The sequence below is a fragment of the Plectropomus leopardus genome, chromosome 22, assembly GCF_008729295.1.
Source record: "Plectropomus leopardus isolate mb chromosome 22, YSFRI_Pleo_2.0, whole genome shotgun sequence".
Taxonomy (NCBI): domain Eukaryota; kingdom Metazoa; phylum Chordata; class Actinopteri; order Perciformes; family Serranidae; genus Plectropomus; species Plectropomus leopardus.
Genome location: NC_056484.1, coordinates 21,453,183 through 21,597,361, shown reverse-complemented (window position 1 = coordinate 21,597,361; position 144,179 = coordinate 21,453,183). Strand labels below are relative to the sequence as shown.

Here is a 144,179-nt window from a genome sequence, read left to right as displayed (position 1 = left end):
TAAAGGATGGAGATGTACTTACAGGCTCCTTCAGCTTGCTGTATATTGAAACAGCTCGCGTTAATATTACTTGTATTGTGGTGTCTGCTGCAGGGCATGTGCACTTTTTTTTTTTCATTGACGATTGCTCAGCAGTAAAGAGACACAGTTAGCAACTAGCTTGTCAAGCTGGTGTAGTATTTAGCAGCAAAAGAGCAAGATATTAAAACCAAAAATCAGAAAAATTTGGAATATTGTATGAAATGCAAATAAAAAAAGGATGCAGTTGTCTGCATTCTTTTTTTGTTACCTACATACAATTTTAAAAAAGTACAGAGACATAACCAAACTGATCAATTGAGGGCGATGAGCAACTTAGCAAGATAGCGCTCAAAAAAGTTTTAGGAAATGTGTTAAGAGTTACAAGAAAGTTACCTAAAAACAAGCAAAAAAATCCAAACAAACAAAAAAAAAAAAGAAAATGACCTAAAAAAAGTTTTTTAAAAAAAGTCATTTTATTCCTGTAACATAATAACAAATATATAATTAACAGAAAATATATTTTAATGTTTTGTTTTTAAGTCTAATAGCTTTTTTTTAGATCATTTCCTTGTCATCTTTTCTCAGTTTGCAAAACATATATTGCAAAGTTACTCATTATTGGTTTTTTCACATTTTTCTGGAAGAAATTGAACTAATTTTCTTGGGTTTAAATACTAGTCAAAGGCATTTAAATGCAGCACGAGAAAACTGATGTTGATCCAGGTGTTAAAGGGTGAATAAATCTTTCAGGAAATGTATAAAACATGCATCGGGTACAATTAATGCATTTTGTTCTATACAACCTTTTGCTGGAGTACTTGATGACCTCATATGCTGACTTTTTACTCTTAACATACTGACGTTTTCCTTTTTCCACACTGTTTTCTTACTGCAGCACTCCAGCGCTAATGACTTGATAAGCTGTTTTGCAGTGAAACTGCTGACATCACATCTATTTGCAGCTTTTTTCTCTTACGTCTTTTTCCCCTCATAATCACCTCATAAAACAAGTGTCTCTGCATTATTTTGGAATCGTTACTTCAGCACAGCATGACAAAGGCAGAAATACACCTTCTTTAAATAGAGCACACACACCTCATCTGCTGCTTTTAGCATCACAAATGTCAGCAATGTGTCTGAAAGGTTACATCACCGAAAACTCCTTTCAGCTGAGCTCTCGGCTTGTATCAGGACGGTGTTTTAGAACAATGCAGTCCCAAAGGTCGAGTGCTTAACACACACACACACACACTAACAAACTGCATGAGTTCAGTGTTTATAAATGGACACGTTGTCCTGTGTCGATCCTGTGTCACCAGGCAGGATCTGCCCCCCCTCCCCAGTTTCTGTCTCTTATCCTTCATCCCATCGTTCCGCCGTCTGCCACTTCACAAATAACCTGCTGCTGTTTTTGTCGCTGCAGGTACCCATCAGCCCTGCCGACCTCTGGGCACAGATATAGTACAATAGGCGCAGTCTGGAAGGAGATGAGGGTGAAACCAAGGAACTGTCTTTGTCACCTGTGATCGTCTGTGAAGACAAAAATGGCCCACACACACACACACACACACACACACACACACGCACACACACACACAGAGGCAGCACAATAAGGGACACGGACGATCTGATTTATTGTTGTCCGGTAAAGTTCGACACCCTCTTTCAGATAAACCACCGAGATAACATCATGTTTGGAAAATGATAACGTCACAAAATGTTACCCTCTTAACAGTAAAGCTATTGTTTTCATCTAAACACAGAGGTAAACTAGCTTTACAAATGAAGTTTACTTGGCTCATAAAGAGGAGCGCTACACTGCACAGTGTTTTTCTTTGTCCAATCCGGAAAAAATAACCCAGATGATGTCATCATGATTATCTCAGCATGGGATTGAAGAACATTTTAAATGGAAACCTGTGTTACAACCTGGGGCATCAGCTTTAAAAGACATGGTCGCTTGAGGCAAAGTGCACTATGGGAAATGTATGATCAACCAGTTTTGGAATGTCATCCATTTGAGGGACTGCTATACTATACTATACTATACTATACTGAATTGTTCTGTAGTGTACTATACTATACTTTGCTAAAGAGACTTTCTGGAATACCCCTTTAAAATTCAGTAAATATTGAAATAAGGCTTTAGAAAATGGAAGTTTTTAAAAGGACAGTTCACTCTAAAGTTAAAAATTCATATTTTTCTGTGCGGTGATATGGTAAGCTAGTGTGAATCAGTCGAAAGAAAATAGGTCCTGCACAACAAGGTCTGTAGATTATCTTAAGTAACCAGGTCGTGATCTCTGGAAAGAGACATAACTGTTGAGTTTTTCAAATGTATGTTTTTGGCACTTTGAGCACCACAAGCTGAGTACCATCTAGTTCCATTATATTGGAGAGAAAGCAGACATCTCTATGGCCGAAATCTCCAACACTCTACAACTCATAACTATCTAGAGTGACGAATAGTACTACAGATAAGAGGAAAAATATGTATTTTTATTTGGGGGTCAACTGTCCGTTTAAAGTTCCCTTATCCACAGCCTTATTTGAATATTTACAGGGTTTGTAAAGGGATATTCCAGAAATTCTGTTTCGCATAGCATAGTATAGTACAGTATAGTACATTACAGTTTAGTATAGTATAGCCTAGTATAGTATAGCAGTCCCTCATATGAGTGAAATAGTGCTACAGGTAAGAGGAAATATACGGATTTTGTATTTGGGGTGAACTGTCCTTTTAACCTGCATGCTTCCTGCAGAGTGTCCACATAACGTACATACTGTTAGATATACAGTGAAAGCACATATGCTACCTGAAGAAGGGGGCTGTCCTCGTCCCAGTGGGAACTGAATGTGCTTGGGATCGTACATGGCCGCCAACTAAGAATGTCAGGTCTGGAAGTTTTGTTTTCTCCCATTAATCTGCTGCTTTTGAAGGGTCAACCTTTACTTATGGGTTAATTTGTCCCCCACTTAGCTTGAATCCTCTGTAGCTGGTTTTTAGTCTCTTCAACAGTTTGTCACATGGAGTGATTTGTGTTGAAGATCTAAAAGTGTCTTTGAGCGCGAGATTGACTAAACTTTAAAGCTGCTAATGCGTGTTTAGTCCTCGGAGTGGAAGATATGATCTACTCTCCAGGTGCAGGGGGATTTTAAAGAACCTAAAAATAAGGATGAAACTGGGGCAAAGCAGTTTTGCACTTAAAATCTGTCTGCGTTTCTGGGAAGCGCGCCACTTAGCAAATCCATATTCGCTTGTGAATGGGTTTAAACGACGATTAGAGCCATTACAGAGTCTGAGGAGGCCTAATGTATACAGCAGGTTTGAACAGTGAGGTGAGCAGAGGTCACACTGAAGAATGCTATACAGTAGATTAAAGTGTGTGTGTGTCGGGGCAGTCTTTGATGTGGGATCAGTGTGACTCCTGCGGGGTTACCAGCCGCAGGAGAGCTGCAGCTGCTGTTGTCATCAGGAGCTTTAGTGAAGCGCGGCCTCTTCTCTGTGCGCTCACTGTGTACAGTGTGTTGCTCACTGTGTTCACGTGCAGGATCGTGTTTTCATAGTAACCCGATTCAGGCAACATTCCCGTCATTGCTATTGTCATGTAAACACTGCTGCCAGGCATGTCGCTTACAAAATAAATAAAGTGGATTGCTGTGACAAAGCTGGGATACTCATCAGTGTCACAGAGCATAAATGTTTTTAGATTGTAACAAACCCACAGAGAATTCACACAACTCTGCATTTCGCCTATGTAGCCTTTTAGCATCTTTTAGCTTTCATCAACTTGCTGTTTTCAGCCTAAAAACCCCACCGTGCACTATATGGGTCACATGATGCTATGGCTATGTGCTTGTCAGTAGGAACTGGCTCCCGCATGATGCAGCAGGAGCTACAAGAACTGTTATTACATCACATAACTCTTCAAAGGTTGAACAGATTATACAGAACTGAATCTGTTAAAATCATGGACTGTCACCTCCAAGAAATCCCTCATATGTGGCCGCTCCCACGTATAAGGGGCTCGTCTTTCCATTATGGCTCCATAACACGCATAAAGCTGCTAATGCTCTGAACATCCATCACCATGCTTGTTGGAATGTTATCGCCCGAGGAGAAGTCTCAGAACATCACTCAGTGGAAACGCAGTCATCTCACAGTTGTGTTTCATCAACATTTTGAAAATATCGCTTAGGTTTTGCTCAAATCTGTGATGGAAAGCCACCTTATGTTTCCATGCTGTACACCAACAGCAAAAATAGGTACACCAAAATAGAGTAAAACTGGTGTATAAGTGTTCTATACTATCATAAATGTAATATAAAAAACATCCAAGACCTTCAATTCCTTTCATTTTGAATTTCTAAAAACAATTTCCCTGCAGTGTGCTTCTCACAGTGACTGTGATTTAGTCACAAAGACCTGTCACTGCAGGATGAAAGCAGGGGATAAAGGGGATGAGTGGAGAGCCAGATGGGTGTTGTGAGGAGATGAAAACTGGAAGGTCAAGTCGAGGAGCACAGAGAGTTGAGACTCAGGGCGGGGATGACATTTTGTCGATGTGACCTCTGAAAGCTTGGTCTCTCCTCCCTGTGGTTCCGGTGCTGAGAGAGGAGGAGGTGGAGAGGAAAGGGCTGAGTGCTCTTCAGCACAGGAGTATAAAGTTTGTCTTGTAATAACTTTACTATCAGATAAATCCCACACTGTGAGCAAATGCTGTTCATCTACAGTCAGTCTCCAACACTAAAATACTGTATTCATGTTAAACTCTTTGGTGCTGTAGCTGCATTGTGGGTTGCTGCAGTTGAAGCAACAGGAAGGAGGTCTGTAACAGTCTGCTGCTGTTTTAAATGACAGGACACCACAGTGTTTTTTCAAAAAGAGTGTTGGAAAATTTGGAGCTCGGTTACAAGTTTTATTCGAATTTAGTGTTGTATTTCTAATATTAGGCTGGTGCTTTTTGTTTCTCAGTTATTTTTCTTTTCTGAAAAATAGATGGTCTTAATTTTTTTATTATGGTTTGTTGGTTTTTAACACAGTGCCGTTTACAATCATAGCGGCCTTTAAATACCAGAACACAGTCACATGATTCATTCAGCTGTCAGCTCTGTAGTGTATTCATTCTAAAAAAAAAAAAGGTAGCGTCCTGCCTCACTCTCCATAAATCTTGCTTTTGTGACTAACTCATTGTCACGTGCACAGCGGAGGTAGTGAGAAGATTTATCTGTTTGTGTGTTTTGTGAAGTCCACACACACCTGGCAGCTTCCTGAACACAAAAAAGCCAAAGTTAACCCAGAAAAACAAACATTAGTACTGATGTGCGGAGGTCCAGATGACCTCATTCTGACACTGACACTGACTGTGAATACTGTGTGTGAGTGTGGGTGTGTCCGTGTGACAACGTCTGAATAGGTGAAGTCACATGTGTCATGGTGTCTCCTGTACAGGAAGGGTTTAACTGAGTAAACACCGGCAAACCGCGCTGTGTATGAGTGTGTGATTAGTGTTGTGTCATTTGGATAATACGACTGAGACTTGACATTCTTTATACGCACTTGTGTTTGGACAAATGTTTCTGTGTTCTCTTCTCATTATGATTGATTTTTGTTCTTGTTTTTTCAGTAAAACTGTCTCCCCCAAAGAGAGCTAGACAAGACAAAGAACAGTCCAAGACTTACAGGCACAAGAAAGCTAACACAGAGAAAGTTATTCTGAATGCTTTCTGCTAGAGACAACAGCTTAAATACACAAGAGGATGGCAACTTAACAAGACACAGGTGAGACAATCAGGCACAGGTGAGACACATCAGGGACAGGGGAGGTGATCACACAGGAGGGACATTTGACAGGATGTGTGGACCTGAAGTGGCATGAGACAGAGATTAACAAAATAAAACTAGCAGGCATGACAAGGACAGTATACCCACTTCTTCTTTGATCATCAACTCTTACTACACCACTGGTTACAATATCATATTACATGTGTGAATTCATGAAGTTTATCATTATTATCATTATATTTGTTCCAACATGAGTAGGTGTTCCTAGTCAATAATTCAATTATTTTCCTGATTATTCTGATAAATACAAGTAAGATCACATGTCATGCACATCATGTCACACCCCAAGCCAGTAAACAGGGTGGAGGTCGTGTTGTTGTCTTAATACAACATTTTGGGGAATATGCCAATGCACAGGTAGAGGGGAGGCCCTCTTTTATGCTCAAAGAAATGCTCAAAGAAATCTACTTTGCATTAAATATATTGAAAATTATTCATTTTTTGTGTTTTTTGTTTAATCTAAAAACAAAGTGTAATCATGATAAAAGCCTTGGATTTAAAGGGTTAAATTCTGAAAATTAATGAATATTTGATTTTTATGATCAGGACTGATTTTGGTTTTTTTTAAAAAAAGCAGAAAATCATACTAACAAATAATATTTTTTAAAGCCTTATTTTGAAAGGTGCATTTTGTGTACAGAGCAGAGTGAGTATTTGACACTGCACAAAAAATAATAATGTATAAAAAAATCAATGTTGTTGCTAATATTGACATATCCTAGCCTGTGATAATCAAGAAAAAATGACATTGATTTTAAAAAAAATGCGTGGGTGTTTTTTTCCATCTAAAAACTATGAATATTTGATATGATTAGGGATGATTTTATTAAAAAAAATAACTCATTGAAAGTAGACAATAATATTAATGTATAATATTTTATTTAATATTTAAGTTTGATTATTAAAAGTGCACTTTTTCCTATATTGTGCTTTGAGCTATGCGTGTTTGTAATATTAAAGCATTTAAAAACATTACAAACAGTAAAAATAAAAAAAAAAAGTGTGAAAGGTGAAACATAGCTGTCATGGCTGCTAAGTTGAACCAGGTAACTTTGAACACTAAATATGCTTTCTACATGAAAATCATGTATTTTGTTAATGCATTGATTTGTATTATATTGTGTTGTTTATGTTTGCTTGAAGGAAACTGTACTCATACTCAGAGCTTTGATAACAGTGAGTAATCTAACCTGCTGCTGCTTCGTGTATGAAGTCATGTTTGTTTGTGTTGTTTGCACATTAGTTCACACCTTTAGCTGAATGGATGTGATCAGACACGAGGAGCGTATCAGTTCTGGTTGCGAGTCTTTGCCTTTTTTCTCATGGGAAAAATGATAGCGAATGACGCACACACACACACAAAACAGCACACATATTTCTAATCCCAACTCTGCAGTCCCACAGTGGGACCAATGATGTCATTCACCTGTGGTGCCGCAGGGCAACAAAGGCTCTTTTGTGCCTGTGCAAACACTCACACACGTCCTCACTTTTCTTCCTGTGTGAGTCTCACGTGAGCAGAGCAGATTGAATTGAACACACATGTGGCGTCTCTCTGCGGGGGAACAGTCATTCATCAAACCCGGTGAACAGACAGAGCTGCCGTGTTGTCACTAAGTCACCTCTTACTTTGTAAGTCGAGTTAACGAGACTAATCGGGTCGGGTCAGGAGGAGGTCGGCAGGTTTGCTTTTAGACATTTGAAGAATTTGGGTTTGTAAATGAGGTTTCTGAAACATGCAGAGCCCACTTTACAAGACTGAAAACTCACATCAAAAGGGATTCTCCGAAAGCACAAGCACATGGATTAGAAAGTTGGTAACTTATTAAAATCTCTTCTGTGTCAATAAAATTGGAGGTTAAAAGTAATAAAAAATTTAGATGTCATCACATAAGGGCATGGAGACCAAGGTTAGAGTGGCCGGATTCTGAATTAAAATTTTAAGAAATTATGCTAAAAAAAAAAAGAATTTTTGTGCTTATTTATGTATTTCTACATTTCCAAGCACATGTTTTGCTCACTTATGAAGTCGTACAAGCTCCTGCTTTGTCAACAAAACACTCTGCAAATGTTTCACGATAAAATGTCTTGTGACGACAACTGATGGGATTCTGTCAACAGAGACGTTGTCAGGGGTCTTTTATTTTGAAATAGAAGCGGCAAAGTTTGAGTGAGACAAATATATTTGTATTTCCTATTTTTGTGACAGCTAAATACTTTGAAACTATAACAAAAGGTGATATAGAGCCAATATAATCATCAAAACACCCATTTTCACTGTCTGTTCCTGCTAACCACTGCATGCGGCACGCGGGAAGATCGCAAACCTCCGTTTCTCTAGATGTGACAGGCAGCTGAGACGCACCTCACCAGCACTGCTCATGCAGGCAATGTGGCTGCTCTCACTTGTGAACACAGGCGCCAAAAAACTGCCTCTGAGACACTCACGCGGGCGGTGTGTTCCAGGCGTGAGTCTGCACTGAGTTTGAATTAGTGACTAATAAAGTCAGAGAGAAGTAACCAGTGAAGTTTTCCCAGATCTCTGTTTCCTGCTGCTTTCTACTGTTAACCTGTTCACCGGTCTGTCCATTGCATCGACATCATGGACACACCAACACAATCCACAAACACACACACACACACACACACACAGAAAGGCAGACTTGTCTCCTACATGCCTGTACACAGGTCTGTTGCTGGCAGTGGGAATGAACGTGTATGTGGTAATTCTGATGGGAAAGAGGTTCTGTGGAGTCTAAACAGAATGTGGCTGCAGCTATACATTACTCCCCTAAAGTGGCACTCACTAATCCAAACTTTAAGAAGCTCTGACAGTGGAGCATTTAGCAACAGTCAGATAGACGTAAACATTGAACTCAGAGTCACCAGGAGGTCACATCACTCCAAATAAAAGCCAACGCTGCTCCACGACTAGCAAATTTTATAAATTACTAAACTGACAAAGCTGGTTCAGTAAATATCATCCAGCTTGCATTAATGTCATGAAGCCTAATATACACCACCAACACACAATACCATTTTCCCCCGTTAACCCTTTGAAAGCTGTATCCACATCATTTTTTTATGCTGCACTCAGACACCTTCACATGTATTTATATCTACAATCTGAACAAAAATTAGTAGTGTTATTATTGTTATAGTATTATTTCTAATTAGGCAAAAAAACTAAAAAAAAAAAAAAAAAAACTCTATATATATAAAAGGTATATATTTTAAGGTTTTTTGTTATCTTTTGTGGAATTATTGTTATTCCTTAGATACTTTTTTTAGTTCATTTCCTTTTTTTGTTTTTATTTTATTTTAAAGAATTATCATTATTGCTTAAGTGCTTTTTTCGTTGCATTTCCTTTTTTATTTTTCATTTTTTTTATTTTAAAGAATTAGCGTTATTCCTTAAGGGCTTTTTTTTAATGTCATTTACTTTTTTGTTTGTTTTGTTTTACCTAAAATGACTTTATGAATGATTTTGCTGATTTATGGGCCATTTCTTCTGGAGTTGCTCATCACATTTTAATTATGGTCTTGAAAGAAATCAAGCAAATTTTCTCAAGACCCAGAGGACCAAAGGGTTTTTTGGTAATTTTTTTCCCCCTATCCACTGTTGGGCGCCAAGGACAGAGGGATGTTGTATGCTGTAAAGCCCTCTGAAGCAAATTGTGACTTTTGATATTGGGCTTAATGAATAAGAGTAAATTGAGTTTAATTGAATTGAATACATCATAACCACAAGTTAAGTTCTGCTTTATTACCTGATCTTGAGTCTCTGCGTAAAAGAAGGTCCTTGTATCAAAATTTTGTGTTTATTCCTAAAACTTTGCACTCAAATTACCATTGACCAAGAATAAACAGACAGGAAGTTCTATATAGATAATAGGGGTCACAGGTATCTCTTAAACACTGTGCTCCAGTCACTGTTTTATTCCGTACAGGTGAACTGAACGTGACACACACACACACACACACACACAGAGGTTTATAGACCTATAGTATTCAAGCTTGTGCTTTTTTAGGAGGTGATTTTATCTCTTGTTGATATTACAGCAGAAAAGTGAGGACTTGTTCATCCTGATAGCTGCTCCTGAACTCCACTCGAGCTGTTATAAAAAAATCACACCTGCCCTATCAATGCGTGACATCACTGTAAATCAAACAGGTGTTCAAATATGACTGAGATTAGCCTGGTGTTACCTACATTGGGAGTGTGTGCCTGCACGTACTACACGCCAACACGCAGACCTGCACTTCTGCTTGCTGGGTTAAAAGCATAATTACAGCAGCAAGTTGTGCACAAGATAAGTGAGCAAAAAGAACAATATAAACAGTAAAAAAAAAAGGTGCAACATTACAAAACAAGAAGAAAACTTCAGCTGTTAAAACATATTTATATCAATTGCACATAGAATATAATTGCACTTGTGAAAAATTGCACTTTATATATGTATAAGATATGTACATATCTTCGATGATTTCAGCTGTAATAGCCGAGGATTTTTACATTAATTGGGGGAATATTGTTCAACTTTAAAATGCGTTTGCAAATGCAGAATTTCACTTTTGCACAGCTAAGACTAGTCAAGGTAAGCAGAGTAGCAAAGGTTGAAGTGTGAGACTGCAGTTATACTGACCTTCTGTAATTTGAACATTTGGTGCTCCACTTGATAAAAGTTTGCAGAGTCAGGGATATCTCAGTGCTGATGACATCATCAGGCTTCACTGATGTCAGGGCCCTCTGGGAGTCCTGCTGGTGGTTTGTGGGTGCAGATATGGAGCTGGGTGACCTCGTGCTCCAATGGCCCCGTCAGTCATCCTCCCCCTCCTCCTGAACGGTGCTCACATGTGAGCCAGCAGGCTGAGGCTTAGATCATCTGAAAGGCATGAGCTCATGTAAACTGCAGCTCCATCACACTCTGTATATTAGCCTTAGCTGCGGCATAGTGGGGGGCTAATCCAAACACTGATAGGGAAGGACCACCCTCTCATGTGAGACTCTGCCAGAGCTCTTCCAGTGAATTAATGGAGGGTGTGTTTGTTTGTGGATATCGAGGCGTGTGATGGTGAGCAAAGCCATGTTTGGCCTGTGTGCTCCGTCTCTGTTGCGGGGCAGGATAGGAGGCTCCGCACAGCCTTCTTGGTTCTCTCAAGACTTCAATCAGTGCGCAGAGGAGCTCTTCAAGGCCAAATTTTGTCTGTTTTTCCCATCAACTGTGAAGTAAATGTCATGCCAACTTGTAAATGTTGCCAACACTCAAATGAAAACCAAGCTTGTTTCCATCTGTGGGTTTGAAATAAAAACGCAGGATTTCTGAACATTTCCTTAATGTCACATCTACAAGGAAAATTTTTAGTAATGGGTTCCCAAGTTTTGGAAAAAGCTGTTAAAGCTCTCTCATGTGGCCAGGAGTTGGATTCAATTCATGCTTCAATTTGAAAACAAAGAAATTCACTTTTATATGTCCTTTAATTAATAAAGCTTCCCCTTGTAGTAGACATGAGGCACAAGGCTATGGTTCAAAAATGGGGTTTATCCCAACTAGGGGTCGACTGAAATTGGTTTTTCAGGGCCAGTACTGATGCCAATTATTAGTGGTCAATGAAACTAATTACTGATATGCATTTACAATAAACAATGAAAATCTTTCTGTCATTATTTAGAAACTCCAACACAAAACTTTATTTAAATGCATTTAGCAAATGATTAATCAAAAGTGAAATGTTCATCATTATATACAGCAAATTCCCAGCACTTTTGAAAAAAAAATTAAGTCACGTAAAAATATAAATAAAAACTGAATTTATTAAAACAGCTCCCTGAGGTTTTACAAAGTAAAAGTTCCTCCCATACTGACACTTTATTTGCAGTTTTTAATCAATTAATTCTGAAATAAATAAAAGAATCTGCAAAATACTAAGTATCGTCCCCAATATGCCATGCCAATAATCTTTGGACCTCTATTTTTTTTTTTTTCATATTTAATTTTATTTTTTAATTTTTTTTTCATTTCATTTTGCCAATTTTGACTATTCCATGTAGGTCCATTACAAAAATATCCCAATAAAAATCCACTTAAATTACATGTTGTAATGCAACAAAACAAAATATGAAATATGAAAAAAAAGGGGGGTGGGGGGTGGGGGGTGACTTTTGCAAGGTACGGTTATTTAGTAGAAATGTTATTTGTTGTAAAAAATATGTAAATATGAGTGTGTTAGCACTTTTACATTGGAGCTAAGCATTTAAAGTGGAAAGACTTAACTGATAATGTGAGGCAGTTTACAATTACAGTGTAAAAATGTCATTATGAAATGGAACAAACTAACTTTAAAAGTTTTGCTGTTGTAGTTGATTTTGGTTGTTTCCATGTAAATGGCACATTGGTGTGATGTCACCACACGCTCTTAGAATGTGACCATTTTAGAATTCTGCCTTTTAGACACCAGTTCCATCTTTCTGACCAAACATTCTAACCAGACTCTAAGTCCCAGTAGCACCGCAAATTCACTTCCACTCAACGATTTTTCTGCCCAAGAAACTTCAGAGAATCTTGCATCTGCACTTCCAATTCCTGTTGTCAACGACATAAAGGACTTATCAAGACCTCAACCACAAGGCATTTATCACAGAAGACGTAAGATATTTACACTTGGCTACATGTTGCCAGTGTGGACAACATTTTCCATCTGCAGTGTAAATTAATTGAATGAGTTAAACTAAAAAAGCCCTAGCTACAGCTTGTTCGAAAAATAATGTTTTTAATTTTTTTATTTCTTGACGATATAGGTCTTCTATAATGCAAGTAGCAAATGTGGTATTAGTCCTAAGTATTTCATTATGCTTTTAGTTTACTTTTTTAGTGTAAATTTTCACTGTGTAAAAGATAGCTAATGTTGCCTGTGCGATAATGGGCTTGACATTGTGTCAGATTATAGTAAGAGAATAACAGGGTCATGTGTATCTTCAGATTGTACCAGCATGTTGACATATATAAGGCTTCCTACGATAATAACACAGTGAAAGAAATAGCTACATCTGGCATGTAAATACTTCAAATTATTTTTTTTGTGTAAACAAGTTAAGTAATATTGCATTGTGGCACTGATCCTTTTGGTTCAATATATGATTTGACAATTATAATAGTCCATGCTATGTTCACATGATGTGGATGAGTGCTCTGAATGTTGTGTTTGTTTTTACCTTCAGATGGAACAGCAAAATACCGGGACCAGCGTCCCCATTCCAGTTCCTGATGGACTCAACGACCCAGAGGTGGATCTCAAAATGATCCCAGAGCCGACCTCACAGAGCCGTTCAGCAACGTGCTCAGACTCTGACTCAATTTTCGGGTCTGTCTCTGACTCTGACTCTGAGTCTGGGTCTGACTGTGAGTCCGAGTCTGACTCTGAGTCTGGGTCTGACTGCGAGTCCGATTCTGACTCTGAGTCTGGGTCTGACTGCGAGTCCGAGTCTGACTCTGAGTCTGGGTCTGACTCCTCTGAGGCTCCCAGTTTCTGTGGAGACATAGTAAGTACATCAAGGACTCCAAAGAGTCTGTGCATCACACATTTTTTTAAAATACATCAAAGATATGGCAGGATACAACAACTGAATTTAGTCTAACATAAAGAGAAAAATATCTGTTGGTGGTAAACAATCATAATGGATGGTGCTAAAGCTTTAACCCTTAGGGCTCGCTTTCATATTACACACACTCGTATTGCTCTGCACACAAAATGCGCTTTTCAAAATCAAGCTTTACAAAATATTAGACATTAAATGATTTCTTCTTTCATTCTTTTTCCCAACATCCGCCCTAATCATAAATTCATTCATTTATCAATTTTCATAATTTTATCCAATGAAATGCCAGGTTTTTGTCATGATGCAATGTTTTAAGATGAAAAAAAAGACAAAAAAATTGAATTATTTTCAATATACTCCATGCTGAGTAGATTTTTTTAATGAGCACAGCCTGGGATATGTTGGTGATTTGCAGCAGCATTGATTGTGATGGTGCACCTAGTAGAAATAGCATGTATTTTCTCAATATGCCAAATATGATAAAATTGCTTCATCAGGTGAAAAACAGTAAAAATTACAAAGCCCAGAACGACACCCAGAAATCATACAATGCATGCAGAAAGTCATTGTATAAAAGCCATGGTATAACAGTCCATGTTTTTTAACATGATGTGGTGATCTGATGGTTGTATTTGTTTTTATTTTAATAAGGATGACTTCGACCACTGGTTTCTAAACCCTCTTAAGGCAGACCCTATGCAGCCCTGCAGCCAGCAGCCAGACTTTCAGAGGGACCCGCTACCATCAACCCAGTGTGGCTCACCTGCTGTCTCCTTACCTGGCCCCTCACACAGCGCGGATCCTGGCCAATCACCTGCCACTGATCCAGTCACATCCCCCGGCACTTATCCTGGCCCCTCTTCTGCCATGGATCCTTGCCCTTCACAGTTTGGATGTGACAGTGAGGCGTCCAGTCCACTGGAAAGAACTGTAAGTAGGGCAAGTACAGCTAACATTTGGATGATGTTTTAACTTTAACTTCCTAATAACTGTATTACATTGTTATTACAACAGTGGGGTAGTTATATTTAATATATTATAGTAGCTACTTTATTTAACTGTATTGTATCTGCAGTTCATTCAACAATTTTGTATTTTAGTAGTTAACATTAGTTAAAAGGGCATATAAAGATATCAATATTTATTGTGTATCTTGACATAGCCTTCAGATATTGTGATATTATTTTAAAGCCATTATTGTCCAGCCCTAGTATAATAGCCTATGGTATGTTAACATAATGTGAAACAGTGGTCTGATTGTTTTATGTTTTTACCTTTAGATGAAGAAGCGCTACACTGAGGTTTTTATTCAAGACCCCAACCAGCCCGACAGCCAGAGGTGCATCTTCAGCAGGGTCCAGGTATCACCAACACAGAGAGGCTCTTCAGCTGGCTCCTCACCTGACATGGATCCTGCCCCGGCATCTGACACAGATCCTGGCTGCTCACCTCACTGTGACCTAACAGAGGCATCCAGTCCTCTTGGGAAAAAGGTAAGAATGACAAGGACACCAAATTTGTACATCACACATTTGGCACATTTTTTAAATAAATATATCAAAGAATGGGAACAAACAAACAACCTCATTCTTATCTTATCTGTTTATCATGAAGAAATAGATAATGAAATAGATCTGTTGTTGGTACACCATCATAACAGATGGTGTGTTAAAAACTGCAAGAATGTAGCATGATGTGTAGCAGTGGTCTGACAGTTTTGTGTGTGTTTGACTTCCAGACAAACAAACCCTACATGTGGATCAGTGACCTCATCCCAAACTCGCAAGACGTCACACGGATCACCCTGCATAGGTCCCAAGCCCAACAACCCCACATGGCTGTGACCCTGAGCCCAGAGACTCTGGCCCACTTCAGGCACCAGTTTGGGGGTTGACTACAGGGCTCCAGGACAGAACTGAGGTACCGGGTAAGGCATTACAAGAAAACTCCCGAAAAAGACATGCAACACCAGGAGAAGCTTTACAAGCAAGCTCCCGGAAAAGACGTGCAACATCCGGAGAGACTTTACAAGCAAGTCCCCGAAAAAGACCTGTGACACCGTGTGAGGCTTTACAAGAAATAACCGTGTGAGGCCAAGAAAGCCCCCGAAAAAGACCTGCGACACCATGTGAGGCTTTACAAAAGAAAGCCCCCATGAAAAGAAAGCCCCCGAAAAAGACCTGCGACACCATGTGAGGGTTTACAAGAAAGCCCCCGAAAAAATACCCACAAAATTGTGTGTGAGGCGTTCCAAGCAAGTCCCCGGAAAAGACCTGCGACCTGCGAAAGCCCCCACCCACCGTGTGAGGCGCAAGTCCCGGAAGTGCGAAGCGCCCAGTAAGCCCCAGAAAGACAAGCAACACCCAGAGAGGCTTTACAAGCAAGCCCCCCGGAAAAGATCTGCAACAACCGAAGAGGCTTTACAAGAAAGCCCACAGAAAAGACCCGCAACATCATGTGAGGCGTTCCAAGCAAACCCCCGGAAAAGACCCGCAACACCCAGAGGGGCTTTGCAAGCAAGCCCCTCCAAAAGACTTGCGACACGGCATGAGGCATCAGAGGAAGTGGCGCAGATCCTGTCAGGGCTAAGAAACCTCATTGGCAGGGGTGAGGGGGCTGCTTCACCTGCACAGTAGAGTGCAGGTTAGCTCAAGACGAGATGAAGCGAGAGGAGAGGAGAGGAGGAGAGGAGAGGAGAGGAGAGGAGAGGAGAGAGGAGAGGAGGAGAGGAGAGGAGGAGAGGAGGAGGAGGGAGAGGAGAGGAGAGGAGAGGAAGAGAGAGAGGAGACTAGAGGAGTTGTGAGAGGGAGAAGAGAGAGAGGAGAGGAGGAGAGGAGAGAGAGAGGAGAGGAGGAGAGGAGAGAGAGGAGAGGAGAGAAGAGGAGAGGAGAGGAGAGGAGAGGAGAGGAGAGGAGAGGAGGGAGAGGAGAGGAGAGGAGACTGAGAGGAGGAGGGAGAGGGAGAGGTGTGTAGAGGGTTTCGGAGAGGAGAGGAGAGAGGAGAGGAGATAGAGGAGGTGACCCTTAGACTGAAGAGGTTTCGGAGAGGAGGAGAGGAGAGGAGAGGAGAGAGAGGAGAGTGTAAGGAGTTGTGATAACCCTTACACTGAAAGTTTCGGAGAGGAGAGGAGAGGAGGAGAGGAGAGAGGAGAGGCGGAGAGGAGAGAGGAGAGAGGAGAGGAGGACTAAGTAAGGAGAGGGAGGAGGGAGAGGAGGAGAGATAGGAGTAGGAGAGGGAGGAGAGGAGAGGAGTGGAGAGAGAGGAGAGGAGAGGAGGAAGGAAGAGGAGAGGAGAGGAAAGGTAGTAAGGAGTTGTGATAACCTTACACTGAAAGGTTTCGGAGAGGGAGAGGAGAGAAGAGGAGAGAGGAGGAGAGGAGAGCAGGAGAGAGGGCAAAAGAAAGGCCAAAGTAAGCTTTTCTTTCATTTCCTCCTATTTTCTGCATTTCATTTATTATTTCTCATTAAACTCAGTTCATTAAATTCATTTGCATATTTGATTTACTTGGATTCTAACTGATAAGAATTTTACAAGGGCTGTCAGTGTTAATGCATTAATTACCATGCGATTAAGGTCTGTAAGTTTTTGTGGTTTTTTTTATTAACTGCTGATTGTCAATCGTGTCTATAAGAGGCTGTCCTGGGTTGAGCTCTAATCCAGTGGTACCAAACATGTCACACTCGTATCTCTAATAACACTCCACATTTAGGTAATGTTTTGGAAATGGAAAAAAAAAAAACAGCATGCTCATTACACAACGGTCCCTTGACCTCTGACCTCAGGACATCTAAATGCAAATGAGTTCTGTGGGTACCCACGAGTCTCCCCTTTACAGATATGTTCACTCTAGCCTTATCTTTTGCAGTTATTTCAATCATAATCAAGACAATCTGGTAGAATAACTTTACCTTGTCGATATGCACTTTTTGTCTATTTTGTAATCCAAATAATGGAATTGAAAACATGACTAAAAAATGCGATGAATTACGATTAACTACTGAATTGAGATTAATTGCAAAAAAATGGCCTAATATGAATTGAAAATTATATCCATGGATTTAAATTGATTCAAATTTAAATAGATTTATATTAAAAACAATAAAAATGACAGGGCTGAGCCACTGTGAGAATCATGGTTGCTGCAGGGAGGTTAGCATGAACTCCTGTAAAAAACAAACAAATTCAAAAACACGCACCCACACAAAAAAATAGATGCTTTTCTTTCTGTAGTGCATCTATAAAGAAACTTCATAGTAGCCGCCCAAATAATGTATGTCGATGACTTTAAACCGGTTACTAACCATTAACAAATATATATGTGGGTCTGTCTGTCTATTTAATATTTTATAGATTGTCTATGTCATCATTTATAAGATTTTTTTTTCCCCCCAAACAATATGTGAAAGGTTTACAAATTATTCTGTATTGACTGATAAATGCTTAGAGTAATTAAAATGTTATACTGTGTGCAACAATACATTTGTTAAAATAACAAAACAAAATGCGCAGCGCCTCAGTGCAGCGTCCACTCTGGGTAGAAAAAGGGGACAAAATAATTGTGACTGGTATGATCGTATTAGCAACAAGGTATTTTAAAAAGGAAGGAAAAGGTTATTGCAGTCATAGAGGGAGTTACATTAACGCAGGGAGGACACGTGAGGAGAAGAGAGGACACCCGTCATGTCAAAAGTACGATTAATTTCTTTAATGTTATCAGAATATTCATTTGTTTACCTTTATTCTCAAAAACTGTTGTTTTTCGTTGTCTGCATTTAATTAGTTTATTTAAAGGAGGCGAGGAGAGGAGTGACAGGAGAGGAGTGAGAGCAGCGAGCAGAGCGGAGAGGAGAGACTTTCTGCACGAATCAATCATGCTATAAAAGTTAAATAAAAAGGTCAGACTAATAGGAAATGGCTGGCCTGAAGTTTGGGAGGCATTTTTTTTTTTTAAATTGTCAAAAAAATTTAAAAAAAAAAAAAAAAAAAAGAAAGAAAAGAAAATTGAAAAAAAAAAAACAACAAAACTTTTAAAAGATTTGTTTTTTTAAAGGAAAACTTTTGGAAGAAAAAAATCAGCATTTTTTTAAAAAAGATGATTTTTTTTTTTTTTTTTTTAAATCAGCATTTTTTTTAAAAAAGAAAACCCGCCCTGCATGGCGATTTTTTTTTTCTTTTCTTAAAAGGATATGAAGGGAGATTTTTGGCGCGATCAAACTGTGCAAGGAAAGTTTAAAAAAAGTCTAACTAAGAGGAGGTTAAGTTTGGTGTCTAAAATTGATATTTTACCTCACGGTTGATCTTTGCAGGTAAAAATTACATGTTGAAAAATTAAAATCCACTGTGTTAATATTGTTTTACTGTTATGTTTTGTACAAGGCACTGCTTTTAAACAATGCTCTGAGGGTGCAAACTAACATGTGCACATTTCTTATTTCCAGATATTTCAGTTAAATGGTTGTATGAAACAGAGTAAATCTTAAAAAAGAAAACTTATTTTGGAACAAGGGGCATCCGATTTTTTTCTGTTATTCATACCTACACTTTCTGGGTTCAAAGGCCCCTGTGTTAAATGAGTGTCTTTTACCTCGTACAGCACACAATCAACATTGTTACAGTTTTTGGGACTATTACACCAGTGGTTTCCAACAGGTCCAAAAGTGGGTTGCGGGGTCCATTCTGAATGGACCACAAGTGACTCACAACCATATCAAGTTTGTGAAAAACATGTTATTTTGAAGTAGAGTGAATTTCCAGCACAAAGTGCAGTTTCCTGCAGTAGAGTGAGAGTTTTGGTAGAACAGTAACTATTTTATTGCCCTGTTCTTGGTATTATTTGGCTTTTAGTCATGCTATGCCTTTGCACTTGTCTTGAAGCACTAATAAGCATTTTTTTGGTTGCAGAGTCCAGCAGAAACTTGAAAATTCAATGATCAATTTTGATCATTTTCTTCTTATTTTTTTTTTTACTGTCACTAGTCCATGGAAGTGCTCACAAAGTGAAAACTATAAGTAATTTAAAGGTGATTTTCAAAAGTAAGAAAAAATTTATATCATTTTTTGATGACCCTTGTCGGGGTGATTTCATTCAACTACAGCCCACGTTGAGCTCGCCTTGAAACTATGGTTTGGATCTAATCAACAGGGAATGCAGAGAAAATATGAGTGTTATCGTAAACCCTCATGAGGTAAGTTCAAAGTAAAAAGTTTGAAAAATGTCCTTGGTTAATCCTTTTTCCTTAAAAGCATAGGGAAAACTGCAAAAAAATCTTACAAGAAAATTATTGAGAAATTAGTTTTAAAGAAAATGACCTTGAGAACTAACAAAAAACTGAAAACATAAAAAAAACCAAGAAAATGACATGAAAATTAGCAAAAAAGGAAGAATAACCTGAGAAGAAGCAGCATGAGTTATAGTAACAAAACAAGTTTTGTTTTTATAGTAACAAAACAAGAAAAGAGTAGTTGTTTTTTTTAACTTGAACAAGGAAATTACCTAACAAGTTTTTTTTAATTCTAATATATTGCAGTGACTCAAAAAAGTATTCACCCCCTTGGCATTTTTTGTTTTGTTGCCTTACAACTTGTAATTTAAATGAATTTTTATTTGATTTTTTGTAAACCAACACAGAAAGAATAGTCCAAATTAGTGAAGTGAAATAAAAAAATAAAATAAAATAAAAATTTTAATTCTGGAAAAAAAAAAAAGAAAAATGGTGCATGCTTATGTATTCACCCCTTTGCTATGTCACCCCTAAACAAGACCTGGAGCTACCGTTCACCTTCAAAAGTCACATCATTTGTTAAATAAAGTCCACCTGTGTGACTTAGCTTTGAGTTATTTCAAGGGACGTTGTCACCATGTTTCTTATCCTAAATCCAACCACTTTACTAGCCTAAACCCTAACCTCCGTAATTTTATACTAAATGTGTTAATTTCATTCCTGGGACATAATTCGTAAGATATCGAACAAACCCTTCTATGAGGATACGTTGCTTTGCTTACTGTATGTACCATTTATGTAAATCCAAACATTTCTACATCAAGCAATTCTCTATTTGCAATCATAATAAGGTGCAATTTTAGACTGTTATTCCCACACAGCTTTTCCATATCTACACACATTTGACAGAAACCTAGAAACTCAGTTTCGCTTCCAGGCCACTCAAGTGTTTCTCGAAACTCCATTTCTCTAAGAGCTTTTGGAGGTGACGCTGTTTGTTTGCACTTTGTTTAACCAAGTGAACAGCCTACTTAAAGCCTGAGATGATAACAGCCTCTCACAGCCTCACTGTTTTTTTATCTTGAGTGGAGGAGGAAAAGGTTTCAGTGTTGGAGGGGAAACTGACCTGAGCGCTCTTATCTCACTGGGCAAAAAGCCAAAAGGTTTCACAGCCGCAGAGCCAGCAGAGCGGAGCTGCCCTGAACGACACATGCTGCACTGCAAAAAAATAAAAAAATAAATAAAAATCACATCATAACATCTGCTGCCATTGCTTACAATCTTTAAAGTCAAGGTGAAATTAAAATTCTTTTTTGCTAAGAAATATGGTGGTATTTGTTTTTTGACTTTTGTATTTATTTGGTCCAAATTATATTGGCCCAAACTTTAGATTTAATTTAGATTTAACTAAAATAACAATAATCTTTATTTATATAGCACTTTTCAAGTTTAAGCACAAAGTGCTTCCAGATAAAAAAGGCTTATAAAACAAAATGAAATATCCAAAAACCCATGTAGCTCATCCCCTGCTCCACTTATGGCATAACCAAAATTAAAAACATTAAGAATGTTAGAGCACAAATACATGAAAATATCAGGTTACAAGTACAAAAATAACATTTCATAAATAAATAAGTAAAATGAAGATAAGAGAATTAAGCCTAAAGAAGCAGATAGAAATCAAAAGAAATAACCATATGATTAAGCAGATATGTTAATAAAGGAGATGATTTCATATAAAACAGGTAGAATGCCAATAAAAGCTCTTTATAAGCTCTAATTAAACTCTTGAATGTAAAAAGTGCAAAGTATATGGAAGTGCATAAAATTGTCACATAGGGAAACTAAAACAAGACAACTATAAAATGTGATGACAAACTGGCCAATAAATGGCCACAATTATTAAAAAACTAAATATCCGACCCCTTTGTGGGTCTTTAAGTACAATCAAAAACTGAACTTTTGTAGGCGACCAAAGCAATTCTATGAGAACTGACTTGCTCTTGGAACCAGCGTCAGCTCAAGGAACAGCAGTTTTTGGTTCTTCCATTTTTAAGTTTTAAGAGTTTGCTGCTTGCCTATTGGCTATTTCATCTGTGACTGTGTTGAAATAAAGCGAACAAAAAGAGAGAAACCTAGATGTTTTTACAGTGTGCGGCAGCACCTGGGTCACTCATGTAACAGTCTCACCACAGATAATGTAGTAAACACACCAGGCAAACACTGGGAGTAGCCACTGAATGGGTTAATATTGACCAACTGTATTGAGAACAATGTGTTGAAATGTTTGTTAATGTGACAGATCAATTTGTTCCTGTGGCATTGTTTTCATAACTCTGCACCTTTGCTCCACTTACTCTACTTAAGAACCTTAAGAATAGGGCTTAAAAAATCTGATTGGCTGTCTCATTTCAAAATTTTACTAGACCAATTCTGAAAAAACACATGGATTTTTGCGCCTCCACACCATTTTACCGACAACATCAATATAAGAGTGCAAGACAAATTGTGTTGTGGTGCAATTTCAAACAAAGTCAGTTCAATGCGTTTATTAAAGTAATCAGTAATTAGTGTAAACCAGATAGTGTTTTTCAGCTAATATGATATGGCCCTCCATTTCAGACTATCAGGTTCTATCCATACTCTGCCTATGTGTGTCAAATTTCACCAAATAAGAACTCTGTGCCAGATCTCTGTCCAGATTTGCTTAATCTCTGCAAGAGAATTCCACAGATTTTGGTGATTTCATTGAAATTACCTGATTTTTTAAACTTAGCTTCTTCTTTTTCTTTCTTCTTCTGGGGTGCCTGGTAGCTCAGTAGGCAGAGAGGGCGCCCCCTGTACCGAGGCAATGTCCTTGTCGCAGCGGCTGCAGATTCGCTTCCAACTCGTGGCCCTTTGCTGCATGTCATCCCTTCTCTCTCACCCTGTCAAGCTTACACTCTGTCCTGTCAAATAAAGACAAAAAATGCCAAAAAATAACTATAAAAAAGATGTTTTAAATGTTTGTAGTTTATGAAAAAGGACTGGGCCATGATAAAAAAAAAAGTTTGATTTCAAGAATGAAGACATAATATTATGAGAAAGAGTCGGAACATTTTAAGAAAAAAAAGTAATATTATCAGAATTAACTCACAGAATTATGAGAATTAAGTCCCAATATTAACCTGGAAAAAAGTCGTAATTTTTCAAGAATAAAGTCAGAATTTTACAAGAGGGGGGATATTATATTACAGAAATAAATAAATTGCCAGCAAACTATTAAACAGGTGAGAGCACAGGCAGTCTCCTTGGCAAACAGGGACAGTGGTTGCCAAGGAGACTGCCTGTGCTCTTGCCTTTTTTCAAATATTTGCTGGCAATATGTTTATTTCCGTAATATAATATCCTTCTTCTCGTAAAAATGAAGACTTTATCTTCATAATATTTGAGTTTGAGTAAATGAGTGTATTCTCATTTTTTACTTGTAAAACTATGAGTTAATCCTAGTTTTTTTCTCATAATATTACAAATTTATTCCCGCGATCTTAACAAAAAAAATTAAAATCTTCCTCAATGTGGCCCTCAAACTGTCAAAGTGATGCGGCCTGAGACTTGTGTTAAAACCAACAATAGCACTGTACCTGTTAAACAGCTATTACACGTTTTTGTTCATGGAGAGACTTTTTCTTTGCCAGTTGTTGCACCCAAATGTAACAGAATGACTCATGTTAGTACTTTCAAAAAAACTGCACTGCATCAAAATATTGCTGCAATTGCAACACAGCAATATCCAGATCATGATCCTGTGGGGATCAAACTAGTACAACACTGTGACTCACTGTGTCAAACTGCAGGTTGGACCTGATCTCAGGGTGTAAAAGTTTGTTCTACTGCATGTTGTCTAACTATAAATCACAAGACTGGAGTCAGACTGACTCAGACGTGCAGCATTTCGGTCACAGCAGGTGTCTGTTTGACTGACGGGGAACACCTGCAGTGACATCACTTGCCGGGGGCGTGGCCCACACACAGAGCCGTGTGTCAGCAGTGCCAAATCTATAGGTACGCAAAAAGAAGCGTGACAAATGTGAAATTGTGTAACACCGTGACACTGCTGATCTTTATACAGCCACAGTAAAAGTATTACTCATGTTGTTGCCATGGATTCAAACATTATTGTTGTTGTTATTATGTTATAGTTACATTTTCAAGACATGTAACTGTTAACATCAGCCCAAATCACGTTCAGATTTTACGGAGACACATACATCTTGATTTGCACTGATGTTTTTTTGTAATGATTCTACAGATAGTTTTTATGAAAATGATTTTGTCAAGTTAATATATTAATTTATTATTGTATACTAAGGATTGTTTGCCTTTATAATTATTGTTTGCATTGCTGCTTGTTTTTAACTGTCTTGAGTGCTTTAAAATGCGCCTATAAATAAATGTTATTATTATTATTTTTTTAAATGTATTTATTTATTTCTGTTAAAGATATTGTAAGGGTCATTATTGGATAGGACAGAAAGAGTGAAAGGGGGAGAGAGGGGATGACCTGTAGCAAAAGGCTGAAGCGGTTACTGACATACTTAAAATCATGATTTTTTTAAATCTTTTTTTCTTTCTTATTTCCATGTCTTTTTTTTAAAGTTTTGTGTTAATTTTGATTGTTTTTTATTGTTAATTTTTATTTCATGTCAACTTGCTCATGACCTCCTCCCAGTGTTTTTCAAAAAATAAATAAATAAATAAATGCTAGGCTTTTAAAGGGTCAAATAAGTGGTACGAAGTAAGGTCTGGCTGTGTCTCTCTCTGACTTCATGTACATGTACTTTTTATGTGTGTGTTTGTGTGTGTGTGTGCATGTGAGAAAAATGTGTATGTTTTTGCTTGAAATGCTTAAAGAAATGATGTCAGTGGGGGGTTGTACATACAGTAGTGGGCGGCTGCTGTGATAAGCCGCAGTCTAAGCGTCCAGCTTGTTTTTAGGCGCTGGGTTCACAGCAGGTTGCTATTGATAGAAGCCGGCCGCTTTGGAAATGAAAAGTGCATTTGAAGCCCCCCTTATGAAGCTGCATTCCTGACTAATCCTGAAGAGATCTGCACTGCAAGGCCCTCAGATCTCCCCAGGCACACAGGGCAGAAAAACAGACAGGGAGGGCAGAAGCGAGGGGAAATAACCTTAAGTTAAAGAGTGATTCATTAGCCGTGTGCCGATACACAGAACGCACTGCTGGCGTCAGGTGAGAACATGTATCCAGGATATCCTCAGTAACATGTTTTTACTTTATCAGCTATGAATCAAAAGCATGAGAGCCTTTATTAACAATCAGGTTAGTTGTCATAGGAGGAACTGGTGGTAAAAATAATATTTAGGATGAGTTTGTTCTATTCAAGGGTCCCAATGAGCAGTGACAGTGAGCTTGCTTGAACAATACTCTGACCCGAAAACTGAAGCAGCTCAATGAAATTCAACCATCATTCATTTCATTATTTACAGTTTTCCAACGCTGAAATGACTAAGCTCAAGCCAGCTAGCCACTGATGATGTTATATTTAGTTAAATTTAGGTTATGACATTGGATGACAAATCGTCATGACTGTGCCTAACACCAACGTGAAATAGATGTAAATGGCACTGATATTTTGTTGGTTTTGTGTTGTTTGATGATGAAATTCGAATGTCTTTCAAATGTCTTATGCTAACGTCATCTTAACGTTGCATAACGACATTGAGAATGGAGAACGAAATACAACGTCTACAAAATGTCATAACGTTAACAACCACGCCATGTAAAATTCTTACATTGTTAGACTGTTGTTTTCCACGGAATATATACAGTTACAGATTTGCATTTTGCACATTAAAAAAAAGCAATTTAAAAAAAAGATTGTCGGGGTAAGCCAATCAAAGTGCAGAATAAGGCAGGCCATTCCTTCACTATCTTAGGAAACGCTAGTCCCCTCTATATTTACTGGTTTGCTGCTTCCTGTTCGATGCTGCTTGTTGACAATGTCCACATCACTAAACTTCAGTACTTGTATAAGCCAAGACTAACAACGCGAAAAATATTGATTTTGTCAGAAAGTCAAGACGAGAAAAGGTGAACGTAAGAAAGCTCAGACTGAGTTTTATGACCACCTTACTGCATACGATCAAGATTACAGGAGCGTTTACGCACTGAAGTCTCAGAATTTTATTCCAACAACAAGTCATTCAGAGTAAGGCCAGCGAAATCAATACACTAAAACCTCCAGTGGATTTTCAGTGCTCACTGAGAATGTATAACACCAAATGTTAAGGTTTAAAGTTATCGTAAATGAATTTAATGTATACATCTGTATAACTAGCTCATCATTACATATCATATTACATATTAGACATGTAAGCCTCGGTGTTGACGGCCTGCATATATAGCCCCGTCTAGACCAATAAACAGATTCCAAACTTAAAGTCACGCTCACAGATTTTTTTTTTTTATTTTTTTTTTGTTGAAGGCCAAGAGTTCAATGAACCATGATTCAGACTTTAGTTAGAAGAGCCGCCCTAATGGCTCTGACACAGGATCCCTGCTTTTATCTGTTTTGGCTCATTCTTTCCATCTCAGCCCGGACTAACAGTGATACTCCGGCTGCCTGAGATTGTTGACACAGCAAAGCCTGCCTTTGATTTTCTGTCAAAGTGGGTCAAAAGACAACACATTGAGCAAGGGCTGAGAGGAAGGGGAGAGGAGGAGAGGAGGGGGCAAGTGTTCATGGAGGGTCTGGAGGCGGGCTGATGGAGGTAAAGACAAGGAGAAAACTAAAGGGTAATTTTTGAAGCTGAAACTTGATCCCCCCCCTCTCTCTCTGCAACTCATCCCAAAGTGGGCCTCTCTTGTCACGGGGTATGAAGGGCCACGTAGACAACACAATCAAACATGAACCACCCAAGCAGCAGCCATGCAGCTTTTTAAAAACCCCGAGTTCAGTTTGATCCATCTGCAAACAGATGATACTCTTGTAAACAAAGCCGGGGGGGAGAGAGACGAGCTCTTTCAAAGCCTGTAATACAAGGAGCTCACGTGAAAACACTGTAAATGTGAAACACAGAACTCCACTTAAACTGATGTCTTGTTCTGCAGCAACCCCGTCCATGTGACACAGAAAGAAACATTTACCTTGCATACTGTCATCAAGTGCCAACCTCCAGGGCTGAAAAATGAAGCCAACTTGGAAGTGCTCAAAACTGCAGTTCCTCTTATGAACACTTGATGTTAGCTCCAAGAGTGTTAGTCCCCATTGAGCCTCTTTGCCAAACTTTACAGCAGAAATTAACATAACTACAGCCTGGTATTAAACTCTATAACTATATCTATAACTAACAACATTCATGATAATTGTGCTTTTTTTTTATATAACTCGCCCTGTTAAACTGTTATTATGGCTTTAGGTTTTGCATAATTAAGGACTTGGACGCTTTGAGTGACAGGTGGGTGACGTCTGTGAACAAGTTGCTACCACTGCGACAGTGTTGATTAGGTAATGTAACCTGAGAGTACAGGCTTAGCTGTAGCTATTGCTATTTAAGTGTAGTTTCAGTTCATCGAATTTAACTGTAATGTGGTAGTCTTATTTAATTTTTATTTTTTTTATTTTTTTGCATTTGGTTGTACTAAAAGACCCTTTTTTTAAGTGTGGGTATGTGCCTTTGTATCATTCTGTGTCCCCTCTCGAAATTCAGAGGTTTTTGCAGGTCAGTGAATGTAGCAAAGGCAGAGTGCTCCATGGGTTTTTTTTTTTCCTCAGCAGCAGTTTGTAACTCGCAGGTTGGATTATTGATCAGTCGATGTGTTGAGAGCTGATCAGATCAATGCATAAAAGGAGCAGCTGTTTTCGAGTGAATGCAAACTTTTAGAAACAGCAGAATGAACAGCTCAGTTAACGGCTTGACGGTCTGCTTGCTGATAATGAACAGTCCAGCTCCAAAGTAGAAAATCTATTAATGGCAGCAGATGTTTTAATCTTGAAGGACCACCACAAATTAATAAAATAAGTTATACGTTTATTACCCCTTTTAGGAAAATTAACTTTGGACTCTGTCCCGCTACAGAACAACATAGAACAAATGATTACACATACATCACGGACACACACACACATCAAATAAACCTTTTTCCATGGTCGTATGCATTGCAGTGCAGTTATACAAGTATTTAAAATGACTGCACGTCTTCAAAAAAAAAAAAAAATACTGCACATGTGGAGTAACTGCACATTTGCAAAGTGTTGCATTTTTAAGTATTGCACGTTAAAATATTGCTCTAATGGATATTGTACAAAAAATAAATCTATCAATCAATAAAAATTATGAGTGGGAAACGATAGTACTCAATGAAGTACAGTAAAAGATGTTGGACTGACTGGGCCCAAACACTACCAAAATTTAAACTTACTTCTTAAAAAAAATTCATTAGGTTTTTGCATCTTTTAAGATCTTAATTTTTAAGTACTTCGGGTCAAAATGTTATCATCCATAAGTCATTTTCAGCGGTGTATGACGGCTGCCCTCCCTGTGCTGAGAACGCTGACGCGAGAGAAGAGTGCCAAATTTGAAAGTAGTTCAGCGCAGAGCTTTAGGAAAAGCTCTCTCAGCGTTTTTCACTAAGCCTCTCTGAAAACCTCCCTGGCTCCTGCACCTACAGAGCTGTTGTGTAACCTTTACACTCATCAGGACACACACACACTCTCTGTCGAACCATGCGGCGAGGAACCCTTTGAGGGGGGTTGTGGGGAACAAGGGAAAGCCTATTTTTGAAAGTCATCCACCACAGGACTCAATTAGCACTTCATCTAAAGGCCGGAGCACGGGGTCGATGTGTGCTCCCTCCCTTCCCTCGTTTCCTGAGGAAAAGCTAAAGTGAGTTGACTCTGCACAGCGGTGGTCTAGGCCTTTCCTCTCGACCCAGTTCTCTCTAGAAGACCCCACATTCTAAAGCCTTTTCCCTCTTCCTCAGACAGTCATGCAGGACCCGACTGCATCTACTCCGTCCGCACTCACATTTACACTCTAATTTCCTGCACGCTGTCCTGAAAATGGCCCACATTTGGCTCACTGATGTGCTAAGCTTTTGTCTGTCTTCACTGCCAAAAATCCCATATGTTTAAGCTCCACTCGTATGCCTCAGATGATGACTGTGCTGACTCGTTCTCTTCTCTCTTATTCTCTTTGTAATGTCTGGCATTTCGTAGATTTTGGTGGAACTTGTCCAAAGACGACTGCGTGCACTACGTGTGCAGACATTTTTAGCACAAAAATCAAACTTTGGATCTTTGAGTTTCATGCTATACAGTAGTCCCTCCCTTCCCTCGTTTTAGTATTTTTGACAACAGTAGGCTGAGCTCCTGCTAGAAGCTACTAAACTGGAAAAGAAGTTTAAGGGCAACATATGCTGAGCCATGACATTTACTATGCTCTTTGCAGTCTGCGGCTGGAAATACAAGTTGTCAAATAAGTAGAATCTCCATTAGTAAATGCCCTATTTACTATTAATAAAGGAAAAATCTTTTCACAAACTTACTGGAAAGTACTACTACTAAGACAGTGCCATGACAGCTCATAAGCCCGAAGCCCCAATAGTCTGAAAAATTTCAAAAAAAGGCCATTTGTCTGATAGCCTGGTATCCCAAAATGCATACTGGTTCCAAATATCAGTTATCAGTATCATAAACTACTAATAATCAGCATGAAAAACCAATATCGGCCGACCCCTAATCAGCAATTCAAACAAGTCAATAAAACACTAAGTTGTTACTTTCACCATGTGTAAAACTTTAATGTAGACAAATTTACATGTCGTAATGCCCATAAATATGAACGCAAAAGCCAAAGACCAAGTTTACTGTGATTGGTACACAAGCAGATTGGGGCCAACAAGGACAACAAAGGCTAGGCACGTTGTGTTTTTATTGAGGGCAAAATGTCACTGAATATTACACCGTTAGTGTCCAACCAAGAAGTGTGCAATATTGAAGTTCGTTAGACAGCATTAAGTCATTCAAGGTTCCTCGTGGTGCAGTTGTTTTTCCTGGGAATACTGCAGAAGTATCCAGACACTGTATACCACGTATGAAAAGTCGCCTTATTACAAGCAGACAAGTTCATAACTCATTTCCTGTCTTTCTTGAGAACTAGAAAAGAAACACTTGAACTAATCTCCATTAACTGACGCATTCAAACATATATGATTTATTCACAGGAGACGAAGTTGCACAAGCACTGGGTTCTTGGTAGGTAAGTTCATATCGATCTATCCAGAAGCCCCTGGCATGTTTACACACCAGCCCCTCGCAGAGCGGTGTGTTGCTCTCCCGTCTGTGCTGAGTCTATCCAGACCCTCACACTCTGTGTTGTTTTGCTCTCTGCGTCTCTCCTTTGTTGCAGTCTGTCGTGTGTTTGGCAGCTCTAATCTGGCCAAGCTCAGCACTATAATGTGTATTTTTTTGTGATTCTCTAGTGGCCTTTTTGTAGCAGAAGTCTATTTTTTCCCACTTGTCTGCAGGAAGTGTGTGTGTCCTTGCTGTAAGTAGATCAAATGCTTTCTCTGCAGGTCGAGGTGACCTCTGTCCCCGACACTGACCCGCCAACTGCAAACATGGACTTTCTCATTCCTCACACACATACACACACATGCACGCACACTTGTTGCCTTTGTTCACTCATTAGGGATCATGACCTCACATTTGTGGAGGGTGCGAGTATTCTAGGCACTGCTGCCTCCATATATTCTGGTGCATTACAGGTCGTTGTCCTAAATTTAACCCTCCCACCCTCTGCCTGCACGCTTTACATCACTTCGCTGTTGGTCCAATGATTCACAGGGTTATAATGGTGTGCAATTACCTCTGATTTAGCCTTAACACGAAACAGTAACAACTGCCAAAGAAGACCAGGGGGTAATAGCAGGATATAGCAGCAGCAAGGCTCAATGTACTTTTATTTTACTGGTAGTGCTCTGGTGTAAATATTATAATTAACTGTCGGGAGACTCTTACTCAAGGTGTTTGTTGTCCAAACTGCAGCTTGTGATTGTTGGTACTCAGTTACTAAGAGTCTTTTCAGATTTTGTTTTGGAATTTTCAGGGTACAGTGTCGTTTCTTAAAAGGAAGAAGAACTGGAGCTGTGACACATTTTCCTTTTGCAAGCATCATGTTGTCTCTTTAAGTTAAAGCATCCATTAGCTTAGAGAGTGTATCTGTTCACGCTAGCTTTCAATGGCAGTAGCAGTTCACCAGCTGGGGGGCCAAAGTTGGTAGCTGTTACTTGTCCCATCTGTAATTTGAGCACTTGCCATATGTTACCCCTAACTAGGCTTGGGTGGTATCACAGTATACAAGGGTATTTAAAAATCCAATACCATCATGAATCCAGGCGTTCCTTTTTCTATTAAACTTACTGTGTGTAGTGCACGATGCGCACCAACAGAGCTCAGTCTCCTGTCTCTACTGTTGGAACAAGCAGCTGAGCTGAAAGATGCCACAACACCTAGTGGTGGAGGGAGAAGTTACAGGACTGTAAACAGCCAGCAGCCAGCAACAGCAGAGAGAGGCCATCCGGAAAAAAAAGCATATTTTCACATGATAAGCCTGTGAATTAATGCTCTACGGTATGCATTATGATGACAGTTGGTAAAAAAAATGTTTGTCATGTTTTTTTCCCATGAAACAGACTAAACAAAATTAAATAATTTTTTTTTAATTGGGGGGTACATTTTTGGGTACCTTACCTTTAAGAAACACCTTACCATAATGGTAAGATATAGAGAAAAAAAGGATCATTGTTTAAAATTTCAGTAAAAAAATCACACAATAATAAATATTTCAAAGCCTTTATGTGTAAAATTCATGCCATTTTAAATTGAAAAACAGAAATTCTAAAACAACAAGGACCATTTTTGTATCTTGTGAGTAAGGTCCCGCAAAAGGGATGCAATATGGCAAAAAAAATCATGAGACAACATTAACAATCCTATTGGTTTCCTTACCATAGAGGGTTAAGGATTTATTTTGACCAAACCAAAGCTGGTGATTGTTCGAAGCAAAAGTAACCAAGACGGTTTGAGTGTTTTTTATTTTTTTATGATGAGTTAATGGGGTCATTACGCCTCGTCAGTCTTCTGTGACCGAGAGAAAGTTGAATTCAAAAAGGTGTACAGCTTTATTTCCCTGTTTAATAAGCAAAATAGGTAAAGGAGTATTATTTTCTTAACATTTTGTGGGGTTCTATTATTATTTTTATTAGTTTGAAAAGCTGAAAGTCAGTTCGACTTTTAAATGAAAAGTATGTTTCAAAATCCACTCCACCCACTGATGCATCTTTTTAGCTGCATAAAATCTGGAAACCAAAGTGCATCAGTGTGTGTGTGTTAGTTTTTGAGCATCTGTTGGTGCCAGTTGAGTAATGACCTGGCAGGCAGAAAGTACAGCTTTATCTGATAAGCAGCATTACTCCATACCATCTCCTGATCTCCCCCTCTCTCTTGCTTCACTCTCCTGATTCCCATTGGAGGCTGTAAACCAAGCAGGGAGCTCAACTCCTCGCACAAAATCTTCCCTTTGTGAGCAGCTAAAGCAGGTGAGCCAGAGGTACCATTTGCCTGTCGTTGCACTGATTGTGACCTGCCAAAATACCTGGGCAACAATGGCCTCCTTCACAAACAGCCTGGAGTGGAGTGTAGAATCAGAGCAGAGAGGAGGGCTCATGGAGCTCTTTAGATGATGCTCACAGTTACAAACTAGCAATTTGGCTGTAAAGGCCCTTCAATTATTATGGTAAAGGTCACAGCACATCTTTTCAAAATGTGTTTTTGTTTACTTAGACTTAGAGGAGCTGTTCCAGTTCACAGGACACATTAGAGATTTTATGGGTGGAACTTCATGTTGGCACATACTGCAGCTTTTTTGTGGTATGAATTGTGACAAAGTTTTACGATCATTTCATATTAGAAATTCTAAAATGTTGCAGATCACGTCCCTGCTTCAATGGGTCTGTAAACAGGTGTTTTTGCAGTATTGTTACTGTAGATTGATGTGGGTTGAAGAGAGGTAATGGCTGGTGACAGCAGAGAGAAGAAGAGGAACAGAGGGCTGCAGTTTGATGTGGCAGGCTGAGGAAGAAGACAAATGGCTTTATATACAGGAGCGGTGATGAGCACATTGCAGGCAGGTGTGCTGGTTGGCAGGTTGCAGGTGAGAAGTGCAGAGTTTGAGTTTTATTAGTTAAACTTTAGGGACTGTTTGGCATGTTTAACACACTTTTAATTATTCATTTTTTGATAATTTTGGTTGTGTTCATGCATATTGCATACATTTTGGCAAGATTGTGTATTTTTGTTGAATTTTTGAATTTCCAGCTCAGCTCCTACAATAAGTCTAAAATACACTGTGGAAACTAAATTATTACATTCAAACTGTTAAGTGCAAAAAATGTGCCACTGAAACCCATTCAAACTGCAATTTTTGATCTCACAGCTATCAGAGCATAAAAACATGCATTGTATTATTTCTGGGTGTCATTCTGGGCTTTTGCCTTAGAATTTTTAAAAATCTTTTTCTGAACATTTTTCTGTTTTCTACCTGATTATGTCATTTTGACCATTTTTGGCATATGGAGAAAATACATTGTATTTCCAATAGGTGATTCATTTTTTGGTTTTTGTTGTGTGTTTTTTTTCATCTAAAAACATAGTGGCATCATGACAAAAACCTGGCATTTAAAGGGTTAACATTCTGAAAATTAATAAATATTTGATATTTTATTATTTGGACTGATGTAGGTTAAAAAAACTGATTCAATGAACATAGAAAATACCAATGTATAAAATTTCTTAAACCTTGACTTTAAGAAGCGCATTTTGCACTCAGAGCGATATGAGTGTGTGTAATATTAAACAGGCCCAAAGGGTTAAGAAAGCTCATGTTTCCTCTACTGTATGTAGCAATGTTGCATTTGCCAAAGGTACAAAGGCACACACAAGTAATTAAATAAACAGCTGATGATAAAATACAAAAAAATCTTGTTTTCAACCAAAGAAAACTCAAACAAGTACACAAATTGTCTTTAGGTTTTCGTTGTGTGGGTCCCTGCGTCAGCTGAGATTTTTGAGGCAAGCACATCATCTTCACCAAACCACACTTACCCAGAAAACCCTTTGCAAACGTACACAGTACACGTGTTTCATTAAAGAGCATACTCGTCTTGAGCAGCTGTATTGACTTATATCCCCACATGCCATTCCCAGTTTCTTCTCTGCTGTTAGCTACAAAACCCCAAATGTCAAAAACATTACATGTCAAACTAATGTTGGGTTTGGTGAGTTCGATTCATATAAAAGAGTTTTTGTAGAGGTTGGCAACTCTGAAGAAATTTTTTTTTAAGACTGTCTGAAAACCTCTGTGAAAAGAAAAGCTTCCTCTGGCTATTTGGAAGCAACTGTAGTCAGTACACTGCATTTCTTCCTCAGCCTGAGTTGTGATCCAAACCTCGCCGGTCTGTTCTTCTTCTCTGTTCATTTAAAACACACGTGGCTCAGCGGAATGAATGTCTAGGAATACTCCCAAACCCCAGTCGGTTGGCCCAAACAACCGCTCCACTCTGCGTCCTCTCTCGGGGAGCACAGTTTAATGCACCCCCCTACTCCTCGTCCTCCCCACCGTCCTCCCTCAGGTCCTCAGTTCGTGCAGCTTGGCGCTCTGACAGACGGAGCTCATGCAGCACTGAACAATGGCTGGCGTCCGACACACTCTGGCAGTCTGCAAAGCTGTAATCACGGGATGGAGTAATCCCGACAGGCATTTTTTTTGTGTATGTGTGTGAGTGGTCGTTTTTAAAGCTACTGTATCTGCTCCTGTGCTCGCGTGTGTGTGTGGGTGTTTAACTCCGTCCCAAAAGAGTTCTCTAAGTGCTGTTAGAGGTCGCCGCGGCTGACGATCCAACGTGCCCGCGGCGATGACCGCTTCTGACTGGAATTCTTTTCTCCGGTCCGTGGCTCCGTCTGACCCTAGCCGGTTGTAGCAGCAGCCTGAGACCTCAAGCTGACAGATAAAGTGATCCCTGGTGGCCGGGGTGGAGGGCAAACAGCCAGCGGTCACATGAGCGAAACAATATGCCGGACTCAAATGCATCATCAGGGATTGTTAGATTTATTCTTCTCGCTGTCATTTGTGCAGATTTATCTTCTGCTTCTAACTTCTGTTACTCATTAACAGGTCACTTATTTACATCTACTCACATTTATCTTTTAAGCAAATTGCCTGATCTATAATGCATTTTTCAGGGTTTGGGAGGTTGTTTTGACCTAAGGATTAACAGTTATGTTACGTGACAGGAACATGCGTTGTCTTAAGACCACAGGGACTTTATCAAAGTTCGAAGAGCCTGGTTCTTATCTTGCCTTGTAAGACAGATACAGACTGATTCGGATAGAAAAACAAGATGTTCACATCACCAGGATGGTTGTTCCAGTGTGGTTCTAAACAGAAGGACACAATGCAAGAACAAGAAATGATGTTAGCTCTTAGAACACTGTTTTGAGGGACTTAAGGGGCAATCATGCCGAGATGCATCCTGCCAGGCGTGACCGCCCCTAAAAACGCCTTGGAGGTGCATCTGGAATAACAGCTGGGAGCGCCTGGAGCAGAGCAGTGTGTGCACACTGTGTGCGCATGACCAAAAATGACATTGAGGAGTGGTGCGACTCCGCTGGGAGCTGAAAAGTTGAAAATATTTTAACTTTGTGCACGGCCACAAACCACCAGAAAAACACATTGTGCCACAGCAAGAGAGGAGCACCCGATAGGCAAGCTGTGCCATATTGAAACAACGCTTTTGATGGTGACGTTTTGCTGGGTGACGGATAGTGACGGATCTCTGTGTGATCGGCCGTTTTCGTGGCTCGTATTTCAGAGCGAGTGTTCTCCAAGCTGCAACCTCTGAAGCTGAAAAATGAAACCAGTGTGGAAAAGTGTTAAATATTGCAGTTCATCTAATGGCCACTTGAGGCTGGCTCCAAAACAGTAAAAGCCCGTAGACCCCCCCCCTCCCCTAAAAATGCCAAACTTAACCGTAGAAATAAACCGTTATAGCCTGGTACAAAAAACGATATAAGGGGTGAATTTTTTAATAATTAATCCATTTATATTTTATTAAGGCCTAAAGTTGCAAGGGGTTGCTTTAGTCTGTGACTCAGATCCACCCCTTGCCTTTCCACGGCTCCAAAAAACCAAGATGGTGATGGCCAAAATGCCAACCATGAGGCTTTAAAACGGCAGTCCACAAACCAGTGGGTGACGTCTCAGTACCTACAACCTTTATTTTTGCAGTCTACAGTATTTTCCCTGCACAAGAGCAACCATTAGTGACTTCAGTATTTGGTGATTGGTCCAGATGTTGCAAGTGGACATCGATTGAGTCAAACACAGCTGATGCGGGACAGGCAATCAACATACTGAAAAACTGATTAGCCATGTAGACACCACACAACACAAAACACAACAGTTGCATAAACCATAGTTCTTCTATACGTTTGGCACTCAGGAGAAGTTTCGAATTTGACATACTAGACCTTTACAGAAAGTACAAAATTATTGTGTGGGTTGCAACCTTGTGTTTTTTAAAGAGCAAAAAAAGAGAAAAAAAGAACTTTTTTAAAGAGCAAGACCTTTCCCCATGGTTATGATTATAGAAAAGAAAGGAGCCTACCCTCTCAACCTCCCTAATACTTGTACAGTCCCTCATCACACAGTCATACAAGCACATCATTTGGCTTTATCTTTTAAACTGTGGACATGAATACACATAAAACAAGCACGAAAGAACTTCCAAGTGAGGCTGTTGCCTAGTGAGTTTACCAGTAACATATCCTATCCACTAATGGTGAAACCTTTTCAAAAATAAATGCACTTTTAGTAAATAAATAAAAATCTTCTCTTAGTTCTCTTCCTGTGGATGCAACGTCTTGTGTAAGTGTAGGTCACTGTGTCAGTCACACTAATGCATGTGTGTATGCATGTCTGTGTGTGTGTGCATATGTTACTGTGTCCCTGCTGCTGATCTAAGCTCCTTTTCACACTCCCTCTCTGTTTTTCTTTCCCTCCAACACTCCCTGTATAAACACAGTTTGCACTAATAAGCCTGACGCAGCCCACTTTAATTGGGCTTTCATTTCCTAGGCAGGGGAACCACCGACACACACACACACACACACACACACACACAAACACACACACAACACTGGTTCAAGGGTTATTTATATGACCTTGTTTCTAATGCATGCAGCAGACAGGTTTAAAGGCCCTGGCAGCTCCACATGGTAAAGTGACTTACAGCAGCCATGAAAAGATTGGGTTTCCTACTCCTCTGAGAGCAGCTAATAGACCCACAGATCTGGCACATCAAACACACACACACACACACACACACACACACACACACACAGTCCTTTCGTCTTGTACGGTGGTTACGTTCCACACCACAACCACCGCTGAGAACTTTCTCCTCATTTCACCAACCATGTCTTTTTCCAACTATCAGTTTGATCCAGCAGCACATGCCCTCCTCCCCCCTTTTACAGAAAATCCTTGTCAGCCCCAAAGATGTTCCAGCACCCCCTTGGTGTCACGTGCAGCCATCCCAAGTGTGTCCACTCCAAATAAAATCCCGAGGATGGACTCTTTATTTTTTGCCGGTGGCCGGTAATGAAAACACTGTCAAACAACAGCAAGACAGAGTGGATATTATGGACTTTATTTAAGATGTTGTTGATAAATTCAGCCAGATCGGTTGAGGGATTGTACACAGAGTTGTTGCCACTGCAGACCTCAGACTTCATGAATTTATCCTCCTTTAGTGTTGTTTAAGAGGAAGAAGAGTAGGTACAACCAACAAGTGTGGCTGCTCTTTTGGCACAGTCTTTGCTGCAGGCTTTGGGCCACAAGCGTACAGGAGTACCACGTTCATTTAAAAAAAAAAACTGTTAAGTACTGATAATGAGCAGGGGTGGGTAGTAGAACATTAGAAGCATTTTTTTTTTTAAATAAACAAGTACTCATCATGTTACTTTCTTTAAACTGTACGTCTACTCTTTACTCGAGTACATTTTTGAGCCATTTTTATTTTCCCTTTATTATAACTAGTCTGCTCTAAAAAGACAACAGTTACATCATAATAAAGTGCTTGCGGTGCCTCTCGAATAAAGCTGAGATCCAAGTTGGTGAGGTAAGTTTGCTAGTACCGATGTCTTTCATTGCGCTGGTACAGGTTGCCCAAGACAACCACGACCATTGCCTGTCCAACCACAGCTTGGGCAGCACCTGTCATAGAAGAGAAAGCAGCTAAATTTGGGCTCTCTGGAGAGCATCCCGGGTCCAGCTGCTGAGTGGAGTAGGTTTACTCTCATCACTAGCACTGTACGGCAGGGAAAGCATATGGAAGCCATGAACATGGCAATTCGGGGACAGGGAATCTGTTCTAAGACTCAAACTGAATTGTATGTGTGCTTGGTTGACAGGGTGGCCCCACAGCAGCTCCATGAGAACCAACTCTGGCTGGTAGGCAAGCCAACTGTTGAGGAAACCTTCTAATACAATTGGGGGACTTGAACTCTGTTTTCAGAGTCCCAGAAATGGCTGCCACAACCTCTTTATTCACAGGACAGACTCCCACACCCCCGACCTCATTCCTGAAGGGCAAGACCAGTGGGCACTTGGAAAGCAGGTGGTCCACAGCCAGAAGTCCTTGAGGTCATAGAGTACTGGGATGCCCTGATCCCTCTAAAACAGCCCAACACACTCCAAGCGGAGCTTAAGCTGTCCTGCAAACTTCTCCCCCCCTGCTTCTCCATGTGACTCATATAATTTTGAGTCCTGAAAAGCATCACTTTGTGTCTCTCATATGGTGATGGACCCCCTGACGGGATACTTGGAAGAAGACTGGAGATGTTGGTGGAGCGCAGATAGGTCACTTTGGTTGGCTTAATGACTCCGCTGAGTTTACAGAACCAGTACTGACCTGTTCTATCCAAGTTTTAGGAGAAATAGAAAGCCTCTTACAGATAGAGAGAGGAGGAGTCGTATCTACCTTTGCTCCCAGCCACGTCCTGGTTGGCCTACAGGAGATACCTTCTGCTGTCCTTAGAGAGCAGACTAATGTCCAGCACATGGCTGCCACCTGCACCAGCTTGGACAGATCAAGGGCATCAGGGTCTTTCTGAACAAACTTACAACATTGTCGGACTGGCCATGAAACTCTAAAATTCTTAAACATTTCTTTGACTTGTCCGTTGCTCTTTAATTGGAACCACCTAATGTCTACCTCTGTCTAACAGTGTGAGTTAGTCTCTCCTGACCCACTTTTCTGCATCCAAACATGAAGCCAGTGTTCTCATGTCTCTGTTAACCAACATCCTGAGTCGGTGTCATCTTTCCGCACCGTATCAGCAGGGGTTAGTTTGTGTTTCAAGCCGCTCTGGAAGATTCTAGGAGACTCCAGCAGAGAGGGAGTGTGGACAGAGCTGCTGAGAGCTCCATGTCGAGGTTGGGTAGTGTTTGTTTTTATCAGTTCGTGTAGGCGTATTTGGGCTTGAAAAGTGCATTAAGGAGGAGGAAACATAAGCCATGCAAAACACTTTTGGGAGAAATGTATTCATCTGTCTTATTTGATAAGATGTTGTAAGGGTTATATAAACATATATTTGAATGCACATAGAGTGTTAAAGAATAAATGATCAATATTAAATGTTATGAGTCATTTAGTAGAGATGCATTTTTCCATATAACAAGAATAAGGTTTGCCAGTGACATACAAGTTGTGCAGAGGACACAACCCCTCAATTTTTACAAAATGTTGTCCCTTTTGAATGAAATACTTTGACAGCCTATCCTTATGCCGTTCCATCAGTACAAAAACAATGCACGAAATGGTCTAAAATCACAATTTCTTTGAGATAAAACTGAATTTGGCCAAATTTGTTCTTTAATGTTGCACTTCTTAGCTCTGAAAATAAATATCCTCTCAGAATACACTCCAGTTTCTACTTTTGTCCTGTGAATATTCATGGTCATGTCCAACATTTGAACTTTTCTGTGTGTTTTATGCAGTAGTGTTTTTCTGGCACTGATGTTAACCTCCAGTCCGAGGTAATGTTGGGATGTGGACGGGCCTGATGCTGCAGTGAAAAGCCTCCTTTGTCTCGCAGCCTCAGACCTTGTCCAGCGTCATGTTTCTAATGGTTTCTCCTGGAAGTCGGAGTGTGTGGCTGACGTAACAAGTGAAATTAAATGTCTCGCCAAAGCAGATGTTGGACAGAGGCTGACTGAAAGACGTGTGTGTGTTTGTGCCTGTGTGCGGCTGGAAGTAAAAGTTTAAACAGGAAAGGAGAGAAAATTAGGTGTGAGGCCGGTGTTTGTGCGTACTAAGGGTTTTGGGTTTTTGTTTCTCACTATTCACGTACTTCTGAACTCTTCCTGGACGGAGTGTGTGTTTGTGTGTGTGTGGCCTGGCTCCAAACCCCACTAATCGTGACCAAGCCCACTTTATCAAATGGTGCAACAACTCATGGAGACAAAAAGGCGGTAACAATGAATTACATGTGATGCAAGGGTCATACTTTGCATCACGATGATGTCATAGGCTATATATAAGATATATGACAGTAATGGTTCATTTTTAAACCAACCTATCAGGTCAAAGGATGTTGGTAAATCATCGCGAAGGGGACGGGGCCAGACCCTATTAATCATTGGACATAATTCTCCAAAAAAGTGCTCCCTGTAACTAATGAGATTTGGAAGGCAGGCTTCTGTGAGTGTGAGTGTGTGTGTGTGTGTGTGTGTGTGTGTGTGTGTGTGTGCGTGTGTGTGTGTGTGTGTGTGTGTGTCAGGCATTAGGTGCTAAACCCTGGATCAAAGACTGTGGCCAGCAGCGGATCTGTCTGCGTTCTGTCATTGTTTCCGTCCAGACGGTGGAGTGTGTAAAGCTGCAGGTGAGGCCTGTCAAGCCGGGGAGTCTTCCAAAAGCAAAGGGATGCTGGGAAATCCAGTAGGTGGGCAGCTGTTTTCCATCTTTAAGGTATGGACACGGTGGAGCGGGGAGAGATTGAACGGTGGAAACACCAGAGCAGACAGAGTGAGAGGGGTGAGGCCAGGAAGGAAAAAGGAGAAGTATCCCAGCAGGCATTTGATGGAAAGTCACGGGCAGACGAAGTTCAATGTCAACAAACACAAAGGGCAGAAAGGAATTCACGACCTTTACTGATTTTCATCTTGCTCACCATGACAGAGATATGTAGGCTGGCTACTAATCAAAACAAAGAGGTGGATTTTTTTTTCTAAGTTATGCAACTAAGTAATAGTTTATAAAATCATTTCTCACTACTGTGATGCAAAAGCGTAGTGCAGGAATATGGCATGACAAGTACGCACGCTGGGTCTGCTCGATAAAAAACAAAATAAACAGGACTTGTGTTCAATCCACATAACGAAAACATATTAATTCACTACAATTTTCTTGTCACATGAAATCAAATGAATATAATTTCAGTGAAGTGTAATTTTCCATCAACTGAGATTTTATCTGTGGAGCTCTCTGTTGTAAAGGATAAATAGTGTAGGACATGTTATGCAAAAGCGACAAAAGGGCAAAAGAGGCTCAGGAGTGTCTCAAAAACGCTGCAGTGAGTGAAGCGTTTTGTCCAGAAGTATAGATTTGAATACCAGTGTTGCATTCAGCACTGCCAGAACGTCGCAAAACTGTTTAACAAATGGAAACCGTGGTGCTTTTAATGTCCCATTTGGCCAAATGTTGGCAAACTTTTGGTACAATTTGTGCGTTCAGTGTGTTCTCTTCAAATCACTCGCTAAAGAAGAGGAATGACAGTGGAGATTTAAGTATATTTAGTGCTGCAAAAATGTACTATTGGAAAGATTAGTTCACAGTAGCTGTACAGAAAGTACAGGGAAAACATGTGTTGGGTCTTTAATCAATTTGCACTCAAAGTCTGCATGTAATCACTGGTTGATTTATGAAGTAGCAGCTCATTAGTCAGTGCCTGGGTTTTGCCCTGAAGGCATACTCCTGCCACAGCTATTCTGCTCTAATCCACAGTCCGCATTAAAATCCTGGTTAAGAGTTTACATTGTCAAGACATTTGGTTTCCATTGCAAAACCTATGTATCTGTGTAGATAAAATTGTAACCTGATCAAAGAATACAATGTGTACATATTAACACCTCTAATGACTAGCATGTGATGTATAATGATGTGCAAAAGTAAAGTTGTGAAATGCTTTTAAAGGAACAAAACAGTTGTGAACATTCCACAGCTAAACAGGTTAATTTGTTAGAGATTAAATTATCATTATCGGGTATAAAAGGGGTGTCCAAGAGAGGTCCAGTTGTTCATAAACAAGGACAGTCACTTTGTAAAAAAATGAAATCCAACAACACAATTTACGAGACAATTACAATTCATACTAACATTTGGTTGAAGGAATTCGTAAAATCACTGCATTTAATGGGGAAGCCAACACTGACCCCTCAGGCTGCACTGCATTAAAACCAACATGACTGTATTAAGAATACAACAACATGAGCTTGGGAACACATAAAAAAACTTTGTTGGAAAACACAGTTCATTGCTGTATCTACAAATGCAAGTTAAGACTCTACCATGTAAAGTGAAAGCCATTTATCAGCAACATCTGGAAACACCTCCAAGTTGGTCCTCCAAGTGCACCTCTGGTCCACATTTCAATTGTTGGAAATCATGGACCGAGTGTCCTCCGGGATAGAGAGGGAAAAGGACTATCCAGATTGTTACGCAAAGTTCACAAACCAATATCTGTGATGGTATGGGTTAGTTTCAATGGCATGGGTGACTTGCACATCTGTGAAGGCACTATGAATGCTGAGAGGCACATACAGGTTTCTGAGCAACATATGCTGCCATTCAGACATCTTTTTCAGAGACATCCCTGCTTATTCCTCATTCTGCACGTGTTGAAACAGTATGGCTTTATAGTAAAGGTGCAGGCACTACACTGACCTGCTAGCAGTCCGGACCTGTCTCTAATTAAAAATGTGCGGCACAAGGTGATGCACAAAATACTACACCAGAGACCCTGCACTGTTCAGCAACTTAAGTCTTAAGTTAACTTCAACAATTAGTGTCCTTAGTTGCCAAAGGCTTACTGAGTGTTGTTAAATAAAAGGTGATGTAATACAGGGTCAAACATGCCCCTATCCTAACTTTATTATAACATGCTGCAGCCATCAAATTCACAGTAAGTGTATATTTACAAAAAATATCACTCTGAACTTTGATATCTTGTGTTTGTACTGTATTTAACTTTAACTGAATATTGGTCAAAGGATTTACAAAACATTGCATTCTGTTTTTATTTACACAGCATCCCACTTTTTTCCAAATTGGGGTTGTAGACATTTCCAGTATTTGTCCAGATTGTCCATGTTTTTGCCTTGTGTGAAGGAGCTACGTAACAGCGGTTGTAATTTCCGTCACGGAGCATGGCAAAGTAAACATAAATTAACTTTGAACGGCAATGCCATCTACTACTAATCTCACCTCTCCTCATCCACAAATATGAAATCTGGTTTGCTGTCTACCACCTCCCTACTTCCATGTGAAAGCAGCATTACACATTTTACTCTTGTGTTTTTAGTTTTGGAAAGCCACCAAAATCACTAGTAATATACCATGTATTACTGCTACTCTGCTCTGGGCACACCGCTACAGCATGTTGAGAATCTCTGTTAATTCTCAGTCTTAATTTTATTGCACTTAATCTTTTAGGGTTATCTGGAAATTCTGTTTACATGGGAATTTCTTATTCAGAGTCTTAACTTAGTTAATGTCAAAATAAAGCAGTCGCTGTAAACACTGTCGTTATTTAAACACAAAGTCAGTAATCTGTAAAGATGAATACACCTACTCACTGTCAAACCATTTGTAGACAGACACACACTCACACAGAGCAGTCTTAACCAAGCTACCCGACGTTTGCTCTGTCAGAGCGTCTGCAGAGGGATTATATAACCTACGTAACAAAAGATGGTTGTGGTTGACAGAAAAAAACAAAGTATCATTCCAGGGACGATGTAATCCAATTCTATCTCCTTTAATAATCATTATGAGCACAGAAAAGACAGTCGGACCTCAGCAGGCACATCTGATCTGTGGTGGGTTTGTTACATAAGGTCAACCGCATGTGGAAAAATGTCTTTCTGTAGGATGGGAACAGGTTTCAACGTGTCACTTACATGCATGTCACTTAATTACAGGAAAACCCCTACTTATCCTCTTTAAATGGCATACATCTTCAATCTTTTGCATTCAGTGCGTTCCATTGGTTTCCCTCAACCTGATTCAAAAAGCGTTGCCCTACATATCTGTACATCATGTCCCGGTGTCTGCATCAGCAGTTATCTCTATGATTTAGACTTCTCAGCAACAAAAAGGCAGTAGATGTAAGCTGTGCTAGGTTTGCCACTTTCTGACAGGCTGTCAACCCCCTGCCACAGGCCTCTTTTTAAAAATCTGACCTTACAGACCTTTTGTTGCATGACCTGAAAGTAGAGCACACCTGCCTGTCAGCCCTTAACACACACTTCCATTTAGGAGAAACACAGACTTGAAAATATCTCTGTCAACAGTTTCTTAGCGTGCGAATGGATTTCCCTGAAACTGATGTGCTTGAAGGACCCTGAAGAATTTTAATTGTCTTGTAAAATATTCAAAAGGATTTTCCCTCAGAAAGTTGATACTTGCTAATAAACTCGCAACAGCGTTTGATGTTGCCAACTGGCAAAGCTCCCTCGGGGCTTTTTGTTCTATATTCACCGCTCCTTCTGCTTCATCTTCCATATGGAAACACATACTACATTATGTGAGCATAAACATTTACACAGTGAATACAAGTGTGTTTGTACTGGAATTTCCTCAAAACAAAGTATATAGATTCAGATATCTAGATCTTCTTTCTCAGCTAAGGTACATACACACAGTACTATCTTTTAGCTAGCAGCAGTGCTAGTTTAAGCAATATGACAGGAGAGGGTATGCTTTAATGGTATGTGAGCACGACAGTGATGCGATCGGTGTGCAAGCATCACTGAAGTGTTCAAATGACATTAAAGCACACCCTCTTGTGTAATATTGCGATTATACAACTATTGCCTACAAAATAAAAATGTCTAATCAAAATGCATTCATGTTTTGGGGCAATTAGCTCCCAAAATAAAATAAAAAAAAGCTTTTGGTGGCTGTTATCTCTGTTTCCATGGAAATACACAGTCTGACTAATTACTGGAACACAGACACTCACGTCAGTAGAATCCTGTATTTAATGAAACCTAGTTTACTACTCCAGCGAGTACGACAAACCTTAAGAGTGACCTGCAGACACGTCTTCTCGTCCCTGTTGAGTCCGCTGGCCAACTTGTGCTTATACTTTTAAAGCGATCGTGGGATTTCCTAAATGAAATAAATACACCAGATACAAACACAGAAATGCTCAGCTTGCTCAGTCTTGTTATGACTAACATATCTGCTGAAAAAAAAATCACTTTCCATATACAGATTTAGCTATTACAAACTTTACCTGTATTTTTTGCTTATGGCATGTTTCGAGCGACACAGCTCTTCATCAGAGCGTCACTTTGGTGCATTGAATAAGTGATACCTGGAGCTCTGTAGTGTGTGAGCCATTCTTTTTACTATTTACTCACGTTTGGTTCAGCACCTGCTCGAAGTTGGGATTGGATGTGAGTGCACACTTTTGCGTCTATAAAGACGTAACATTACCTATTACCTTGTCTGCATCATCGTTTTCAAAAGTCTCTGCTTCTGCCCATCCAGAATGAAACATAAACCCAAAAATGGAGGTAGTAGCGTTTGCAAAGGTCTTCCAAAAGCCTTAGAGTTGGGTGCATCAACCCAGTTAGTTTTTGGTGCTAATTTTCGCATCCGGTGCTATTAAACCATTGAAGATGAAGAAGGCCCAATGATGAATGACAGTCCAAACTCTAATAAAATCAATGTGGAAAACATAAAGGAAATGCGACCTTTCTGTGTTGCACATTAACTCAAGCACTGTCACAGTCTCGTGGTCTGTCCACACAGATCTGCTACAATTTTGCACCTCTCTCTATCTTAAATACACACACACACGCTTGTGCACACTGGATGCACTTTGTGCTTGTTCACATGCTCGCACACTAATACATACACGCACTGGCTTGACTTCTATCCCTTTTACACAATAACACCAAAGTTGTTCACACCCGCTCTTCATTTGCCAGACACACACACACGCTCACTCTCCAGATCTTATTACATGTGTCTGCCCTCAGAGTGCTCGGCCCCTCGTAGCAGACATTAAGCACGTCGCCTCTGATGGAAAACTGCAGTCAATTCACATCGTTATTTCAATTTTTGGCTGCGGCAATCTCAATATCTTTCACCGCTGTGACAATTGCCTTAGCAGACGGCCCGCACCGCGCTGCGCGGTCACAACGTAAGGAATCCAGACATTACCCAATATCCTGAAAGGGTCCGCAGGGATACACGCTGCTCATTTACAGACATGCCAATACGCCGTGTGACTGGTCAACAGGTCTGCGGTTTTAAAGGCACAGGGGAGATTTACAATTATACATCGATAGACCTGTCAATATTTGCTCTGTGGAGAGAAATCCACCAGCAGTCATCAACAATATTAGATATAATAATCTGGGATAGTCAGCGCACGTCTGGAACTTATTACCTCCGCCATGGAGGTTTGGGTTGTCAGCAGAATCACGGAAAAACTAGTGGCGCAATTTTTTTTTGAAACTTGGTGGAAGGGTGTAACATGGGCCATGGAAGAACCCATTAAGTTTTGGATTAAATTAAATTTCCGTTACCGTTGTGAGACGGAATAAATCCCATACATCGTAAAATCTAGTAGATGGCTATAAAGTTGAGAAGTGACAAACCATAGCCAATTGTACAGCAGAAATTCAATGACTCTATATCACAATCCACTTTAGCGGGTAGGAGTAATTCTCGGGGGTAGCCTCCACATGTTGTTGCTCAAACTTTATACAAAAAGTAGTTGTTACGGAGCAATCGTTCAACATCCTTCTTATAGTTTTGGAAATACATCCTGACATATATTGGCTGCTCTTACCAAACAAGCAGATGAATTAACAGCACGGCATTCTGGTCTATTTCCTGCTACTGTGAACGTAAAAGAGAGGGTGTCCCCAGTACTTCTCCAAAAGACTGGATTATTATTAAACTATGGTGAACATATGCAGTACTAGAAAGAAGCCCTTGTTCCTTTATTGCTAGACTTCAAATGATCATACTGGTTTATTATAACGTGGGTTTTCACATTTATGCAAGACACACAGACTTTGTGGAGGTTTTGCTTCTTTTTTTTCTTTGTTGTTTTGTCTTCATGTTATGCAACTCTGTGATTTTGTATTTCTGTGTCTCCTTGTGGTAGTTTGTGTCTATTTGTAGCCTTTTTGTGTCTTTTGTCTTTGTTATGGTAGTTTAGTGTTTTGTGGAGGTTATTCTGTTTTACTTAGCAGTTTCTCTGATTTTTTTGTAGGGTCTTTGTGGTCATTTTGAGTCTCCTTGCAGTCACTAAGTGTAAAATTGAGTGAAATTTTAAAGATGAAGGCCAAGGGGGCCCTCTGACACTTTTGGCCCCAAGGCCTGTGCCCGGTATGCCTGTTCAGTGATCCATTCATGCTTTTGTCCCAGGCGTAGATATTTTAACCAAAACCCTGTTCTTTTCCTAAAGTATTTTCCTAGATAACTGATCACTGACATTACCAACGGAAAGTAAAGTGCTTTTGTTATTAAATTAGCATAAATTTACTTTTTTGGCCAACAGAAAACATCAGAGTAAGCTGTGAACATAACAGTAATATATTATCATTTTCTAAAGTTCACATGGAAAATGTGTTAGCAAACAACTGCCGATTCAGCACAGACTCACAGAAATACAGGACACAGACACAACCTCTAAAGACATTACACATTACGTGGTAGCGGGCACGAAACGTGTTAAAATTACATGCTTGCAGCACGAACATAGTTCCAATGCAAAGTGGATTATGAACAGTTCCAGTTTCAAACATGTTGTTATAATCCTGTAAACCACACATACCGACACAACCCAGAAATATGAGATGCTGCTCCAATAGCTAGTTTCTTAACAGTATTTCTGTGTGGCACCATTTTTTTGCCTAAATTTTAATGATTCAAGGTTAATTTACTCTCCTTCTACAACACACAAGAAAGATAGTGACGGAGAATATTGTTAATTAGTTCAAATGATCATATAATAAGTATGTCATATCACAGTATAAGATAGGAAAGTTATGTTTTTAATCTCTATTAAAACTGATGCATGATGAGTATGTTCATTAATGCCTCTGCAGGACCACTGAAACTGACTGCAAACAATCTGGCATGTTTTTGTGTGTGTGTGTGTGTGTGTGTGTGTGTGTGTGTGTGTGTAGGAATGTAAGACAAAGAGCAGATACCCCCCACCAGCGCTCCTGATGTCTCAGCCAGCTGGCCGACCCTCTCACTCCCTCCACCTCACACTGCTAACCTGCTGCCCTTTCACCTTTACCCCTATCACACACCTCACACGCACATACACACGCACACACACACACACACACACACACACATCTCAGGGGGGTCGTACTAGAAGTAGGTTAGCATCGCATGGTGGCGGTGGTGGTGTGGACCATTTCCAGGAATCACACTCATCCCCTTCCCTGCCCTCTTATCCTTCACTGATTTTCCAGTTTTCACAGCGAGCCTGGAAAGTGTGAGTAAGCGTTTCCTGTGGAAAACCGTATTTTCAACATAGTAATTTGGCTCCTGCAGGCGTGCTACTGTTAACAGACAGATGAAACTGTAGGACAGTAAAGATTTGGAGGGGAGAAAGTAAAACGCTGTGTCAACTGTGAGCAGATCCGAATTTATCCTTCCAGTGGGTTTTAATAGAGAGGGCCAGGGGGTGCAGGTCAGGCTCACTGCAGCTCAGGGTCATAGGTCAAATGCTGGGAGGATGCTGCACAAGGTCTGCACCGTAAAGGAGATATTTATGGAGCCTGAGTGAGGCATTAGCTCACAACTCAAAGACACAGTTAGGACATGTGTATGCACAAAGGACCGTTAAAAGTAAAAATAAAACTGAGTTAAAGGTAGCATGTGTAGAATTAACATGTGCTAATAGCTTAAACCATTGCTATTTACCTATTTTTAACATTATTTATTAATCTATTTGTTTAGTAAAAAATGTAACATATGTAACAACTGCTGCAGTCTATAATGCTTCAGGCTCTTCATTATATTGTATTTCTACTGGGAGCAGAAAAGTCCTTACAAATGTTATGTATAGTAGAAGAAGTCAGTCAGAGGAGCTAATCAGAACTCAAAACACTTATTGTTGCAACTAAAAACAAATCAATGCACTTTACATGCATGGGTCAAAGGCGCCCTTTGGCGTCTTTATGAGGCGCACTGGGCTTTCAACAAACTTCAATGTAAACCAGTCCATGGCAATACTAGACACTGAGAAACTGAGGCAGTATAATGAGGGAGGAAGTGTAACTTGCAGACCATCCAGGAGACCTAAGTTCGTGTGTGAAACCAAAAGTCAAAAGGTGTTTTTCTATTTCAGATTTGCTCAAAATTAAGTAGTATTTTGTCAATAAAATACAACTGCGAGATGACTGCTTTTTCATTCAGTGATGTTATGCTAATTTTCTCCAGATAACTTTCAAAGAAGCATGGCGAAGGATGGTCAAAACATTAGCAGCTTTATTTCTATTGTAGCCACCTCACTAGCTGTTATTATTTCTTATTGAAGGCCACTTGCGCGTGTTATGCGAACCATAATGAACAGACGAGCCCCCTATACGTATGAGGGATTTCTCAGAAGTGATAGTCCATGATTTCACAGAGGAATTGTGACTGCCAGATGATCCGTTCAACTTTTAAAGGGTTATTATGGATTCTGTTCAGCACTTTCATCACCCTGGATTTGATGTCATCGTTTGGCGTCACATTGTGAGTCATGGAAAAGACACTTTGAAATCTGATTTGAGCAGCAAGAGCAGCTGGACTGAGATGTCATCTGTAAAAACCTGATTGTAATTGCTTTTCACATGAACTCCACATGACTTTTGCAGTCTTTAGAAGGCCTGACATTGTCCATGCGAAATATAACAAAAAACACATTGAGTTCTCAGACTATGCAAAAAAAAGGGAAATGATGGCACAAACATGACATGTTTTGGATGAACAAAACCTCAATATTATCAGACATATGAGAACACACTTTACACTACAATTGTGTAACGGAAGATGAGCTGTGAGAGTTTCGTGCCTCGGTACCTCCAGGAATGTTCATCACACGGTTTCAGTGTGTTCCACCTCGTCGCCACCAAATAAACATGAGACAGTAAATTAAGCAGCCTCACCTGCCAAACCCAAAATAAAGAGGTCGAGGCACGTGAGGGATGAAAGTAGGGCAGGACTGCCACGGGGGTGTAAACTCCTCTCCTCAGCACCTCGCAGGCGCCATGGTGATATGTTCGGGCTAATCTCATCTTGCTATAAACTATTATTACAGTTTAAAGTGCAGGAGTGATTTAATGCTGCAGGGAAACACTTTGTTGAATCTTTGTTTTATTGCTGTTGCAGTAAAGCGATGTTCTGAATGCATGTTCGTTCTCATTCCTGACCTCACCTGCACTGGATGCTCAGGTTTTCTGGGCAGGTTACAAAACAGTAAACATAATTATACAATATTGTGGTCAATAACAGACAGTGAGGTATTGAGAAAGAGACTGAATATGTGAATGCTTTTGTTGTCATTGGGTGTTTTTTTTTTTTTTTTTTTTTGGGTTTAGACTGGACTGGTGTAATTTTGTTTTTGAGATTTCAGATTGTTTCATTTCATGTTCTATGTTATTGTGTCTGTCGTATAATCACATCTTGGTTGGGCTGGATGCCCTTAGGGGTGTAAACTTCACCTTCAGGTACTCAGTGTTCTCAGGTTTGACAGCAGAAACAGAGTGACAGCCAGCTCATGTTTTTATCTTGGGTTTGACAACACATCTGCCCGGAGGACTGTAAGTCCGTTCATTTTTTGGTTTGTTTTTGTCGTTGACGAATAACAGAGTTCAAGGAGTTTAAAGTCTTGTATAAGGACAATTTCTACATTTACATGAGGGCCCTGACCAAGAAGGGTGCCAGGCTTTTAAGCAATTTTTTTCAAAGTGTAATCACATGCCCTGTGGCCCAAAAAGACTTTTTCCCATGGACTTACATGGCAAAAGACACATCTATAGATGCTTTTTTTGTTTTTATTTGAAACATCACAACAAAATAAGTCACTTCACTATCAATAGTTATTGAGGTTTGACTTTTCTTTTGCCCACTGAGCTTTTTACATCAAGCTCCTCTGTTCTTTCAACATTGGGTTGTGTTGTGAATGTACTGACTGGTTCAGTTTCATTTTTTCAAAAGATGAGAGTAAACTACTGCCACCTGATGGCACGGAGAGCTATTTCTATTTACGCAGGTTTACATGCTAGTGGGCCAATGGCTGTAGATTTTGCGATGTGTTCAAGTTTAACTTTTGGTCATGACAGGCGGGCAGTGTGAGGCAACACAACTGTCAGCCTTCGTCACTGATGTCAGTTTAGCATGTCTGGGTCTTCACAGCTTTGAAAGCAGGAACAGAATGACAGCCAGCTAATGTTTTTATGTAAAGTTTGACAAGACATCCGCCCGGAGGATTTTCAGTCTGCTCATTCTTGGCCTGTTTTTCATCTTTGACGAGTAACAGAGTTCAAGGAGTTTAGAGTCTTGTATAATGACCATTCCTTGTTACATGAGCAATCAATAGGGAGGATAACATAAACTTGAAGACAAATCAATTAGGCTGCCTCGACTTATCTTATCCAAATTCTTTGGATTGATTGGGAGCAAGTCCGGCCTTCATATTGCAGTATAACTTCAGTAAATGCTGTCTATCACGACCCATGCTCTATACACAGGTGATCTGTACCAGCAACTGAAATTAATACACCTGACAGCATCAACAACATCATAAAACATTGTGGAAGTTGTCTAAATAGGTAAGAGACAGTGTATCGAACACCAGGCCAGACAATGTTAGAGCATATCGATGGCGAATTGCATACAATCATGACACTGTCAGCTTTTTGTGTGTGATGAGAGTCACACTAATATAATCTTGATATGATTAAAATTGCTTTAAACCAGCATTTAATTTTCTCCTTTTTAAACCAGAAAGTATGTTTAAAAAAAATAAATGATTCAATACTATAAGGTAAGATAAATAAAAATCTCTATATTTCTATACATACGTATAGAAATACATATACTAACAAAAACTCTCACGTGTATATAAAACACAAACGCATTTGCGTATAGATTTTCGTCCACATATATGCACACCTTTACGCGTGTTCCATGAGTGAAATAAAGATATCAGCATCAGTGATGTTAATGTTTCTGGTGTACGTCAGCAGTGAAAAACACAAACCTTAAAACCAAGACTACATATTGAACTATAACACACCTTGTTCACATTCCAGCCTGGTGCTCATTTCAGCAAGAACACTTAGACACTACATTTTGGTGTTTCCCTCAATTATTCTCAGATGTTTGTGCTGTAATAACCCGTTTCTGCCCAGACGGCTCCAAAATAAAGATCACAAAAGGAACAAACAGGAAATGGAACTTTCAAATTAAGAGGTGACAGGAAGTGATGTTAGCTTTAGCTTCTTACCTTATTTATTGAAATGCTTTCCCATTTTAAGGGTCATTTACAGAAGGTAAAAAACATTTGGGCATGAGATGGATGCTGATGCAAAAACTAGCAATCGTCACGTTGAACAACCCACATCCACTGGGTCATGGACATTGCTGAGCTGATGTTGTACCCTGAATTTAAAAGCCGCCCCATCCAGTAAAAATACAGTAACAGCACTGAGATTACTGTTTATAATTCACCAATTACTGAAGAAGGAAACATTTCAGTGGAATGGCAACATTCATTTATTTCTATCTGCATTTCAATCAAATGAGAAAGTAGGTGACTTAAGATTGGAGCCAACAAGTTAGGTAACTTAGCCTGTATTTGCCAAAATATCTTGATTAACTATGTTATTATAAAAGAAAGACGCTATGATCATGTTTCTTTAGCACTGTTGCATAAAGTTCAATAAATACCAAGCATTGACTGAGAACATTAATTAAACCATTTACTGAAACCATGTTTCAGTTGTCTCAACATACAAATGAGGACACACGCAATAAACAAGGTCTTATGTAAGTTTATAAATATGTTGCACCTCGGCCAAGGCATTTATTACCGAAACACTCCTCCTCACCTCTATAGCTTTCTGGTATGGAGAGCAAGTGTGACAACTTACTAGGTCTGTGTTACCGTTCTCAGCGTGTCAGAGGTGATAAAGGTCTAATTAAACGAGCAGTCCATAAACGCAGCACTACCTGCAGCACATTCTGTACTTCTGTTTGCTGTTTTTCAGGCGGAGGAATGACCTTCCATCATCCAGCCCAGACAGATTGAACAGCGCTGCCTTTGAGGGCTGATGGAGGTTATGAGTTACATAACCATTTATGACTGCACCAAATGGTAAATAGTGATTCCATTCATTTAAGAACTACTTTTATACCATAATTCCCAGCAATGCTGGAAGAGTAGCTCAAGTAGTTTGCACAAAACAAGAACTGTTTTTTTTTTTTTTTTTTTGATGCATGTACCAAGGAGCAAACTCCAGGGCTGAAAAATAAAGCCAAAATGACGTGCAAAAAACTGCAGTTCTTTGAGTGGACACTTGAGGGTGACTATGAAAGTCAATCCCCATAGATACCCATGTTAAAATGCCCAACTTTACAACAGAAATAAACATGTTTACAGGCTGGTCCAACAAACAGTTTTGGTTTCTATGGCTATTTTCAACATTCATCACAACTCTATGTGAGGTGAGTTTTTAAATATCTCATACATTAACATTTTATTTAGGTTTAAAGTTATGAATATTTAAGGCTGTGGCTGCTTAAGCAATTAGCCATGTGTGAGGCGTTGTTGCACTCCATGCAGTGTTTCCCATTAATAACCAAGACTATGGTGGGCCGCCATAATCTAATTTTTGCCGCCATAGTCTGAATGGAGTCGGACTGTTAATTAGGAGCGGTATTAAACACAGTTGGGTTACCTATTGCGCAGCAGAGGCAGAGAGAAGCAGCAGAACATCAGGCGCATTAAAGTGAAACTAAACTGTTCATCCTGCTGGGCCTAAAACTCTCTTTCACTTACAAAAATCCATTGATCTCATCAGCTGTGAACGTATTAACAGATCAATTATCCACCCCGCGAGTGACATTCAGCGAAGAAAACAAAAACAACTCTGCCTGTTGCTTTGCATTCACAGACCCGCAAAAAAATGTCGTCGGATTTTAAAGTAACATCACAGAATGCCACTGAGCAGCTTTCCTTGAGGCCTGGATCCACCCTCGCTTCTCCACAACACCATCCTCTTGTCCAAATTGTTCCCTTGTGGCTCCAAAACAAATCAAGATTGCTACAGCCTAAATTCCAAATTCAGGGCAGATAACGAACCAATAAGTAACTTCACAATAGCTACAACCATAATCTTAAATAAAATCATATGTGCACATATTGAGTCAGATGTAACACCTGGATGTTACATGTTGTAATTAAGAGTGCATTAAACTAGTTTGCAGGCTAGCAGAGAGGTCTGAACCATCAGCTAAAAGTTACAGATACATTATAGTTCAGATATCAGAAAGTCATGGATAAATGTCTGAATAGTAAGCTAAGAATGACTATTTGAATTGGTTAGCTAAAAGTTAGCTTACAGCTGAAATAGTAAGCTGTGGTTTGCTAGAAAATATGAAAATAGTTAAATCGCTAAATGCCTTCAGCATAGAGCAAGGACACAGTTGATACAATCAGCTAATAGAAAATAGTTATTATTAGCTAGAACTAATAAATAATTAACTGAAACGTCTAATGGATACATTGTAGAATAGTTTAAAGTAATAAAATAGCTGACATTAACTACAAGTAAACAATACATTTTGAAAAACTTAATTTAGCTAAAGTACATGGTTGAGACATCCAGTGGTAATTACACAAATGCAAACTAACCAAAATATTGACAGTTCAAGCGCATGAAAACATTACTGTAACAATATCCAAGATCATATTATTGATTGTTTAATATGAAATCAGTGGGCTTACTTAAAATGTATATTGATTTGTGTTAGGCTTCAAAATAGACATAAAAGCTAATCAGGTGCACTTAAAAGTGGTATTAGGTCAGATTTAAGGCTCAAATCTGAACTTAAGCTCTATTTTTTGGCAGTTCATATCTGTTCTTGGATCAGCACTTAACTGCAGGAAGTAAAAAAAAAAAAGCAACAACAGTGGAACACTGCAGCACATGCCGATTATATTTTTGGAGTTTTGAATGTCAGCAATTTGTCCCTTTCTTTTTTGAAGTTGTATAAATGTTTCTCAGGTTAGTTACACAACTGACTCCCTGCCAAATGAATATTTGGTTTTGATGGACTACAAAAGGAAGCTACATAGTAGAACATTAAGTGCAAGCATGCAGCTGTAATGCAGTCTGTTCACATGCTTGTGATTTCTCAGGGTGTGCTGAAAGCTGCAGGGGTGTACATTTTACCGTCAGGTATTTAGAAATGACAGATGAACACAGTGACAGGCAGCTAATGATTAAGAAGACTGTGTTCCCTGACACTGCTTCCTCCAGGTTTTTACGCTACATTTGCCCAGAGGATTGACGTCTCATTGTCAGTCACATTTGTCTTTCCATCTGTCCAGCACAATGAGCAGACCAGAGGGCCGATGTTATAGCCTCAATAACAGATGTCATTTCTTTAAAAATGTGTCGTGGTGGAGTTATGACTCCATTAAGGACACACTGAAACCCTGGAAGCACAGCAAAGTTTATCTCTCCATCCTGACAAAATAACTCGTTTTAGAAATTAAAAAAATTAAGGTATTTGCACTCTTTTTGCAGTTAACAATGCAGTAATGAGAGGACGCTTTCAATAAAGAATGAATTCTTTAGACCCTGGACTGACATCAGTTTCGTTGTGCTGCGCTCTGATGTATTTCAACCTCTAGAATCTAAGATAACTGGTTTGCTTTGTAATGAAAGCATAGGGAAAAGGCAGTGAATAACTTGGCAATAAATGTCCGGAAAATTACCAAAAAAATAAAAAATAAAAAAAATATATATATACAATAAAAGGCAACACGACATTGACTTGACAATTAGCTATTTCAAATTATCTCATATAGTTTAACTTTTTTTTTAACTTTACTTATTTCTGTGTATTTATCTTCTCACTAATATAGTTTGGGCAGTTTCATTTTAAGGTACTCATTGTCTTAACATGTTTCTGGAGGAAATCAAGCCAATGTGCTCAGGTTTCAAATGGTTAAAATCGTGTGACAAAACTGTATTTTTTTAAGCACTTTTTCCAGGTCATTTCCTTGTTTTAGTTTTCTTTTTAACTTTCATTTCTTTCATAATGTATCTATTTTTTCCTGATTTTCAGGAAATTTACTTCACTTTACTGCACTTTTTTCCCCCTTTTTTGCTAAATTTAGGGTCATTCTTTTTTCTTTGCTCATTGCCTTCTCTTATGTTTTTGAAAAAAATCAAGCCAGTTTGATTAGATGTCAAGGGGTTAACTCTTTAATGAACCACAGCTTATTATTTAGAAACACTCACAGATATAGCTTCTGTCATTTTATCAAAGTCACTTTATATGCACTTTCAAACTGCTCCACAACAAGCCTCCTAGACCTGGAGTTGATTTTTTGTTGGCTTCCCGCTCTTGAGTCATTGTCGGTAAGCGGGTCTAGACAGTGTAGTGATTTGAGCTGCACAGGGGCACTCTGGCCAGGGATGAATTGGCCTTTGGTGCAGAGCTATGTTCAGTTTCTTGGCTTCTACAGGATGAAAACAACCTTTTTTTTAACCTCCAACTACTAGTGACCTGGTGCTTAAAACCACCAGAGCCTCATTCAATGCCACAGATGTAATTAAAGCAGGAAAGGTTTTGTCATTTGCTCTCCCCATAAAATAATGAGAGAAAATAAGAAACAGTGTTCTACAGAAAGATGGCCTGTCCTTGCGGCAGTCCAGGCCATCATGAACTTCGCTGGAAAACCGTGCGAGCCGTCCAGCGGGCTACTGCTGAGCAGGCGTGAGTCACGGCAGCTGAAACACAAAGACGGAGAGCGAAGACGTCTGGGAAGGAAACTGCTGACTTAATTCACACTGGAGCGTCTATATTTGAGACTGGGCAACTTCAGGACAGGGGGACTCCCTTCAGAAAATACAACCAGATGGCTCAGTGATCCGGCTGCCTTTTGAAGTGCTCCTGCATATGTGTGTGTGAGAAAGAGAGAGAGAGAGTGTGTATCCGCGGGCGTTGTCGTCAGGACACGTGAATATTTTTTTTTCAAACCAAAGCCGTCTGTTTTCTTTTAAGTGTGGGAGCAGACTGGAGGGTGGAGGCCAGAATCAAACTGGCTGGGAACAATTAACTGCAGCAGGACTTACACAAGTCTTTAATTTACCCGTCTAATCAATAAATTATTACAATCAAAGGGTTAAGTCTGTTTTCACCAGCTTGTCTGTTGTCTTCACATCTGCTGTGACGTCTTCTTCCGTGGGAGCATAATGCAATGTTTAGTTACATCTCATTGTCCACCCACGGACTGTGTTCTTGAAAAGGCCGCTTGAGACACTTTCTTGTAGTATTTACAGACATTTTAGGCTTTTCACGAGTACTTGGATTGAGTCAATTCTTTGCATTTTCCTCAAGAGAATAACAAAACAGCACATAGCTATGTAACACTGAAATTAGACTTGACATGGGAACCGAATCCAACAAGAAAAAAAGCTGGCAGAGATATTTTTAACAGAAATCAAAGTGCTTATTGACGATCTTTGACATCAAATTCTTCTTCACTCTTTTGGTTTTTTTAAAAAAATCTGCGTTCAAAGCTCTGAGGCTGCGAATAATCTCTCCTCGAGTTCACTGAGTGAGTTATCGTCTTATTTCGTTCCACGCGGTTTCAGTTCTGCCGGGTCGTTTGACAGAACTACAGCAGCTGCTGTGTCAGATACTTCCGTTCATGGAGATTAGTCTTTCTTCAAAGTGGTTCCCCGTTTCTGCGGGGCTCTCCGCAGCAAAGCGGTGGAATAATCTAATCTTACAGGTCACAGCAAAGGCTTGAAAAGCGAGCCTTGAAAAGAGCATTAAAAGTGCCTGACAATCAGGAAAAATGAATGATACAAAGCAATTTATGACCAATAAAGAGGTCAGAAATTAAAAGGAAAGACAACTGAACAAACATCTATATGTACAGAGCTGCATTAAACTACAATGTTTTTTTGAAGAAGTATTTTTTCACTATACAGAGTACTTTTTAAATTGTTGCTACATGAGCACTGAAAACAGAGACGACTGTAGCATTCGCAACAGACCAATAAACGCTCCCGCTGATAGGAGACGTAATGTAATCTTGTCCGTTTGACACTACGGCAACTGGATAGTAACAAACTCATGTTACAGATAAACAGAAGCTACAACATGCTTCTGAAAATAATTTAGGGTGAAAAATAGGCAACTCGGTGGTAGTTTATATATTTGTTCAGTGCTGATTAGTTTCATTGTTTGAAATCCTTTTTTGGGAGATCAAACGACACCACCAAACAGGCATCTTTAGTCCTGAATAATTTACACTTTGACCAGTTATTGTCACTCAAGAAAACAGCAGCTAGACCTGACCAGTCAGAGAGGATTTACAGAGCTCCTGTTTCCCGTCTAATACTGCAACACTGCAGGACAAACTGACTGAACAGTGTACTGCCGTTACTGTTCTCTTTAGACTGTGGCCCAAACACACTGAACCAACTTATGTTTGCTGTCAGAGGTCACAACACATAACATTACCGTGTGGATCCAAAACAAGCTCCAAAGGTACACACAGTGATTTTACTTTCAGTGGAAACTCAGAGAGAGCGACAGGCGGCTGCATGTGATGGAGAGGTGAACAAAACAAAAACTACACTGCATCAACATGGTCTGAAAACAGGCTGTATGAGTGAAAGAAAACTTATTTCATATTCCAATATATTAACATACAGCTGTGGAGGAAGTACTCAGATCTTTTTCTGAAGTAAAAGTAGCAACAGTGTAGAAATACTCTGTTTTAAGTAAAAGTCCTGCATTCAAAATAGCATTCAGGTACAAAGGTATTGGAATTCAAGTATACTTGAAATAGCCTAATAGAAGTAAGAGAATGTTATTTATTATGAGCACAGTTTTGAAGCAACCCCTGTTCTGACTCATAACCCCTAAAGCGAGGCGGTTACTGGGTTTTTGTCATGATGCCACTACGTTTATAGATGAAAAAAAAGGTAAATTACTGTCAATATCCTCCATGCTCAGTAGATTACTTTAGCTGCTGACTGTCTGGGATATGTCAATGATTAGCAGCAACATTGATTGTGACAGTGCACCTAGTGGAAATAGCATGTATTTTCTCCATATGCCAAATATGGTCAAAATGACGCCATCAGGTGAAAATAGTCAAAATGACAAATTCCAAGTCCAAGTCAGCAGCCCAAAATGACACCCAGGAATAATACAGTGTATGTTTTTATGCTTTGATGGCTGCAGCATGAAAAATGTCAGTTCGAATGGGTTTCAGTGGAGCATTTTTTTACCTTAACAGTCTGAATGTAACTATTTAGTTTCCACAGTGTATTTATTATAGGAGCTGAGCTGGAAATTCATGGATTACACTAAAATACACAATCTGGACAACATTTATGACATATGCATTAACACAGAAACAATTATCAAAACATGAGGAATGAAAAGAGACTAGAATGCAGCAAACCATCCCTAAAGGGTTAAAGTCATACCTATGGCATACCCTAAGCTATAGCCTGACATGCACCTCCTCAGAAATTTATACAACAAATTGTGAACACATAAAAGTCCTCCTGAAAAAGCATTTTAAGTCTTGTGTGTGATTTATCCACCAGTTGTTAGGCTAATTTATACAGCCAGAAATGTGATAGACTTATGCTAAAAACGTTAGCGTGTTGTATATGTGTGGGACATGTCTAGTGTAAGACAACTGTGTTGTTGGTAAACATAGTGAGTTAACCCTTTGATTCCTGGACCGACATTAGTTTTGTTGTGTTGTGCTCAGAAAACTTTCACAAGCACTGGAAACACGGGGAACAAAGGCAATGAGCAATCTGGCAAGAAATGTCCCACGAATTTGGAGTAGTTAGTATATTTAGATTTTTTTAAAGCAGCATTTATAATTAGCATAATTATACATTACATGTTTTATTTTTAGGCTTTTTATTCAGGTCTTTTCCTTTTTTTTAATTTTTTTTTTTTTTACTTTCCCACTCTTTGACTGTTTGTTTATGTACTTTGGGGGTTTTGGGCTAATTTTCATTTAATTGAAAAATAAATAAATCCGTTTTTCAGGCAATTTTTTATAACATTATCTTGTTAATTTTTGGCTCATTTCTCAAGTTTGTCATTGCCCTCTTCCCGTGTTCTCAAAAGAAATCAAGGCAATTCACAAATGAACTGAAATTTGTCACCTTACCTTTGTTGAACACTGCTATTCCTGGCTTCATGTGAGTAGGGGGAAAGTCCATGTGTGTAAATCCCTCTTTCTGGCTAAGTCTCAGCAGACTGAGGTGATCACACAGCATCTTCTCTCAGGATGGCATTTATTTTTCAGCACTGTTGGACAAATACATCAATGTTGCTGGTGGTGATGTTGAAACAGTACAGTACAGCTCCTGCTCTGTACATGGAATTGTCAGCTAGCAAAAGGGTGCTAGCTTATTACACTTTTACAATGCAGCTTTAGTTTTTTTGAAAAAATAAACATACATTTGTATTACAAAATAAAAGTCTACTAATAAAAATGTGCACTCTGCATCTCATGTAACATCTTGCTCTGTCACATACCTACACGACCTTTAAGACCGTTTCTTAATGCCAATCAGAATTCAACAGATTTGAAGGGGGAAAAATCATTTTTGATGACATTAATGCAAGATTTGATGTCATTAATGCATTTGTTAGATACATTTTTTTAAGTTACCAATTATTTTAAGATTTTACAATGCCACATCAATAAAACAGAGTCATACATCTTGTGTCTTAGCCTTTTTACATTAACTAATTCAACACCTTTTAAGACTTTTTAAGGATCTGCAGGGACCCCATAAACTGCCATGAACCTATTTTTTTAGGTTTCTATGAAAATAATTCTAATTAACACTATGCTATGCAGGCCCAAACAATGCTCAATAAAATTAATAGCATGTTTCTCCTTACAGAAAATTCAAACTTACCTGTTGAACAAGCGCATGAATGTGGCTAGTAGTGAAGGTGAAACATACAGCACAGCTCCTGTCCCTAAATGTCAGAATAATGATTCAGTTAACACACTGAATAAGTCGCCATTTTTAATTAACATCTGCTGTGCAGCACTCTATTCAGAGCAGCTAGCTGCTACATGCTAACAGGCTTAGCAAGCAGACTTCACTTTAACAAAACAATATAAAAACAAAATAACAGCTACGTGACGGTCACAAGACGTGTCCAGGCTGTTCATGGCACTTTAAATACACTAATAATATGAGTGAAATTAATTTCTATTTGAGAAAATGATCCATGGAGCTATTTTCATTACATACCATGGAGGGATGCAAAACCGCACGAGCTAACGATGTCAGGCCTCTATAATTACCACCGCCGCCACACGAGGGCGCTATAGTCACACAAATTGAAAAGAGCCTTGCATAGTAACCAACTTACAAAACCATTTCCAAAAAATAAAATACAAGTGGGAAAGAATAAATAAATTGGATAAATTGCTTGTAAAATGAAGGGAACACTGAGTGAATCTTTAAGTGAATTTTGACAAACTTCAGCAACCTTTCAACCTGTTACACTAGCTGCTCGGCTAATTTATGCAATGTAAAATGTCATAGGCTTATGCTAATTACATTAGCATGTTGTATTTCTCGGGAAAACATGTTCAGCAAAAGGACAGTTGTTTTGTCTGTGAACCTTGTGTAAAATAATAAGTTTTTTTTCTGTAGGCCAGCCTGGAATCTAACATCAAGCAAAACAAAAAACTAAGGAATTTAGCCTGGAAAAGATTCTGTAACATAATTGTAATGTCCTTATAATAATTATGAATATAACCTTTCAATAGCTTTTGCCTTTTTTTCATAAACATTTTTTCCCTAGCTTTTTTAAAATGATTTTCTACATCTACTAATTTCTTGTGATATGTGGAACATTTCCTATCCAGTTGCTCATTGCTCCCCCTTTTTTTTGCAAAGAAATCAAATCAATTTGCTCCACATTCAAAGGTTTAATTACTGAAAGGCCTCTGAAAACATCACAGGAAAAGTGATGTCAGCCCAGGATTCAAAGGGTTAATTGACACAAACTCATCTTGATGTAAATAATAATTCTACAGCAAAACAAATTATAGAATATCTGAATTTGAGTTTTGAATTTTGGTGCAATTTGAGGCATGTATCTTGGTCTATGTGCATCTTTGGGTTTCTGTATGTCTGTGTAAACCAGTTGCTTGTAGAGTCAGCCTAATGCACAGTCTCACATCTGCAGCTCATTTCAGGGTGGTGATTTTCGGGCTGCAGTGTCTGATGGGGGAGCATAGCATTGGACCATCACAGCATCCAGCTCTCTGTTTATCTGATTCTCAAACAAAAGCCTCCCAGTTCCTGTCTGCTTAGCGCCTCAAATCCACAATCTGCTCTCCCAATCTTTTCCTCCTCTCCTGTTTTTACTGCCAAGATGTGATCCCTCATCTGTTTACTGTGCAATGAGGGAGATGTATTTCTCATGAGACTGAGTGAGCAGTGTTTCCTGACAGATGTAAGTAAATCAACAGGGGCCGGATTAATTAGAAACAAGCTGGGGAGTGACCACAGTAACAGGAGCGTGTTTGCTCTTTGCCCTCTGGGCCTGATCACATGCTGACTGGGGAACACATTTGGTTTTCAGCTCACTACAAGCATTTGGTTGACGAATGATTTCTTTATCTGTGGCACATCCTAGTGGTCATTTAGTGCAACTGAGCTTATTTTTGGACAAACTATACTTAACTCAATTGATCTGAATTTGAGTAAACAGGCACAGTTTTAGCTGAAAACATTTCATAGTGAAATTCCAAGATCTTTCACTTTTGGAAAACATCTCCAGTTTTATGTATTTTTGAGATTTACTCTAAAATACTGACAAATATACAACCAACGAGACTGTGACAGTACCTGCCATCACTCCCCACTAGTTTACTGCAACTTCATGAACCCTACTGACCACAAAATACCAGTCCAGGATAAAATGTTGGCCTTGTACATCTCTGCAAACCACAGATATGTTACATTTGAACATTTCACACGTATGTCGTAGTTCAGATTACATGTGTATGAGCTGGGTTTCTCATCAGGAGCTGTATGGCGTAACGTCTGCTAAGCAGCAGACAGAAACATACCACTCTTTTAAACAGACGACAAAGGTGTTGTCATGGCATCATTACATACATGACTTAATACACATTTTCCTATAAAATTAGATTCATCCACAAACCACAAATTTGTGACAGATCTGCTGTGAGATCATGGAGTTAAAGTTCAACTGTGTAAGATTTAGTGGCATCTAGTGGTGAGGATTGCACATTGCAACCAGCTGAAACTTCTCCAGGTTAAAATCCTTCAGTGTTCGTAGTTCAAAAGGTTTTTTTGAATCTGAATCATCCGCAGAAGTCTCATCCTCTCCAAAATAAACAGACCAGGTGATTAAAAATGGTAAAAGAACACACACAAAAAAGAATAAAGCAAATGTTATGTTATGTTTAAAATCTGAGGTTTTAACTGGGAGCCAAATTATCTGCAGGGGCTACCCACTATAAAAGTTTCACATTAAAAATCAGTGCTTTTACATTGATCTTTGGCATCAGAGGTAAGCTGCTAGCATAGTACCTGCCAATATATGCTTACCTTTTTTCTCAGATAACTTAATATCCAAACGTTCAGGAGGTTTTTACCAGGAGCTGAATTATCTGTCGAGGTCTTTTCCTCCCCTAGACAAACACACAAAATGGTTTAAACTGGTAAAACACTGAATGAAGCAATGTCATGTTAAATAAAATGGTTGTTTTCCCGATGCTCTAAAAGCGGAAGAGCTGCTAAGTTAATGTCCCAGCCTAGAATCAGCAGGCGGGTTGACATTAAAACTCAAATTGCGCAAACTGAAATTGTGAATAGAAAACACGCCTGATGAAAACGCATCAATTTCGTAGTATTGTATCGTGCATACAAGGCATAGTAACCTTACTGCAAAAGGTAAAGATGTGCCAGGACGAAGGATCTGTCATGTGCTGTTCTCAGTTTGCATTTCCAAGAATACTACAGCAGACAGACGGACGCCTTCATGAGGACATGCACTCCAGGATTATACGGACACACTGCATTTGACAGTAAGATTCATGGAAAAACATGAGGGCAACAAGCACGTCAACAGTATAATTTATTCAACAAAACCACGTACATTCATCATATTCAGAGCAACACTTCTGTACAGCTTAATAAGATAAATACACATTTTTGCGGGATGATTCATCAGTTTTTCTGTAGCACCTTCAACACATAAATCAGTGTGTTTTGCACATCGCAGCAGATTAAACTCAACTCTATTCACATTAGCATGACAACACTTAAACCCGAGAGGACGGCCAGCGCCGTTTAACCTGATGAACCGGGAGAAACGTTTAGAAACAAACCAAACTGCTCTGCTGTTCAACCTGAAGTTCAACATTCCTATTTTAGAGCAAGGACCATTTCTCATGTTAGATAACTGGGCATTCTCTGCATGCCGGCTTTTTCCAGTCCCTTGTGCTGCTGAGGAGCCTTAAGTAGAAATCTCGTCTATATCAGGGTCGGATATTTTGGGTCTTAAAGGGAACGCTGCATGGGAAGGAGCAGAGATCTGTGCTCGGCGTCATTATTTACAGCCTAAGATTATGATGGCTGCATTTTTGCAGCATGAAAACTAGTCAAAATATCTCATAATGACGGAAGATTAGTTTGGAAGAATTTATACTTTGATTAAACAAACCTTAACAGCTTGGCATGTTTATGGGGTACAGCGGACAAGCTTGCGTATCCAGGCCAGCATCGTGCAGCCCGGGCACGTTTTTGTAGAGAATGAGGGGAGCGAAATGAGAGATTTGGATGAGGGTCCGAAGGCATGGAATATTGCTTTTGAATGCTTTGTAAAAAGGTCTGTCAGACAAACAGTAAACACACAGGTGCAGACCTCCATGAGAGCTGACAGATGCTCTTGTGCTGGGCAAACATCAGAGGGAAGGTAACAACGCCCGTTGGCAGCTCCGCTTAGATGCAAAAGATTTAAAAACACCCCAAAATCCTGAAGGGTGAGCTCAGTAAACTGCACGTGGACGGTGTTTTATATTAAGTACTGAAGAAGGGAAAAAAAATCTTAACAAGGAGAGTTTTGCTGTTTGCGGACACATGATCGCTCCCTGATATTTTGCGGTTTGTAATAGAGATTTAGAGCCATCACTGAAGAACTAGATTTTAGCATGTTTTAGTCAAATGAAGTGCACAACATACATTTTTTATTACTGCCAAATATCTTCAAAGCACACCCTAAGATGTGTTGGGACAAGGCTTCCATAGGTTTCAATTTGCAATGGAAATTTAGCTTCCATAACCTTGCTGAAAGTGATCAGCAGCAGACTTTTGTTGCATGTCACGACTGGAACACACTGCATGTGTGAGCAGCGCGTGACGGCAAACTCATCAAAGTACAGTGTGTTGCACGCTCGCTATGTTCACACTGGCAGCATTGTTGCCATGACGCTTCTGCAAAGCTGCTTGCTGCTATGAGCACTTTATTTCTACAAGTACATATTCCGCTCATTAATGAAGTCATGCAAGCTCCTGCATCGTCAACACCACAGCAAATGTTTCACAATAAAATGCCTTGTGTCATCAACTAATGGGATTCTGAGGGCTTTTATTTTGAAACAGAAACTGGAAGATTTGAGTAAAATAGATATATTTGTATTTTCTCATCTCTGACAAATAAATACATTGAAACTGTAGTAAAAGTTGCTATAGAGTCAATATAATTATCAAAAAAAAAACACTTTCACTTTCTATTTCTTTCTATTGCATCACATAACTTCAAAAGTTGAGTGGACATCCGGAAGTTTTGAATTCACAATTCTTCTGTAAAATCATGGACTATCGCCTCCCAGAAATCCCTTTTACATGGCCGCTCCCACGTTAAAGGAGCTTGCCTTTCCATCATCGCTCGCATAACACGTTTACGTGGCCTTGGATTAGAAACAGTGATGGCTAGTGTCGTGGCTGCAATAGAAATAACCCCGCTTATGTTTTGAACATCCATCGCCATGTTACTTGGAATATTATTGCGAAAGAAGTTGTGTAACATCGGCCAATGGAAACACGATTAATTGTATTATCAATATTTTCAAAATATCACTTTAGTTTTGTACAAATCTGTAATGTTATCTCAATACTGGACCAATTTAAAAAGCTTTAGTCATTTAGACACAAAAATACAGCTAAATAGGGTGAAAATTACCGCAGGTACCCCTTAACTTATTTCCCAGTGCTCTGGTGTCAAGGAGCATATTGTATTCAGTTTCTGATAACAAAATCATAAACAGGGAGCTTGGCCTGATTCAACCTCAGCGGATAAGTTATGAAACTTCCAAAAAAACAGGTCATGTCATCTTAGAAGAGAGCCAATAAAACAATCTAAAGCACTTCATGGAATTCGTAAACAACTTCCTTTGCCGCCTTCTAAAAATACTAAGATCTCACTGAGCTCTCTGGGTCCTCTCTGGGGGCAGATTTAGTGGGGCAGCGGACATGCAGTTATTAATAGACAGGCAGGATTTCTGTCTCCTTGGAACTTCAGTGTCTGTGTGAAACAAAGGCTGTTGCTAGGTGCCGTGGGTGAATCACGGGAATCTGAGAAGAAGCAAAGCAGCATCTGGAGAACGTCACTATGAGTGCTGCTGTGACCGCAACACTGCCCGGTATTCCTCAGGATGTTACATTTTTTGCAGGAAACTTTTGTTATCCAGGGAGTGCTGACTAAGCAATGACCCAATTCACATTTTAACGCATTTATGGTAAACATGCAAGTTTACTGACATGTATGCATTTTCCTGGCAACCTTTAGTTGAGCAAAAAACTACTGATGTTTCCTCCGTTGTCAAAAACGATGTCATTTGTCTTCATCCTCTCCCTGAGCTCTGACACATGTTCAAATAAAAACACTGAAAATGATCTCTAATATTAGAAGCTCGCTCTTCACTTGTAGTGCGAGTTATGCAACTATTTATCTAAATTGCAATCGTTAAACGCTACTTAAGACTTTTATTGCTGCAGAATTACACACTGGAGCCTCCATTGAGGACTACTTAGCTTGCTAAAAAAATAACTTTCACAGAGTGCACTCGTGTTTATCAAGCTAAGCTGTGATTATTTATAATAAAAGAAGCCAAATGGAGAGATGGTGAGTGCAGCTTTTTCCACAATAAGCCTCTGTTGGGGAGACTGTTTGGGTTTTTATTTTAGGATTATTATTTTTATCAGCAGGTTAAAGCTGGGGTAGGCAGAATATGGAAAAGGCAACGACAAAATAAAAGCCAGAATTTGGAAATACAGCCTCCTCCTGCAGCTCTTCCGTCTCTGTCCAAAGCCCCTTGCACCACATGACCATAAGCATTTGATGTGTTTCACACAGTAACCCTGTGTTTCCCAAACACTGATTTATGTAGTCTTATTTCATTGTAGAGCTGCAAAAAGCTCATTCCCTCCGCCCTTTCTTACACGCACTCACTCAGTAATTTAGCAAGCCACCCCATGGTCCCTGTGCCTCATTCCCTGCCACTATGGACTACTTAGTCGGGAGGACAGGGGACAACATTTCAAAGTACAAGGCAGATTATTAAAATAAAAATTTGTCCTCGATCCTGCTACATCCTTTGGAGTTGAAGGAGGAGTTGAGGAGTCTCAAAGCCTGGGGAAAGAAGCTGCTCTGTAGTCTGGTGGTTCTTCAGCGGATACTTCTGTATCTTTTCCCAGAATGCAGCAGGGTGAACAGACTCTGGCTGGGGTGGCTGCTGTCTTTCAGTATCCTTTGGGCTCTGTGCAGACACCTCACCTCCAGTCAGTATGCTTTCCATTGCTCCTCTATAGAAGTTAACCAGGATCTTGCTCTGGAATTTAGCCTTCCTAGGTTTACGTAGGAAGTAGAGCCTTTTCTGTGCTTTTTTAACCTGGGTGATGATGTGTGATGACCAGACATGACTAAATAGATCTTCAGTCAGCAGGTGTAGCAGCTCGAGTTTGGCCAATGCAGACTTTGCAGCATCCGCAAATTTCCCATTTTTTTTTAAATCTTGAAATTCTGTGTCCTCTCTCTAAATTCTGACATTTTTGCTGGTCTGTGAACGCAGCGGTGGCGAACTCTTTATGAGTTATTTTTTTCCACAGCAGAATTATCTGGAGTTTGAGTCACAGGGTGGATAACTGATTAGTGGATGTGGTCAGAGCTGATCCAATCTGATTGATGGATGAGAGGAGCAGCTGCTACAGAGGCGGTGAAAGCAAACTTTTAGAAACAGCACAATTAACTGTTAAGTTTCACTTACGTTACGGCGAGCATTCTGCTGCTCCATCTGTGCCCAGATTGTGCTCAATGAATAACCGATTGGTATGTATATGTATAGCGCTCCTTATGACGGGTCCAGGTCCAAAAACATAAAATGATTTGTGGCACAAGATGTATTAATCGTGGTCAACCACCACAAATAAATGAATGTTTGGGAAATCCTGCATGTTTTGTTTCGTTTATTCCCATTAAAACATCTTTAACCAAAGAGACCTGCACCTGCATTTGCAGAACAGCCAAGAACACCCTCTCTCTGATAAGATCTGTGATTGGCCTAAGTCTCCTGCCATGGACTAGATTTTCTAAAGCTTGAAACAGAGCCAAGAGGATGTGCAGGAGTCTAGTTTTCTCTCAGACAACTGAAATTACAACGATCTAAAAATGAATTATGGGATTTTTGCCCAATGACGCCAAAATAAAACTGCCTACCCCAGTTTTAAGTGTCCAAAGCCAACCAGCATGCTTACATGCACACTATAAAATCAATATATTACTTCAGTTTTTTATGTAGGCTATGTATTTGCCATTATTACTGTGCCTGTTGTTGCTTTGCATTAGGTTCAGGTGATGATCTTTGTTGTGGTACGACTACCACGACAATCAGGAGGGACGTTCCAAGAACTGACCTCCACGACAACATCACCCTTCTTTCGCTCCGTAATGTTTACAGCTGTGTGCAGGAGATTTCTGTGTGTTTCTATGGATTAACGTCGCAAAACAAACCAGCCAGAGAATTATTATTGAACTAGAATCCCATCGTCTGATCCTGACACAAGGTGTGTACAGAGTGTGTGTGTACATTCCCAAGACTGACAGCTATTCCAGTTTGAAAATTGCTCGAGGTCTTTGCATTCTGATAATTTTTTAACCTAGATAAAACAACAGAAGTTAAACACAATAAAATAATTTACAGCACCTAAACAACTTCAACAGAGGATGCTCCTTTTGATGTGAAAGTGCAGCTTTGAAAAGAGGCATTGTGCTTATTACTAAATTGTGTGTCTATTATATCTGGTCTAATGCAGTGGCACCTTTGCTGTGTTTTTCTCCACATTGTGCAGCAGGTCTGTGAGTTTTCAGGTTTTCTTTGAACAACTTGTCATCCAGGTGAAACTCACTGATAGCAGAGGTAGCTGATGATGAGTTTTGGTATGTCCAGCTGACTGATGACCTTCAGAGCTCTGGTGCCAAGATTCTTCCTCACTGCCAACCTGCTGAGCTGCTGCAGATCCATGGGGGTACCTGCAGAGAGAGGGAAGTTGGATCTAAGCGTTCACAAATTATTATTTGCTTTTTTAAGTCATGTTTGAATGTTTATTTTAATATATACATATACAGCATGTTCATATTACCCCTATCTGTTTGAATGTTACCCCTTTGAAACTTGAAAAAATGGGAAATTGGTTTGTTTTGGGGGGAAAAGCAATGAGAAACTCAACAACACATGGGTTTAAAGTTATTACAAAATTTAAAAAAAAAAGGATTCACGAAAATAAACACAAAAAAGAAAGGCAAAACATAAAAAACAAACAAGCAAATGGCCTGAAAAAAAAATAAAAATATATATGTGCAAAATGTTGTTATGTAACATAATTTTAAATGTATAAGTATAAATATAAATATATAGTTCTCTGAACATTTATTTCTCTTTTATTTGATAATTTCCTTATAATCCTCCACCCTTTTTAACAAGAAAACTAATTTAAAGGTAATTTTCTTTTAGTAATTTCTCACACTTTGTGGTCACCGCCTCTTTTTCTCCATGTTTTATGAAATCAAACCAATTTGCTTAAGTTTCAAAGGGTTAAATCGCTTGTAAAAGATGTGTGTAAGTGATTTTTAATTCAGGCTTCAGAGGGTCAAGTCTACAAACTGCTGTACATTGCTTGGTTCACACTGTGCTCTACCTTCTATATAAAGAGGTGTCATGCATATACATCTAGATATGTGGTCAAAGGTGTATATGTGCATCACGGTAAACAACAGGTGTCATCTGTCTGAGACTTGCAGGAACTGAAACGTGATCTTTGCTTGCCATCTGCTGGTGTTACACTAACACTACACTGTTGTAAAGGACAAAAAGGCAACCGACTACCCAAACTGGGAGCGTGTTTTCCTAGCAGCTCTGACTTCTGTGAATAACTTACTCTCATAAAACTTTAGACAGGTTGCAGAGGGAGAGCCTGGCGTGGTGTAATCCACAGGTTTCCTGTTGTGCTGATCTCTGGCGTAGACGTTAGCCCCAAACTCCACCAGTATCTTGACCATCTCAACGCGCATGTTTTTAGCAGCGTGGTGAAGCGGAGTCTCGTGTAGTCTGGAAGCATTCACTTTAGCACCTGATAAGAAAATGACTTTCGTCAGCTCTATATATTTCTCTTACTGTAAGCAGATCTCATGAAAAGATCAAAACCAACAATGTGTTAGTCTGTTTCTAAAAACCTCCTCACCTTGTCTGTGGCCTTCAGCCCATGGTTTCTTCTGAAAATGTAAATCTTTCAAATGTCTTTTTCTTTGGGACTATTTTCAAGAGGCAGATTAATCCACATGATGTTCTTGTGAGTATTTACGGGGAAAAAAACGGGTGTGTGGGATTAAGTCATAATAACCTAAAATGTGTTCAAGGTCATGAAAGAACATGTCAACATTTGACATTCAACCACCAGATCCTGATCAGTTCCTTCTTGAATCCAAGTTGACATTCTCAAGGCCATCCTTACACATTGCGTTCACAAAAATGAGACGGATGCAAAGTCACAGTGACCTTGACCTTTGAACACCAAATTCTTATCAGCTCATCGTTGAGTCTACATAAATGTCTGTGTCAAATTTGAAGAAATTCCCTCAATGTGTTCTTGAGATATCGCATTTACACAAATGAGACAAATACAAAGTCACCATTACCTTGACCTTTGACCTTCTGATCTAGTAAATTCATCCTTGAGTTCACTGGAAGGTTTGAGATGTTCTTGAAATATCGCGTTCAGAAGAATGAAGACAGATGAGGACACAGGGACCTTGACCTTTGACCACTAAAATCTTATCAAGCTAAGTGAATGTTTGAGTAAAAGTTTAATAAATTCCCTCAAGGCATTCTAGAGATACAGTGTTCACAAGAATGGAGCGGACAGATGTATGGACAGATGTACGTACATATGGATGAACAACCCAAAATCATTATGCCTCCGGCCCCGGCTATCGCCAGCACGAGGGCATAAAAGAAACTGAAAATAAAGGCTACCTGGAAGGTAGACAATATCTTTAAGCAAACTGCTTTGTTAAATGGTTATATGGAGAGTTCGCACAATTTGTACTTAGAAAGTTAAATCATGGAAAGCTGCGGGGATGACCTCAGATATCCTTGGTGTCTGGTACCGCGGTTTGAGCTGAGAGAGCAGGAGGTAGCATTACGAGGCAGCTAACCTGTCCTCAGCTGACACCAGCAGTGAAATCAAATGCTAGATTTAGAATACAACTTCCAAATTTGAGAGCAGTAAACATGCAAACAAGAGCCAAATTTAAAGCAAAGTGACATCTGGTTTTGCATGTTTTGCTATCCTGCTTTGCACCGTCACTCACCTGCATTAAGAAGCTCCTTAACACAGTCTATGTGTTCATTAGCACAAGCCACATGCAGCGGGGTCCCGTAGTACAGGTCGTACGCCTCCAGACAAGCACCCATGCCGATCAGCAGCTTCACACACTCTGAATTTCCTGGAAAACGACAAGAGAATACGTGTCATATTAGATTATTTTATTAGATTTATGTTAATTCAAGTTCACAGAAACTACTCAGTACTATGTGCAGTGAGCTGAGGGACTCACCTCCCATGCAGGCCTCATGGAGGGGCGAGGCCGTGCGGGAGGTGAGGGCAGGGTTGGTCTTGGCGCCATGTTCCAGCAGGATCCTGACACACTCCAAACTACCGGCCGAGCAGGCGTCACACAGCGGGGTGCTCCCGTCTACGTTCCTCGCATCCACCTGAGTAGCATTGCAAGACTTAGTGGTTTAGTTTTCTGGGTTTTTTTTAAATACATGTACAACATTTTCTTCTGAGCATATATGCTTATACATTCTTAAGTGCAAAGAGCATGTACACATACATATGCATACTTAATAAAAGAACTTATAGGCACACAAGAAAAAATAAATAAGTTTATAAAAAAACAAATATATAAAGAGAACAAATTTTAAAAAAAGAAAGATTAAAGAAAAATATATATATAAATAAAACTTTTAAAAGGATGTCAAAGATGTCATTAGAGTTACTGCAGGGTTATTAAAAATCAGTCATTGGTTCATCTTATTAAAATGGTCTTCAAAGGGATGCCATGTCAGGTAGAACATATTCACCTTTCCTCTCAATTTAAATTGAATATTTTTATTAATGTAATATTTTTCATCACATCATTTAAAGTTTGGTGGGCTTGTGGGTTTTTCTGTTTCCAGTTAGAAAAAAATCAATCTTTGTGCCAACAACGTCACAAAGCGTATTATGTTATATTGGCTACTTGGTAGTTCTATTAAAGCTGCTTTAGTGGCTCAGTATATTTAATGGATATTAATAAGATTAAAAATTGTGTGGGATAGTTGTGTGTATGCATTAATTGTAAAACTAGCAGTTTTCTACTAAACTCAGCATCTTTTCATCTCCCTGGCTCACCTGTGCTCCAGCTTCTAGCAGCAGCCGCACACACTGGGCCTGTCCGCGGAGGCACGCCTCATGCAGCGGCGTGATGGAGTCCACAGCCACGACATTGACTGAAGCTCCACTTTGGATGAGATCCTGCAGGTGGGAGGTCTGGCCGAGGCACGCCGCTTTGTGCATCTCTGTCCTCTCTGACCAGCAGCCTGCAGGGACACAGGTCACAGCACACTGTATATATTAGTTACAATTCATTATTATCACCAATATTTTCATCCACAGCTGTTTTTGTAGTTCAGTGTATAAATATACATTTTAAATGTGCTGTCTGTTCTCTTTTTAATGTAACTGTTTGTTTGTGAACTTATTTTAGCAAAGTTATTGAACTTTGCTCTATTAATTATCTACGTATAGTAGTAGTAATGAATATTATCATAATTTTTTTTCTACGATTACACCATATAAAAATAATACTGAGTTGACAAAAAAATCTTAACAATAATATTGATAGTAAATGTCAAAAACTGGGTAGAGTAAGACCTATGATAATAATATCGAGTTAACAGAAAAACACACAAAATAACATTTCTTGATAATAACAACATAAAAATAAAAATGTAATAATCATAACAATAATAGTAGTGCATGTCTCCTCAAAGAGTGTAGATAATATTGGGTTGACAGAAAAGCTCACAAACTAATGCAATTTCTAAATAATAATAATAACGACCATAATAGTAATAGTAAATGTTTGATGAGTGTAGAGTGTAGATTAAGATCCATGATTTTAACGATAATAATAATAATTGTTATTATAATTATGATGCTTGACAATGGTGTCAAGAATTGTGATAAGAATGTCAAATGTAGGTACAAACACAGAATTTATATTTACCATAAACTATTAGTGGGTACAAACACAGACCTACAATATGCTGACTATTCTTACTGACATGTATCTGTATGCACCGCATATTTTGTCAGAAGATATTTATACACTTTCTACTTCAACAATAATTAAAAAGGTAAGCTACTGGCAATACTAGTAACAGTAACACCAGTAACAACCGAAGTAACAATACAAGGAAATACATCTGTTGTTATCAGCTAATAGCTACATTAAAACAAGCCGTCGGAAGCCGCTTGCTAGCACGTTAGCATTTCTGTTGACATTCCTAGCATACATGCCGACGTCTAACTGGGTCAAGAACCGAAAAAGCGACCATCTCACCGGCCATGTTGTCTTCGTCTCATACTCACCGATGTCTCCACAGAGGTACGGGTGCGCGTTTTCAATTTCCATCCCGTCTTTTTTATCGCTCCGCACGGAATTAACAACGTTAAAGCTACCGGACATACACGAAATGTTTGTAAATAGCCGCGTGCTGGTGATGTTTACATGCAGCATGAGCCATGTGACTTAACTGGAACTCAAGGCGCATGCTGGGACTTGTAGTTTTTTTTTACACCACATATGCTATTTAATGACCTTTGACAAAACACTTTTTTGTGCCAGCATAAATAAAGCAATATGATACACAATATTATTGTACATACTACAACATTTTAGCAGCAATGATGACATCAAGCCTAAATTGACATGACATAACATACATGAATCCTTTGAAACCTGAGCAAATTGGTTTGCTTTGAAAAAAAAAAAAACATTGGGAGAGGGCTTTATTTACTTATTCATTTTTTTAATCTCTCTTCCTCTATTCAGTCATTTTGCTGTTCCTTCTCTATCTAGCCCTTCTTTATCCTTCTGAAGTCCTGTTCTTACCATCTTTTCGTGTTATCATTTATTTAGTCGTTCATCTAACTTTTATTCATGTTTTTATCTTATTTTTGTTTAATCCCCACTGATGAGATGTTGTCTTCTTATATCATATTTATCATGTTTTGTTCCTTTTATTCTTATATTTCCTAAAGCTCTTTTAATCTAGCTGCCTTTGGAGATCTGCCTGTTCACTTTTATTCTTTTTATTTGCTTTATTCTTGTTTACATTTTGTGTTATTGTTTTTGTTCCTGCCTTTTTGTTGACTGTTCTGGACCTTTCTCTGTTTGGCATGCTTGTTGAATTATTGTCTGCATTTGCTTTTACTGTTAAAGAACTTTGTAAATTTTAGTTTTTAAAAGGTGCTGTATAATAAAATTATTATTATTTTTATTGTTATTATAATTATCATAATTGTTGTTGTTGTTGTTGTTATTGTAAGGCAACAGGCACCATAACAAAAATGTGGACCAAAATTTGCAAAACAAATCAGTAAAAAAAGTTAGAGGAAAATTTCCTGAATATTTGCATAGACAAAAAAAGTGAAAAAACAAAAACAAACAAGAAAATGTCCTAAAAGTGCTGCTATATTATGTATTTATTTGATAAATTGTATTATACTTTTTTCTGTAACATGATTTTGAATATAATATTAACATAATTTTATATTCTTTCCCATTTTTGGGGGGGTCATATTCTAATAATCCTCCCATGCCTTTTAAACTATTTTAGGCAATTTTCTAGTCACTTTTTACTAATTTCTTAGAATTTGTGGGGCATTTCTTGCCAAGTTAGTCATTGCCTTTTTCCCCAATGTTTCAAAAAAATATAACCAATTTTCTCAGGGTTCAAATGCTTAAAAATGGTGGATAACCTCAATTATTTTGACTTCTAAGCAGATGTTGTTCGTGATGCTTCTTTTTGGAGATGATAACTCTAAAATTCAAACAGCAGTCTCTCACAGGGGCTTAGAAATCCCTTCATGTGTCACTCTTTAGCGATGCAGGATGATCGCAGTACTGCAGGTAGCTGTGGATGCGGTGGGATACGTCCAGCTGACCTATGACCTCTGAGGCTCTGGTACCCAGCATCCTCCTCACAGTGATTCTGCAAAGCTGCTGCAGGCTCAGAGGATTACCTGCAACAAGAAAAGCTTTCCGTCAATCACAATTTAAAAGCAAAAGACTCTGTAACTGTGAATGCACTCACTTTCATAAAACAAGAGGCAGGTGTGAGCGGGGGACGCAGGGGACGTGTAGTCTACGGGCTTTTTTCCCAGGTTGTCGCTGGCGTACACGTTGGCTCCAAACTCCAGCAGCAGCTCGATCATGTCCACCATGTGGACTCGGGCTGCGTGGTGCAGAGCTATCTCATGGAAGCGGACTGAGTTCACGTTGGCACCTGCAGGAAGGAGGGATGAGCTGAGGCATGTTTGTTGGGATTTATGGCTGAGATGATCTGAATATTTTGGCAGCCCTCATAAAAAAAGAAAAAAAAATTCCACCCTCATGCAGTGTTATTACAGCTGACAAGAACCATCCTGCATTCTCATTTTGTTTTCTTGGTGGTAAATTTTTCTTTTTCAAAATGTAGTCGATGTGGACACAGAAATGCTTCTTTTTTTAGTTAAATTTGGGCAACTTTCATATTTGGAATCAGAGAATTTTGACTTTCTTTTCTTAAAAAAATGCACAAACTGATGTATTCTATTCTCCAAATAGTTGAACATTTTCAAAAATATGAGGGTACAACAATGAGCAGCTTGAAAACAAATGACTTCTGAAATAACTGAAAAGAAATTAGTAAAAAGTTACAAGAAAATTACCTGGAAATTAGCAAGAAAAGCAAAAAACAAAAACTCAAAAGGAAATTACCTTAAAAATGCTAAAAAAAAAAACCCAAAATAAAATTACGTGTATATATAATATAATTTATCGTATTTTTATTTTTAGAACTTCTAAAGGTAATTTCCTTGTTTGTTTTTTCTTTTCTTTTCTTGATAGTTTTTAGGTAGTTTTCTACTCATTTTATTTTGTATGATAATTTTTAAATATATAATTCTAATAATTATGAATTTAGTTTCTGGACATTTTCTCAATTTTAATAATTTTCTAAAATTTGTTTCTGTCTCTCTTTCTCTTTTATTCTCTTAGAAAAAAAAATTCAGGTGGTGTTCTCCTCATCTTTTACAAATTTTTACCAATTTGCTCATTGCCTTTTTCCCAATGTTTCTGAAGAGAATTTAACCTATTTGCTCAGGCTTTATGGGTTTAGATATTTGTGAAAGGCATCTGAATGAAGAAAAACTAATGTCGCTCCAGATTTCAAAGGGTTAACACTTGCTGACCTGCACTGAGCAGCTCCTTGACACAGTCTATGTGTCCTTTAGCACAGGCGATGTGGAGCGGGGGACCAAAGTGGACATCATTAGCCTCCAGCTGGGCACCGCTGGCGATCATCAGCTTCACCACATCAACACTACCTGAGAGGAATGCAGAGTTTTAGACAGTGAGGAGGTCTGATGGAGGTTTGAACGCCGCCTCAGCGCTGCTTTACCTCGTATACAGGCCTCGTGGAGCGGCGAGGCGGTGAGAGCTGTGAGGGACGGGTTCACTTTGGCTCCGTACTCCAAAAGCAGCGTTGCACACTCCAGGCTGCCAGAAGCACAGGCGTGACACAGAGGAGTGCTGCCGTGGATGGTCCGACATCCACCTGGAACAACCACAACAACAATTCACTGTGTTTCCATACAGATTTACATTATTGTCAAAATTCTATTGGCACATCACACTTACTGGAGACAATCGCAAATGTGAAAACTGGGCAGACATAATATTATTTACCCATAGGGGCTGTTTGGCGCATTTTATGCACTTTTCATTTTTCATTTTTTGATCATTTTGGCTGTGTTCATGCATATGGCATACATTTTGGCAAGACTGTGTATTTTTGTTTAATCTGTCAACTTCCAGCTCAGCTCTTAAAATACAAATACACAGTGGAAACTAAATTGTTACATTCATACTGTAAGGAGCAAAAAATGCTCAATTGAAACCCATTCAAACTGACATTTTTAAACCCACAGCCATCAAAGCATAAAAATATGCATTGTATTATTTCTGGGTGTCATTCTGGGATTTTGCCTTGTAATTTATATTTTTTTTTATTATTTCCCACCTCCATGTTTGACATATGGAGAAAATACATGCTATTTCCAAGAGGTGCACTGTCACAATCAATGCTGCTGCTTGACATATCATATCATTGACATATCCCAGTCTGTGATAATAAACAAAAATCTACTTTGCATAGCATATTGAAAATTTCCCTTTTTTCATCTAAAAACATAGTGGCATCATGACAAAAACATAGCATTGAATGGGTTTAAATTCTGAAAATTAATGAATATTTGATGTTCGTGACTAGGACTGATGTCAGTTTAGAAAAAAAAAACTTAACTCAACGACAGTATAAAATCATATTAATAGATATTATTTTTTTATAGTCTTGTTTTGAAAAGCACATGTTGCATGCAGAGCACATGAGTGTGAGCATTTGAATCTGCACGAAAAATAATAACAATATATAAAATTAATGTTGCTGCAAGTCATTGACATATTCTAGGCTGTCATAATAAAAAAAAATGCACTTTAGTACAACTGTAGTATATTGCAAATATTTTTTTTTAAATCTTTTTTTGTGCAAAGAGCTATATGAGTGTGTGTAATATTAAAGTGGGCCCTAAGGGTTAACAACTGTATGATCTGAATGTTAATATTTATGTGTGTCAGAGTGGTGTTGACCCAAATCCATGGTGACCTTTGAGACTGTGGGTTGCTTCACAAACGTCACAATGGTAATATTTATTCTGTATTATATTGCATCACTTTACTGCAGTGTTTATGATAAGGTGTCCTCGTTTATTTAGGCTTTGCATTTCTTCATATCTACACGGTCAGGTCAGGTTTGGCCCTCCACAGGTGGGGGTCGGAATTGTAAAGGGGTTTATCTCACCTGGGCTCCAGCCTCCAGCAGCAGCCGGGCACAGTTTGGATGAGCCTGTATGCACGCTTCATGGAGCGGAGTGATGTTGTCCACCGTCACCATGTTGACCGATGCTCCACTTTCGATCAGCTGTTTGAGCTGCAGGGCTCTGCCGTGGGACGCCGCTTCATGCAGGGCGGTGCGATCCGCCCAGAAACCTGACACAGACAGAGACACATTACTAACAGGATATTCACATACTCTGGCACAAGTTGCACAAAGTATAAAAGATTTTTATGAAGCTGATATTTCACACAAGTTACTCAATAAATCCGTGACATCATTTTTCACATGCTGTTTTCAGACACCTTTCACAAGCATTTAACCCTTTGAGCCCTGAGCAAATTGGTGAAATTTCTTTCGAAAACTTGGGCAAAAAAGTAATGAGTAATTTGGTAAGAAATGCCCCACAAATTGAAAAAATAGAATATATAGAGTTTTTTTTTTTTAAAAAAAAGTTAGGTAAAAAAAAAAAAGTTTAGGAAAAACAGTATTTATAATTATCAAAATTACATATTTAAAATTATGCTATGGAATTCTTTTAGTTTTTAAGAAGTGTTTCCAAGTCTTGTTTGCCTTGTTTTTCTACTTTCTTTCTTTCTTTTTACTAATTTATTTTACTATTTTATTTTTCCTGTTCTTTTTACAAGTGTCTTGCTAATTTTCCGGTCATTTTCTTTTGATGTTCTTGAAAAGAAATCACACCAATTCTCAGGTTTCAAAGGGTTTTTGATTTTTTTTTTTAGAATTTATTTTATATTTTTACTTAAATTTTTAAATTTTAAATTAAAATGTTCTTATGCAGGATAAATGTCTTATGTGTGCTAAAAAAAAGACAAAAATGGGTCTTTGGTAAGGAGAGAGTTGATAAATACCAATAAAACCAAAGAGTGGGGTCGTAATCGGAAATAAGAATATTAAATGTTGTAGCCCATGTAATCTTCGAGATTTATGTACATTGTAACTCCTGTAACAATCTGTTTTTCATCTCTGCTTTATTTTTAATAATAATAATAATAATAATAATAATAATAATTGTTATTGTTATTATCTGCATTATTATTATTATTATTATTGTTGTTGTTGTTGTTGTTATTATTATCATATTTTATTGTTTTTTCCGTTTGGTTTGTTTTTGTTTGGTTTTGGTGAGCCTTTTCATTTTGTTGTACATCATATTTGCTGCCATGGTTTTTTTTTTTATATGTAATATCTGTTATAATTAAAAACTCCAATTAAGACCATTAAAACTATTACTATTAGCTAAAATTATTATGGTCGTTTTGGCAGCTAGCTACATTAGCTGTTTACTTAGTTACTCACAGAAACTGCTTTATGCGTTTACCATGGTAGAGTTTCTTCACCTCAACAATATTTTGTAACTTTTTATAAAGCAACAACTGTTTTAGGATACATGTCGTGTAGCCTTCTTTAACTCAATCGCCTGAATGTCACAGTCACGGTTTTATGAATGTTTTTATATATCTATATATGACACGACAAGTGACAGTCACGAGCAGTGCACGAGCTAATATGATTAACTCGACGACGTCAACAAGAACGACCGCCATTCTTTACATTCTTCAGGCAGCTAACATTTGCTGTTGTGAACATCATTAACGGCGCTCACCGATATCACACAGAAACGACCGGCGGGCGGCTGTCACCTCCATGTTTTACCGGTAAAACATATCTGCTGGCTGCAGCTGAGAGGACTCAAACACATTTATGCTAACGTTGCAAGTGTCGAACGGAGATGCAGCAGAGGATTATGGGAGTCGTAGTTTACAGGTGTGCCGTTTCCTGTGCTGCAACTGTGTTGATAACTAAAACAGGATTATCATGTATTAGATTTCATAAGATAAATGATGTACTTAACCAGGCTTTAACATTTCATTTGTTCTACCTAATTACAATAGAAACCATATTTCTCATTCTCAGAACTTGAAAATTTACCATGAAAGCAGAGGGTGGTGAGCTTCCAGGTTTCAAATATAAAAAACATTTAGGGACTGTTATGTATTTATCAGAAGACAAAGGGGGCTGGGGTGTGACTTTGACTTTGACTTTGACCCAGGGTGAGTGGGGGAAAGTGCATGACCCCTCCCTCCAGATTTCAAAAACTGACCCTTTGATGACGGACAGTTAAAAGCTGAGGACGAAATCAGTTGAAAACTGCTGTCTTTTTACTCGTCTGGTTAGTTAGCGTGAAGCATAATCTTAAATGAGACATATAGAAGTGATTTTGATGAAAAAAGATCAGATTTGTTTTATTTTTGTTTCTTTGTTTTTTGTTTTCTGGTTGTTTTTTGGGAGTGGGGGATTTATGGCTTTCTTCCCACATAATGTGTCCCATTGATAATTTCTATTTACACTTTCTGGCGATGATAAATGGCGTAATTTTGGCGATCTTTGAAGAAAACATGCCTTCCAAACCTGCATGTTTTCTTAAAAATCTGTGGTTAAATAAATATAAAATCCAGCCATCTAAATTTCTCTCCCCCTCCCCTGATCCTCCACAGTGCCTAAAAGGTTCAACTACTAAGATAACTGTGAAAACCCATCTCTAATTTATTTATTTATTTTTGTTCTGTTTCTGGCTATGATAAATGGTGTCTTTTTGGCATTTTTTTTTTAAAGAAAGTATGCGTGTTTTCTGCTAAAATCTGCAGAAAAATAAATACAAAACACAGCCATCTAAATTTGTATACTCCTCCTCTGAGCCAAAATTTAAAAAAACACAAGCACTCTCCAGTGTGTAAAAGGTTCAAGCACCACTGAAAATATGAAAAATCATTTGATAATTTATGGTTTTACAGTTTCTGGCTATAAGGAAGACATGAAGGCATGCTTTTTTTAAATAAATCAGCAGTAAAATAAACACAAAATTCAAAGATTAAATTCTTATGCCCTCCCCTGAGCCAAATAAGAAAACATAAGTCATTACCCTGTTCTTAAAAAAAAAAAAAATTACATGCCTCCTATTTCTGCACCACCCCTCCCCTCTCTAAAAAACACTCCCCAAGAACTTTCAGGTTTTTCCATGATGCTACCTCTGCATCTTCATTATGACTATTCCATTAGTTCTCAAAAAATAATCATAAGATTAAATACATTAAGCATTTTCCCCTAGTTTCTAATTATCAGATTGCAACATCATTTAGCATTTTGAATACTTTTACTTTTTAAGATTACGGCAGAAATCTCAAACTGATTAAAAAGCAACACACACGCCACTTGCTTTGTCTCCTTTAAGGTGCAGGAATTCAATTATCCACAACACCCATCTCCAAAGAAATAAAGTTAATTTCCACACACACTTATCACCTCTGCATTGGTTTATTTAAAAAGCGTTTATGATTCGGTAACAATTAAGAAATCTCAAACTGCCAAAAAATGTTGCTATCTGTGATATAAATTCAAACTTAACAGGAGATACAATAACAACACTACAAACAGCCTGAAACTCCCCAAAAGTCCATCAAGATGCAACGATTCTCCAGGTGCAGATGGTTAGGTAGCGCTACAATAACCTGAGATCACATATTAGTCAGTAATTTTTTTTGTGGGTGAGTCTTAAGTTCAGGAATGACCCACATTTAGCCTCACCCTCAGTAAAAGTGCAGGGTATTTCCCTTGTGTTGCACACATTCACACACTTTCTGTAAGAGAAAATAAACTGATCAAACACAGCTTTGGTTTTTGACAAAGTTGTTTTTACTTTGCAGTACAGAAATCATTTGAGCCCAAGAGGATTTTTTTTTAAAGTTGTTCTAGACAATATCACAGGGCTCTCATCAATTCAATACTGCTGCAGTACACATTTGGTCCTTCTTAAGCAATTACAGTCAACCACTCTCGCCTTTAATCTCGCTGTTAATGCTCGGCTCTCCCATCACTTTGCATGATACACTAACTAAAATATGTGTTATTGTAGCTAGAGCTGTTGGGTTTGGGTAGTTTAAGCTGGACTTGTGGCTTGGCTTTTTAGTGTGTCTGAGTGAAAAGACACAAAAACAGCCTTTACGTGCTTGAACGGCTGACGCCTCGCACGGATGTCTGCTTGTTGCTGGACCTGAGTGTGCTCGCCACGTTCTATGCAAAAACACTCCGTTACTCAAATGATTCAGACGCAAAGCCAAGCCACTTCTCTCTCTCACTCTGACATTAAAAAAATACTTGTAGAGACCAATAACTGATGTATAGATATTTATCTTCCAAACGCTTTTTATACAATGACAGAAAAACTGAACCCCCACCCCCTCCCTCCCTCCCGCATACACATATATCCACTCTGTAAGATAACTATTGATTATGAATCATGTGATTTGGCATCTTTGGACAATGCATCATCTCAGCATGATGAAGCAGAAGAATGTCGGGTTATTATTACTGTGTATTAGTGCAACATCCCTCTGAATTTGAGAAAGCTCCCTCCCAGAACCCTATCCAACAATACTATATCATTTCTCTATATATCAACTTCCTCAATGGGCAAAAACCATATACTCGGATGATCAGCGAGCCCATTGGTGTGTACATTTTTGTGTAGGTTTTCTATTTTTTTTTGTAAGATTTCAGTTGTCTTTGATAATCGGGAGTGTCGCGGATGCCTCGCCTCTACTCGACGGCGTCGCCGAAGGTGTCCTGCTTCTTGCGCTCCATCTCGTTAAAGTCAAACTCTGCGCCCGTCATCCTCTTGTAGATGTCCTTGATGTCGTCGCAGGTGGTCTCAAAGTGAGTCGTGGCATCGTAAGATTTGGAGATGAAAATCTAGAGGGGGGACAAAGTCAAATAGAGGTCAGAGAGAGATAACCAGTCAAGGTTAAAATGCAACCTTGACTCTTAAAGCTTTATTTCACCCACAAAGTTAGTCAGAAAGTTACTTTTCTTTGCATGTCTCCACAGAAGACAGCAAACACGTTGACTTGTTGATTGATTTGGGGCCTCGTTGAACAGGGACTCGGCATACAACTTGATAAATCAGACTTGGATAATACTGCACCAGTTGTGTGACAGTTTGTAAAGAGATATTTTGATATGGTTTTGCTGTGATTAAACGTTCATTGTTTTTCATGGAGGCATGCAAAAAATATGTTAAAAGTGTGATGTAAGCTGTCAAAAAAATCACATTAAAGTGTGATGTAAGCTGTCAAAAAAATCACATTAAAGTGTACTGTAAGCTGTCAAAAAATAACATTAAAGGTGTAATGTAAGATGACAAAAGAATGTCAAGTGAGTATCCTTGTGTGTGCTGGAACTTTGATTTCCTTTGGTTTATAGTAAGTTAAGTAAGTATCTTACAAGAGGATACGAGAGGGGCTACACGAGGACAGGAGATATCAATATCAATATCAAATGTTGATAGGTGCAGCCTGCATAGGTGATGACGACAGGAAAAAGGATTGCTGTGTTGAAGTCCACTCGTGTTATTGCAATGTTAAACTCAAACAAACCTGATCAAATGTATACAATGTAATAAAATGCAAACCTTAGTTTGGACTTTCAGGTATGAAAAGGCCTGAAAATGCACAGGCTGCCATTTCATAGAGAACAATCACTGTGCATCACAGTGATTGTTCTCTATGAAACGGCAACAGAGTTTTGTCTTTACAAACGGAAGGAACCAGGCCACAGAAGTGTTTCCTGTGAAGGACATTTTGCTGACACAACTTTCCCTGCTCACATATAACGGCAGCAAAACAGCACAGTGGTGCACGGGTGGCATTTTCTGATCTAACAGCAACATGGAGGGCAAATTCATGAGTTACAATGACTCAACTTTGGCTGAGGGTACAGACATTCATTCAGAAAGCCCGTTTACCTGATTATGGCCAACAGTCAATTCAGTATTTGAGCTAACTTACAGTTCGCATTTTTGTTGTTTCAATTGTGAAAAGTGGATGGTCCCTTTGAACCTTTGGAATCTTACCCTTTTTGGTCAACCCTCTGTTTAGGGTACCTAGCACACCAATTCGGTACTAAAAGGAGGGTGCCGAAAATCAACACTCTGTGCTCAGGACTGAGCTGTGGCTGCTTTAACCAATGTTCATACCATGACAACTTCTGCATACATTAGTAAACTTCACAGGGCCGACTGCCGGCAACTTGCCGTTTACTTGTAATGTTACTCAATGCATTAGCCGACAACGTGAATCCATAAACATCTCAAATTTCAATGACAACTTTAACCACCTGTTTTTATTGTTTCTCTTGGAGGATATACACTTGAAGTAATGAAAAAATTCAAAGTAACTGTACTGATTGTGTGAACTTCTAATATTCACTTGGAGAAAAAAAAACAAAAACGCCTCGCAGCATCCTGTCAGGCAGTGCTAAACCCCTGCTCTTGAGCCAATACACAAACCTGCTGTTTAGAAATATCCCATTGCAAGCAACTCTCACTCCAGCCTGCTCTTTTTTGTTCTGGAAAATGTCACTGTGCATACCTGTTCTGTGGGCAATAAATGGGGTGTAGACTTCACTCTGTGTCACCAGTGAAAAAGGAAATACAGCGAGCGCTACTGGACGGAGCAGTGCATCAACAACCCCACCTACATGTAAGAGTACTGTCTGTGGTGGAAACGCTACACAGACCTAGGATGTTGCTACACCATCAAACTTATTACTTTTGGTCCCACAGGTACTATACCGAAAGCTTTTCATGGAAACGCTGCTTATATGATGTTAGCTAGTGGATGTGCTGTGTTGCTCTTACCTGGCTGTCTGTGCCAATGTCAGTGGGGACATACTGGTCACTGATGCTGACAAACTTCTGCTCAATGGGCTGCAGGAGGTCCAGGGCTGGCTTGATCTCCGACTCAGGGTCGTTTGTCTCCACCGTGGTGCTGGCAATGGCGATATATTTACCTTTGGCTGCCACGTTGTGAGCGAAGGAGATCATACAAACGTAGATGTCTGGAAACCAAAAACTTAGCGTTAATGTCTGGTGGTTTGCCTGTGGATGCGTTAAAACATTATTCAACGTTCGGCAGTTGCTTTAAGCACCCAGGTATCCATAGCCAACAATAATATTTACATGCTGGTGTATATTCCTCGGTGTCCTAGCAACATGGAAATGTAAAGGGTCTATTAGGCTAAAATTTATGTACAGATGGAGCATTCAGCTTTAGACATCCTAACTGAAAACAGTAAGCCCAAACTCACACAAGTCTCACACAAGACCAGACCAGTCCCAGTTACCAGTCTCCTGTATATAAGTGCCGTGCTTAACCCATTCATCAAACACTTCTCACTCTATACATAGACTGTGTCGCTCTTTATACTATGTCACCTGACTTTCTGGCAGTACATGTTTGAGTTTTTCCCTCTAAATTTACCACTTTGAAACCATTTTAAGTGCATACCATGAACATTTTGCCCTTGTCCTAAACTCTTCTAAGCCCGACACTTCCACACAATGAGCACGCAGTGGGATCAATCTGATCTGATCCGGGGGACAGTCAGGATGATCCTGGATCAGACTCCCAGCGCAGAGAGGATCAAATACAGGTATGACTGGAGAAGTGTCGGTACTACTTGGGTTCTGGGTTATTACAGTCGATAACTTAAAAAGGTCTCAAGTACAGATGCTCAGCCCTGTTTGGCCAAAATGCAATCTGATGACAATTTAGCTTGTTATTCGTGTATCCCACACCGCCTTACGCATCATATTCAAGGACCTTTCAAAGATGTTTTGGCCCAATTACCTTGTAATTCAAGGACTTCAACATGGCATTGTTTGAAACGCAGATACTTTTTTACGATTACAATAGTGAGAATTTTTAGAATGAGAAGTAGCAGACTTTACAGAAGCTCACAGACTCTTAAAAAGAGAGTGAGGCTTGAAGGTGTGTATCAAAAGAACTTCCAATTTCTTTTCTTGCAAAAAATACAGTCAATGACCCATGTCTATTTCAAAAACTTTCAAGAACTTAAAAATGTTTCTCCTTAAATTCACAAACTTTCAAGGATTTTAAGAACCCTCATGAACTCTGTTTTTTTGTGTTTGTCTACATTCATATGCAGATATGTGTGTATAGCAAATAGTCACCTCTAAATTCCATTCTCGCATCTCAAGTTGCAAGTTGGACTGTGAACAATGACCAGTGCAACAGAGAGGAAGTCTAGGCCTGGATTTCTGTTTTCCAGAACCCCAGACATTTCCTCAAGGGGCTAAATCATCATCTGATGGGTTTCAATATTGCTATTTAATTCTAAACCCCCTTTGCCTCTGCCTATCTGCAAAAGATCTGTTTTTTCATCAGGCATTCACAGAGCAATTAGTGTTGATAAGGACATTATATATTTCTTCAAGACGTGTTTTAGTTAAGGCAATAAAGGAATGAAATACAATGACGTCATCTGCTCATTTCCTGCTTGCACTCACCATGCTTCCTGTTGACCTGATTCTGGGGGATGATGATCTGGCAGGAGCTGACGTCGTTGGTGTTGGGGATGGGGTGATTCAAGATGCAGATGGCTCTGATCACCTGACCCACCTTGTTGACGCGGTCCGTAATGTAGCTGGGGTCGCAGATCAGCTGCTTGCACCTGGCCATCTGTGTTGGGCAAACAGCAGAAGTTCAAAGGTCAACGAAAGTTTCACATTTTAACGAGGAAATCCCAACACATTTGAGAGCGAAATGCTTACCTCTCCCTCCGACTTGACTCCCACCACCTTCCCATTCTCTATCACGATCTCATCAATGGGCTTGTTCAACATGTACGTCCCTCCGTAGATAGCACTCAACCTGGAATGGAAACACGAGTGAATGATCAGTGAGCTACAGAGAATTACAACCACTAAAAAGTTGGGACACTGTTTTAAAACGTAAATAAAAACAGAATGCTATGATGTGCAACTCCTTATTGAACTATATCCAGTTGAATACAGTACACAGACAATTTATTTAATGTTCTAACTCAGACTTGTCCAAAGTCCGGCCCAGGGGCCAATCATGGCCCGCCAAACTATTTTAAATGGCCTGTTGCTTGTCTCTCAAAATCTTCTATGTTTTAACCTGCCGCTCACTAATGATTTATCAAGCCAGTTCAATTTGCATTTTTTCCCATTCACTTTACAACGGCAGCACTATCATACAGTCAAACACCATGAACTTGGCATGGACAAAGTGGCAACAATTAAAAAACTCACACATATCTTGCTAGGTAGCAGGTATGGCCACAGCAAAGACGTGTAAGGCTGACAGCGAGAGCCTCCGCTTTTAGGAGCGGTAGAAAGTTAAATATTTATTTACTAAAAGACAAAAAAGTTGCTTTTGTCTCAGCTAACCTATTTGCTGCGAGATGCAGCTGGCCCCGTGAATTTTACATGATCTTATCTGACCCTGTTCTTACTGATAGACTTTATTTCCTTGTGAATTACATGCCTGCGACACGTTCCACAAAAGTTGGGACTGAACTGTGACACCACTGTACCGTGTCGAACCCAACAGTGAATTTTGTGAACCGTTACACCTCTGTTGTTGATATGTGGCTTTGGTTTGCATGGTAGAGTCTGAACTTGCATTTGTAGATGCAGAGACAAACCATGTTTACCGAAAATGGTTTTCCAAAGTGTTCTCAAAGCCAGATGATGTAAACCACTTCTATGTGTATATAACGAAAGAGTTGAAAAACGAAAAAACAAATGACGCAGAGGGACCTTTAGTTAAGTTCCTTTGCTTTTAGGTGAAATGTTTTCACCTAGTCCTTCTCAGAACTCTACTTATTTAGCCTACATTAAGATATGACACAGTGCTACATATAACTATTATACATATGCGTGTTGAAGGTAGAGTCCCCTACCTGGCAAACCCCTGTGGCAGCTCTCCCAGGCCGTACAGTGGGTAGAGGTACGGGCTCTTGCCATATCTGGCCAGTGACTCACTGTAAAGCTTGATCCTGTTTATCGTTTCAATGCAAGGTTGTTCCATGTAACTGATGAAGAGAGAGAAAGACACCATTCAAAACTTAATAAAATGTTCAATGGTCAGTCACAATTAAATGCAATGAAAGTATTACAAAAATAAAATGCATTAAACAACTAGAAAGACCACTTACTCGTCTGTACGGTAGAGGGCGAGGGAGTGGCCAGTGAAGTCTATGGTGTCCGCTTGCAGTTTAAAATACTGGAAAATTGTCTTCATATTTGTCTTTTGTGGGTCAAAGCCGCACATGGTTTTGGGGTCGTTCTCGTCGAAGTTGGTGACAAACAAAAGGAAGTTTCTGAAGCGCCGTTTCTCAAGCAATCCCAAGAGACCTTAGGGAGACAGTTAAGGCTATGAGTGGACCCACGCTGAAAGCAACAACGAGAGTGAAAAGAGAGCTGAGGAGCATTAATGCTACCAGCAGCTCAGAGTGTTAAGGTTTAGACCCAAACCAGATTAGTGATTAAAACAAGGACTAGAGCAGGCAGAGAGACACAAATGCAGCATATATCAGAAACAATTATTTGACGGTTTTAAGCCGTCTACACATTTTTTATATCACTTTATATCATTTGCCATTGCATCCGCAGGTAACTCACTCGATGACAGAGCCTCAGTCTCAGTGGAGGGCACTTTATGGACTTTGCCCTTCCTGTACACATAGCTGCCGTCAACCACCTTGAAATCCAGGTACTGAGTCACCTTTGTGATCAGCAGCATGCGCACCAGCTGACCTGAGGGACAGAGATTCAAACATCAGCGCTACTTTCACAAAAACACTAAATGAGGCTCGTGCTTGCTTGGGCGTCCCGGGGCTACGTAAAGATGTTTTAAATATCGAACAGTCAGTACATTTGCATGGTGTTTGGAAAAAGTCCAATTATTGTATTAGTCTGAGTAAAACTGGACTGATTGAAATTGTACTAAACTGAATGCCTCTAAGAAGAAATAACACACCCTGATAATGGATCTGGAAGTTGATTTCCCCCGTCATGTGCACGCTTGAGTCAGACTTAAACCACAGATGGGGATCGAAATCTAGTTCTATTGAGGACTGTTTCTTTTTTAAACCCAAAAATCAATGACGTTTGCTTATACTGCTGTGGACGGGGCTGCAGCAAAACATATTTTAGCCACCTAAAAAAAAAATCATTATCAATGTAAGTATTCACTATATTTGAATATTTGCTCCTCTTTATCTTCCACAACAGCTGATGGAGGCAGCAGTAGAACAGAAACTCCGCCATTCAGTGGAGTAAAATAAGTGTTTTTCTCAGTGGGGTCTGGTGTTTTTGATATAACGGCTTCACATCCCCGTCGGTAAGGGCTGTCTGACAGCAAGGTAAAGCGCTGAAAATATTCTTAATATAGCGTAGGCCATGCTGAAAACTGATGTTGATTTTTTAAGTGGCTTAAAACAAGTTTACTCAGCACCGTTTGATTAAATGTACATGTTTTCTACCTCAAATTTATTCAAAATAAACAGTAATGGTTATGATTCAGTCTATATCACAGACTGTATAAGTAATAAAGGTCAATAGCATCTAGCTGAAAAAGGGCATGTCTCCACCATCCGTGCTGAAGTCAGACATACAGTACTTCCATTAATAAATCGATTCTCCCCCGGTGCTTGTGAACTGGGACAAAGACAGTAGTGCAATTAAATGACCTAACTGAGCCATAATCATAGCTTTACTGAACTGTGAATGTAAACATACTGAGAGTTTGAGAAATGAAACATTAGCCCAAACAACAAGCTGAAGCTCAGCTCTGTTTGGAATCTGTTTGCAAGGACTCTGCAGCTAAAGGTCAGAGGTTTCCGTCACAAGATGAAGCTGTATGTAATGTGCAGGTGAGGGATCAGTAATACCGTTGGCCATGAGGAATTTAGGGATGAGGTCCACGTTCCAGTCGCGGGGTTTTCCCATCGACTCAGGAGGTTTGCCAGGAAGGCCGAAGCGCTTGTAGAGCTTTACGGAGACAAAAAAAATCAAAAACAGATGTGACTCAAAAGCTACAGACAATTAATTTTAAGTTCACCAATTCACAAAGTAACCATTGAAAGGCTATCATTGATTTTACACATCAAAGTCTGTTTACAGGTCTTGGGAGTACTACTGCAACTACCAGTACTGCTGCAATGTTAGAACTTTTAAATCTGCGATGACTGTAGTTAGTCAACAAGTTTGTTTGGTGTTTCAGAAAAAAGGTTGAATAAAGCGTCCACATGTATTAAAAAAAATTACAATAAAAAAATCCAACGGCTACCTCCCATGGCCATTAAAGTGGGCCTCATTCATTAATATGTGCGTAGACACCTTTCTACTCTGCAAAGTGCACATGCTCGGGGTGTGTCATATCATACTGTCCACAATAATACCAGTATTATTTTTAATGTGATAAGAAAAAAAATCATATTGTTATTATAGCAATATTTCAAATGGCAGATCACATCAGATCAGATTTAAAGTACAAAGTGAATATTTACATGTTTTATATACACACAGTCAGCAGCTCTTGCTTCCTCATATTTTTATGCTTCACATTTCAGACCAATTTCACCTCCCCAGTGTCACAAAGTTGAGCCAGCAAGCTCACAACTTACATCGTCAAGAGGCGTGATGGAGGCGCTCTCAGCTCCGTAGTAGGAGTTGCGGTCCATGTGGAGAACCTTCTTCCCCTTCACCGACATGATGCCTGATAAAATGCATTCCTGTTTGGGGGGAGAAACAAAACAGAAGAGGAATCAGACCACATGATGCTGGGGAAAAAACACATGGAACATCCAACTGATGTGGTGTCTTTACTTGAGTTTTTATATTTCTGTCAATTTTTACTTTTACTCCACTTCATTTCCTAAATAAAACGTGTACTTTTACCCCACTAAAATTCCCCTAAGCATCTCAGTCAGTATCTCAGTAAGAAATGAACATAATACTAAAAATTGTGACTGCGTACTTTTTAATTAAAAGCATTTACTTGTACTTTTATTTTCAATACTATTTTTCATCATAAAATTACTTTTGATACACAAGCACAGACCAAATCACATACTTCAAGACTTTTACTGTATTTTAATAGGTGACTTTAACTTCTAAGTCATTTTCTGGTAGGATTTTTTTTACTTTTACTCAAGTACAGCTTTCAGGTACTTCATCCACTACTGATTAATACCAGACATTGGTGTATCCAGAAATTCTGTTCGGACCCAATACCAACATACTGCCTGACATGCCTCTGTGGAGCTGGGAGGATAATTACAGCTCTCACATGGCTATTAGTCTCAGAGCTTTGGTTATGATGAGGGAAAATGTGCATGTTTGCCGGAGCTTGGAATTCACACAGACCAAAGGCCATAATGCGATTACTGTGTGCATCATGTGACTGTGTGGACTTTAAAACAAGTTTTACAATCGAATGACAGCTTACAGTACGGCGCTGCATTGTATGACTTCCCTCTCATGCCAAACCAGAATGACGACCTCTTCACCCTGTATGCCTCGGCCAACCAGTCAATACTGAGTTAACATCCATGTCTGTTCTGAATCATACAGGAAGTGTCAAGTGTTTTATCACTAAATGTCAGCACAGTTTAAGGATTAGTGTCACAAGATTCAGTATCTGAACAAATGTCTCCCCGTGTTTCTGACTTATAGCATTGAATAATGACAAGAAGTCATTTTGCAAAAAAAAACAAAACTTAATTTTCTTCTGTTACACATTTGTGTGAAATTTTGTCACATAATACGTATGAATTCTTGAGCAAAAGATGTGTTTTATGGAGGCATAAAAACAACACTCCAACATAACTTTCACTGGGTGATGTCACCTTCGTTCCCCTTATCGCAGAGAATGTCCTTTTGTCCTTTTGTTGTTTTGGTGTGACTCTTCAGAGGCAAAACAATGCTGCACACCTATTACATGTAAATGAAGGCTCACTTCCACTCTTAAACCTGTTGGGTCTCCTACTGAACACAATAAAATCCTGACAGGTGACTGCGGTCAGCATACAGTATGACTCTCATCTTTAAAATCAAACTTGCATTGACCAAATCAATCTCAATCAAAGCTGCCTTTAACAAATTCTGAATAACACTAACTGTGGATGTAAATAAAAAAAAGTATTAATAGAGGGAACTGGTTAAATGCTAAAAAAAAAAGTCAAAGGTGTGACACCTCAATACAGAATTAACTGAGAACAACCCTCTCTTTGACCTGAACCACACCATGACACTTCAGAGCACATGTGTAGTCTCCATACTTTATCCACAAAGAAAAGGAAAGTTACATCCATTAAAAAGGCTAAATATTATTATGACCAATATATCAATATCACGTTTTTTTTTTTTTTAGGTTAGGCTCTAATGCTAATGGTAGTTCCTATTACTTTTTTGAACCAATCTCACATAGTGTAAAATTAAATGAACTTAAAGTTTGGTCTATAGATGCTTTAATCTTTAACTTTTTAGAATAAATTTGTCAGATAATATCTGGCAACATTGCAACTATCAGGATTACTGGAAATGTGGCCAATCGAAATTTCAATAAACCTCTCATTAGCCTCCACATATCCTCACTGACACACCTACTCCTCTACATCCTGCAACATCCACGCTAGCTTCTGCATAGGTGCCCTCCCAAAAATAACACATGACGCAGTGAAATCGGAATACCACTGCGTTGATGGACATAAATTCAGGCTACACATGAATCCCATGAGTTCTGATGTGTCACCGTCACTTTGGTTTGACATGTGACTGAAGCCGACTTTCTGCTGCTTATATAAATACAGGCTTTGACACAGAGCCCCGGGCAGCCTAGTCATCACTACCTCAGCCAGACAGCAGTGCCCATGCTGACAGAGAGGAAAACACACTGATCCAATGGACAGTCAGGCAGAAAATTAGGCCACTATAAAACATCGGGACCAAAGGCAAAGTCCCAGTTCAATTTTTAACACTTAAGACCCATAAAAATCAGTGAAAGGCCACAAAGTCCAGCACAGAAGCAAGAGCTGGACATGTCTCTGCACTTCAAGAAGACACAGGCACATGACAGGAAACTGCAATCACAGCATACTTAGCTTTGACTTTACAACAATGAAAACTCCTAACACACCACTTTGGACTTTGATTTATTAATATCTTTGTGACACAGCAGAATAAAGTTCTACATGCAAAACATGTGATGGGCCTATAAAATGAGATGGGAATGTGTTGCTTCAGAGGAATGCTGATTTTAGAAGTATACGGTCATCAACATATAGTTAGTCATGCAAATCTTAAAGTTTCATACATTTCTAGCGATTGTTTTGGTCTTCACTTAATTGCCAATCCCTAAAACTTTCACACTGGCTAACCTCCCTTATTTCTTAAATTGTGAGTGAATGCAAGCATTGTTTCCATTTCCTTTACTTTAATACCATTTCCTCATTGATGTGCACAAAGATAGCAGTGGCTATTTCTTACAGGAGAATGCAGAAGTTATCTATATCTATCAAAAGAATTAGCAATTTTACTATATTTTAAGGATGAGAGATAAGGCTTAAAAAATGCTATTGCAATATTTTTAGGCTATATCGCGATGCACGACATATACCTCAATATTATGATATATCCTCTAAACTACTGTAAACCAAAATACAGAACTATTAAATGAACCCTTTAAAACCTGGAGTGAGATCACTTTTCTTGTGCTGCTTTCAAATGTATTTCATTTAAACCTTTGACCCCTGAGCAAATTTGTGCGGTTTCTTTCAAAAATATGGGTGACAAGGCAATGAGGTAGGTAATGTTCCACAAATTGCAAGACATAAGTAGATTGAGAAAATTATTTTAAAAAGCTATGAGAAAATTACATAACAGAAATATTCCAATTTTTAAGCATGTTTTCCATGTAATTTCCTTGTGGTTGTTTTATTAGTTTTTAAATAATGTTCAGGTAACTTTTTTGAAAAATCTTGCTAAATTGAGTAATTTCTTCTATCTGTGCTTATTGCCTTCTTCCAATGTTTTTGAAAGAAAGCCTATTTGCTCCGGTTTTTAAAGGGTTAACTGCATTTACAATGAAGTTACATACAGTAGAAACTGTCAAATAATAAAGTACTGGTACAATAAAGTTAACTCATGCACTTTTGTAATTCAGTAAAATTAAGTATTGTTATAATAAAGTTAACTAAAGAACTGCTGTAATATGCAGAAAAAAAAATATTGTTGTAATAAAGTTTTTTTTTTTAAGTAGTAGTATCTGCAAGTCACACTTGTGCTCCAATGACAAAATGCAACAAATTAGTCACAGTCTGAAGCCCTGCAGGTACAAAAACATGAGCTCTGTCTGGTCAAACTACAATAAAACCATTAATGCTGCACCTCTAAACATCACGATTTTTTCACTGTAAGCTGGAGACAAATTAACAGAACATATGCAATTTGCAATTGTCACAAAATGAGACTAATAGTAGCATATGGAGCCCTGCAATACTTAAATTTGCTTTGCCTGTTCACTCTCTCTAAAGAGAAGGGAGTTTGGAGACAAAACATGACGTTTCTTGTTTGTGTTTTTTTTGGTGTGTGTGTGTGTGTGAAACGGAGGGAGCCACTGGAGAGAGTGAGAGAACGCAAAAGCTCAAGTCAGTCCCAAGCTGGTGGCTTTCAAATATGACGTGAACATTTATACTAAATGTTTGATGAGCTCAATATAGTGGTTTTTACATTGCACACGGAACAAACCACAATACATCAAGTATATTCTATATGTTGTCTGCCCATACTTCATGTACTTCCGTTTATTTAACTTTAGAGCTGCAACTCACAAATATTTTTTAGCATGTAATTGTTTATTTACTTTATTTCACTGCACTATTAGTAGTTTTTGGTAGATGAATGAAAGATATATCCACGTATGTTTCCCCAAGAACCAGTGGTGGTTTTCCATCAATAATATCAGATATACTGACTGGTGTAAAACCATCACTGCAGTCCCTGTATGTTCATCAACCCACAACCTCCTAAATCACTGAAATGGCTCCCTACACACTTCTCACCTCTTCAGGCAACAATCTGCTTACTTGGGATCACCATAATGATGTGAACCAGACTGCAACAAGGTACAGTTTGATTTACTGTGCCAAGACACTCCCGTCATGTGTCATTAGTAGTGGACAGATGGGAAACCCCATCCCCCAGTCGCTTAACCTAATGACATACAAAGATGCCTACGGTGGCAGAAAAGATTTCATATAAGAATATAAACTTGTACATATTCACCTTCGGAATTACCTTAGGTTAACCATTTGCAACTAGGAGTGACATCAGTTTTATATGCTGCTTTCGGATGCGTTACACAAGTATTGAAATACTTGAACCCTAGGCAAACTGCTGAGATTTCTTTTAAAAACATGCAAAAAAAGCAAAATCAATGACCAATTTAGTGAGAAATATTCCGCAGAGTGCAGGATTATAGAAGACTTAAACATTTATTTTAAAAAGTTAGCAAAAAATGTGAAGGTAAAAAAGAAAAATAAAGCCACGTGAAAAGGTTTATTTATAGCTAATAATCATACTTACATATTAAAATTATGTTACAAAATTATTATAATTTTTATAACCTTTTCCAGGTAATTTCCTTTTTCAAAGGTTTTTTTTTAAAAACTAAGTTTCAGTTAATTTTCTTGGACTTTTCATCTTTATTCATTACATATTTTGGGGTAATTTCTTCTTTTGCTCATTGCCTTATTCCCATGCTTTTCAAGCCAATTTCCTCAGGTTTTAAACGTTAAAAAATAGGGAAAATCAGTTAGCATTCTCTAGTGCCATGTGGGTAAAATAATGTACACATAGTAAGTTGCACTGTTTCTTATTTGATTGTAGTTATGTATTATTATAATTCGGTGTTATTTGTTGAAATAGTAATCAAAACAGTGCTTATACTAGTGTGCAACGTAAAAGGAAATCTGCTAGATATGCAGAAGTGAAGTCACTGATTTATATAAAGGGAAGTGAGAACATGAGAAATTACGCTGTGCAGCAGTTTGCAGGGCTCTTAAGGCTGGCTGGCACTCGGTCTAGCTCTGGTTTACTGAGCCTCTAGAGTACTTACAGTGTACTTTCGGTTCCTCCGTCTTGGTGGAACCACACCCAACATGAGCTAAATCAACACCCTGCCCACCAGAACTTAACCAACCAACTTTCTGCTAGCTGCTTTAGCCCTGCAACCTCTGCCTGCTCTGAGCCTGAAGCTACACAATCTCATCTGCCGTCATAAATAAATATCAATTGAGAGAAACCCAACAAGACGATCCTGAGAAGCATGTAATATCACAGCTACTATTATGTACTAGTCCCGAAAGTGCACAAGTGAAGTGCATTGGAGCTAACAGGAAGTATACCATGGTATTTCTATTTCATGCTTCAATCGTGTGTAACTGACAGTAAGTCAGGAGGCCTGGCAGGAAGTATTACTTTGTCTAAAGGACAAAGGCATGGTAAATGCTAATGCTGACAATGGTAATATCCGGGTAAACAAGCCCTGCACAAATGGGAATAGCTTTTAAACTACAATTTTCTACTGTAGTGTATCAACTTTTCAGCATACAAGTAAAAACAATGTAATAATTTTAACATCTAATTACAGGTTAACAACTCATTGCTAAAGTTTCTGGCCGATAGTCCAAAGTAATAACGCTATTCTGCACAAGCAGCAAGTTTCATCAAATGTATTCTCGTTTAACTTACTTCAAGGCTTTGTTAATTTTGTGATATATATTTATTATTCAACTTGTAAGACGACGACGACTACGTTTTACTCGACAGCCTGTTGATTCCACCGCACGGACAGAACATCGGAAACTTAACATAGTTTGAGTTAGTAAGCTACTACGACTTTTTAGCGATTGTCGATAGATAAGTTTCTTGCTATGATAAAATTGCAGTGCAATAAGGTCAACGTGCAAGTTGACCGACACAGCACACGACAGATTTATCGGCGAAGCTGACACGTCGTTATACTATTACTGAAAGGCTAATTAGTTAGCTTAATTTAGGACGGCTAACGTTAGCAGACTAATCATCCGCGTATAATCTTATTTTGACTCAAAATGGCACCCAACTTTTTAAAAAAACTATTTAAGTACACTAAAATATGTTCATTTGAGAGTTAACAGAATAATTACTGGCAACAGCAGCAGATTGAGAGTTTGAAAGTGTCTTGTGTAAATTATAAGAGTTATACCGTTAATCTCTCCAATGCTAACCGTTAGCATTAGCTGCTTCGCTCAGAGTTTCCATTAGCTAACAGGTAGTCGCACACTCGCTGTTAGCGGCTAAGCTAGCTACTTAGCGCTGACGTTAGCTCCGCTGATTAGGCCTAGTTAGCTCAAAGCCAAACTGTCAGGCGCTAACTGCGTTAGTAACAGGTTGCAGTTCACTTCCGCGCATTGTTGAAGTCTCTCTCACCGTGAGTCCGGTGCCCAGGACGATAACGTCGTAATCTTCATTCATTTTTCCAAGTCTTTACTCCTCTGAAGCGGAATAAGTAGAAAGAAGAAAATGGAGATCTGCGGGACTGGGAGTGAAGCTGGGGCTGCGGTTCAGTCAGGCGCTCCGGGGGGGGCGGGGCCTGCCAGCTGTCAATCACTTGGAAGAAGCGGCGCAACAGTGTCCGTTTGAAAACGACAGTACCTGAGGGAAAATGCCATAGACCGTATATAAAGATATCTTATCTTTGTATATATTTATATGCGGTCTATGTAAAACCTTATGGAAAATACTGTCTTTACTATTTCAACCTTTATGTTTATGTTATATGCTTTAATATTACACACTCTTATCGCTCTGCGCAAAAGATGCACTTGCAAGCTTTAAAAAATATTTACATATTATTTTCTTCTTTAACTGAGTTCATTTTTAACCAACATCACTCCTAATCATAAATATCAAATAGTCACTAGATTTCAGAATTTTAAACCTTCAAATGCCGTTTTTTCTAACTAAATAATATATACATTCAGAATACATTCAGATTGAGTGAATATTTACAAAAAACACGTTTATCAGTTGGAACAATGGATTTGATTTTGAATTTGTACTTGTGGTACTGCATTCAATTAAATATAGGTCAAGAAGCATCTGCAAGTCATTGCATTCTGTTTTTATTGACATTTTACACAGCACTGCAACTTTTTGGAACCGGGGTTATATTTTGAATACCGATGTTAGCATGAGCTCACTTTATATGTAGGAATTCCACCTACAACCAAAATGATGAGTAATGTAGTCCCATGTCACTATTTGTGTTGCCATAGTGGACTGGATTCACAGCCGACACGCCTGTTTAGTAAACCCAGTGATGTTCACAAAGTTTGCCTCTGTATTACTCACTGAGTCGGTCTTTATGGGGCTGGATCTACAGCCAGAAAACATGACATTTTAAAAAGGTGACATCATGCAGGAGCTTAGAACTGCATACATTTATTTATTCACATTTGCATACATACACTGTTTAAAGCTTAGGTTTTGTTTTGTTTTGTATCTGACATCAAAAAACAGGCTGATCAAACTACAATCAGACAAAATCACACACAGGCAGGCGAGCTTATCTTTAGCATGTCCAGTCATGTCTAAACTTTACTGCTTAGCATTCTTCAGATGAGATACTTATGAGAGTGGCTGGCTCTTTTGCACAAATACCAGTAAGGCCTTTTTAAAAAAACGTTTTGGAGACACTTACATGATGCCATTAGGAGTGCCCCGACAGTGTCATCTTTTAAAGGGAAGTTGAGGACATCCCTTTTAGCCACACATTCCAATAGTCTGGCTCTACTATTTAATTACAATTCAATTCAATTCAATTTAATTTAATTTAATTTAATTTAATTTAATTTAATTTAATTTAATTTAATTTTTTTTATTAATAATGACTACTTTTCAGAGGACAGCAATGGAGTTCATATGCTAGACCATTTATTAAACAGCTTTTCAGGTAAAGATTTTACATGAAAAACACTTAATCTTAGAAAAAGCAATAATTTGTTAAGGATTAACCCTTTGAAACCTGGAACGACATCACTTTTGCTGCTTTCAGACACCTTTCACAAGTATTTCAACCTTTGAGCCCTGAAAAAAATGGTGCATTTTTTAAGGGGGGACAAATGCAAGGAGCAGCGTGGTGAAAGAAATTTCCACAAATTGCAAGAAAACAGTAGTTTAGAAAATTAGTCTGAAATGCTAGGGAAAAATGTCTACGGAAAAGGGGGGGGGGGGGGGGGGGGCTTGGGACAAACTATTATTATGACTTAATATTTAAAATTGGATTTGAGAATTATAATCATCTCTGAGCATGTTTTCTAGAAAATTTCTATTTGTTTGTTTATTACTTTTTAAAAACTCCTAGTAATTTTCTCATACTTTCTACTAATTTCTTGCTTTTATGGGTCATTTCATATAAAGCGAATTCCCGTCTTTCCATGTTTTGAAAAAAAAAATCAAGCTAATTTATAATAACACATTTTATTTATAGAGCGCTTTTTGGGGAACTCAAAGACACTTTATATAGTAAAAGGATTAAAAAATACAAATAAAATCCATAAAAACATAATAAAAATACATAATACAGCACAGGAATTACATATTAAGGGCAGTTTTGAACAGGTGGGTTTTGATGAGTGATTTAAACTGAGAAAGGTCACTGCAGTCACGGATGTGTTTGGGGAGGGATTTTCAAAGGTTGGGTGCAGCAATGAAGACGGCTCTGTCGCCCCAGGTTCAGTGCGTGGTCCTGGCTGGTTGAGACAGGAGGTTGGCATCAGAGGAGTGGAGGGTGCGGGAAAGAGTGAGGCGGATAAGCAGGTTAGTGAGGTTGGAGGGGGCCTGGTTATAAAGGGGTTTATGAGTGAGGAGAAGAACACTGAAGCCTATGCGTTGTGGGACCGGGAGCCAGTGGAGGTTAGGGTTAATATGATCCGGTTTCAAAGGGTTAACTTAAGGTCTGTTACTACTTTTACTGATTCATTGGTTTAGTTCAAATTCGGTCTTTTTGTTTTACTCACTAGTTGCCGTATTTAATGGTCTATTATCTAATTTTAGTTCTTTTATCCATGTAACTTAATAAGTATTAACAGAATTATTTTTATTTAATTTTGACACATTGTAATCAGCTCTGACTCACATATTTGTATCTTTTAGAGGCTTATTCCTCATAATAATTATTATTTAAGAAGTTGGGTTTTTTTTATTTTGAATGGATTTTCATTGCTTTTATGGTCAGTTGACAGCTTTATTTTTGCGTGAAACTTGTGCCTCACACTTTGTGAAGCACATTGTGCTTCCACCTGGAATGAAATGTGCTATATAAATAAAGTTTTGCTTGCTTGCTTACCTTTCAAGAAATTGCAGTCGAAGTCAGGCCACCAGCACCAAAGTCATATCTGAAGTAAATATAGAGGTCATGATTTTCCGTCACTTAAGTATGCACTACACAGTCAAGAATTTTTTTTTCAATTTTTACAAAACCAAATTAAGTGAGTTTCAGGTTCTTTAATTTATTTAAATTAACATTACAGGTGAATTGCTAATCTGTGTTGTGTGTCATTATAACATTGTTCATGATGGGTCCGGTACGCCACATTCAAACACTCGCACTACGTCCGGTTTCTTGGCATGCTGCCGTGCTGTTGTACCAGATGCGTCCTCTGAGTCTCTGAGTCCGAGGTGCAGGAGTGTCCTGGTGGCATCTGCATGCTGCCCGATACAGGCCATGTGAAGAGCTGGAAGGAGAACATAAGACGTTGGTAAGGCTCTAAACTGGTATTTTCGCATCTTTTAGACCATGCATACCTCAAGTTTTCTGGAGTCCTCATTTGCTGTCACTGCTGTAAGCTACACTTACAGTCCCACATCATTATATCTATTTGGAAGGAGTTGCATTATTTTTTCTGGTAATGCAGCTTTATTTTAAATCAATCAACTTTAAAGGGACTGTTCACCCCCACATCAAAAATACATTACTTTAGTTTTGATTTTGGGGTAAACGGTTGCTTTAAAGATGGATTACTTTATACTATAACTACAATAACCATTAATAAAACAGTAATTACCAACAAATATGATGGATTATCCATCAGCTGAGTTTCAAGTCTCAGTGTTCTGAAACGAACGGTAATATTAATCATGAAAAGTACACATTATCATCAAATCTTCTCAAGTTATCACCAACTTATCCTCAAAATGACATACATTTTTATTTAAGGCTCTGAGTATCTATTTCTCAAGAAGCTTCCTTCTATGAGCAATGCGGTGCCACATGCACACATCACTTTCTGCCAAAATTACAACACTTTCAGTTGTTTCACATGAGAAGATTCTGCTCTCAGTGTTTCTCTCACTGGTTTTCAGTGGGCGGGGCTCAACTGCAGAAAAGTGATGTCATGTGCATCTGAACACCAATCAGGATTTAGCAAGATATGAGTCAATGAGTGATGACAGTTGTGGGGCTGTTTGCTGATGTTGTGAGCACTATTAAGTCTGATCAAACCATGCCCAAACAGCCCGATGAAGCATGATAACTGAGTCTGAACTGTCAAACTGTTATTAAATCATATATAAACCAGCCTTTTCTAAACTTTAACTTTTATTATTGGTTATTTAGCCATGAATATGAATGTCATAGAGATATAATTAAGATGTGGAACTACATGTTAAGGCGCTTTAGAATTTTTGATAAAAATCACAGCTGCAGATGAAGTGTACACACACCATGTGTACACTTCACACACCATGGAGGGTGATTCACTGCTTACCAGTTCTTCCCTTTTTGTCCCGAGCGTACAGATCTGCCCCCAGCTCTAGCAGTGTTTTTATAGCAGACGTGTGGCCCTCCTGAAAAACACAGATGGAAATGAGTAAGGACAGTGTATTTGTGAATATTTACATATTGTAATCTCACTATTGCCGTGTCTGTCAAAACAGCAGACACCTTCTTGGAAAAGGACTCACTCTTTGTCTCTTTTTGTAGATTTAAGTTTCTGAGAGTATAAGGACAGAGAGTGTTAAATGTAGTACTGATTGTAGCGAGTTCAGAGACAAATTTGTGATTTGGGTGTATATACACATAATACATGTTGTTTGATAGGATAATTTGACGTCATTAGGAGAACAATCCTCGTGTACACCGATCCGCATAAAAAACTGAAAACGCTGTAGTATGACATCACTGTTCTCACAGGACCCACACATTGCCAGCTTACACGTTTGTTTGTGTTTTCAGGCCCCCAAAATGCTGGTGTCATGTGACCGAAAGGCCAAACCGCAACAAAAGTTTAACATTTCATACAAGAACTGTTGCCGTGTCGATGGGAGGGGCGGTGATGGTGTCTCTCTGAATTTGGTCGTTTTTGTTGGTCAGTAAACACAGCTCAGCAGGCGTAGCTCTCCGTGTTTTGTTTTTTTTCCCTCAGCAGCAGTTTGTCATTCGCGGGATGGATAATTCATCTGTCAATCTGTTCAAAGCTGATCAGATCAGCTCCAAAAATGTCTCTGTGGTAGTGCATGATTTAGTTGTGATGACACGCCACAAATAAATTAATGTGTTGCAAACCCTGGAATTAGTGGTACATCCCGGTACCCCACCTCATAACCCACAGGATTCAAAGGATCCACTGCTAACACCCCTGTGCCAGAAACAACAGGACGCCCCCAGAGGTCCTGGGTCCATGCGTTTGAATGTTTTGCAGCGTGCACTCTAGCGTTTTTGTGAATTTGGAACAAAAAATTCAGAACACCACACTCAGAACAACAGAGTGTTATGTTTGGGACTAAGTGTGATGTGTGAGATGTATTATCTATTTTCATAAAAAGTCACTGGTTTCAACCATTTATCTGTCACTTTTACATTTACGAGTCACTGATCTAACCTTTGCAGCATAATGCAGTGCAGTGAGCTGGACCACAGTCGCTCTCTGATTCACATCTATGGTTAGGTCCCGCACCAGGAATCGCAGCGCCTCCTCCTGGCCGGTGACAGCCACCTGGTGCACCGGCTGAGCCCCGATTGTGTCAGCTGCTGTTGGAGATGCCTTCAGGGCACAAAAGTCATGTCGTGACATACATATTTCAGTTTCTACATGAGCTGAGGCATTACTGAACTGAAATATCTTGTTCTACCTGATGCTTCTCTAAAAGCAGCCTGGCCACAGAAATGTGTCCGTTCCTAACAGCATCCATGAAAGGAGTCACTCCACAGCTGTCAGTGCTGTCTGGGGTGTAGCCACATCTGGAAAAAAAAACAATGAAAGTGACGGACAGTCAGACAAGGTTATTACGAGGCAGGTTTCCATTACAGATTCGCCCAAACCTAAAGCGATATTTTCGAAAGGTTGATAATTCAGAGATGACTGCGTTTCCATCTTGCGATAACATTCCAAGAAGCATGTCGATGGATGTTTAAAACATTAGCAGCTTTATTTCTATTGCAGCCACCACACTAGCCGTCATTATTTCCAATTAAAGGCCACGTTGGCATGTTATGGAGCAATAATTGACAGACAAGAACCTTATACGTGGTGGCTCCCACATATGAGGGATTTCTGGGAAGCGACAGTCCACGATTTCACAGAGGAATTATGGATTCAAAACTTCCAGATGATCCACTCAACTTTTGAAGAGTTATGTGATGCAGTAACAGCTCTTGTAGCTCCTGCTGCATCATGAGGGAGCCAGTTCCTACTGACAACATATCCATAGCATCATGTGACCTAGAAAAGCCATTAACAGTGTTTCCATTTCCATTTTGCAAAATAAGACATGTTCAAATCACCTGAAATACCACCTAATGCAAGGGTAAAACTTTTTTGCGATAAATGGGAGTTTTTATTTAAATTGACGCGTTTTCAGTAGGCGTATTTAATATACGCAAATCAATTTGCGCAAGTGAAGGGTTAATGGAAATCCACCTAATAAGAGACACTGAATTATTTAAATAATATAATAATAATACTGAATTGATTATGACTACCTGAGTAAAGATTTTTTTTTACTAAGTGTTTTTATTCCTCTTTAGGCATGAAAAAAGTTCATTTCTATCTAAGACATGCATTTTTAATAGAGATTTTCACATGTACATGTGTTAAAGTTTTCAAATGGAGAAATAAAACCCAGTGAATAAATTGATGCATTATGTGAAACTGTAAAAATATATTTTAGGAAGGAGGCACTAAAAAATGTTAACTGTAAAACAAAAGCTTTTTTTATGAAATAGAAATCTCCATAGAGGGACTGAAAATTGCATGTAGTTTGTTGTTTTTATGGCAAGAAATTAATCCATAGTTTTCTTTGACAATCAAATTACTGTAATATTTGTACTAATTCTCCAAGCCAGTCTGTGTTTAAATCGCCTGAAATACCACCTTGTGCGAGAGTAAAAACATTTTTGCACAATTTTAGGGTTAATGGAAACCCTTCTTGTCACCTACAAATCATCATCAAGCTCCTAAATACCGAGTTATATTTATGCCAAAACAGGTCACACAGGAAATTAAGAGGGTGGACATTTTCAGGGACAAAGAAAACTGAATTGGTTTCGGCTGAGGTCTACAGACAAGATTATAACCATCATTATTTTAGGGCAATACAAGTTAGACAATAAGTAACAAATGACATTGTGTGTTTCCAGAGCTAACTAATATAGTTCACAAATATGACTGGTTTTTGAGAAAAGTATAGAAATTTTCAACCCACCTCTCCAACAAGATCTGAACAACCTCCTCACAGCCGTGCATCGCTGCATGATGAACAGAAGAAGAATGATTTAGAATGTTACAATGACCATAAAAGGTCCCTCACCTAGAAAGATAAAAATTTTATCGCTCTATTATCACCGCACACACACTTGAAAATGTGTCCACAACAGAACATTACATGCTTTTTTATAGATTCTGGAAAGATAAACCAGCCAAAAGTCGGGACACTTTCGAGTGTAAGTCAGGTGTTTCCATACTCTGGAAGCTGGATGTGAGGACGCCATACCTGCAGTGTGGAGTGGTGTCCTGCGTGTCTTACTCTCCGTCCCCCAGACATCCGGAGCGAGATGCAGCAGGTGTTGTACGATCAGAGGATCCCCCTCTCTGCAGGCGATGTGGAAGGAGTTCCAGCCGTCCTTGTTTTTCAGTGCAGGGTCGGCGCCGTGGCTCAGCAGCTCCTGGATCACATCGAGGTGTCTCCTGGTGCAGGCCATCATCAGAGGAGTCCTGAGAGAGAGAGACAGAGAGGAGGAAAAACTGACACCTGCTGACCAGATCAAATCTATTATTAAACTTTATATCAGGCCAAACAATGTGTACTAAGAGAGAAAACACAAATTCATTTATTAATTTGTTTTTAAAGTGAATTGTCAGACCTCTTTTTTAATCGTAGATGAACCCATTAAAACCTGAGCGATTTGGCTTGATACTTTTCAAAAAGATATTGGAAAAAAAAGACAATTAGCAACTTGAAACATTTTTTGAAGAAAAAAGTACAAGAAAATTATTTTTGGAAAAAAAATTTCAATTTTGCTGCTATAATAATGACTGAAATGACATTAATGGCCCGAGAGTTTTATCAGCTTAGATAAAACAGTCAGTTGTTTAATAAAATTTTGTTGTGGGACATGATTTAGGTAATAAGATGCACTATGTTGCAGTATATTTTGTCACAATACTGATCATATCACATCAAATTTAAAATTGCAATCATACTGTATTGTGACTTCAGTATCATGATAGTATAGTATTGTGGAGGTTATGGTGATTCCAACCCTTAGTAATTTTACATTTAATATCAAAAAATTAAAAACATTATTTACTATGTTAATTTTGTTGAGGAGTTGTACTATGTTCCTTGATCACCTTGTTTAGACAAGGAAATAGTCATTACTTGGAAATCTGATTTTAAAGCTTTTTTAGTATACAATGCAAGGAAAACTGATATAAATAGACAGGAACGTGTTTGAAGCTCCCATGGAAAAACATTTAAACAGACATTTTAGGCTTTTTTTCTTTTTTTTGAGAGACACAGACACTTAGTTCTGTAGGTATAAGTTGCATTCAATAACTCTTTGAAAGCAGGACAAATCTGTTCACTTTTATTAAAAAATACGGAAAGAGAGCGATTAGGAGCTAATAAAGAAATTGCCCCAAATTTAGCAAGAAATTAGTAAAAACTTACAAAAAAACTACAAAAACAAGAAAACGACCTCAAGAAAGTGTTACAAAAAAAATACCCTTTTCTCCTGTAACATAATTTTAAATACATAATAAAGAAATCTATAAATATAGTGTAGTGTGGTATCCCACACAAATGTACACATCTTTTTCTTGCCACCATTCACTAATTTTATATGCACTTCGGGGACATTTCTTGATATATTGCTCGTTATTTGTTTCCTATATTTTTGACAGAAAGTTAAGCTTTCCCAGGTTTCAGAGGCTAAAATGCTCTTAAAGGGCGTCTGAAGGCAGGTCAACAAAGCTGATGTCGAGCCAGCTGATAAAGGGTTAACACGAGAGGTGCATATTGTCCGCAGTTGCTGCTTTATCTTTGTCTCTTTACGATTGCTTCATTTGTGCGTTTGACTTCTTGAACAACAGTTTTGAAAATGTCTCTTAAAAATGAACGATTTATAGCAATATATCAAAAGAGTGCTCCTTCGAGCCGGATTCGAACCAGCGACCTAAGGATTTCAGCATTCAGCCTCTACAGTCCTCCGCTCTACCAACTGAGCTATCGAAGGGAGCTGGGAACAGAGACGCGATTGTTTCTTTTTAAAGGCGGAAGATGGCGCCACATTTAAAGACATATTTCTATCTATATTTGTAACTACGACCGGTTTAAACGTGTCATCCTCACCAGTCAGCTTTCTTCAGACTGTCCACCTGAGCTCCCGCCTGGAGCAGGTAGCTAACACAAGCCCGGTGGCTCATGGACGCAGCTTCGTGCAGCGGCCTCTTGTAGTCGTTGTTGTACACGTCCACGTCCATGCCCAACCGTTTTATTAGATACTCCACGATGTCCAGGTGTCCCTTTCTGGCAGCGTAGTGCAGCATGGTGTCCCCCGACCGTCCAAAGTGTTTGCTGCGGACAGTCTGAACCGCCGCCGAGTCTTCTAACGGTATCAGAGTCTCCATAGAGCTTAACTGTCCCTCCTGAGTGAGCTTCACCAGCTGCTTTAAAGTGTGTTCGTCCATGCTGGGCTAAATGTGAAAGCTGCTGTAGGAACACAAAGTCACTTTAAAGCTCAAAACGAAAGAAAATACTTCATGTTAAGCTGTGTTTCTCCTTAGACGCTTCAGACATGCTGGAGAAAAAGTGTTTACCAGGTTGTTTTCACAGAGAAGCAAAAAATTAACTGGCCAACCATGACCTTACACTGTAACTGTCTTTCCATACAAAATCAGTACGAAACATGTACAAAAAGAAGTTACGATTTTTGAAATGATTGTTTAAATATGTTTATTCGACTATGTATTTTTATTTCTGTTATATTACCTTAAACGCTGAGCACCCCGTGTTCTATGCCTGCTTTTTCTGTTTTCGGTGTTACTGTTTCTATAGTGTAAAAAAACAAAACAAAAGAATTGAAAAATGGTTCACCTTGTAAAAATATTTAATTCAGGATGTCTATGACGTTTTTATATTATAGGTACATGACATATGTATCTGTGAGTTACAAAACTTGTCTAAGCTATTTACAGCATTACATAGTTTATTCAAGGGGAAACCGGTGTAAATGAGGGCCAAAGGGTGGAAAATCGTTTTAACGCACGGTTTTGATAATTGTTTTAAACATGCAATTATTAATAAGGACTAGAAAACTATTTTGAGATCAACTTCATACAAGACGAGGAAACTTTTAAAGAGGGGGATGCTTTTTAGTCGTCCATTCCAGCAGAGCAACACCCTGGTAATTATGGGAAATGTAGTTTTTATGACAATGTGCAAATCAGCTCGTTAAAAGACTCCCAAACAGTTTTAAATCATTTTTTTCCATGACATGAACTTATAAGCATTTGTCCAGTGTTCGCATGATAAAAAACTATTTTATTTCACAACGCATTAGTGAAAAAAGAGCGTTGTCTTTGTAATTTTTATTGACTGCAGAGGGGTTTTCTCACATTGTGGCTAAAGTAACAAGCCTAGAACAGCTATTTTAGAAACACTAACCACAGTATAACAGTGTAAATTAATGTTTCACTATCACTACTGTAATTCCTCGAAATGGGGTAAGCTGATCCAGTCTGTGTTTAGATGACAACGAGGAATCAGAGCGCTCGTGAACAAGATGAGTCACATCTGGAGGAAAGAAAGAGGAAAAAAGAGGTGGGAGAGGGGAGAAAAGAGGGATTGTTGGTGAGGGTGAGTCTCAGTCCTCAGAGCTTTTACAACATGGACCATGAACATCAGGAATGAGACTGACCGTGATCAACACCATGTCTTTCTGGTGAGTACATTATAATGTTCTTTAAAATGTGTTAAATGTCTGATCACTTACATTTCAAAGCAAAAGGGACACACCTCCTTCACCTATCTCTGTCTGCTGGAATACATGTTATAGTGAATGCAGTTTTAAACTATATGTCAATCACATGTTGAGAAAAGTGTTGTATGAATGTACATATTAGTGTCATTTTTGCTATTCGTGCAACCCTGTTGCATTTGTCAGACAAGGGAACTTTTTGTCCCTCTACACTGAAAAAAATATCTAACTATAAAAAAATGTCTGGTTGTAACCTTTAACATTAATAAAACAAAACACAGTCTGTAAATGCATGATGCAAGACACAGTTTGACCACTGTGTCAATGCAATTCAATACTTTAATGGTATTAATGGTCAGTTTTTTTGTTTTATTTGTTTATTTGTTTATTGTTGTCATTTTTGTTCTGTAGGTCTTAAGGGAAGTGATTTGTCTCCATTAAACTTTTTTTTTTTTGACATTTATGCGTTTAAAAACTTCCCTTTATTATTTAACTCCTTTGTTAATCAATGAAATGTTACAGATTATTACTCTTGTCAGTTAATTGTACTCCTGAAAAAGTTAACTGCTTTATCCAGGTTAGGAATTTTTTACAGTGTGATGACTTAAGTGGTATGGTTTGTACCCCCAACCCCCATTCACACACACAGTTACATGCAGACTTTTAGATTCACTGCTGGTTGCTGCGTAATCCACAATTTATCATGCAGGCAATTCCCTCAACGACGTCTTGAGGAATAATAAATGAAGGAAAATCATTTAAAATGAGAGAGAACCTTGTTTACTGATATTTAGCATTATTTATTTGACACATTCTCACAAATAAAGAACAGGAGTGGTGTAAAATCTTGTGAGAGTTCAAATGGGGTGGTGCATTTATGCAACAAAAAACATCAACAATGCCGTTATAAATGCACTGAAATTGGTTAAACATCACACGTGGGCTTGATGCATTGTAATTTGGAGAGCCTTTAGTGAATGACCAATTGTTCGAATGCAGGCCAGAGACAGCGTGTTAGGCAGCTTAGTATCTGAAGCTAATCCACTCCAGATGTTTTGGGCTGCTCTAAACAGTGACAAACAAACCAGAAACAAATGCATGACACAAACTACCTTTACTAGATCAGTTAGAGTTTGCAGGTTTCTGAGGAAGCACTAAGAAATATAAAAAGCAGACGGTCTACTGCGGGTGTGAGACAGATGAGAAATTTAAAACGTGCTGCTTCTTGCTGATGTTTCACCGCTTTGCAATGATCACACAAATAAGATCAATGAAACCTTAGTGATTCTGAAAGGAGGTGATAGATATGCAGGGAATCAGATGGATTTTTTAAGCTGTGCCACAGTTAAAAAGATGTCTTTCCTCATTCATTGTGTAAGCATGTGTTGTTGTTATATAAAGTTTTAAAGGCTGGAAGGCAAACAGATTCCTTGATTAAGCCCTGGCACCGGAAAGGAAGTGGTGGAGGGTTTTCGACAAAATACAGCCACATGTGTTGTCCAGTGTCACTTGGCTTCGGGCCTCGGCACGGTCACACACAAATATAAATATATGAAAAATATGTGTCACAAAAGGTATTTCTGTGACTTTTGGGCAATCTAACCAGCCCTTCCTCAGCATGTCTTAATCAGATCCATCCTTGCGAGGGCTCTAATGACTTGACAGCCTCTCTATTTCTTCAGTGTTTGACAAATCTTGACATTTAAAGTCTTCAGAATGTGATCACAATGTTCTCCATGAGCAAAAGACCCTGTTTACTAAAAGTACTTCTGCTGTATTAAGCGAGCAATCATTGTAGAGAAATGCTTTTCTACCATAGAAAGTACATTTACATGATGCTAGAAAAAGAAAAAAACCATATTGTGTTGGTCCAACTAAGACTGGACTTTTGAAATACATGTTAACATGTTATTTTTACTGAAATCGTACTGTCAAATTTCTGAAAGTTGGACAAACACACCCAGATGATGTTGTTGGGGGTCAATTTACTCTTTCATGTATATGCCTTAACCTGGGCACGTTCTGCATACACTCCATAGTCCTCACACCAGGCTTTGACTCAGAAGTTGATCAGCAGAAATTTGTCAAAGAAAGCCAAAAAAAAAAAAAAAACTAAAGAAGAAGAGAGGAAGAAAACAGTAGGGTAGGGTATGTACAAATTGCACAGCAACAAAAACCTGTCCATGTTTTCTTTGTTTGACATGCCACCCGTTTGCCGCCTGCTGACTTGTTTGGTATGGGACGTAATATATAAACTGGAAGAAGGTCAAACAGCAACTAGCTGAAAAGGGGCATATCGCCACCTAACATGATGGAGTCGGACCTAAAACTGAGAAAATGCAGTACTGGTTTTAGAGAAACATTTTGGCTCATGGTCGTGGTATCCCAGGCTGACTTTCGGCTGTTGGTCAATGACTCAGTCAGTGAGCATCTGTTGCTCTTATTTGGATGGGTCCTGCATTGTTGGCACTAGTTGGCCCTTGTTGGCAGCTTTTTGGGTGATAGAGCATGTTTTATTAGTGGCAAAACCTGCTGTTAAGAGAAATCACTCTGATTGGCTGCTCAGCTCAGTGCATGGGAAGAAGCAAACGTTTTCATCCAAAGTGATTACATGTTGCCGCTTTGCAGTAGACCTCCCCGTCTACATGTTACACTGTAAGTATACTTCTGCATCACTCTTGACGTTCTGGGATGGCATGACCATGATGTCAACACAAGCACATGGTGGGAGTACGCTGCATGCGGTTGTGTTTAGGCAACAAAAGCACACGACAACCAACACCAACAAACACACATGCTGGCACGGATGGTTAGGTTTAGGGGAAGGAGGCACATGGTAAGGTGTAGAAAAGTAAACATCAAATTCAAATGAGAAGCAAACACCAGACTCCTGCATGAAAGTCCAGGATTTGGACCCATCCACTGCCCCTCCTATAGGGACCTTTGCGTTTTGTGATGTTGTTGCTGGCAGCTTGTGCTGTCAACATAACCAGATGTTGAAAGAACAAATGACATTAGAAATGATAGAACTGCCGATAAAAGTGACTAACAAGGGCCGAATAGCATCAATAGTGCGACACATCAAAAAAAACTAAGGCGACAGACACTCACTGATGGCCCACCGATGGCCCAAAACGTGAGGCAAGGCAACAGTCTACCTTTGGTGCCACTAGTTCCTTAAAGCTGGTTTTGTATGTCTAGGCCTTTAGGAGGAACTTCCTTTATACTGCTATGTATACATGTGACAATATATGTGTATGAGAGAAAAGTGTGTTTAGAAAATACACGTATGTAAAAGTAAACTTATAGCTAGTTGATTACTTGTGAAGCGTATGTGATTAATTCAGCAGTTATGATGTCCTTTTCACAGGTGAAAGGGTGAAGTAAAAGCGCATTAACACAGTTAAATCTCTGCAGGGGAAACCAGATTTTTTAGTCATGTTTTAGTCAAACTTCTTTTTTCTTTTTTTACATTTCCTTTTCTCTACATTAGTGCAAAAACAAACGAGACCTGTCATCTTAAAAGATAACAAAGACTCAAAACACTTTCAGCTGTGTTGCCAGGTTTTTGTTAATACTCCACTGAGGCAACAGCCAAATCCTTCAATAGATTATTATCATAGCCAAAGAATATTTCATTTGTCAACTTCTCCTGTGACTAAACAGCTCTCTGTTTCTCTCTCTCTCTCTGTGTGTGTGTGTGTGTGTGTGTGTGTGTGTGTTTACAGATGTCATTAGAAGCCAACATGAAACATGGCTCTCCTGAGAAAAAGTAAGTGAAAAAAAAGTGTAACACAGCTGTAATATGGCTGATTTATGGTATCGGGTTACATAAATTTACATGAGACAAAGCAGAAACATCTTCATGTTGATGTGCAGTGACACTAACAAACGTAACTGTCCATTTGTGGTTTAACATTCGTATTAACTATAGTATTAGCTCTTCTTTGTGTAGAGAGTGAGGTTTAGCTGCTGCAGCCATTGCAAGTAAAATAACCCTCAAATGGCTCTCCAGGAATGCATCCAACTTCCATGCACGTGCACTAAATTGTGTGTGTGTGTGTGTGTGTGTGTGTGTGTGTGTGTGTATTTGTCTGTGCTGGGGGAGGGTGTGATGAGATACCCAGATGACAAGCTGTGAGAAGTTAACTTTAACGATTCCATTTAGTGTGAACAGCAGTTTGGACCGAATGCAAAACGCTTCCGAGTTTGCTTCCAAAATCAGACATGACTTTACAAAAAAAAGATACAATGCTTTTAATGTGTGTAAATGGGTAATTTAAGTGTTGTAATATAAAAACTGTAACATGTTAAAACCTTGCAGATTTTGCTTTAATATTTTAATCCTTCAAAACCCGAACAAATTTGCTCGATTTCTCTCAAAAACAAGGGAAGAGGGCAATAGGCAATGAGCAACAAAAGAAAAGATTAACCCAAAATTAGCAAGAAACTAGTCAAAAGTACAAGATGTCCTTTATGGCATTTATCCAAAAAATGCAAAACAGTTCTTGGTCAGACGACAAAAAAAAAAAAACATCAGCTTGGGCTTTGTGATCCACCATTAGAGATTTTTTAGTTTTATTTGAAATTTTTTAGATGAAAAATTTGAGAAAAAAGAAGAGATGAAATTATAAAATAATTATTTTGCACCACACTGCTGAGTTTTGCGAGGTATATTCTTTGGAACATTTGAAAACCACACTAATACTGTCTCTTACAGTCTGATTGGACTAGGTAAAACACTGACTTTTTCCTGCCTCTCCCTGGATTTCAGTTAACCGGATCCTCCTGGTGCTGCTGGTGCTGATGGTGTGTCTCCTCCTGCACAGTACACTGCTCAGAGCCTCCACTCGGCCCAAACTCTCAGGTACATCCAGCAAATCTCTAAAGAGCTAATTTGATTATGTCAAAACATTAAAGGAGCCTGATCCTCCATACACCAAATGTGTATTCATCCACAGCTAAAAAGGTTCCCAACAAATGTAGTATTTACTCTTTTTGGAGATATGTTTAAAAACTACAGTGACCATCTGTTTTAAGAGATTGCTGAGTTTTACTTTTGAAATCTCTCGTAGATCACTGGAAGAGTCTCGGAGGTGCACGAGTTCCCGCAGTGAGAGGGTCAGAGGTGGATAATGTCATCCCCATCATCATATGTGCATCGGAGGAGCGTATCGGTGCATCCATGGCAACCATTAACAGCATCTACAGTAACACAGACGCCAGCGTGTTCTTCTATATCGTCACTCTTCGTGATGCAGTGAAGATGACGAGGTTTGTCATTTGTTTAAATATTGATTTTAACCTTACAGATTGATTCATGCTCTTAAACGTATTTTTTCCAAATTTGGAGGGGAGGTGGCCATCTGACATCCCAGTATTATTGTGTACGCTGATGATGTTCATGTTTATTTACCCAATTTTACTTTCTTTGCATGTTCCCAGGCAGTACATAATGAGGACTAAATTGAAGGGGATCAAATATAAGATATTGGAGTTTAACCCCATGGTTCTAAAAGGAAAGGTGAAGCCAGATTCCTCTCGACCTGATCTTTTACATCCAGTAAGTTCTAGGTTAGCCTTTTTTCATGTATTCATAAATGTATCCATGCCTTACACATGCACAGATGACAGTGTGCTGCCCCATAATCTCAATGTAGACTTTCAAAGAGGTGTAATAATCTTTTGCCTTGGTTTTGCAGCTCAACTTTGTGCGCTTTTACTTACCGCTGCTTGACATCAACCATAAGAGGGTGATATACTTAGACGATGATGTCATTGTACAAGGTGTGTATTTAATTTTATCAAATATTTCATACCAAAGGCAGTGTGACAGGTTTAAAGTATATGTAAATATTGTACTACTTACGGGCTTTTGATGCTTTTCAGGCGACATCAAGGACCTGTTTAATATCAAACTGAAGCCGGGTCACGCTGCTGCTTTCTCCACTGATTGCGACCTCCCCTCCACACATGAGATGGTGCGCAGCATTGGCATGCAGGTGGATTTTTATGTCTTTTATAATATCACTTTGTGTATTAACCAGCCAGTGTGAAGAGGCAATACAAAAGCTGTTTGACTGAAAAACAAAGAAACACATCAATGAGTGTAAACACTACACTTTTTGCATTTAGCTTGTATCAGTAAAGAGAAGCATGCAGTCTATGTCAGTGCATGTGTGTAAGTATTCAATTATTACATCATTCAACTTAAATGTGAATTCATGTAAAATTTATAATGCTATTTTTTGCCAGCTCACATTATGAAAAGAATTGACACTCAATCAATTACTCAGTCAATCAAACTGTCAAACAGTCAGTCAATCAATCAGACTTTATTTGTATAGCACATGTCATACAAACAAACCATGTAAATGAAAAAAACATGACTATAATAAATAAATATGTTAAAAATAATAAAATATATAGGCAGTAATAAAACTGTGAAACAGACTAAAATGTGTAAATAGATAGTCAATAAATGTTATTAATGTCATATTCCTTTGAGAAGAATTTTTTTTATTGGAATATGGCGTCCTCTCCTCTGAGCTTGTCCCCTAGACAACCTACATGGGCTTTCTGGACTACAGGAAAAAGGAAGTTAAAGACCTGGGCATCAACCCCAGAGAATGCTCCTTCAACCCTGGAGTGTTTGTGGCAGATATCAGTGAATGGAAGAAACAGAAGATCACCAAACAGCTGGAGAGATGGATGGAGGTGAACTTCAGGTATGCACAGTGAGCAGCAGCTTCTAGAAACCCCACTTAGTATTTTGCCACATGTTCAGCTTAAAGACGAATCTGGTGAACTTAAAACACAGATTGGCTACGAGAATTCATCTCTAAGGACTTTGTCTAGTACAAACAATACAGTAATTTGATTGGCAAAGAAAACAGACATATTTCTTTTATACAAAACAACAAACTACATGCAATTCTCAGTCCCTCAATGGAGATTCCTTTTTCAATAAAACAGCTTGTGTTTGACGATCAAAATGTTCTGGGGCCTCCTTTGCCTGGATCTCTAGTTCAATGACTCAAGGTTACAAGATTCCAAACATACATAAGAAGAATGAAATTTGACATAACCTTTAATGGCTCATACATCCTGCTCACTTGCCACCTAAATACATGCTTCCCTTTGGTCATTTAAGATGGCATTGTTTTACTAATCTCAACATCTATGCAGATGATTATATATTTTTGTTAATCCAAAACTCCTGAGTAGTTTATGCCCCTCGTCTATGTGCTTGTCTGCTGTTAAATAAGATTTTACTTTGACCATAAGATAGAAGAAATTGACATATTCGCGGAAGCAGAGTAGTGGATTATGCTGCTATGGATATTTTGATCCAACTTTTATTCACAACTTTGTTCATATATCAAGTCAGTGGACTAAGTGTGAGGAAAAAACAATCAAAAGAGAGCAGGTGACTCCAGGTTTAGCTTCAGTGGGCTGTCTCTAGATACCTTTTTGTACCTTGTAATTGATTAACTGTACACCTTCTGAATTCGCTCTTCCATTGAAGTCAGAATAGCTAGACTAGACTAGACTTCCTCGAAAATCCCTTATACTGTTCCCATGTATAAGGGGCTTGCCTTTCCATTATCGCTCACATAACACGCCTACGTTGCCTTCAGTTGAAAATAATGATGGCTATAAAATTAAACCTGCTAATGTTTTGAACATCCATCGTCATGCTTCTTGGAATGTTATCACCAGAGAAGTCACAAAACATCACTCAATAGAAATGCTGTCATCTCGCAGTTGTGTTTTATCTACATTTCGATGTTATCACATAGTTTTTTTGCAAATCTGTAATGGAAACCTTCCTGTTGTTGGCTGGTTTATTTTTTAAGAGTTGTGCAGTAGAGGCATGTGCCTGGTCAGAAACCCTCTTCTTCCTCTCCACCAGGGAGAACATATACAGCAGTGCCATGGCAGGAGGCGTGGCGACTCCACCCATGTTAATAGTGTTTTATGACAAATACACAACACTGGACCCACTGTGGCACGTCAGACACCTGGGTAAGATCATCACTCCTGTTCCCAAAAAGAGGAATATGCCACACACAAAGCAGAATCATCAATTGATCATCAATTAGACATAAAGAAATCTATAACGACCATTTCAAAAAGCTGTCCTGTTTGTCTAGGCTGGAGTCCGGACGCCCGCTACTCAGAAAGCTACCTACAAGAGGCGCACCTGCTGCACTGGAATGGCCCATTTAAACCATGGAATTACCCTGCTGTTCACATCGATCTGTGGGAGAGGTGGTTTATCCCAGACCCCTCCAAAAGGTTCGCCATTGTACGACCTGAGAGCGACACATGAAGTTTGTGGAATACACCATGTCTGAGCCGCAGTCGGACATGAAGCGTGGGAAATTCAGGACATGTTTGAACAACTGTTTAAAGGAAACCAACAGCTAATGTTATACTGAGGAATGTCCCAGAAACTTAATCGCTGTTGGACGAACATGTGCGAGAAACGGTGTTGGCAGGGTGGGCAAATCATGTATTTATGCAAAATACACAAAATGTGACTAATCTGTTCACTATAGCAGGTGACAGACTGCTGTAAAGATATCAGAATATTACTTGTAGGACCAATGTGAAAGTGAGAAACTCATACCTTGGACAAAATTTGTGTTTTTGTATAGTGTTCAGCAAGAGAAAATGTTTCTAAAATATATCTACAATATACGACTATGGTTATATTACTGTTAGGTACTGTAATGATCAACTGTAAAAACTAAAATAAAGTTAATAGTAAAGTAAAAATGAAGAATGTAATAATTTCATCCCTAGAAGTTGTTGGACCAAGAATTATCCTCAAGATCGCTGGTTTATGATCAAATAGACTGCCCCAGTAAAGAACGCCCAAAACTGACCAGCATTTCAGCTCCAGTTCCCTCGTCTCAAAGTCGGTGGGTTTTTTGAATGGGTTCTTGGTGGACAGCCTGGATTTAGGCCTGTAGCTGAGACTTTTTATATTTTGTTCTACGATATGAAATAAGTCAGTATCCCACTTGCGAACTTTGAAGCTTTCATATATCTTAAAAAAGGTGTTGCTAACAAGTGGCTAAATGAGACTACAGAACATCATGACACCGAGCTGTGCTGAACACAGCTATAGAGCCTCATAATTGTGAAGTAATCTGTTTATAGCCTATCATTAGCTTTATACTTCTGGCAATTACAATTAAAAATCAAATAAATAAATCTAATAAATAAAAAAATCCTAAAATTTTTGTTCATTTGTGATTATCTTCCTGAACAAAACATGTAAATATCATAAACTTTTGTGTAACACATAGTTTATTTTCTGCAATGATCCAAAATCCAATGGAAAAATCCCAAATTAAAAACTAAAGAACGGGAAGAAGCACAGCAGCGGAAGAAGAGCAGTGAAGCGAAAACTTTGCACAATGAAAAACAGCAGCCTTCATTTAACAGCCTTGATCGACATTGAAGAGAAAGGTGTTTCAGAGTTAGGTGTCATGCTTTACACTGCATGAAAGTGAAAGTGACTGAGGGCTATAGCACCGCAGCAGCCGAGACAACTCTCTCTCTCTAACAAACAACTGTAGGTCAACAGAAGGCAACAACAGCCTCCGCAGACATCACGTGAGTACAGATAATTGTATTTTACCAGTAAAAATGATCAGCGGAAAAGAGTGATAACTCATATATGGAAGTCACTTTATTATAAAATGTTTCTGTGTTGTTCAATAATAATATTAAAACTCCTTTAGATCCGCTTTTCTTATTTATTGTTATCCCTGATGACTCAACACACATTTGCATGATTTATTCTTCTGTATTTACATTGCGCTGGTTGTTTATGTATTATAAATGTAAAACATTCTTGATGCAAATCTTTTTCAGAACTTTTTTTAAAAAAAAGATTGTGCTTTTTCAGATGGCAATCTTGAATATTTAAGTCCTGGTTAATTAGGCGATAACTGTAGTCACTGATTTTAACAGTAAATGCAGTTTAATGCGAGTGGTCACAGAGTTGTTTCAATGTAGAACTCAGGCAATAAGTGGTATTTTTACATCATTCTTTGCGCAACCATGATCTGATTTTATGCTGCACAAGGCATGATTCTGCAGACAGCAGTACACTCTGAAAGTAAAATTTTGCAAACGTTTTCTTACTAATTTGAAGGTGTGCAACTGGTCGTCTGCAGCTCTTCATCTATCAGCTGACTGTTTTATTACTGACAGCAAAATTTCAAACTGATCCGCTGTTTCAAAAAATGCTGAAAATTGCTAGTAGCTGTAGTGCTAATCTCATCGCAAAACACATTGCATTTCCTGTAACTACTTCATAATTAAAGTCAACTCGTGTTTTACCAGTTAAATGCCTTTAGTGTGAAACTGCAGCAAAAGGAAACATTCCGTTTGCATTCACAGTAAATGAATACAGCACTTTTCCCCTCGAAACCCAGCTCATAAAACTGCAAATAAATAAATAATGCAAAACTTTGATTAGTGGGACTTTGGGTCAGCTCATGATCTTGAGACAATGGTATTATAAAAAATAAAAAACAAAAAAAATCCAAAATCTGCAACAGGGCTGTTCTTGGCCTCCCTACTTCAGTGATTTGCAACATAGCTGTTCAATTCAACATGACTTTTACTTTTTTACTATGATCAGGGCTGCAAAAACAAATCGACAAAAGCAATTATAACCAATTATTTAATGTCTTGGCAACTAATAAGATTATTGATTCATTGTCTCGCGATTATTACGTTAGTCGCTGTGTGGCGGGACTGTTTAAGTCACATGCAGATGTGCACATGCAGGTGTTTTGAGGACACATGGGGAGGCAGAGAGGACGTTTCATACAAATACTTCGAAAGTTTGGGAGCACTTCACGTTATGCATTTTATACTAATGTAAAATAACTGACTAAATTTTCATGTCTCTAGGTATTTCCTAATGAATCCCAGAGTTTTATGTTTTCTTTTTTTTGTTTTCATTATTTAATGATTTGTTTTGCTGTAAGAGCAAATTTTTCAGAACTGCTATACAGTAAAATAAAGTCATAAAGACTATTATTGGGCCTGTTTTTATTGATCTAAGACTTTTCTGTTTCCCTGTTAGCAAGCTTTGATTCATTGTGTTGCTGTTGAGAGCCAAACACACTGTGTGAGTCTATAAAATCAGTCCCATTCAGCATTAGTGGAGATATTTGAAGAATATTCTCCTGCTGACTTGTGCCTTGTTATGTTATTATTGGGAGTGTAAGGAGATATTTTGTGGTTGATTAGTCTACAGCCAGTTTGGTTATTAATTAAAAAGCACTAAATTTGACACTCAAACAAACACTGGGAGTCTGTACAGTCATTTTAACATTTTTTTTCAGTCTGATGTCACAGATTATGGTCTTAAATCAATTTATTTTAGTGTTTTGCTTTCTTGCCTAAGATAAAAATAATTTGCGTACCTGAATGCAATTTCTTTTCAAAGATGAAAAGTTATCTGCATGCAATGTTACGATGTGCACTCAGCAAAAAAGTTATACATTTTGAGTGAAATACTGTAGTACTCCTAGTCATATAGTTTAAATTATTATTGCTTATCAGCTGTGGGAGATCAATGTTTTCTGTCATTATGTTTGCTGTTTCAGTAATGGTGTTATTCAAGTGCTGCGTCATAGTCAAACTTGTTTAAACATCCAACTACTGTTAGCAGTTGAAAGTTTCTTCAAAACGGCTTTACGATTTGTTGTTTGAGTTACATATTTACGGATTATTCATGGGGTAGGTATCAGCGTTTAATTGTAATGTAAGATTTTTACTTAATTTCCATTTCTTTAAATTATATTTGCGAATGAATCTAAGACAGTTTTATGTTTTACTTTTGTGTGTGTGTTTGTGAGATTACATTTTTCGATTAGGTTGGTCAGTAGCTAGAAATTATAGTATTATTGTAATGTTTTCCACACTGCGTGAGTTTATAAAATCTGTCCCCCATTTAACATCTCATATTGTGCTATTTTCTTCCCACAGTAGGCTATAGTATGAGACATGTCAATTGAAAATGAATTTTACTTTGTAATTTCAATGTGAAATGAGTCAGTTTATTTTGTAGTAAAGTCAGCATAATCACCTCCACACCACTAGGAGAAAAAAAGAAGATAACCAGCTGAGTTGCAGAAGAGGTGGAGCAACACTGCAGAGAGAAGTTCTTCACAGTCACAGTCTTTACAGTAAATGAAAAGAAAAGTGATTCATGACCACAACACCGCTGAATCTCTTTAAACAAACAACGATAGATCAACAGAAGACTACAACAGAAGACTACAACAGAACGTCTTAGTGCAATGAGTAAGTATAGCTGTAAATATTCATTGTTTTTTGAAGTAAAAACAGGATCAACAGAGAGAAGGGGATACTGTGGTGGAAATTTTCTGCTGCTTTTGCTGGTGAAGAATGAAATAGAGACTTCTGTCGGCCGACAAGGTTTTATTTCCTTTGCAAAGAAAAGGTCAATCAACATGTGAGCGGTCAGGATGAAGAAAGACCCCGAGCATGGGGAAAACTGGACATTTTATGCTTGTGGAGAGACACACCCCTCGGTCTTTTATCAAAGGTGTGAGTTAAACTTATCACAGTTCAAAATACGAACGAATTTGAATCTTGATGAGGAGACAGAAGGGAAGGATGTCTCACGTGGTTGAAATGCAAAGGAACTGAATTCTGACATTTTGGTGAGGCGGTTGGGAGGTTGTGTGTCTCACAAAGAAGTCAAAATTACAATTACAATACTCACACAAAGATAATAATGCCAAACCAGTCTCATAAGCTTCTTTTCTTGTTAGGGAATTGTGCATCCTGCCTAGCAAGACACAGGAGGAGATTTATTTCTGGATTGTTGGCACTAAATAGGTGAACTATAGATGTGTCTCTTCTTGCTCAAGCTGTCCATTACAGTGACATTTAACAGGTGATCTTTGGTCCCTTTAAAGACAATGCACTACAATACAGACTTATTATTACTCATTTTTCAGAATTAATTATTGTAAAATATAATGTATGGGGGCCAAAAACATCTGTGCTTGCAGTTATTTTGGTAATGGCATTTTCTCAAGATCAGGGGTTAATTATTTTGTTATCTCAAGATAAAAAAAAGCTTGTTTTCTCATAAGCAGTTAATTTATGAAGATTCTAGAGAAAACAAAAATGTGTTGGCAACTAATAAAATTATTGATTCATTGTCTCACGCGATTATTACGTCAGTCGCTGTGTGGCGGGACTGTTTAAGTCACATGCAGATGTGCACATGCAGGTGTTTTGAGGACACATGGGGAGGCAGAGAGGACGTTTCATACAAAAACTTCGAAAGTTTGGGAGCACTTCACGTTGTGCAGAACAAGGATGTGTGTGAGCTGCAAAATATGCAAAAGTGACACGACACGCAAGAATGACGGTTATGGCAGCATCTAAAACGAAAGTGTAGTGTATGTTGTAAAACCTGGCAACTTTTAGATTTTGAAATATTTCATGTTTGATTTTGTTGTTATTTATTTATAATTTAATATTATTAAACAGCTCTGGGATGTCTGTTTATGCGCTGCACTTTTTGCACTGTTGTCAGTGATAATCTGTTTTCAAACAAAGTGATGGGAGAAAATATACTTATTTTATTACTATTTCTATTTATCTATTCTATCTATTCTATCTATTTTTATCTTTTTAAAATCTAATTAATCAATTAATTGAAAAAATAATCGACTGATAAATCAATTATCAATTTCAATTCACACTTTCACTTTTGTTTGAAATGGTTGATCGCTCGAGATAGTAACATAATTTATCAGGGAACAACTTTTGTTTTCTCAAGAAGAATATAATGTCTGTAATGTTATGTAATGTAATGTTATTTCACTGTTTGTATACCACACTTTCACTTTTGTTCTTAGACATGGCATCTGCTGACAGTCTCCTCTCTGAAGATCAATTTCTGTGCTCTGTCTGTCTGGAAGTGTTCACTGATCCAGTCACTATACCATGTGGACACAACTTCTGCAAGACCTGCATCGCAGAACACTGGGATACTAATGTCCAGAGTCAGTGTCCTCTGTGTAACAAACAGTTTAATGGAAGACCTGAACTCCATGTCAACACTTTAATATCTGAGATGGCTGCTCAGTTCAGACAGTCAGTTCAAAATAAAATCAGCAGCTCAGAGCAGCAACAAACCAAACCAGGAGAAGTTTTCTGTGACGTTTGCACTGAAACCAAAGTGAAGGCCATATAAAGTCCTGTCTGGTGTGTCTGACGTCCTACTGTGAGACTCACCTGGAACTTCACCGGAGAATCCCAGGCCTGAAAAGACATCAGCTGATTGATCCTGTGGAGAACCTGGAGAGCAGGATGTGTTAGAAGCATGACAGAGATGACCAAGAGCTTGCACACTAAATGCTGTTTCAAATTCATTTCTATTGCTACAACCACACATTTGCAGTAAAAACAGCATTTGATTGATATGATGATGATTTTTAAGTTCACATGATTGCACTATGAGCATATGACTTGTGTCTTTCAGTTTTTAGCATCTAATATCTGTCACTACATCATAATTTCCTGCATGAAGAGGTGGAGCAACACTGTGTCAAGAGGAGTGTTTTACAATCTCTTCACAGTAAATGAAAGTAAAAGTAAAAGTAAAAGTAGTAAGTAAAAAAGTAAGTAAAAGTAAAAGTAGTAAGTAAATAAGTAAGTAAAAGTAAAAGTAGTAAGTAAATAAGTAAGTAAAAGTAAAAGTAACTCAAAGCAGCAGCACCACAACAGTCGAGACGACTCTCTCTCTCCCTCAACAAACAAGTCCAGATCAACAGTCCAACAGAGCCTCTGAGTTCAAGTGAGTACAGTTAGATATTAATCATGTTTTAAAACAGTAAATCTGGGAATCAAGAGAGAAGAGGGGAATATTCTAACAAGGACAACAATGTATGGAAGTCTGACAGGTTATTGTTACTGTCAGGGCATTGTGAGGCGTCCTACACTGGTTGTCTTTTCAGGCCCAGGAGGATATTTATGTATCACATGTTAATATTAAATGGTTGAACTGTAGATGGGCTGCCTGTGTTTCTTGGCACCAAAATTATCTTTTACAGTTTGAGCGGTTAATCTGTGGTTCCTTTCAAGAAATTGTACAGTAACAGGCCTACTATTGCCCCATCAATACGGAAGCCAAGAGCTGCCATGCTTGCACTTACTTTTTTTTAAATGCCGTTTTCCCCAAATCTCAAGTAAATCATTTTGTTATCTTGAGATAACAAAGCTTGTTTTCTTGAGATGAGGGGTTATTTTATGTCAATTCTTGAGAAATCAAAAGGCTGATTTCTAGGAGTGGGTAATAACGCATTGCAAGTCATGCACATGAGTAAAAACTAAATCTAAAAAAGACAATAGTTATATTTTGAAGTGTCTGGGGCCGCTGCAAAAAAACACTGCAAAAAAGCTTTTATGCTCGCATGAGGTGGTATTTCAGGTGAAAAAGCCATATTTTGCAAAACTGCAATGAACTCTTTTATCGCTTTAAAAAGTCACATGATGCAGCCCACTTGTTTACTGAACCATGCCTTTTAGTAAAAACTTACTTTTAAATTTTATGTGTTGCATTGTGCTTTTGAGTCCTTTGTCCCAGTGTCACTAGGCTGGTTTCCATTAACCCTCAAATTGTGCAAATTTAAATGCAACTTCAAAATATGCATAAAAACATGTCAATTTAAAAAAAAAACCCGTACAAAAAACTTTACATTTATTGCAAAAAAGTTTTTTCACAGTTCCATGAGATGGTATATCTCTCGTGATTCAAAAAAAACATTTTTCTCAAAACTGCAATGCAAACACTTATTTGGCCACATAGGTCACATGATGCTATGGCTATGTGCTTGTCAGTAGGGACTGGCTCCCTCAGGCACGATGCAGCGGGAGCTACAAGAGGTGTCATTGCATCGGATAACTCTTTAAAAGTTGAGTGGATTATCTGAAAGTTTCAAATCCACAATTCCTCTGTGAAATTGTGGACTGTCACCTCCCAGAAATCACTGAAACGTAGCTGCTCCCACATATAAGAGGCTTGCCTTTCCATTGTCACTCACATAACAAGCCTACGTGGCCTTCAATTGGAAATAATGACGGCTAGTGTGGTGGCTGCAATAGAAATAAAGCTGCTAATGTTTTGAATATCATCACCATGCTTCTTGGAATATTATTGTCAAAGGAGAAGTCGCATATCATCACTTGATATGCGACAGTCATCTTGAAATTGTGTTTTATGGACATTTGGAACATTTTGCTTAAATTTTGCCCAAATGTGTAATGGAAACCCACCTTCTGATAGTATGAACAGGTAAAGACAAAGGGGAGCACACAGTCTATGTACATAGAGGAGAAGGGGATGCGGGCGGGGCTTTCATGATCCTGGGTATTTTGTTATAATGTGAACTTTGTTTTCAGGTTTCCTGTTTGTGTTGTCCTTGTTTCTTGTTGTTCATGTTCTGTTTCCTGTTTTATTTTGTAGTATCACTCCTCATGTGTCATGTCTTGTTTTATTTACTGTCTTTGTGTTTTCCCGCATTAGTGTTTCCATGATTAGTTACACCTGTCCCCTGGTTGTCCAGTCCTCACCTGTTACCATGATTGTCATTGGCTGACTTGATTGTCAGCCAATCACTGTATTTCCCTCCTTTTCCCTGTTTCCCAACTCCCTCAGCTGCGTCTCATTTTCCTGATTAGTTCTCTGTGTATTTATATATGTGTGTGTTATCATTTGTTCCTCTTCAGTTTGTCTGTTATCATCCCTGTTGTTTCCACTGTTGCTGCTGCTGCTGTCTTAACCCAAGATCTTCTTTGTTATCCCAGTTGATTTTAGTCTAGTTTTTTGAATTGTGTTTTAGTTGCCTGCTTGTTTTATTTGTTGGGTTTTTTGGAGGGGGGTGTTGTGTTTTTTGTTCGACACCTGTCTGCCCTTTTTGTTCTGCATTTGGCTCCTCATCTGCATTCACCTGTGACAGGGGCATACACATTAGTGGGAAAACACACAAAGGCAGGAAGTAAAACCAGACATGATACATAAGATACGACAACATAAAAAAAAGGCCAAAATGAATAAATTCGACAAAGAAAACCCCCAAACCTAGTCAACAAAATCCTCACAATAATAGAACATGAAAAAAACAAAGAGATTACCGATTAATCAAACTAAAAAGGTACAATATATATAGCCAAGTCTCAAACAAAAAATTGCAAAAAAAATGCAGAGCAAGACCACAACAACAAGAAAATAAGACCCTTTACTTTTTTGAAATAATAGGTTGTCCATCTTGTTATCTCCAGATCAAGCTTGTTTTCCTGACATAATTTATTCATGATTGTGAGAAACATGGCATTAGAAAATAAATACTTGCAAGCACAGCCATACTTGGCTTCCATACTTATGTGATTTGCATCATAACTACTTGTTTCCACATGACTTTGCTAATATATTGTCTGTTACTTCCAAGTTTTTAATTCACACTTTCACTTTTGTTCTTAGACATGGCATCAGCCAACAGTCTCCTCTCTGAAGATCAGTTTCTGTGCTCCATCTGTCTGGAAGTGTTCACTGATCCAGTCACCATACCATGTGGACACAACTTCTGCAAGACCTGCATCGCAGAACACTGGGATATTAATGTCCAGAGTCGGTGTCCTTTGTGTAACAAACAGTTTGACAGAAGACCTGAACTCCATGTCAACACTTTAATATCTGAGATGGCTGCTCAGTTCAGACAGTCAGTTCAAAATAAAATCAGCAGCAGCTCAGAGCAGCAACCAACTAAACCAGAAGTTTTCTGTGACGTTTGCACTGAAATCAAAGTGAAGGCCTCGAAGTCCTGTCTGGTGTGTCTGACGTCCTACTGTGAGACTCACCTGGAGCCTCATCAGAGAATCCCAGGCCTGAAAAGACATCAGCTGATTGATCCTGTGGAGAACCTGGAGAGCAGGATGTGTCAAAAGCACAACGGACCTCTGGAGCTGTTCTGTAAGACTGACTAGATGTGTGTGTGTCAGTTCTGCACTGAATCAAGTCACAAGCTTCATAACATTGTTCCTCTGATAGAAGAATATGAAGGAAAGAAAGCTGAGCCGGGAAAGACAGAGTCTGACATTCAGCAGATGATCCAGGACAGACGACTAAAGATTCAGGAACTCAAACAGTCAGTGGAGCTCAGCAAGTAAGATGCAGACAGAGAGACGGCAGCCAGCGTGAAGATCTTCACTGCTCTGATCCAGTCTGTTGAGAGAAGTCTGGCTGAGCTCACTGAGATAATTAAAGAGAGGCACAAAACAACAGAGAAACAGGCTGAAGGCTTCATCAAAGAGCTGGAAGAAGAAATCTCTGAGCTAATGAAGAGAAGCTCTGAGCTGGAGCAGCTCTCACGCACTGAAGACCACCTCCAACTCCTCCAAAACTTCCTGTCTTTGAACCCTGCTCCACCCACCAAGGACTGGACAAAGGTCAGAGTTTACACATCATATGAGGGGACTGTGAGGAGAGCTGTGGCTCAGCTGGAGGAGACTCTCAGTAAAGAGACGAAAAATTTGTGTGCTGATGTTGAGCTGAAGAAGCACAAGCTGTTTACAGTGGATGTGACTCTTGATCCTGAAACAGCAAACCACCATGTCATCCTGTCTGATGACAGGAAGCAAGTCAGTCATGGTGACGTAAAACAGAATCTTCCAAACAACACAAGGAGATTTTATTCTTGTTCTGTTTTAGGAAAGCAGTCTCTCTCTTCAGAAAGATTTTATTATGAAGTCCAAGTTAAAGGGAAGACAGCCTGGACTTTAGGAGTGGTCAAAGAGTCTATTGACAGACTGGGGCTTCTCCCACAGACGCCTAAGAATGGCTTTTGGTTTATATACTTGAACAAGAAACAAGTGTACAAAGTTTCTGGATCTTCAGTCTGCCTCTCTCTGAAGAGGCAGCCTCAGAAGGTGGGGGTGTTTGTGAATTGTGAGGAGGGTCTGGTCTCTTTTTATGATGTACATGGTGCAGCTCTCATCTATTCCTTTACTGGCTGTAAATTCACTGAGAAACTCTATCCCTTATTTTAATCCCAAGCATAATGATGATGGTAAAAACTCCACTCCCCCTTAATCATTTGTTCCATTAATCAAAGTGATTAGACAAAGTCAGTTACTGTTATGTGAAAAACCTAAATTACTCTCCTATTTTGTTCAGACTCTTTTGTGTGTTTTTGATGTTTCTCATTCTTGCAGAAATACAACAATTTGCCATTCTATCTTATTTACTTGGGTTTTCCAATCTGAAAAAAAGGTCTCAAGTAAACACTGAATTCTTGTGAACTGTAATGTGTAGACCATAAAACCCTTCAGTTGTATAACAGAATCCCCCGAGAGAACATTTGTCATCCAAGGCTTAGTGCACTGCTGCTGCTGCTCCACCATGAGGTGCCAGAGAAAAAGTCAACATCCTCAGTGTAGTATGCATGATTTTATTGGTGCACTCTCTGAAGATTTGAGAATCTGTAAATAATAATAATAAAAGGTTTTACATGTATGCATAAAATCTGATTTGCATGAAAAAATTAATTTGGAAAAAACTTTTTCCCCTTTTCTGAATTTGAAACTCTTGCGGTTACTCAGTCTGTTGTGGTCTTATGCAAATTCTGCATTATGGAAATCCCCATGTGCCAAAATTACAATGTGAAGTGACGTTAAATCAATGTGCCCTAAATGGAAAGTGCAAGTGTTTGCCTGAAGTTTGCCAAAAGTTTCCTACAGGGGCTTTTCCCATTTTTTTTTTTTTTTTAAAAGAAAGGTAAAATATAAATAAAACAATTACAATGAAACTTTGATTTTCCATTGTATGTTTTGTAGTTTTCATGTTTATTGTTTTTTGTTTATTTATTTGCTTTGTTTTGGTCAAAATGATTATCTTGTTTCAGCAACTATTGTACAATATCATTTTTTTGGAGTAAGGAATGTGTGTTCTTTTTTTAATAAAAGATTTACAACTTGATGTTTGATTCATATATTACTCTGATTTTTTATTTGGTAGTTATGAGCATGTAATTCTAATGTAACTTGTTTACTTAGTGAATAATATTTGCTAATGATTCAGAGACAATATAAGTTTTACTTGATATGGTATTGTTTTTGTTTGTGCTTTTTTGCTGTGAGAATATGATTGATTTAAACTGATATATGAATAAAGACATAAGGACTATTATTTAGCCTGTTTTGAGTGATAGCCTATGAAATTCAGTATCAAACACATTGTGTGAGGCTCTTAAAATCCCATTTATCATCAGTGGATATATTTGAGGAATATTCTCCTACTGATTCATACCTTGTTGTGTTAGAGGGCATTTATTGATATTGATTATAGTGGTTGAGCACAGCTAGTTTGATGTAATTCTCTGTATGCAGTGTTATGGCTGATGTGTGCACAGAGCAACATATATATATATATATTTACATTTTGAAAGCAACATATTGTAGTACTTCTAGTCTTACAGTTTAAGCATGTACTCTTATCATGTACTCTTATTAGTTGTGGAAGTGGATTATCTCTCTTATTATCATAACTCAACTTCAGGATTGATGCAAATTCAGCCTGATTTGAACATCCATCTACTGAGGCAATTTTCAGTGTGTGTGTGTGTGTGTGTGTGTGTGTGTGTGTGTGTGTGTGTGTGTGTTTGTGCAGAGCAAGAGGAGTTATAATTGTAATTCCTCAAATTCATTTCCAATGCCACAGCCACACATTTGCAGTAAAAACAACACTGAACTGACATAATGATGGTTTAAAGTTGATATGATACCTCTGTGAGTATATGACTTCTGTCTTTCAGTTTTTAGCAACTAACATCTGTCACTGCATCTCATCTCCGATTGTGTGTTCTTTGTATGTCCTGCATGAAGAGGCGGAGCAACACCGAGTAGAGAGGAGTGTTTCACAGTCACTTCACAGTACATGAAACTGAAAGTAATTCAGAGCAACAGCAACGCAGCAGTCAGGACGAGTCTGTCTCTCCCAACAAACAAGTCCAGATCAACAGTCCAACAGAGCTTCTGAGTTCAAGTGAGTACAGTTAGATATTAATTATGTTTTAAACAGTAAATCTGGGAATCAAGAGAGAAGAGGGGAATATTCTAACAAGGACAACAATGTATGGAAGTCTGACAGGTTATTGTTACTGTCAGGGCATTGTGAGGCGTCCTACACTGGTTGTCTTTTCAGGCCCAGGAGGATATTTATGTATCACATGTTGATATTAAATGGTTGAACTGTACCTGTGTCACTTTCAAATGATCTTTTACTTACTGCACCTAACATCAGGATTTCTACTTTAAAAAACTCTTCTAACCTCTGCTAGCACATTTGAGTGCAAAAAAACAAAACAAAACCAACATAAAACAATTACCCATACCAGGCCCCCAAAAGATTCTTGTCACCTGGCCTAACCCCTTTTTTGGCACCTTACATTTAGTTAAGTTGCACATACTGTAGGTGAAAATGTCGTTATATAGCTATCATGTTCATGTTTCATGTGTAGTGTTAATTGTTGATGTTTTGATAAGAAATAGAGGGGCAGAGACGAAGGAATGGACAGAGTCAGAGATTATTCATATTTCTATTTTATAGGCGATCCATATTTGTTTGATTAGCCGACCCGCTCAACAAAACACTTTTACTTTAAACTACTTTTACTTCAGTAGGTTTCTCAAATGGCAATTTTTACTTTCACTTGAATATAGATTTTCAGTACCTACTGCTGATTTCACAAGAAAATGACTTGTTTTCTCAAGATCACGGGATATGGAGACTTAAAAATGAACCATCCGATCACACTGATTTCAGCCTTCAGCATCATTTTCATGACTGTCAGGAAGGATTCATAACTATGCAGGTTTTTAGGGCATGAATGTTGTAGGTTTTTTTTTGTTAGTTTGCTTTTGCTGCAGTGACATCATGAAATCACAATTTTGTTTTATATTAGCCAACTCCCATCTCTCAGCTTCAGCCAGCAGCTGCCTTAATAAAGCCCATGAAGATGCAGCTGTGCTATTCTTCTCCTCAAAAAATAACTGCAATACAATTTCTGCCTATTTTAGACCTTGATTGAAGTACAGTCTGATACATATATTATTATCCCTTTTCTCATATTTTAAGCTTAAATCACCCTCTACAGTTGTTAATACACTGTATCCTAAGCTGTTTCTCAGACTCCTGAGGTCTGAGAAACGGTATAAGTCATCATGTTATGTTCCTGCTGTGTGTCCAAAGGCCTTTAAACCTATTGTTTCAGACTATTTATCCTATATTTTTTAATATATTTTTATTTTTATTGTAGTAGTGATCTGTATTTGTAACCACTTGTACTATTATCATGAGGATTTTTTTACTTGGTTTGGTTTCTGTTTTTTTTTTTTTTTGTTACATTTATTCAGTAAATGATGTTTTCTTGTTTTATTTTTTCATACTCACCTTATGTATCATGTCTGGTTTCACTTTCTGCCTTTGTGTGTTTTCCCGTCTGCGTAATTGTCTGCCTCACCTTGATGTTTTTCACCAGTTCCTCATGTGTCCCACCTCCAGTTTAGTTTATTCAGATCTTTGCCAAGGTTTTGGATGTGTTTGCCTGTATATTGGACTGTCTACCTGAGTAGCAAACCCATGCCTTTTAGAAAAAAACTTATTACCTGTCCCTCACTGTTTGTTCAGTCCTGTTCTCACTTTCCCTTATGGTTTCCCTGTGTCCTCAGTTCTGCCTGCCTTTCTCTGTTTCCTTCCTGTCTTGTTTGTCCCTCCCTGTTACCAAAGTCTTCTCTGGCTGCACACCTGATCTGTTTTAATCTTGTTTTACTACTCGAACCTTGGGCTCCCTGCCACACCTTGATTGTCAGCCAATCACTGTATTTCCCTCCTTTTCCCTGAGTCCACCTCCCCAGCTGTGTCTTGTTCTCCTGATTAGTTCTCTGTGTATATATACGTGTTTCCTTTTGTTCCTTGTCAGTTCATATGTTGGCCACCCTGTTTTTTCCACCGTTGTTGCTGCTGTCTTAACCCAAGTTCTTCTTTGTTGTCCCAGGTGACTTCAGTTTAGTTTTTGAATCTTGTTTTAGTTGCCTACTTGTTTTTTTTTCTTTTGGAGACTTCTTATCAGCATTAAAGCTCACTTTTCGTTGGACACCTGTCAGCCCTTTTTTGTTCTGCATTTGGCTCCTCATTTGAACTGACCTGTGACAGGGACTCACAATCATATAGGTGGGAAAACACACAAAGGCAGGAAGTGAATCTAGACATGATGCGTAAGGTATGACAAAATAAATTAAAAAAAGGGACTAACTGAAAGAATTCAACAAAGAAAAACCCCACACCTAATAAACAAAATCTTCATGATAACAGAACAAGGAAAACAAAGATTACTGATGTACTCAAATTAAAAAGATGCCATGTATATAGCCAAAAAGTCTCAAACAAAGGGTCTAAAGGCCTCTGGACGCAGAGCAGAACCATGACAATAATAGAAAAAGACCTTTAACTTTTTCAAAATAATAGGTTTACCATCTTGTTATATCCAGATCAAGCTTGTTTTCTTGACATAACGTAATAATTAACTCTTGATCTCGAGAAAACAGCATTACAAAAAAAAAACCCCTTGCAAGCACAGCTGTTCTCAGCTTCAGGATTCATGTCATTTGCACAAAAGTGCTTGTTTCAACATGACTTTTGCTGATAAAATATTGTTTGTTACTTGTTTGTTTTTATTTCACACTTTCACTTTTGTTCTTAGACATGGCATCAGCCAACAGTCTCCTCTCTGAAGATCAGTTTCTGTGCTCCATCTGTCTGGAAGTGTTCACTGATCCAGTCACCATACCATGCGGACACAACTTCTGCAAGACCTGCATCGCAGAACACTGGGATATTAATGTCCAGAGTCAGTGTCCTCTGTGTAAAGAGCTTTTGATAGAAGACCTGAATTGCGGGTCAACACTTTCATATCTGAGATGGCTGCTCAGTTCAGACAGTCAGTTCAAAATAAAATCAGCAGCAGCTCACAGCAGCAACAAACCAAACCAGGAGAAGTTCTTTGTGACGTTTGCACTGAAAACAAAGTGAAGGCCACAAAGTCCTGTCTGGTGTGTCTGGTCTCCTACTGTGTGACTCACCTTGAGCCTCATCAGAGAATCACAAACTTGAAAAGACATCAGCTGATTGATCCTGTGGAGAACCTGGAGAGCAGGATGTGTCAAAAGCATAACAGACCTCTGGAGCTGTTCTGTAAGACTGACCAGATGTGTGTGTGTCAGTTCTGCACTGAATCAAGTCACAAGCTTCATAACATTGTTCCTCTGATAGAAGAATATGAAGGAAAGAAAGCTGAGCTGGGAAAGACAGAGTCTGACATTCAGCAGATGATCCAGGACAGACGACTAAAGATTCAGGAACTCAAACAGTCAGTGGAGCTCAGCAAGGAAAATGCAGACAGAGAGACGGCAGCCAGCGTGAAGGTCTTCACTGCTCTGATCCAGTCTGTCGAGAGAAGTCTGGCTGAGCTCACTGAGATGATTAAAGAGAGGCACAAAACAACAGAGAAACAGGCTGAAGGCTTCATCAAAGAGCTGGAAGAAGAAATCTCTGAGCTAATGAAGAGAAGCTCTGAGCTGGAGCAGCTCTCACGCACCGAAGACCACCTTCAACTCCTCCAAAACATCCCTCCTCTGACCCCTGCTTTGACCACCAAGGACTGGTCAGAGGTCAGCATTTGCCCATTATATGAGGAAACTGTGAAGAGAGCTGTGGCTCAGCTGGAGGAGACTCTCAGCAAAGACGTTAAGAAGCTGTGTGTTGACATTGAGCTTACAAGGTTCAAGCAGTTTGCAGTGGATGTGACTCTTGATCCTGAAACAGCGAATCCTTATCTCATCCTGTCTGATGATGGGAAGCAAGTCAGTCATAGTGATGTAAAGCAGAATCTTCCAGATAGCCCAAAGAGATTTCCTTGGTATTCGGTCCTGGGAAAGCAAAGTTTCTATTCTGGAAGATTTTACTATGAAGTCCAAGTTGAAGGGAAGACTGCCTGGACTTTAGGAGTGGTAAGATGGTCTATTGACAGAAAGAACACCTTCATAACAGTGTCCCCCTAAGACTGGCTACTGGACTGTATGCTTGATGAATGGAAATCAGTACAAGGCTCATGACAGATCTCTGATCCCTCTCACTCTACAGTCGCAGCCTCAGAAGGTGGGGGTGTTTGTGGATTTCGAGAAAGATCTGGTTTCTTTTTATGACGTAGATGCTGCTGTTCTCATTTACTCCTTTACTGGCTGTAAGTTCGGTCACAAACTCTACCCATATTTCAATCCCAGGCATAATAGTGATGGTAAAAACTCTTCTCCTCTAATCATTTGTTCCATCAGTCAATCTGCCTAAAGTAAGCAGGCTCAAGCTAAAGATCTAGGATTTTTTATGCACTCAGTAGATATGTTTCCCCTTTAAAATTCTTGACACAGATTTGAAAACACTCCTCTTTTCCCAGATAACCCATCCACCTGACAGGTGTGACATATCAAGATGCTGATTAAAAAGACATCATTTTTCACAGGTGTACTTTGGGATAATCACAATAAAAGGCCACCCTAAAATGTGCAGTTTGATCACACAACACAAAGCCACAGATGTCAGTTTTGTGGGAGTGTGCCATGCTGACTGCAGGAATGTTCACCAGTGGACCATGATCTGAATATTCATTTCACTGCCATAAAACGTCCCCAGTTTTATCCTTCGGAATTTGGCAGTACATCCAACCAGCCTCACAGGAAAAGCAGAACTGCTCAGTAATACATTTTTTAATAAATTTGTGACCAAATATACCGTATATCTATGTGCATGAAAAAAGTCTTAGATTTTTCCCTTAAAGCTGTCTGAAATGGGAGCAAAAAGTCTTGTGTTTAACTTTTTGTTTAGTAGATTTAATTCACATTCCTGTATTTTTTTTTTTTTTAGATTTGTATTTTCTATCCCAAAACTGCAGACATTTTGCAATCCACATTAATATTGAGAAGATGGTCTTAAGTAAACATTCTGAATTTTTGTACACTGAAAATTTGTACACTACATCGCTCTTTTGATGAACATTTTTTTCAAGGGTTTGTGCACTGTTGGCATTACTCCACTGGAAGGCGCCAGAGATTTAATCAAGAGCCTTACTGGAGCCTGTGTGGTTTAATTAGAGCACTCTTAGGGTTTGGGAGCTGCAGAAGTTCTTCTTCCGAAGAGTTTTAGATTTGTTTTTCTCAATATACATGGGAATGAATTTGAAGACAACTATTTTCCCTATTCAGAATTTGAAACTTCACATTACATTTTTGGATAACTGTGTTTGGGAGCACAAACAAATTCTGCACTATGGAATTCTCAATGTGCCAAACTTAAAATGGGAATTTATAATACGTAATGAAAAAAAAAAACCTAACATACAGTAAGACCAAATAACTGAAATGTCTGTTATTCTGGCAAGTAGCAATGAATGTCTATTATTTAAAACATTATTATGACAGGTTACATTAAGATTTAATGTGCTGATATAGAAAATGCCACTGTTTGCCTGAAAAAATATATATATACATATATATATATATATATACATATATTTGAAAATGGGGTTTTCACAATAAAGATTCGTAAAATACATTTTAAACACTTTCAATAGGTCTCAGTCACCATTAAAATAGAGGATGAAAATGCACATAGTAACAGTGAATACATTCAAATACATTAATTCATAATTTCATCCCATTATTTCACAACGTACATTTTTGAATTTGTGTTATATTTTCTATATTTTTGTTTATTGTTTGGTCATGATGATAATCTAGTTTTGGCCTACAATGGATTGTATTATATCCATTTTGTATTTTTTTATTTTAGGTTTATTTTATTTATTTTTTTGTTTTTTGGGGGCTTGTTTTTTTTGTAATTTATTTTTAAATAATGTTACAATTTGTTGGTTGATTTATGAATTTTACTGATTATTAATTTTGGAATTATAAGCATTAATTGTAATGTGAAATGTTTTCCTTAATTTAATGTCATTAATGTTTGATAATGAATCCGAGACAATGTTATGTTTTTTTTTTTTTTTTGTAATCTATGCTGTAAAAGCAAAGTTGTTTGAGACTTCTATATAAATAAAGACATAATGACTATTATTGGGCCTCTTTTTAATGTAATATTTTTTTTTAGTTAGCCAGCTAGACACAGTGTCAGTCAGTCTTTAAAATCTTTTATATACAGATATTGGAGAATATTCTCTCACTGACTGGTATTTTGTTGTGTGAGAGAGCAATTATTGCTTGCGTATGGAGATATATTTTGGTCAGCCACAGCTAGTTTGAATTTTAATTAAGGAGAAATACCTTTGAAACTCAAGAAAACACTGTGGGAATCTGTGAAGTCAGCCTCCTACTTTCTGTTAGTTCAATAAATTCTTTCTGTCTGACGTCACAGATTACGGTCTGAAATCTCAGCCTGGGATTTCATTTTGCTATATGCCCGAGAAGACAACAATTAATTTCCCTAGATGCAGTTCCTCATCAAAGATGCTAAATTCTGTGCATGTAATGTTATGACTGACATGTGCGTGGTGCTACACATTATATGTACGTTTTGAGAGGAAAATACTGTAGTACTCCAAGTGATATAATTAAGGATACTATTATTGCTTATTAGTTGTGGGAGTGGATGTTCCACCCTGTGTTTGCTGTGTAGGTATGATGTAATACAAGTGCTGCGTCATCGTCAAACTGGTTTGAACATCCATCTGCTACAGCAATCTAGGGCTAAGGTCACAGGTACTTAGCTGTGTGTATGTGTGTGTGTTTGTGTGTGTGTGTGTGTGTGTGTGTGTGTGTGCGCGCGCGTGCAGAATAAAAAGAGGGAGTAAAGTATCACTCCCCTAATCCGTTTCAAATCTGCATGTTTTTTCTTTCATCGGGAGCTGCCCTCGGATACGTCAGGTGATGACGTGTTGTTTCTCGTCATCAGGACATCACGGTTCAAGTTCAGGTATCAGGTGCTTACATACATCTTTGGCAGAACGCCAGAGCCTCATAGCTATAAAAGTTATGTAGCATCCCAAAGAAAGTTGATGTAGCACCAAACTTAACATCTGCACTGCAAAAGATTATATATTAAAGGGGCAATTAGTGATTTTTTCTGCTGATAGGACAAATAAATACCAGTGAATCCATGTTTACCTCACCGGCATTATTTCAGGCTGTCAGGCAAAAAATTCCCCACCTGTGCTCTGGTCAAGGTAAATGTTAGCATACTGAGGCAAATGAGGCTCATTTGGACTTAAGGGTTGTAATGTGCGTTTGCCATCAGGGCCCCTCGGCTTTGGAACGACCTGCCTGAGGAGATAAGGCTTGCAGAGTCAGTAACTTTTTTTAAATCACTTCTTAAAACCCATTTTTATAGACTTGCTTTTGTACGATGTTGTCTTTTCTCTTTTTATTTCTTTTCATTTATTGCACCTTTTTAATTAATGTTTTATTTTCTTTTATTTCTGGTTTCATTGATTGTATTGTCTCTGTTGTTGTTTTTGGCCTGTTTCTTTGTATTATATTATATTGACATTATGCATCCTGCACCTTACAATATTTGTCCTCTGGTTTTAATTTATATAATAATAATACCATCATGAGTTGTGCTGTTTATATAAAAAACCAATATAGATCAAGCAGTGCACCTTTATATGGGATCTGGAAGTCAAAACATGCTAAATTCAAAGGTGCTTTTTGACTAGATTTTTACACTCTGATATAAAAACTTACTTATTTAATCATCTCAGTGAGATTGAGATCATTGAATATATTCAAAACCTAGAGTATGAGCTCTATTTTTTTGTTGAACTTCAGTTCCTGGTTAATATTTTAGCTATTTATGATTTTATTATTTAACTTCTTACTTATCTATTTGAATGCCCTTACTCTATGTTTGTTTTGTGATTGTTATATGTGTCACATGGCTGCTGCAATACAGCAATTCCCCTTTGGGATAAACAAAGGCTGGATTTATGAAATTTGATGAGTTTTCTATTCAAGCTGGTTGACTCATCCATGGAGCCGCACCCAGCATCGCCAGTGGGTGGGGCCAGACGTGTTTTCTGTCGCACCTTTACCCACACCTGGCAGTAATGTGACAGTCACGTACGTACTATTTTTACTAAAAATAAGACAGAATGAAAATAAAGGGAAAAACCTCAATAAAGGAACTTGCTAACTTTATATTTTGAACTTCCGTTAATGCATTGATACTAAACAAACTGGATTATATGGAATTAATGGTAATAAATAAGGCATTTATTTATTTTTTATAATTACGGGGTTTTTTTTCTTACAGTCGCAAACATCCTTTTTTCCAATTTGTAGTCCCATTTTCAAAAACTCTAAACACACAGTTTGCACATTAGTCTGTTTGTGGATCAAACCAGTGCCCTATATCTAAATTATGGATCTTTTTGTCTTCTTTGCAAATGCTTGCACACAGCATGTCAGATAAAAAAAAATGTTCAAAACCTTAACAAGAACTATAGTTTATAGCTTCTTTTCCTGCAAAAACAGCAGTTATATTGAATCAGCTGTTAAGCATTTTTAAATAAAGAATACACTGAAACACTGAGAAATAGTTTAAGTTGTGTAAAATAAACTAGCTGAATCCAGTATCAATCCCTGCGTCTTTTTTTTTTTTTTTTTTTTACTGTATGTTTGCATTTTATTTTTACAATTATTTGCAACCAAAAGCCATGCAGCAATTTTGTGCCTTGTTAGCAAGTTTTTATATTTATTTTACGTATTTTATCATTGCACATGTGAGGGAAATTTCAGAGGATCTAGTCATCCAGGCACAGTTGTGTTAATAATTAGTGTGGGAAAAAGGCTGTGGCTGGTGAGGAGACGATGTGTGGGACTGCACGTATGCTCCTCACAGCTGGCAGACAGGGCAGGAGGAGCAGGGGCTGTGTGTGTGCGCGCCTGTGTGTGCAAGTGTGGAGCATGGTGCGGAGTCACGTTTATCTTTGCATTATGGAAACTGCAGGTTGTGTGATGTCATTGCCCGCTTAACGGATTTTCCACGGATTATTTTCCTCTGCGTGGCCAAAATCACTGCCTTGAAGTTTGGAGACACACACACACACACACACACACACACACACAGAGAGAGAGAAACACATTTTAGACTGAATATGCTTTTCTGTGTTTTTATTAGGTGAGCAAATCCCATAAAAAGTGCATTACCAACACTGAATGTATCGACCTAAAAGTATTGTGTGTTCACAGTGCCTGATATTTCTTCTTTTCCTGTGCCATAGTGCTCCATTTTTGTCCAAAAACTATTAAAACACGCTGAACCGCACTGTTGCACTGGGTGACATGTTCCTTCATTTCCATGAGCACACACTGTAGTCTATTTTGACTCAATACCACCTGCACCATCCTGCCACCACAAAAGGACCAAATATATTGTAATCCGCAGCTGAAAATAGTCCCCCCCCCCCAAAAAAAAAAAAATACACTCCTGTTTGAGTACCATTTGATGTAAATTACAAAGTGCAGTAATTTAAGAAAATGTCTGTCTTTCAACTTGAAATTTCAACCAAATTTGTGACATCACTAATTTTTATATGTCTCACAGTCACGAGTAGGGTCACTCAGTCCATGAGTGAATGCATGCTTTCTTCTGCGCAGTAATATGGTTTGTGGGTGTACTTCGGCAGACAGAAAGAAGTTCCTACATGTAACAGCCAACAACAAGGTGTGTTGATTATTTTGTGTAACTGGGTCACAATTTCTGGAAAGAGACATTGCTGTTGAGTTTTTTAAATGTATTTTTTGACACTTTGAGCACCACAAGGCAAGTGCCATGTAGTTCCATTATAATGGAGAGAAGGCAGACATTTCTATGGCTGATATCTCCAACACTCTGCAACCCACACCAAAACTATCCACTAATAAATAGTGCTACAGGTAAGAAGAAGAATATGTGTTTTTAACTTTTGGGTGAAAAGTATCTTTGAGTCTGTTTTTGGCTGTTCCGATTAGTATCACTGTTTGCATGAATTTCTGCTGCACCTTGCAAACCAAACTAGCTATCTAGCCCCGCTGGGGCTTAACCCATACATGTAATGTAATGGTAGTATGCTGTATAATATTACTATGAAGACAAAGCCACATAAGAAGTTACATTTCACAGTTACGCTAGCAACAACGCAGTTAAGCTAGCACCTCCCAGCTAACTGGAAACATTTCCACAACATTGGCTTACATTACCTACAAGTTACAATGTTTTAATCTATTGTTCAAAGAACATTTTAAGGATGTTTAACATTTTAAATAATGTCCCTATATGGTTAAATGTTGACCAAGGCATAATGTTATAACTGACACGTTCTGAGGATGTTTTGGTGATGTTGAGAGGTAAGAGATCATAGATAGTACTTTTATAAAAACGTTTTTAATGGAAATGTAATGTAATGTGATATGTTAACAACAACAACAACAACAAAACATTTTTAACATTTCATTCATTCATTCATTGTCCATAACCTCTTGTCCTTGCAAGGGGCGCAGGCAGTGTTGCCAACTCCTCTGTAAGGAAAGTAGCTATTGGCTCGCCCAAAAGTCGCAAGAAGTAGCTAGATGATGTCACCAGCTAATTTGCATAATAAGAAATTCTGAGTGAGGCAAAATTAATAGAAAAGGCTGACCAGGTAGTTTACAAACTTACTATTTATGTATTTACAAGTTTGTTTTTGTTGCCATATAACTATAATGTTAGCTTTTTTCTTTTCTTTTTTAGTGACCTAATGAATGTAGAGCAAAACAAAAATGTGGTCTTGTAGCTTATATTTGGCCAGAGGAACAAGGTCAAGAAGGTGACTGAGTGAGACTGACTGAGACAGAGTGAACCATGTGAGGGATTTTGGGAGGTGAAACTAAAAAAGAGTGAATATTTAAACAAAAACGTAACGTCTCTGCTGCAACTATACAAAATCATCATCTGTGATTGGTTGTAAGCTGCACACGCGTGATTTATCTGCAGGGCCGACAGCTCTCAGGGCGGTCACAGAGTCCACTGCAGTTTGGGACTGAGGGGCTGCTGGTCAGACTGACTGCATGAGTGCTGTGAGAGTGATGAGGAGGAGGAGATGGCAGCTGCCCTCGCCGTACTGTGTACTGTCCTGTACTGAAATGTGAACTGCGGAGTGAGATGTGTTAGATGCTTCTTGCTGAAGCTTTGTCAATACAAGTCACTAGATTTGCTTTGTCAACACAATCATTCCCCAGATGACCAGAAAAATTTCACTAGATTTGTCGTTAGCCGTTTTTGACAAATTAAGTCGCCAAGGAGGTTTGGAAAGTCACTAGATATAGCGACAAAGTCATCAAGTTGGCAACACTGGTCGCAGGGGGGCTGGAGCCAATCCCAGCTGTCATTGGGCGGAAGGCAGGGTACACCCTGGACAGGTCGCCAGACTATCACAGGGCTGACACATATAGACAGACAACCTTTCACGCTCACACCTAATATATTTAGAGTCACCAATCAACCTGACCTGCATGTCTCTGGACTGTGGGAGGAAGCCGGAGATCCTGGAGAGAACCCATGCAGACACGGAGAGAACATGCAAACTCCGCACAGAAGGGCCTTCGCCCACGGACTGAGCCTCGTTCCACCCGTGATCGAACCAGACCCTCTTGCTGTTGTACCATTCTCAGAGCATTTTTAGAACCAAAAATTCCAAGCTGGGCTTGTACTGTTTCAAACTTGTGTGTGTGTGTGTGTGTGTGTGTGTGTGTTTGTGTGTTATTATGGCAAAGTGTGGTCCTGGAGACACAGTCTGTTCTCATTTCAAATTTGTCAAATAGCGCTGCTCTTTCAGTGCTTTTTGTAAAAGTCTGTGACTTTGTCACGTAAACCTAACCATCTGTACTGCATGTGCTGTGTTGCCTAAACAAAACCACATGCAGCATCATCCCACCATGTGCATTTGTTGACACCACAGTTCCATCCTGAAGCATAAACAACAGATGGAGAAGGATACCTTACCCAGAATATGTAGATGCAGAAGTCCACTGACAAAGCTGCAACATGTGGTGACCTGGGACGAGAATGTGTGTTGGGAGACACCAGGTATCAGGAACTGCCACAGAGGCCATTTTGGGTGTTTTGTGGGCAGAGTGTGTCACCCCGTTAGTGTTACAGAAATGAATGAAATGACGGCAGAGGTCGAAGATGGATGTGGTCCTAGCAAGAGGGCCAGAAGACCCCACCCCCCCACCCCCCCACCCTATCGCACTTAACTCCCAAGGTCAATATGCTGTTTGCTTTAAAGGGGAACACCACAGAATTCAAATACGTTATTTACATGGCCTGAGAAAAATTCAATAAATATTTGTGAACATATCTACTCTCTCTCACTCTCCAGGGTGCACCTGGAATCATAAGGATGTCATAATCCTCACTTTGCTGAGCCACAAAATACTGCTAAGGTAGGTAATTGTTTATTATTTTGTTTGGCCAACCACTGTATAAACTAACAAAGCCTAACAAAATGAAACTATAGATTTGTGATTTTTTTTGTCTTCTATATGAACCTATGGGTGTTACAGACAAGTGTGGAAAGTCATAAAGTATTTATAGATTACCTAAAACCCTTCTAGTTTTGGTATTTTCATGGAATTTTCTGACACTTACAAAAATGTACACTAACACCAGCCCCATTCTTTAAAGCTGATTGTTTTTACATGTAGTGGAAAAGAGACTGCCATCAGAGAGCTGCATATCAAAACTTAACATTATTAAATATATTTCCATGTCTTTTCCCCACTGTATACATCCTCTCATGGCTTCCCTTTTATATGTTATGCAATAACGCCACTTTGGCAGCTTGAAATATATGACTTTAGTGTGCCGTGACCCCTGTGACCCTTAAAACCTGTGAACCTTCAGACTGTTAAAATTTACACCACACAATTACAGTCAGTCACTGTACAGCTGCAGAGATGTGGGGCAGGCACTTACCTCCCTGAGCCTCACAACATGCAGACTATGTTTGACAGAACATGCGATTGCAGTGTCATGTCTAGTTTTCCCTAACATGAGCTGTCTCAGATGTTCTCACAGTGGAAATGTGTGGCTTGCATTCCACGTTTGTTTCCACCCTCACATTCAAGTTAAAAACAGTGAGCGCCAGAGGTAAATGATGTTTGAGCGAAACCGATACAGCCAAACTCATCTGCCTCCTGTGGTGGTGTATTATGACAACCACAGACTGTTCTCTGTGTACAGTCAAAGAAAATGGAAAATGACAGCTGTAATCTCGGTGTGTTTCCGTCTGTGTGTACTTCTGTTTGTATTTCCGACACCAAGTCTACACATAGCCACCTTCCCTCAGTCCTTATTTGAAGTTTTTTAGGTGTGTAAGGCTTTGCATGAATAAGTATGATTGAACTGCGGTTTCTCAAGGGCACAA

The 144,179-nt window shown here is 38.7% G+C and overlaps 5 protein-coding genes, 1 long non-coding RNA gene, 1 other non-coding gene and 2 pseudogenes across 7 annotated transcripts; 3 read left to right on the top strand and 6 right to left on the bottom strand.

Moving 5' to 3' along the window:
- Window positions 1-61,282: 61,282 nt before the first annotated feature.
- Window positions 61,283-64,331, bottom strand: LOC121961219. The gene is made up of 3 exons (XR_006107033.1): window positions 64,294-64,331; window positions 63,957-64,039; window positions 61,283-61,335 (listed from the first exon to the last, which is right to left on the bottom strand). It is a non-coding gene; the product is annotated as an uncharacterized LOC121961219 (long non-coding RNA).
- Window positions 64,332-68,282: 3,951 nt separating this feature from the next.
- Window positions 68,283-75,695, bottom strand: LOC121961350 (ankyrin repeat and SOCS box protein 13-like). Its single transcript, XM_042511302.1, has 6 exons — window positions 74,601-75,695; window positions 73,359-73,546; window positions 72,520-72,676; window positions 72,274-72,408; window positions 70,842-71,033; window positions 68,283-69,936 (listed from the first exon to the last, which is right to left on the bottom strand). Exons 1-6 carry the CDS (start codon window positions 74,746-74,748, stop codon window positions 69,809-69,811), a joined length of 948 nt encoding a protein of 315 aa, XP_042367236.1. The 5' UTR covers window positions 74,749-75,695; the 3' UTR covers window positions 68,283-69,808.
- A 218-nt stretch (window positions 75,696-75,913) lies between these two features.
- asb13a.1 (ankyrin repeat and SOCS box containing 13a, tandem duplicate 1) lies at window positions 75,914-80,902 on the bottom strand. The gene is made up of 6 exons (XM_042511560.1): window positions 80,793-80,902; window positions 79,131-79,320; window positions 77,675-77,829; window positions 77,466-77,600; window positions 76,328-76,519; window positions 75,914-76,256 (listed from the first exon to the last, which is right to left on the bottom strand). The coding sequence occupies exons 1-6, from the start codon at window positions 80,833-80,835 to the stop codon at window positions 76,099-76,101; spliced, it is 873 nt and encodes a 290-aa protein (XP_042367494.1). The 5' UTR covers window positions 80,836-80,902; the 3' UTR covers window positions 75,914-76,098.
- A 1,954-nt stretch (window positions 80,903-82,856) lies between these two features.
- On the bottom strand, window positions 82,857-98,701 carry LOC121961223 (rab GDP dissociation inhibitor beta-like). The gene is made up of 10 exons (XM_042511127.1): window positions 98,547-98,701; window positions 91,700-91,807; window positions 90,965-91,064; window positions 89,694-89,828; window positions 89,228-89,426; window positions 88,973-89,104; window positions 87,816-87,915; window positions 87,552-87,723; window positions 85,881-86,080; window positions 82,857-83,935 (listed from the first exon to the last, which is right to left on the bottom strand). The coding sequence occupies exons 1-10, from the start codon at window positions 98,589-98,591 to the stop codon at window positions 83,783-83,785; spliced, it is 1,344 nt and encodes a 447-aa protein (XP_042367061.1). The 5' UTR covers window positions 98,592-98,701; the 3' UTR covers window positions 82,857-83,782.
- A 2,617-nt stretch (window positions 98,702-101,318) lies between these two features.
- Window positions 101,319-108,433, bottom strand: ankrd16 (ankyrin repeat domain 16). The gene is made up of 7 exons (XM_042511128.1): window positions 107,970-108,433; window positions 106,110-106,330; window positions 105,822-105,864; window positions 104,250-104,358; window positions 104,000-104,161; window positions 102,887-102,965; window positions 101,319-101,854 (listed from the first exon to the last, which is right to left on the bottom strand). Exons 1-7 carry the CDS (start codon window positions 108,305-108,307, stop codon window positions 101,691-101,693), a joined length of 1,116 nt encoding a protein of 371 aa, XP_042367062.1. The 5' UTR covers window positions 108,308-108,433; the 3' UTR covers window positions 101,319-101,690.
- trnay-gua lies at window positions 107,766-107,853 on the bottom strand. Its single transcript is given in 2 exon segments — window positions 107,766-107,801; window positions 107,817-107,853. It is a non-coding gene; the product is annotated as a tRNA-Tyr (tRNA).
- Window positions 108,434-109,479: 1,046 nt separating the features above from the next.
- glt8d2 (glycosyltransferase 8 domain containing 2) lies at window positions 109,480-118,484 on the top strand. Its single transcript, XM_042511663.1, has 10 exons — window positions 109,480-109,560; window positions 113,325-113,368; window positions 114,371-114,463; window positions 114,672-114,870; window positions 115,042-115,159; window positions 115,299-115,383; window positions 115,486-115,598; window positions 116,158-116,324; window positions 117,512-117,624; window positions 117,753-118,484. Exons 2-10 carry the CDS (start codon window positions 113,350-113,352, stop codon window positions 117,929-117,931), a joined length of 1,086 nt encoding a protein of 361 aa, XP_042367597.1. The 5' UTR covers window positions 109,480-109,560; window positions 113,325-113,349; the 3' UTR covers window positions 117,932-118,484.
- A 5,867-nt stretch (window positions 118,485-124,351) lies between these two features.
- Window positions 124,352-128,721, top strand: LOC121961281 (annotated as a pseudogene).
- Window positions 128,722-130,632: 1,911 nt separating this feature from the next.
- Window positions 130,633-135,172, top strand: LOC121961460 (annotated as a pseudogene).
- The last annotated feature ends 9,007 nt before the right edge of the window (window positions 135,173-144,179 follow it).

What these genes read in the sequence shown, in the direction of transcription:
- ankrd16 (XM_042511128.1), bottom strand. Translation starts at nt 108,307, where the DNA reads ATGGACGAACACACTTTAAAGCAGCTGGTGAAGCTCACTCAGGAGGGA. An exon ending in TGCTTTTAGAGAAGCATCAG is followed by an intron (nt 104,162 to 104,249) that starts GTAGAACAAGAT and finishes TGTGCCCTGAAG; the next exon opens with GCATCTCCAACAGCAGCTGA. An exon ending in CACTGCATTATGCTGCAAAG is followed by an intron (nt 102,966 to 103,999) that starts GTTAGATCAGTG and finishes TGTGTTTTTCAG; the next exon opens with GAGGGCCACACGTCTGCTAT.
- LOC121961223 (XM_042511127.1), bottom strand. Translation starts at nt 98,591, where the DNA reads ATGAATGAAGATTACGACGTTATCGTCCTGGGCACCGGACTCACG. An exon ending in CCATCACGCCTCTTGACGAT is followed by an intron (nt 91,065 to 91,699) that starts GTAAGTTGTGAG and finishes GTCTCCGTAAAG; the next exon opens with CTCTACAAGCGCTTCGGCCT. An exon ending in GCCCTCTACCGTACAGACGA is followed by an intron (nt 89,105 to 89,227) that starts GTAAGTGGTCTT and finishes TCTCTTCATCAG; the next exon opens with TTACATGGAACAACCTTGCA.
- LOC121961350 (XM_042511302.1), bottom strand. Translation starts at nt 74,748, where the DNA reads ATGCTGCATGTAAACATCACCAGCACGCGGCTATTTACAAACATTTCG. An exon ending in GTACCTCTGTGGAGACATCG is followed by an intron (nt 73,547 to 74,600) that starts GTGAGTATGAGA and finishes GTGTCCCTGCAG; the next exon opens with GCTGCTGGTCAGAGAGGACA. An exon ending in TAAGGAGCTTCTTAATGCAG is followed by an intron (nt 71,034 to 72,273) that starts GTGAGTGACGGT and finishes TTTTCTTATCAG; the next exon opens with GTGCTAAAGTGAATGCTTCC.
- asb13a.1 (XM_042511560.1), bottom strand. Translation starts at nt 80,835, where the DNA reads ATGGAGGTGACAGCCGCCCGCCGGTCGTTTCTGTGTGATATCG. An exon ending in CTGGAGGCTGGAGCCCAGGT is followed by an intron (nt 77,830 to 79,130) that starts GAGATAAACCCC and finishes GGTTGTTCCAGG; the next exon opens with TGGATGTCGGACCATCCACG. An exon ending in CCACGAGGCCTGTATACGAG is followed by an intron (nt 77,601 to 77,674) that starts GTAAAGCAGCGC and finishes CATTCCTCTCAG; the next exon opens with GTAGTGTTGATGTGGTGAAG.
- glt8d2 (XM_042511663.1), top strand. An exon ending in GATGCAGTGAAGATGACGAG is followed by an intron (nt 114,871 to 115,041) that starts GTTTGTCATTTG and finishes GCATGTTCCCAG; the next exon opens with GCAGTACATAATGAGGACTA. An exon ending in TGGATGGAGGTGAACTTCAG is followed by an intron (nt 116,325 to 117,511) that starts GTATGCACAGTG and finishes CCTCTCCACCAG; the next exon opens with GGAGAACATATACAGCAGTG.